Source organism: Salmo salar, chromosome 13 (assembly GCF_965601325.2).
Source record: "Salmo salar chromosome 13, fSalSal1, whole genome shotgun sequence".
In the NCBI taxonomy this organism is placed as follows: domain Eukaryota; kingdom Metazoa; phylum Chordata; class Actinopteri; order Salmoniformes; family Salmonidae; genus Salmo; species Salmo salar.
In genome coordinates this window covers 43,318,054-43,460,722 of record NC_138303.1, presented here as the reverse complement: position 1 = coordinate 43,460,722, position 142,669 = coordinate 43,318,054, and the positions used below count along the sequence as shown (strand labels likewise).

General features: G+C 45.0%; 2 protein-coding genes across 8 annotated transcripts; one reads left to right on the top strand and one right to left on the bottom strand.

Annotated features, from left to right (window-relative positions):
* The first annotated feature begins 22,275 nt into the window (after positions 1–22,275).
* LOC106567065 (retinoic acid receptor gamma-A) lies at positions 22,276–94,371 on the top strand. 7 transcript variants are annotated; one of them, XM_014135913.3, is made up of 9 exons: positions 22,276–22,781; positions 36,098–36,523; positions 85,461–85,609; positions 85,992–86,142; positions 87,195–87,355; positions 90,038–90,214; positions 90,545–90,749; positions 91,079–91,237; positions 91,473–94,371. In XM_014135913.3, the coding sequence occupies exons 2-9, from the start codon at positions 36,346–36,348 to the stop codon at positions 91,844–91,846; spliced, it is 1,554 nt and encodes a 517-aa protein (XP_013991388.1). In that variant the 5' UTR covers positions 22,276–22,781; positions 36,098–36,345; the 3' UTR covers positions 91,847–94,371. The 7 variants fall into 7 exon arrangements, with proteins under 7 accessions (XP_013991388.1, XP_013991392.1, XP_013991391.1 ...); XM_014135917.3 differs by having other exon boundaries at positions 22,277–22,781; positions 85,992–86,133; XM_014135916.3 differs by having other exon boundaries at positions 22,279–22,781; positions 85,992–86,133; positions 87,192–87,355.
* A 13,279-nt stretch (positions 94,372–107,650) lies between these two features.
* Positions 107,651–109,947, bottom strand: caco1 (Calcium-binding and coiled-coil domain-containing protein 1). Its single transcript, NM_001141462.1, is given in 3 exon segments — positions 107,651–108,133; positions 108,280–108,437; positions 109,871–109,947. Coding segments are annotated over 2 exon segments (255 nt in total). The 5' UTR covers positions 108,412–108,437; positions 109,871–109,947; the 3' UTR covers positions 107,651–108,010.
* Between the last annotated feature and the right edge of the window lie 32,722 nt (positions 109,948–142,669).

Here is a 142,669-nt window from a genome sequence, read left to right as displayed (position 1 = left end):
CTCCTGGTTGGAGAGTCCTTTAGCGGCCTTTTGACAAACTCCAAGCGTGCTGTCATGTGCCTTTTACTGAGGAGTGGCCTCCGTCTGGCCACTCTACCATAAAGGCCTGATTTGAGGAGTGCAGCAGAGATGGTTGTCCTTCTGGAAGGTTCTCCCGTCTCTACAGAGGAACTCTGGAGCTCTATCAGTGTCACGACTTCCGCCAAAGTCGGCTCCTCTCCTTGTTCGGGCGACGTTTGTGGGTCGACGTCACTGGCTTCCTAGGTATCGCCGCTCCATTTTTCATTTATCCATTCATTTTGTCTTGTTCCCTGCACACCTGGTTTTCATTCCCCAATCACACTACATGTATTTATTCCTCTGTTCCCCCTCATGTCTTTGTGTGTGATTGTTTCATGTTACGTGTCATTTTTGACGCGCTATTTCCGGTGTACGTTTATTTCCGTGTTTTATATTCACGAGGTATGTTTATTTGTTTGTACTTTATTATTGTGACTGTTTGCGCGTTTTTTCACTTTGGCATATTGGATGGAGGTTTCGACGCAGTAGCGTCCGTCTGTTGGTTTCTCCTGCCTAAATAAAGTGTGCGCATGTTCACAACTCTCTGCTTTCCTGCAACTGACTCGGCTCCCAGTACACACACCATTGACAATCAGAGTGGCTATCGGGTTCTTGGTCACCTCCCTGACCACGGCCCTTCTCCCTGATTGTTCAGTTTGGCCTGGTGGCCAGCTCTAGGGAGAGAAACTTCTTCCATTTAAGAATGATGGAGGCCAATGTGTTCATGGGAACCTTCAATGCTACAGTCATTTTTGGGTACCCTTCCCCAGATCTGTGCCTCAATACAATTCTGTCTCGGAGCGCTACGCACAATTCCTTTGAACTCATAGCTTGGTTTTTGCTCTGACATGCACTGTCAACTGTGGGACCTTATATAGACAGGTGTGTGCCTTTCCAAGTCATGTCCAATTAATTGAATTTACCACAGGTGGACTCAAATAAAGTTGTAGAAACACCTCAAGGATGATCAATGGAAACAGGATGCACCTGAGCTCAATTTCGAGTCTCATAGCAAAAGGTCTGAATACTAATGTAAATAAGGTATTTCAGTTTTTTTTTCTCCGTTTAAATTTTTTTTGTGCGTCTGGCTTCCGGGTTAAGCGGGCATTGTGTCAAGAAGCAGTGCGGCTTGACTGGGCCATGTTTCGGAGGACGCACGGCTCTCAACCTTCACCTCTCCCGAGTCCGTATGGGAGTTGCAGCCGTGGGACAAGACTGTAACTACCAATTGGATTCCACGAAAAAGGATATTACATTTTTTTTTATAAAATTATAATAATAAGGCTGTAACAAAATGTGGAAAAAGTCAAGGGGTCTGAATACTTTGAATGCACTGTACATATGCATTGATAACACCTTTATGGAATCATTCATGACCCCTTCATGAATGTTGCAGTATCATTCATCATAGCTTTCAGTATCAACCATATGTAATCTTCAAAACAAAAGTATTGTTTTCATTACAGTATTCTAAGTTATTTTATAGTAAAAATATCTGGTTGGATTGAACTGGATGGTTGCTGGTGTTACTGACTGGATTAGTTATTTGATCGTCTCTGCTGAGTTTAAGCCAAGTTGTTAGCTTGTGATTTCAGGCAAGTTTACACAATATGTTCATTTGACACCAATTGCCCTGGTGCCATCCAGATCTGCCATTCAAATTTTGTAACGGGCGTCATATAGAGGAGACCAAGGTGCAGCGTGTTGAGTGCTCATCGTTATATTTGAATGAAAACGAACACTAGACAAAATAAACAAAATGACAGCCAACAGTTCCGTCAGGTTATACAAACTAAACAGAAAGCAACTACCCACGAAAACCAAGGGGAAAAAGGCTTCCTAAGTATGGCTTCCAATCAGAGACAACGATAGACAGCTGCCTCTGATTGGAAATCATACCTGGCCAAAACATAGAAATACCAACATAGAATGCCCACCCCCATCACACCCTGACCTACCTAAACAGAAAAAAACAGCTCTCTTAGGTCAGAGCATGACAGATTTGAAATTGTTGAAATACTTTGAGGGTTTGCTTGAGCCTGCCTGGAGTGCCAGATTGATGGGTTTTGCACTTTTGGTACTATTCCATGCCAATCAAAATAAAGGAAATTATTTTGGTATGTTATTACATGATAGGTTAAAGTTATTATGTTATTCATCAAAAAGGTTGCTTCTGACCTGATAACATAATAACCACCGGATAACATAATAATAAGCTTGATTAATAATTTAACATTTACATTTACGTCATTTAGCAGACGCTCTTATCCAGAGCGACTTACAAATTGGTGCATTCACCTTATGATATCCAATAATAATAAAGTAAACATTTTGGGGGATTTATATAACACTTTTCTACCAACTTAGGTACTCAAAGTGCTTTACATAGTAGGGGGGAAACTCACCTCATCCACCACCAATGTGTGGCACCCACCTGGGTGGTGCACGACGACCATTTTTGTGCCAGAACGCTCACCACGCATCAGCTGGAGAGGAGTGATATTGCCAATGAGGGGATGATTAGATGGCCATGAGGTGTCATTGGATTTTTTATAACCACAGTGAGTCAGGACACCCGTTTAACGTCCCTTCTGAAAGACGGCACCCTACGCAGGGCAATGTCCCCTTCACTGCCCTGGGATCTCCTTAGAAGAGAGGGAAGAGTGCCCCCTACTGGACCTCCAACACCACTTCCAGGAGAATCTGGTCTCCCATCCAGGGACCAGCCAGGCCAAGCCTGCTTAGCTTCAGAGGCAATCCAGCAGAGTGTGTGTGTATGAGTATTCCTGTTTGATGTGGATGAGTTTGTTTGTGTTGTGATTAGCAGTAGGGGGTGGGTGGTACACTATGTGGGAAGTAGTACATAAAAACATAGATTTTGGTATGTTATTACATGATTGGTTGAAGTTATTACATTATTCCAAAACAAATCACAGGTTAATGTAATAAGTACCGGTTAATGTAATAACTTATATAACTTACCGGCAAGTTATTACATTTACCGGTTTCATTACATAAAAAAATCTGAAAGTTATTACAAATAAAAAAGTTCTTACATTTTCCGGTGTTATTACATTTACCGTTGTCACAGTGTATTTTTGTAGACTCAGCCTGACACGAGATACAGCTGCAGCTGCTCCATACGCACCAGCTGCCCCTCTAGCAAGGGAGAGGCATAGTAGTCGTGCGGCCCCCCTTTTAACAGTCAGTATATTCATTGTGACTTCCTCGTCTGATGAGTCACTCACCTCAGTGTTCTCCTGCTCAACAGCATGAACATGTCTCTTTTTCTTTTCGTCTGTAGGCTTGTTCGATGTGGCCCTTTTTATTAACAGGCCCAGCAATTCATGCCCTTACACCAGCATATAGACGTCTGATGCTCCGCTTTGCCACAGTGGAAGTATGTGCCTTGTTTTCCCCGTCTCTGATTTGAAGTTGCATTTCTGTGCTCTCGTCCTGATTAAATCAAGTGCTGAGCCTTTTTAGCAGCTAGTTCCAATGACAAACTGATTTCAATGACCATTGCCAAGGTCAGATTACTTTCAGTCAATAGTCTCTTTTATGTATTTTCACTCCGTAGTCCACAGTCTGTCTCTAGTGGTGTCATTTAGAACAGGGTTCCCCAACTGGCGGCCCGTGGGCCGAATTTGGCCCGTGGGTGGTTTTATTTGGCCCCACAAATTTTCTGAGCAAATAGATAAATAATTGTTGGACACAAAAGACTCTAAAAACACCAGGAAATCAGCTCCAATTGATTTTAATTTTGGAAATCTGTTCCCAAGTATTCTCATGCATAATATAGAGACACGTGTGAATGTATACAAATGTAAGCAAGGTTTATTAAGTTTTAGTCAAATATTATATCTGTTTGGGATTCTTGCGGTCAAATTGCAGCCTACAAATGATTTGTAATTATGTTCTGGCCCCTTAGACCATCCGCTCAAGAGAAAATCGGCCTGATTTAGAACATCATTGAGCTCTGATAGTTCCTTTAATGCAGCAGGAAACATTATAACTGATTCTCCCTTTTCCTGATTTCTTCTGTGGAACCTTTCAGCAATAACTAGTGGTTTTGGTGAAAAATGTCCTTTAAGTATTGCCACAATATCCCCATATGTCTTATTACCTGGCCTGTCTGGCTGTAGTAGGCTGCGTGGTAAATTAAATGTCTTTGGTCCAATTACACAAACAAATGTAGGCACAATTTAGTCTTCATTAATGTCATGTCCAAGAACAAAATATTCAAACCGTTCTGTATATGAGCTCTACTGCTCAACACTTCATTAAACTGTTAAATATTTCCAACAATTCCTGCCATTTTTTCGTTTCACAATAGGCTCCCGATTGTCACTCACTTCAATATTGTCCTCAACCATGGCAATGTTCTGTTCTGACGCGGCAATATTTTCCTCAGTCATGAGATCATTCACTTCACTCATTGACATCTCATCCTTAAGTTCGCTCATTTAGCAGTTTTTAATTGCAAAGTTCGGTCTTCACAGTTGAATAAATGTCCTTTACTCACTGTATATCACTCCCTTTTTAATCACATTGTTTTCCCACTCCGATATCCGACTTGAATCCTTTTCTACTGTCCATGACGATGCTAACGCTCTCTCTTAGCTAACTTGACTATGCACTTGGCTCTGCTAACAATACACTGTGCTAACATTAGCCTAGACTGCACCACGGAAAATACGTTTTAAAGTTGTTAAAACCGACTTCTTCCGGAAAGAATATTTCCTGTAGGTTCAGACTTACTAGTCGCCAATCTTTTGTTATGTCTCGTGGGTTTCATAACCACATCTTTATAACAATTCAATAATGATGCGATGGGAGACAGGAATCAGTCCACAAAGATTTATCTTGAACGTGCTTGGTCTTCAACTCATATAACCTCCATGTTGCTCTGCGACACAACACCAATACACCACACCAATGACAGCTATTCCCTGTAAATATTTGTTTAGATTTAGTTGATATTTTAGTTTTTTTAAGGAAGCACTATGCTAAAATCGCTCCGCCAATTCCTGGTTGCTGAAATTCAAATAGTTTGTTTAATGTTAGTTTATGTGAAAAAAAATAAAGTATAGTGTAGAGAATCATTGTACCATCTAAACCGCTGTGAAATAGCTTTTCCATAACCAAAAATATAGTATTTTCATCTGTTTGAAGCTGGTGTATGTCAAAAAAAGTGTATGACATTAAAAGAAGCAAAAACGGAACTTAAGAACGTGAAGCATAGAAATAGCGCACACAGAACAGATCTACCACTTCTTAGACTTGCTTTCAATGAAAATGAAAGATCTATAACAAAGATTTCTATGTGAATTTGGTCTGGTCATCCAAAAAGTTACATATTGCAGCTTTAAGTAAATCACTAAATAAAGCTAATACTTTCTTTTTATTACATTTAAAGTGGGAGAAAAATATATATTTTAATATATCAATAAACCACAACTCATGACCCGAGGGACAAGCCAATTGTATTGTACTGACTGTATTTTACAATATATTTTTAAATGGTTTACAATTTGCAGTGAAGGATCTCTCTGTACTTTGCTCCGTTCATCTTGGAGGTCCTGAGTGGCGCAGCGGTCTAAGGCATTGCATCTCAGTGCAAGAGGTGTCACTGCAGACCCTGGTTCAAATCCAGGCCGTGATTGTAAATAAGAATTTGTTCTTAACTGACTTGCCTAGTTAAATAAAGGTTAAATTTAAAAAAAATATTTCCCTCTATCCTGATTAGTCTCCCAGTCCCTGCTGCTGAAAAACATCCCCACAGAATGATGCTGCCACCACTGCGCTTCACCGTAGGGATGATGCCAGGTTTCCTCCAGACGTGACGCTTGGGCCTTTCCTCTTTTGTTCTCTATTGTGGCTCAAGTAAGGGGGGAGGCCGATGACATCACGGATTTCCACCAGACCAACTCCTTGAATGCCCTACTCCATGAAGTTTGCAGTTGTGTCCAAAAAACAAAATTTTGTTCAAATATTTTTTTTTAACCTTTATTGTGTGTACTGTATTTACACTTGGGATATCACGTTTCAATGGGAAAAGTACAAATAGAGATGGAGGACGTCTTTAAGTGGTTTTCCTGATGACCGGGACAGGAAAAGGAAGAATGACCCAACTGCGTTCGATTTTTTTTTTGTTGTCAAACTACCCAAACCTGCTTCATCTGCACTAATGTCCAAGGCCTACCTTCCATTTTACCATCCAATGTGTAAAATTAGGTGTGTTGGCCTACAGGTGTAGCCTACTGCCAGGAAATATAGCGCTCTCCGGCTTTGCTCTTCTTACATAAATCGTTCCCTGCCTGAATTAATTTGGTGTCTCGGATTCGAAGTGTGTCAAATTATGAAGTGTGTATGTTGGCCCGATTCACGCTCATGTCATGATGAGAACATGTTATGGCAGGGCACGCAGATAATTGCAGGGTGCTCTCGCTGTTTGGGGACTGAACAGAAGAGAACAGAAGTTGCTGCCAACATACACACCTGCAAAACACCTTGTGCCTCAGGGCTAAAGAGAAGTCTCTTTCTCTCTCTCTCTCTCTCTGTAACCCTAACCTTAACCCGAAAACCTTACCTTAACCCTAATGCTAGCTCCTAACCCTAAAACTAATCCTAGCTCCTAACCCTAAACCTAATTCTAACCCTAACACTAATTCTAACCTTAACCCAAAACCCCATACAAAAAGCATTTGACCTTGTGGGTACTAACAACATTTCCCCAGTCAGTTTTTGTTTGTGTCCCCACAAGTATAGTTACACACACACACACACACACACACACACACACACACACACACACACACACACACACACACACACACACTGTTATATTTGGTTGAAAGAGTTCTTTGTTGTGTGAAGTGATGCCAATTTAGCTGTGGGTGATGAGAGCTTTAACAAGTTTATACCAGGCTGAGCCTTTCTTCACAGTGAGTTTGCTTAGATTGCTTATAGAATGGCTGATTATGCTTCAGAAAGCACACTTTATGAATTACAGAATGCAGAAAACTATTCTAAGAAAGTGTGGTATTATTCCTGCTTTCAACATGGGTTTACAATTGCATGGGAGACAGTAGCTCATCTGTATCTTTCTAGAGTTGTATTAATTACACTTTAATCACACTATGGTTCATTGATTCATAGATAAGGCATACAACTAAAGCTTTTTTTGTTGACATACACTGTGTACTTTTGAGTAGCCTGTTTTCTCACAAGGGTAGCTTTATGTGCAGGGAGCGACGGACGGAAGGAGGGATGGTAAGGAGGACCTTTCCTTTAGAGCTCAGAGATATGCTGTAATTACTTGAATCGCTTCCATATGTGACACTGGCTGCTTTCTAGCTGCCTGCCGGACCCCCCCCCCCCCCCCCCCCCCCCCCCTCTCTCAATTCAGTTCAATTCAAAGGGGCTTTATTGGTATGGGAAACACGTGTTTACATTGCCAAAGCAAGTGAAATTAACAAGAGTGAGAAGACACAAAACAACAACAACATGAAACTATTAGAATTGAACTCAACATTTTTTCTAAAAGATAAAGACATTTCAAGTGTTATATTATCAGCTATGTACAGTGTTTTACCAATGTGCAAATAGTTGTTGTACGAGTCGCACACCTCATGTGGCCTTGCCCATAGGCCTATATGTTTTGATAAGGTTTGTATCACAACTAAAGGGGACAAATATCTTCTTAAAATGAAGCACATTCATCCGCTTGATATTGGGTTTAGATCCTAAATGGCGTACATAAGCAGCGCGTGAGTTTCAAGTTTGAGGAAGATCATTTTCACCATAAAAATGCACCTTTATAATAAAACCATTACATGCACAATCGCATTTGCGGTCACTTTTAAGAATGGTGTTTTCCCACTAATTGATTGCATTTTGGAATATTTGAGCTTGCATTGCATTGCTGCGGTTATAATGTGAAGAAATAGCCCAATAGTAGATCTGTTGCGTCAGCCTCATTGCTGAAAAAAGTATTTTTGATGCTAGTGGTTTTAATAGTAACTGTCCCAGACTATGTTTGGAATATTTATTTCTCACACAGAATAGAATTGGTCAACACTATCCCCCATAGTACAAAAGTTGATAGGCTTGTGCGTTTGCTGTTCGTTAGGCCTACTACTGAAAAGTAAATGTGGAAAGTTCTTCCAAGATCTTCAATGTGCACCTCGGAATTGGATAAGGACACTCACAGTTGTGTTCCCGATGTGTCTGTCTTCCCTTGTAGCCTGTGAGAAAGAGCATTGGCTAATAAGAATCGAGCTATCTGAGAGAACCATGTGATTGAGAGGTGCATCGGAGCACACAGCCGGAAGAAGGGAATTCTAATTATTATATTCCGCCGAAGGGCACAACGGCCACAGGCCACAAAAGGCATGGATTTTTTGTGTGCCATTAAGACCACACAAAAGGGATGCTGCCGGGAAATTCGAGGCATTATCAAGTGCTTGTCAAATTGTGAATGAGAGACTGATGAAATGTGTGCAGCCTGCGCAAATAACAAAGCAGAGTCGCATCATGCATCCTTACAATGTATTAAAAATACGAACATTGGGCTATATGTTCTGATCACAACTTAAGTTGCATAATTAACTGTAAATGAAGCCTATAGGAAAACGTGTATCTTTGTTAACTGCTCAACACAAAATAGCCGCATGTCCGCACTCCCTCAGAAATCTTTTGGAGAAAACATCCTTTCTGTTTTGTTCATCTATGTTCAATTGTGTTCTTCATACTATAAAATAATTGAAATCATGCCACGGAATTCTAAGCAAATCTTGTCTGCTTAATGAACTAAGGACAAGGAGTATGTTATTCTGTTCTTCTGAATACACTACATTTTCTTCATATCATGTTCCTTTAGACCTGTCTAAAATTGATCATGGATTTATTGTGATTGTGTAGGCTATGGATTTATTAGACTTTATAAAATGTAGACGTTCCAAAGGTCTGCATCAGTGGCTTGTAGGCTATGTGTGGAAGCCAGTAGGCTATGTGTGGAAGCCAGTAGGCTATGTGTGGAAGCCAGTAGGCTATGTGTGGAAGCCAGTAGGCTATGTGTAGAAGCCAGTAGGTGCTAAACGTGTTTATGTTAATTAACGGTCAATTACTGTGAGACCAGCAGCTATTTGCTTGACAATCACTGGCTGACAAAATGTCATGACCGCCACAGACCTAGCTTGTGTGATCTGTGGGAAATATGTGTCTCTAATTTAGTCATACGTTTGGCAGGAGGTTAGGAAGTTCAGATCAGTTTCCAACTCATTTTGTGTGCAGTGGGCACATAGCCTGTCTTTTTTCGAGAGCTAGGTCTGCCTCTCTCAATAACAAGGCTATGCTCACTGAGTCTGTACATAGTCAAGGATTTTCTTAATTTTGGGTCAGTCACAGTGGTTAGGTATTCTGCTACTGTGTACTCTCTGTTTAGGGCCAGATAGCATTTCGGTTTGCTCTGTTGTTTTTGGTCGATTCTTTCCAATGTGTCAAATAGTTATATTTTAGTTTTCTCATCATTTGGTTGGGTCTAATTGTGTTGCTGTCCTGGGGCTCTGTTGGGTATGTTTGTGTTTGTGAACAGAGCCCCAGAACCAGCTGGCTGAAGGGACTCTTCTCTAGGTTCACGTCTCTGTAGGCGAGGGCTTTGCGGTGGTATGTGTGGGCATCACTTCCTTTTAGGTGATTGTAAAATCTTACAGCTCTTTTCTGGATTTTGTTAACTAGTGGGTTTAGTCCTAATTCGGCTCTGCGTGCATTGTTTGAGGTTTTGCGTTGTGCACAAAATATATTTTTGCAGAATTCTGCATGCAGAGTCTCAATTGGGTGTTTGTCCCATTTTGTGAATTATTGGTTGGTGAGTTGACGCCAGACCTCACAACCATAGAGGGAAATGGGTTCTAGAACTGATTTAAGTATTTTGTTGCCAGCTCCTATTTAGGATGTTGAGTTTAATGTTTGTTTTGATGGCGTAGAAGACCCTTCTTGCCTTGTCTCTCAGATCGTTCATAGCCTTGTGGAAATGACCTGTGGGGCTGATGTTTATGCTGAGGTAGGTATAGTTCTTTGTGTGCTGTATTTGTTTTCTTGGCTACTGGACCTTTTTTGGAACATCATTGTTTTTGTCTTGCTGAGATTCACAGTCAGGGCCCAGGTCTGACAGAATCTGTGCAGTCCATCTAGGTCAGCGTTTCCCAAACTCAGTCCTCAGGACCTCAAGGGGTGCACATTTTGGTTTTTGCCCTAGCACTACACAGCTGATTCTATTGATCAAAGCTTAATGTTGAGTTGATTATTTGAATCAGCTGTGTAGTGCTAGGGCAAAAACCAAAACGTGCACCCCTCGGGGTCCCGGGGACTGTGTTTGGGAAAACATGAACTAGGTGCTACTGTAGGCCCTCCTTGGTTGGGGACAGAAGCACCAGATAATCTGCAAACAGTAGACATTTGATTTCTGAGTCCAGTAGTGTGAGGCCAGGTCCTGCAGACTGTTCTATGGCAATTCATTGATATATACTGTATGTTGAAGAGGGTGGGGCTCAAGCTGCATCCCTGTGTCACCCAATGGCCCTGAGGAAAGAAATCTGTGTGTTTGGTGCCAATTTTGACTGCACACTTGTTGTTTTATAATGTCATATGTTTTTCCCCCCAACACCGCTTTCCATCAATTTGTATAGCAGACCTTCATGGCAAATTGAGTCAAAAGATTTTTTGAAATAAACAAAACATGAGAAGACTTTTGTTTTGTTCGTCAGTAAGAGGATGCAGGTGTCTGCCGTACGGTATTTTGGTAAGAAGCCAGTTTGACATTTGCGCATTACATTGTTTTCGCTGAGGAAATGTTGGAGTCTGCTGTTGATGATACTGCAGAGGATTTTTCAGAGATGGCTGTTGACACAGATTCCACTGTCGAATTTGTCTCCACTTTTGTGGATTGGGGTTATCAGTCCTTCGTTCCAAATATTGGGGAAGATGCCAGAGCTAAGGATGATGTTAAAGAGTATAAGTATAGCCAATTGGAATATGTAGTCTATATGTTTTATCATTTCATTGAGGATACCATCAACACCACAGGCCTTTTTGAGTTGGAGGGTTTGCATTTTGTCCTGTAGTTCATTCAATTGAAGAATCCAGTGGGTCTTTAATAGCTGATTCATTTTTGTTGATTTCTTAGGTTGTCTGCCTGACATGTTTTGATTTGATAGGGAAGCTGAAAGGTCAAATATACAGTTTTCTACTGCCAAGTTTATACCTAGTTTATGCTATTGGAGTGAAACGTTTTGTTCAGGAAGTTGTCTGAAAGGGATTGGTTTTGCTGTTGCCCAATAGTTTTTTGTTAGATTTCTAAACTTCTTTCCCTCCGTCTATAACTTTACTTAATATCATGTAGTTTGTTCGGCTTTGAAGCCTCATGATTAAGTATTGCTCATTTTTAAGTAGGCTGTGATTTTGCTGTGGTCTGATAGGGGTGTCAGTGGGCTGACTGTGAATGCTCTGAGAGACTCTGGGTTGAGGTCAGTGATAAAGTAGTCTACAGTACTACTGCCAAGGAATGACTTGTAGGTGTACCTACCGTAGGAGTCCCCTCGAAGCCTACCCTTGACTATGTACCGACCCAGCGTGCGACAGAGCTGCAGGAGTTGTGACCAAATGTTGTTGGTTGTTTTGTTGTAGTTGTGTCTAGGGGGCATATTTGGGAGGGAATGCTGTCACCTCCAAGAAGGTGTTTGTCCCCCTGTGTGCTGAGAATGTCGGGTTCTTGTCCAGTTATGACGGTTAGGTCACCACAGACTAGTGTTCCTGGGCCTGGAAATGATTGACCTCTCCCTCTAGGATGGAGAATATGTCTTCAATAAAGTATGGGGATTCTAGTGGGGGATATAGGAAGCACACAGGAGGACATTTCTCTCTGTTGAGATCATTTCCTTTAGAATTTCTAGCCAAATGTAAAATGTTCATATTTTGATTAATTTAATGGAGCGGGTTAAGTCTAATCCATACCAAATTAGCATACCCCCTGAGTCTCTTCCTGTGTTTGGTGGATGGGACTACCAGCTGTCTGTAACCTAGAGGGCAACCAGTAGGTACATCTCTATACCATGTTTCTTGCAGGATGACCATTTCTGATTTCTTTGGTGAAGTCTGGGTTTCTCTCTTCTTTTTCAGTTTCTTCCTCCCCCTCCTGTTTTTTCTTCCTTTTTGCCTTCGCAGAGGCCTTCTCTCTCTCTCCCTCCCTCCCCAGCACTCGGAGCAATTTAGCAAAACCACTGCTTAAACAAAGTCTATCTCAATCAGAACATCCTGGCACATTTGGCTCCACAACTTGTGGTGATTGAATTAGAACGAGCCAGCCAGGGAGAGAGGGGGGAGAAACTGAGAAGGAGAGAGAGAGGGAGGGGAGAGAAAAAGAAGAGGGGGGTTTAGGTGCGAGGAAGAGAAAGATGGTGAGAAAGATGGGTGAAAGTGAGTAGTAGAAGAATACGGAAAATAATATAAAATAGGAAATAAAGAAAAAGAATGTGGTTTCGGCTGAAAGAATTCCGGCAGAGCGGGAGGAGAGAGGGAGGTAGAACGGAGAAAGAGAGAGAGAGAAGGAGAGTGAGGGAGAGGTGGAAAGAGAAAGAAGGAAAATTAGGCAGAAAGAGTAATAGCTATAGTAATGTTTTTTGACAGAGCTGGGTTCGCAAAGGGTTCATGGTGACATCATGGGTGATTTTGAGGAAAGTATAGACAGGAGGGCCATTCACCTTTCATTGGACACATGTTAGGGAATAGGGCTATGTACACTGCTTGTGCTGGCACACATGCCTGCCGCTAACTGTGTGGAAAACTCTTCATTGCACCTCTCTCTCTCTCTCTCTCTCTCTCTCTCTCTCTCTCTCTCTCTCTCTCTCTCTCTCTCTCTCTCTCTCTCGTCCAGAATAAACCCCAAATAAACTCTCTATGTGCTTTTAGGCTCCTATATAAACAGACGTATTTGTTGTTGAAACATAGTAATCGTTGTAGTTGCCCAAAGCCTCCTTGCCTAACACACACTATACTATTCTCCTAGCATCTCATTTTCCATTGAGTTGTATTCCTCTGTGTGTGTATGTTTTTCCTTCATTGCATTCGGAGTGTAAAAGTGTGCGTTTTGCCAGCAGGCTGAATGAATGAGCTCTTTCATTTCACAGGATGTGTATTTAACTTGGCAACTAAAAACGGACTATGCGTAAGTGAGTGAGTAGGTAAGTGTATATTTACGTGTGTGTGTGTGCTTGAGTATGTGGGTGAACTGTGTGCGTGTGGGTGAACTGTGTGCGTGTGTGTGTATTTGTGTGTCTGTCTGTGCATGTGTGTGTGTGGGCGTGCCTTGCGCCCCCTACATGTCTCAGTGCGGCACCAAACTTCACGACGTCAATCTGAATGCAGGGAAATAGTAATATCTTTATAGTGATCTCTTTAAAGACATCTTGTAGCTGATTAAAACCTGCCCAGCAGCAGCAGCTCCCTCTATCATCTACCTTTTTTACCTTGTGTGTGTCATTCATTACCGTTAAAGCACTGCCAGAGAGAGAGAGGAGGGAGAGAGAAAAACAGAAAGAATGGGGGAAAAGGGGAAGGAGAGACAGCAAGAGAGCGAGATAGTTATTGAGAGAGGGAAAGAGGGAGAGAGAGAAGAGAACAATCTCTCTCTCTCTCTCCTACTCAACCCCTCCCTCTCTCCTTGATTCCCTTCCCCAACCTCCCTCCCTCTCTCCCTCCCTCCTTCCTCTCCTATTTTCTGATTCTCCTCTGCCAGCCAGCCCCAGGCTTATACACTTCTATGGTTTCTCAGAATGCAAATAAGTAGAAACAGACATACACTGGATTACAATATTTTCAGGAATATTTTAATCTTCAAAAATATATACCCTCTCTACCAACAAGGAGTCATGGAGAGTCCATTCTATAGTACTGTGGCATGAAGCATTGTGTGCTGATTTACACAAGAAGTGCTGCTACTGAACCAAAATGGGTTCAATGGCTTGGCTGCTGGCTTGTTGTCAGAAAATACTACCGTTTCAGAATTGATGATGCCAGCCAGGGGGTTATGATGTCACAGACGTGACCAAATGGGAATTGTAGTTCTCAAACAATGAGGTGGCTGTTTGGATGGCCATTTTCCTAGTGCTGACCATAGAGCGGGAAGGGGTGGTTTGTTAGAGAGTGGAGGGAGATTTAGAGAGGGGCAAGAGAGAGGGGAATGAGAGGGGGTGGGAGAGAGAGCAGGGAGAGGGAAATAGAGGGGGGGAAGCGAGAGGTAGAGAGAGAGAGGGAGGGAAGAGAGAGGTACAGATAGAGAGGGGGAGGGAGAGAGAGAGAAAGAGAGATGGGACTCTGATCTATCTTCATTATCCTCCACTCTGCAGTCTCCCAGACAGTCACATAATAAATCTCCCACTGTAACACACTCCACTGACACTGAAACACAAACACTATTAACCCCTGAACTTCCCTGTAGCTGCAACTACTGACGAACACACACTAGTACACACACCACACCACACCACACCATACACACAGTTCAATACACAGGCACACTTACAATACCGGTGAAAAGTTTTAGAACACCTACTCATTCAAGGGTTTTTCTTTACTTTTACTATTTTCTACATTGTAGAATAATAGTGAAAACATCAAAACTATGAAATAGAACATATGGAATACTGTAGTAACCAAAAAAGTGTTAACCAAGTCAAAATATATTTTATATTTGAGATTCTTCAAATAGCCACCCTTTGCCTTTAGGACAGCTTTGCATACTCTTGGCATTCTCTCAACCAGCTTCATGAATGCATTTCAATTAACAGGTGTTTCTTCTTCAAAGTTATTTGTGGAATTTCTTTCCTTAATGCGTTTGAGCCAATCAATTATGTTGTGACAAGGTAGGGGTGGTATACAGAAGATAGCCCTATTTGGTAAAAGACCAAGTCCATATTATGGCAAGAACAGCTCAAATAAGCAAATAGAAATGACAGTCCATCATTACTTTAAGACATGAAGGTCAGCCAGTATGGAACATTTCAAGGACTTTGAAAGTTTCTTCATGTGCAGTCCCAAAAACCATCAAGCCCAAATAAATGCTAAATGCTTCACAGAGTTCAAGTAACAGACACATCTCAACATTAACTATACAGAGGAGACTGTGTGAATCAGGCCTTCATGGTAGAATTGCTGCAAAGAAACAACTACTAAAGGACACCAATAACAAGAAGAGACTTGCTTTGTCCAGGAAACACGAGCAATGGACATTAAACCGGGGGAAATTTGTCCTTTGGTCTGGATTCCAAATTTGAGATTTTTGGTTCCAACCGCCGTGTCTTTGTGAGATGCGATTTTGGTGAACGGATTATCCTCCACATGTGTATTTCCCACCGTAAAGCATGGAGGAGGAGGTGTGATGGTGTGGGGGTGCTTTGCTGGTGACACTGTCTGTGATTTTTCTTTTTAATTCAAGGCACACTTAACCAGCATGGCTACCACAGCATTCTGCAGCGATACGCCATCCCATCTAGTTTGGGCTTAGTGGGACTATCATTTGTTTTTCAACAGGACAATGACCCAACACACCTCCAGGCTGTGTAAGGCTATTGTACCAAGAAGGAGAGTGATACAACAGTAGCTAAGATGAGGAGAAGTATGTCCATGATAAGGCACTGCTCTACCTTCTTGACAGCACTGTTAACAAGGCAGGCCCTACAGGCCCTAATTTTGTCGCACCTTGACTACTGTTCAGTTTTGTGGACAGGTGCCATAAAAAAGGACTTAGGAAAATTGCAATTAGTTCAGATGGATGTACACAGAGAGCTAATATTAATAGTATGCATGTCAATCTCTCCTGGCTCAAAGTGGAGGCGAGATTGACTTCATCACTGCTTGTATTTATGAGAGGTATTGACATGTTGCACCGAGCTGTCTGTTTGAACTACTGGCACACAGCTTGGACACCCCCACAAGACATGTCACAAGAGGTCTCTTCACAGTCCCCAAGTTCAGAACAGACTATGGAAGGCGCACTGTAGTAAATAGAGCCATGACTACATGGAACTCTATTCCACATCAAGTAACTCATGCAAGCAATAAAATTAGATGTAAAAAAACACCTTATGGAACAGCGGGGACTGTGAAGCAACACAAACATAGGCACAGACACATGCATACACACACACACACACACACACGATAGCATACGCACTATACACACACGTACACATGGATTTTGTACTGTATACAGTTGAAGTCGAAAGTTTACATACACCTTAGCCAAATTCATTTAAACTCAATTCCTGACATTTAATCTTAGTAAAAATCCCCTGTCTTAGGTCAGTTAGGATCACCACTTTATTTTAAGAATGTGAAATGTCAGAATAATAATAGAGAGAAGGATATATTTCAGCTTTTATTTCTTTCATCACATTCCCAGTGGGTCAGAAGTTTACATACACTCAATTAGTATTTGGTAGCATTGCCTTTAAATTGTTTAACTTGGGTCAAACGTTTCGGGTATGTGCAGTTGCAAATCGTAGTCTGGCTTTTTTATGGCGGTTTTGGAGCATTGGCTTCTTCCTTGCTGAGCGGCCTTTCAGGTTATGTCGATATAGGACTAATTTTACTGTGGATATAGATACTTTTGTACCCGATTCCTCCAGCATCTTCACAAGGGCCTTTGCTGTTGTTCTGGGATTGATTTGCACTTTTCGCACCAAAGTACGTTCATCTCTAGGAGACAGAACGCGTCTCCTTCCTGAGCGGTGTGATGGCTGCGCGGTCCCATGGTGTTTATACTTGCGTATTATTGTTTGTACAGATGAACGTGGTACCTTCAGGCATTTGGAAATTGCTCCCAAGGATGAACCAGACTTGTGGAGGTCTACAATCTTTTTTCTGAGGTTTTGGCTGATTTATTTAGATTTTCCCATGATGTCAAGCAAAGAGGCACAGAGTTTGAAGGTAGGCCTTGAAATACATCCACAGGTACACCTCCAATTGACTCAAATTATGTCAATTAGCCTATCAGAAGCTTCTAAAGCCATGACATAATTTTCTGGAATTTTCCAAGCTGTTTAAAGGCACAGTCAACTTAGTGTATGTAAACTTCTGATCCACTGGAATTGTGATACAGTGAATTATAAGTGAAATAATCTGTCTGTAAAAAATTGTTGGAAAAATTACTTGTGTCATGCACAAAGTAGATGTCCTAACCGACTTGCCAAAACTATAGTTTGCTAACAAGAAATTTCTGGAGTGGTTGAAAAACGAGTTTTAATGACTCCAACCTAAGTGTATGTAAACTTCAGACTTCAATTATATATTTGGTAGTGGTGGAGTAGGGGCCTGAGGGCACACAGTCTGTGAATGTATTGTAATGTTTTTAAAATTGTATAAACTGCCTTAATTTTGCTGGACCCCAGAAAGAGTATCTGCTGTAATAAACTCAGCAAAAAAAGAACCGTCCCTTTTTCAGGACCCTGTATTTCAAAGATAATTAGTAAAAATCCAAATAACTTCACAGATCTTCATTGTAAAGGGTTTCAACACTGTTTCGCATGCTTGTTCAATGAACCATAAACAATTAATGAACATGCACCTGTGGATGGTCGTTAAGACGCTAACAGCTTACAGACGGTAGGCAATTAAGGTCACAGTTATGAAAACTTAGGACACTAAAGAGGCCTTTCTACTGACTTTGAAAAACACCAAAAGAAAGATGCTCAGGGTTCCTGCTCATCTGCATGAACATGCCTTAGGCATGCTGCAAGGAGGCATGAGGACTGCAGATGTGGCCAGGGAAATAAATTGCAATGTCCGTTCTGTGAGACGCCTAAGACAGCGCTACAGGGAGACAGGACGGACAGCTGATCGTCCTTGCAGTGGCAGACCACGTGTAACAACACCTGCACAGGAGCAGGCCATCAGAACATCACATCTGCGGGACATGTACAGAAACGCAACAACAACTGCCCGAGTTACACCAGGAACCCACAATCCCTCCATCAGTGCTCAGACTGTCCGCAATAGGCTGAGAGAGGCTGGGCTGAGGGCTTGTAGGCTTGTTGTAAGGCAGGTCCTCACCAGACATCACCGGCAACAATGTCACCTATGGGCACAAACCCACCGTCGCTAGACCAGACAGGACTGGCAAAAAGTGCTCTTCACTGACGAGTCATGGTTTTGTCTCACCAGGGGTGATGGTCGGATTTGCGTTTATCGTAGAAGGAATGAGCGTTACACCGAGGCCTGTACTCTGGAGCAGGATCGATTTGGAGGTGGAGGGTCCGTCATGGTCTTGGGCGGTGTGTCACAGCATCATCGGACTGAGCTTGTTGTCATTGCAGGAAATCTCAACACTGTGCGTTACAGGGAAGATATTCTCCTCTCTGATGTGGTACCCTTCCTGCAGGCTCATCCTGACATGACCCTCCAGCATGACAATGCCACCAGCCATACTGCTCCTTCTGTGCGTGATTTCCTGCAAGGCAGGAAAGCCAGTGTTCTGCCGTGGCCAGCGAAGAGCCCGGATCTCAATCCCATTGAGCACGTCTGGGACTTGTTGGATAGGAGGGTGAGGGCTAGGGCCATTCCCCCCAGAAATGTCCTGGAACTTGCAGGTGCCTTGGTGGAAGAGTGGGATAACATCTCACAGCAAGAACTGGCACATCTGGTGCAGTCCATGAGGAGGAGATGGACTGCATTACTTAATGCAGCTGGTGGACACACCAGATACTGACTGTTACTTTTGATTTTGACCCCACCCTTTGTTCAGGGACACATTATTCCATTTCTGCTAGACACATGTCTGTGGAACTTGTTCAGTTTATGTCTCAGTTGTTGAATCTTGTTATGTTCATACAGATATTTACACATGTTAAGTTTGCTGAAAATAAACGCAGTTGACAATGAGAGGACGTTCCTTTTTTTCTGAGTTTAAATACAAATGCAAATGGAGTGCTGCATCAGATGACCTGGCCTCCACAATCCCCCGACCTCAACCCAATTGAGATGGTTTGGGATGAGTTGGACTGCAGAGTGAAGGAAAAGCAGCCAACAAGTACTCAGCATATGTGGGAACTCCTTCAAGACTGTTGAAAAAGCATTCCAGGTGAAGCTGGTTGAGGGAATGCCAAGAGGGTGCAAAGCTGTCACCAAGGCACAGGGTGGCTATTTGAAGAATTTCAAATATAAAACATATTTTGATTTGTTTAACACTTGTTTGGTTACTACATGATTCCATATGTGTTATTTCATAGTTTTGATGTCTTCACTATTATTCAACAATGTAGAAAATAGTACAAATGCAGAAAAACCCTTGTATTAGTAGGTGTTCTAAAACTTTTTACCGGTACAGGTATAATCCCATAAGAAAGCACCACATGGTCAGTATATTTTGTTAACAGAGGAGGATGGACATAGAGCGCACACCCACAAGCATGGCTTGAACATGCACATGTATACACACATGTGCACACACCCTCACAAATCCATGAAAATTTGACATTTACTACACTTAATAGTATCAATATAGAGCGGATATTATGATGTTGGCATATTTTGTTACAGTATTTCGCATGTTAAGAAATCAGATCATTTGTGAAGAACGCATTCAGGGATTCTGCTGACGTCTAGACTTCTTGAGTCCTTATTAAACAACAAATCACACCACATTTTATTCGTCACATGCTTCGTAAACAAGAGGTGTAGACTAACCGTGAAATGCTTACTTAAGGGCCCTTCCCAACAATGCCCCCAAAAAATTATATAAAAAAAAAGATCTTTATAACACAAAGATATAATAAATACACAATGAGTAATGATAACTTATATACACAGGATACCAGTACCGAGTTGATGTGCAGGGGTACGAGATAATGGAGGTAGATATGTACATATTGGTAGGGGTAAAGTGACTAGGCAACAGGATAGATAATAAACAGTAGCAGCAGTGTATATGATGAGTCAATAGAGTTAGTGAAAAGAAGGTCAATGTAGATATCCCGGGTAGCGATTTGGTTAACTATTTAGTAGTGTTATGGCTTGGGGGTAGAAGCTGTTCAGGGTCCTGTTGGTTCCAATTGCTGTGCGGTAGCAGAGAGATCAGTCTGTGACAATGTTTAGAGCCTTCCTCTGACACCGCCTGGTACAGTGGTCCTAGATGACAGGCAGCTCGGCCCCCCTCACGCACTACCCTCTGTAACGCTTTGCGGCCGGATGCCAAGCAGTTGCCACCTTCTAAAAGTAAACGAAACTATGAACAGGGCAGGTTATGAAGCTCTGGGCTGTGTGGCTTAGGAAACCACTTCCTCTTGGGTTGGGTGCATGTAAGGATCTGATGCCAGCCTTGTAAAGTGTCTCTTGCACCTCACTGTCTGTTACTGTAAACATAAACAACACAGGCTGTGTACAGGTGTACTTTCTGCGTGATGGTATGTTTTACTGCATTGCTTGCTCTTTGGCTTTTAGGCCGGGTATCAGTAAGGCACGTTGTGACGACTGCTGATGTAAAAAAAAAAAATAGGAAAAAAAGAGCGTTGGCTTGATTCATTGATTGATTGTATGCTGTGAAGAGAATCATTTCCACAGAGGACTATGTCCAGTGTAAGCATCTGGGAGATAGCGCTATGAACAGAAAGGGAACACAGGGACACAGAAAGGGCTTTGATTTGGTTCTAATGGCTTGATTTCGTTACGGAGACATATTGAGGTCAGGTTCATTTAAACACCGACATTCAATTACTATCAATGAGCCGGTAGAGGACACTCAGAAGGAAGGAACTAGCTGTATCAGTCTGCGTCTGAATTCCCTATATAGTGCACTACTTTTAACCACCCTGGACCACTCTATTCCCTATATAGTGCACTACTTTTGACCACCCTGGACCACTCTATTCCCTATACATAGTGAAAAGGGTGTCATTTCAGACACAGCCTTGATGTTTAGGAGGAGGACTTGGACAGCAGATGTGATGATGTGGTAATTGGGAGAAACCAGGTGAAGGTATGCTGGATGGGATTGTTACACTGAGCGTCATGGCGGTGACTCACTGTCATGCTGAAGCTGTCGAGACGACACATGGTGAAGTGTGCTGGGTTCGTCTATTCCAGAGAGGATTTGTATATGTTGAGAAATAGAGAGTTGAATTTCTGTTATGAAGAACTACTGAGCTTGTGCTAGATTCTAGAAGCCCTTGAGAGCACTCTTCTGTGTTCTACATGGGGTCAGAGACAACGCTGGTTAAGGTGCCCGTTGAGGTGTGTTTAAGGGTGTTTAAAGCCTGAGGTTTTTGGGGTGCCTGCCTTTCGAAGCAAAACAATGTCAAATCACAACATGACATTTAGAAACCAACGGCACCAGGCTAAGGCACTGCAGGCATACGCCCAGAACCACAAGAGCTGCACAACAAACATAGATCTGAAACATACAATCTGATATGGTGAGAGAGAGAGAGAGAGAGAGAGAGAGACACATTTATGGGCACCCCGCCCAAACTACTACTGCTACTGCCATCTTACTGGGGACTTCCCTATTGGGCTCCCGAGTGGCGCAGCGGTCTAAGGCACTGCATCTCAGTGCAAGAGGTGTCACTACAGTCCCTGGTTCAAATCCAGGCTGTATCACATCCATCTGGGATTGGGAGTCCCAAAGGGCGGCGCACAACTGGCCCAGCGTCGTCTGGGTTTAGCCGGGGTTGGCCGTCATTGTAAATAAGAATTTGTTCTTAACTTTCTTGCCTAGTTAAATAAAGGTTCAATAACAACCCTCAAATGAAGCATGGTTAGCGGACAGGTTGACGTCTGTGTCGATACATAGTCAGCTATATTTCTATAGCCGCTACCGGGTTCATGTTTAAAAATATGTCATTTCTTGTATGTTTGACTCTGTTTAGTTAAGTTAATACATTTCACACATACAAAACACAAAGTAGGGAAAGTGTGAGTTCTAAAAAGAGAGGAGAGAAAATGGAGGGGGAGAAAATGAGAATAAGGGAGAGAGGGAGAGAATTAAAAACTGAAAATTAAGCTTCAGGGGGCTTTTTCTTCCCCTAGGGATTTTATGGTCGGTGAAAAAATGTGCTGTATATTTGCAGTGTTGGATCACGTGACAAAGCCTGGCTTTATGAATCAGAGAGCATGATTATTTCTTAGTGAAAGAGGCGGAGAGAGAGAGTGTTGAATAAGAGAGAGAGAGAGAGAAAGAGAGGACGGAGAGCTTGAGAGAGAGAGAGAAACTCATTGCTATCCTCTTTGCTGTCAAAGAGACTGATGAACGTACACAAATCCCTCCTCTACTCCTTTTCCTCCATCTATCAGTCTGTTTGGACCAGCACTCCATCTATCTGTCTGTTTGGACCAGCACTCCATCGATCTGTCTATTTGGACCAGCACTCCATCTGTTTGTTTGGACCAGCACTCCATCGATCTGTCTGTTTGGACCAGCACTCCATCTATCAGTCTGTTTGGACCAGCACTCCATCTATCAGTCTGTTTGGACCAGCACTCCATCTATCTGTCTGTTTGGACCAGCACTCCATCTATCTGTCTGTTTGGACCAGCACTCCATCTATCTGTCTGTTTGGACCAGCACTCCATCTATCTGTCTGTTTGGACCAGCACTCCATCTATCTGTCTGTTTGGACCAGCACTCCATCTATCTGTCTGTCTGCCAGTCTGCCAGCACGACATTAGAGTGGGTGAGTACTTTCTACTTTCAGGGAACTTTAGAAACAATATGAACTGTTGCTCTCCTCTTTTTCCCTCTACTGTTCTGTTCTTTCTGCTCTTAGAGTTTGAAGTTAAAGTTAGAGAGTTTGGGAGAGGTAGCCTTAACAGAAACAGTTGAAATGAAAGACAGAGCTTGAGCGTATGAGGCAGAGAGTACATAGAGGCAACTGATCAGGGTTTCCATTAACTGGACCAGGCTTCTCTAGTTGTATTTATGGCTGCGGATCGTGTCGGTTCAGTCAGTGTGCATTTGTATGTGTACGTCTCTCTCCTTGTGTGTGTACCGTGTGTGTTTGCGAGGGTGGTTATTTTTTGGAACGTGTATGTCGGTCCTTTACAACGTCTGTGTGTGTGCCTGTTTTACAGTGTGTGTATGTGTGCGTTTTTGTGTGTGTCAGTCATTTGCTGGGTTGCGTGCCAGTGTGTGCTACTTAGTGAATGTTAAGAGTGTTACCCTCAGAGCCCACAGTGTTTTTATTAGCATGTGCGCCTTTGTAAGTGTAAGTGGATACATGCCTGCCTGGGTTCGTTTGATCTACACTGTGCATATGTGGAATTGTGTGTGTGTGTGTGTGTGTGTGTGTGTGTGTGTGTGTGTGTGTGTGTGTGTGTGTGTGTGTGTGTGTGTGTGTGTGTGTGTGTGTGTGTGTGTGTGTGAGACTGACCCATCCTTGACCTAATCGTTCCTACTTATTATTGTGACCACATGACACAACAATGTGAACATTCATTCATCGAGCGTCGATTTCTACTTTCTAAACAGCAGAGCCTTTCGCCTCCGGACTGAGGTGTGTCTCTGCTCTCTAAATCTGGGCTTAGTGTAATTGTCAGTGTATTGTAGGAGTTCCATTCATAGTGTGTAGTTGTTGGGTAAGGTTATAGACTTGGGTAAGGCGCAGACAGACGCGAATGCCTTGTTAACTGGTTCAGCTTGTTACCGCGGCGTCAGGCAGTGCCACGTTAATGAACAGGTAGGGCGTTACGTTTATGGAACATTTAGTGCTGCGTGGTTTGAATATATCAGAGAGGGATCAACGATTCCGGCTAGCATCCATGTTGTCTTTTTAGTCCATCATGTTTTTCTGAAACCATGTGTCTATTCTAAACCGTGTATCTGTGTGTGTCTGTGTGTGTATCTGTGTGTGTCTGTGTGTATCTGTGTGTGTCTGTTTGTATCTGTGTGTGTCTGTTTGTATCTGTGTGTGTCTGTTTGTATCTGTGTGTGTCTGTTTGTATCTGTGTGTGTCTGTGTGTATCTGTGTGTGTTTGTATCTGTGTGCGCGTGTGTCTGTACATGCGTGCGTGTGTTGTGCTTCTGGTCTCTCTCTTTCTGTCTGGCCGGACCAAAGTGATGTAAGTGTGATGTGAGGAATGTTTGTACTGTGGCGGGTTTAGAGTAGCTGTCCAGTGTTTCCAGATTTCTATGAAATATGACCTATAATTAATTACAATATGAGTGAAATCGTTTCCCTTCCAACATTTTTTTATTAAGCATGTTAAAAAACTGCTTTTCTGTGTTGGAATGGTGTGGGTGTACCACAACAACAGAGTGGGCGTATACAGGAAATGAAAAATATTCACACGAGTAGGCCGCTGATTGTCCAGCTCAACAGCCTCAGGAGTATACCATCATTCTCTATGAGGAAATAGCAAGCATTTTTAAACGGTCACTTTGAGATATAAGTTTGAGGCGGGTTTTTACATTTAAAAAAAAAAGTTGTATTAATGCTTTGGCCACAAATATGAGCATAGGATGAGTCAACAGCGTTATTTGGGTGTGAGTTAACGGAATATGAATTTCACCAGACAGCTACTTTAAACCACCCAGCGGACTGACTGTGAATGAGTGATGGATGGGTGTTCCTAGCCCATCATGTCGTCAGTGTTACTCTGCTGCTTGACTCTCACTATCATCTCGACTTGGACTCAGTCAGCCACATCTGGTCATCTGGAACGAAACGGGAAATCATCACTAGGGTTGTGTCCAAAAATGGCACCCTATTTACCTATTCCATATATAGTGCGCCACTTTTTGACCTGGGCTCCCTATAGTGCACTTGACTTGGAGTCAGTCAATCACATATGGTCATCTGGAAAACACTAGAAATCATGTCTAAGTCATCAGTAAGTCATCACTGAGTAATATCGTTCTGCTCTCTCTCAGCACAGCGTTGCTACAACTGTGGGAACGGCTTGGTGTACGTTTCTTTGGAAAGATGGACTGAGACAGAGAAAGTTCCACATAGAGCTCGTTTCCCTGTATACTGTAGTTCCTATTGCATTAACACGTCAACACATAGCACCATGATGCTATCCTTTCACGGTTGGCAAAGGTTACATACAATTATTTTATTTAGCAACTGTAGAAGTACATTACTATGAATACTTTTATACGGGACTCATTTAGGTCTTAAGAGGTAGGCTTTTATGGCTTAGTGTTATTTGTGTGTTATCTGAAGGGCTAGACTTATGGCTTGATGCGGTGAGTTACCAAAGGGCATGGCAACAACAGCAGCCTCCTAACAAACACACTCCATATTTATTTTTAATGTGTGACGGAATGGTAGTTAACACGTCCAGGGACACGACAGGCTTGGCTGTGGAGTCTGGCTGAGATCACACACACACACACACACACACACACACACACACACACACACACACACACACACACACACACACACACACACACACACACACACACACCCCCCCCCCCCCCCCGGACACACATCAACAACACATCAACAACACAAGACTGCTCTGTATACACACAAAACTGAGAGGGAGAAACATGTCACACTTGTCTACTCAAAATAAAATTGGGAAAAGCGTTACAGTAATTGTTAGTTGTGAGTGTTTATTTGTCACTTGAGTCCAGGTGAGAGTACGCCGTTTCAAAAAGAGACTATATTTTAACAACATTGTCGCTGCACCAGAGAGAAAGCTTGATTAAATCAATGCCCACTTTGTTATTTCGTTAGGTGTTTATTGGTCCACTTTTTCTAAAAATGGTGTCTCACATTTGGGGTCAAATGGAAATGTCTGGCTCAAAGTCCCCAGAATATTTCACTATTTCATCACTCTGACAGAGAAATGTTTCAAACGGACCGCTTGGGAGACACGACTTTGAGATATAAGTCTGGGAGCTGTTGATTCCTGTCTCTGCCAAGAATTTCTATAGCAATTAAGTTCCAAGTGGTAGGGAAGGGCTAGCAGGGGTAGGGAGTGATTAGGAGGGGGGTAGACAGGTGGTCTTAGAAGAATGGAACAAGGGGGCTCATTGCTACACTATATAATTAACATGGAAACTATCAGCTCGTGATTTCCTGTGTCTATTTTTGCAGGTGTGATTCCCTATGTGTAGGATGTACTAGCTAGATACTATCATTCCTGACTCTGGTCCCTTCTGATCCTCTGGTACAATATATTTTTACACGTACCTGTACAGCTGTGTGTGTGTGTGTGTGTGTGTGTGTGTGTGTGTGTGTGTGTGTGTGTGTGTGTGTGTGTGTGTGTGTGTGTGTGTGTGTGTGTGTGTGTGTGTGTGTGTGTGTGTGGCACTCTTACAAATGTGTGTGTACTTGTCTTGGAGTGTTGCTTAGATTCCTGGGGCTCAAGCAGAGATACTGACACACACATTATGTCTAGCTATTCTCACAGAAACAGATTGTTAACCCTCTCAACTGGGCAGAAAATGTCGATCTGCAAAATAGAATTGAAGACAACAATAGAAGCATGTAACATTTAAAGTGAGCAATGCCGTAAACTCACAGCGGCTTAATCACCCCAACTGTGTCACTTTATATGCTAATGACATCTTCAGTAATTACTACATTACACCGGTAGTGATAGTCCTACATTTGTAACTGTTGAGCTCTCATAAACTTTTATATGCTTTCACATATTCATCTCTCTCAGCCTTTCTCTCTCGCTCGCTCTCTCTCTTTTTTTCTGTCTCGCTTGGTCTCTTGGTCGCTCTGTCTCTCTCTCTCTCCCTCTTTCGATCTGTTGGTCTCTCGGTCGCTCTGTCTCTCTCTCTCTCTCTCTCTCCTCTCTCTCTCTCTCTCTTTCTTCCTCTCTCTCTCGGTCTGTTGGTCTCTCTCACTCTCTCTCTCTTCCTCTCTCTCTCGGTCTCTTGGTCTCTCTCTCTCCCTCTCTCTCTCTGTCTCTCTCTCTCTCTGTCTCTCTCTCTCTGTCTCTCTCTCTCTTCCTCTCTCTCTCTGTCTCGGTCTATTGGTCTCTCTGTCTCTCTCTCTCCCTCTTCCTCTCTCTCTCGGTCTGTTGGTCTCTCTGTCTCTCTTGGTCTCTCTCGCTCTGACTCTCTTCCTCTCTCTCTCGGTCTGTTGGTCTCTCTGTCTCTCTTGGTCTCTCTCTCTCCGTCTCTCTCTTCCTCTCTCTCTCGGTCTGTTGGTCTCTCTGTCTCTCTTGGTCTCTCTCTCTCTGTCTCTCTCTTCCTCTCTCTCTCGGTCTGTTGGTCTCTCTGTCTCTCTCTTCCTCTCTCTCTTGGTCTGTTGGTCTCTCTGTCTCTCTGTCTCTCTCTGTCCATCTGAAGAAGTATGTTTCATCTCTCCCCTAGTGTTGTGTTCTCCTCAGGGCTTTCTCCAACCGTTAGTGTCTCAATGTCAAGCAGCTCTGACTCCACTGCTGTTGCTCCTCGCCGACTCCGCCTCACCATCATGGAAAGGAGCTGTCAGAATGACTTCATCACGGTCTCACTGAGTGTTTTATGTCTCCGTGTCAATTCTCACTCTTTCCATATTCTTCTTCCTCCACCGTCCGCACCGACAACACAGTAATGTTCTGTTAACCAAAATCGAACGGAAAGGTTTTTGCTTGTTTGATCGATGGTGCTGAAACAAAGGCTTGATTGTCTGTCGACACTCCCAGGTATCTATCTACACATCCAAAGACAATACCTCTTTCTGTGATTGACAAATGATATAGTGAAGTTAGTATAATGATGTGGCTTCGTTGTCAGCAAAATATGCATCTGTGTTGCCAGGCTTGTGGAAGAACCCACGTCAAACTAGTTTGAGATGATGGAATGTATGATAGTTTTGGGGCGGCGTGTGTAACAGTTTGGAGGCGGTGTGTGTGTGGGTGTGTTTGTGTGTGTACGTGTGTGCGTGTGTGTGTGTGCGTGTTTGTGTGTGTGTGTGCATGTGCGTGTACGTGTGTGTGCGTGCGTGCGTGTGTGTGTGTGCGTGTACGTGTGTGTGTGCGTGTACGTGTGCGTGTGCGTGTACGTGGGTGCGTGCGTGTGTGTGTGTGCGTGCGTGTGTGTGTGCGTGCGTGCGTGTACGTGTGTGTGCGTGTGTGTGTGTGTGTGTGCGTGTACGTGTGTGTGCGTGTGTGTGTGCGTGCGTGCGTGTACGTGTGTGTGTGTGCGTGTGTGTGTGTGTGTGTGTGTGTGTGTGTGTGTGTGTGTGGCAGTATGGAGGCGGTGGGTGGATCAGCTGTCAGTCTGTCAGTGGAAATGTCTAGGTGCCCGTAACAAGCTGCTGTAGAAAGGGACTCTGAGCTGTCAAGTTGAATCTCTTATAATAAACTGTGTTTATGATATCTATTTCACACCCAGCCAAAACTTTTACCCATTCTATGACGCCAAATACAATATCGTGTTACAACGTTCATAATTGTGTGTAATAATCCTTTTTTGTTTGGTTTATAGAAGCTCGGTTAGATCTTTATCCATATGTAAAATATACTTAAAGTGGCCACAGAGTGTTTGAGATACTGTATCTGTTTTCCATGCAGATCTATGGAAAACAGAAGTTTCACTAGGTTTGATTACGTCCCAGTGGTTAAAACTGATTGACATGAGGTAATCCCTGTCTGTTTGATCCTAATCATGACCTATGACCTAAAACATTAAGAACACCTTTGCTAATATTGAGTTGCACCCCCCGGTTTTGCCCTCAGAACAGCCTCAGTACCTCAGGGTATGAACTCTAGGTGTCGAAAGCGTTCCACAGGGATGCTGGCCCATGTTGACTCCAATGCTTCCTACAGTTGTGTCAAGTTGGCCGGGTGTCCTGTGGGTGGTGGACCATTTTTGATACACACGGGAAACACGCTGCTGAGCATGAAAAACCCAGCAGCGTTGCAGTTCTTGGCGCAAACCAAAGAGCCTGTCGCCTACTACCGTACCCCGTTCAAAGGCACTCAAATCTTTTGTCTTGCCCATTCACCCTCTGAATGGCACACATAAACAATCCATGTCTCAATTGTCTCAAGGCTTAAAAATCCTTCTTTAACCTGTCTCCTCCCCTTCATCTATACTGATTGAAGTGGATTTAACAAGTGACATCAATAAGGGATCATAGCTTTCACCTGGATTCACCTGGTCAGTCTGTCATGGAAAGGCAGTTGTTCCTAATGTTTTGTATACTCAGTGTATAATACTTGCTATATCTCAGACATGGTTTATGATGTTTTTTTTCTCACAATTTGGATTTATTGTGCGAAGAAGACATAAATAATTTAGAACAATAGACAAGAGTAGGCAAGTCTCTAATGGAAAATAAATCAGAGCAGAGTCGTTGACGGTGCCAAGCTTTCATGTCCTGTGAACGTACTTGGTAGATATTGGCTGTGTTCACCTATCTGGAGGCTGCGAAGTGAAGATATACAAACTCCTTCTCTTTTGACATGTCTCCATTCTGCCCATTGAAGTTAAGATCCAACGAGCCTTTTCTCGAAGAGTTTTCTTTCTCTGTGGTAAAAGAAAAATGGCCCTAGTCAGGGTGAATTCAGGGTGAATTGTAAACATTCAGATATTTTTTTCAACAACTTGTGTCAGAAAATGAAAACCGGCTGAGGGTACACTAGCACTGCAGTATGGGAGAGTTTGGTTTACTTGAATGACAAACAGAACACTATGGTTTAAACACAAAGCAACGTTCTGGTGTCAAACAGTGCTTTGTTACTACACAGATCACGGCATAGTTATCAAATGTATCAGATGTTTCAATTGAACGGAAAAGGAGACTCTCAATAGTGAACAACTTAACACACCAGCAAATACACATAGATTCACCTGCAGTGGTTGTGTTTCTGTCTGCTGAGTAGAAACCTCTGGTTAGGGTTCGTGTGGTGCATTATCACTTCCTGAGATGCTGTGATTTATTTGTTATGTTTCACTGCAGCAGTCAGCGCCAGAGGGGTTCCAACGCATCGGTTAAGACACAATTGTTGTTTTGCTCACAGAGGATTTGATACCCTTTGTTTGACAGACACTCGATCTGTGGGAACAACTCTCTCTCGCTCACTCTGTCCTGCTCTCACGTTCTCTCTTTTTTAGGTTTTTCTACTCTCTCTCCCGCTCTCTCTCTTTTGCTCTCTCTCTCTCTCTTGCTCTCTTTCTCGCTCTCCTTTTTTCTCTCTTTCACACTCCGTCTCTCTGTCTCTCTCTGTCTCTCTCTCTGTCTCTCTGTCTGTCTGTCTGTCTCTCTCTCTCTCTCTCTCTCTCTCTCTCTCTCTCTCTCTCTCTCTCTCTCTCTCTCTCTCTCTCTCTCTCTCAGCCTAAATTGATTTAATTTCAAATGTGGCGTTTCTCTGGATTAGATCAATTGATTATGTCAAATGAAATCAGTCTCATTAAGCGTAATGAAGTGCTGAAAAGTATTTACAGTATTTTTAGAAACAAAGTAAAGCTAACTAAAATGCTACGGTAGTGCACCTCCCAGGCAAAGCTGGAAAGTCCCAGATCTGGTATTAATCACACCCATAGTTGGCTGTCTAACCTTCTGTCTGTCTATCTGCTTGTCTGTCTGACTGCTGTGTGCCCCCCAGCTTCCTCACTCCCTGTCTCCCTCCCTCTCTCCCTGTCCTGCCCTGCCTGTCTGCCTGCCTGTCCCGCTCTCTCCCTCTCTCCATGCCTCCTCTGTGCCCCCCAGGCACAGGGGAAGTGGGAAGGACCTCTGTGCCCATTTGGGCCCGGAGCTGAGGGGGATGGATGAGGTCACCCCGAATTCCCCAGCTCCCCTTATAGCCCCAGACCGCCTCTCCATGCCAAACAGGCCCAGCCTACCACAGGACCCAGGCATAAGGCCCCAACATAAAAACACAAATGGCTGGTCTGTAAAAAGCAGCCCGGCTGATGTGACTCATTAAAAAACGCTGGCGCCAAGTCTTTTATTAATTCATTATTGTGTTTGGGGAAAGAGAGGGAAAGAGAGGGGAAGAGAGGGAAAGAGAGGGAAAGAGAGGGAAAGAGAGGGAAAGAGAGGGAAAGAGAGGGAAAGAGAGGGAAAGAGAGGGGAGAAGGATCCATGTTCAGTGGTTTTGCTCTCTAAATGTACACTCTGGTCTGGTGGGGTTTTTATGTTCCTTTTTCACTTTCTTTCTGGATTTTATTCTTTTCTTCCTTTCTTTTATTCCCTCTTTCTTTCTAATATTCCCTCTTTCTGTCTTTTATTCACCCTCTTTCTCCCCATTCTCCCCAACCCACTAGTATGTCTGCTGCCTTCTGTTGAGTGACAGGCAAGCTTTGAGATATGTGTGAATCGCCGTTTGACTGTGTTTTCCTCCAGATCTGGGGGGATAAGTTAGGTTAGGTTCCTCACATCAGACTCACAAATGGAACTCTATTCCCTATGTAGTGCACCAGGGGGCTCATAGGGCTCTGGTCAAAAGTGCACTATATAGTGAATAGAGTGCCATTTCTGACACATCAGGCCTGTTGGAAGTCTGTTGCCGTGTCTGAAATCTGGCTTGCCTACTACTTACTGAAACTGCACACTGTGGATTAATCGTGCTACAGCCTACTAGGCTCAAGCAACAAATATCAGCCTACTAGGCTCATCCTACTGAGAATTCGTCATATGACGCGGATTTGCGCTGATTCCCGCCGTTCGTTTATTTTGGTACAGCGCGTACCCTCAGATGATTATCAGCTGTTGTCAAACACACAAGTCTCAGAAGACGATTCTCTTCCTCAATAACGGGCAGCGAATTCTACTTGATGAAAAGCTGCAATGAGTATGACATCCTGGCATTTAAATACCCCATTAGCGCTACACTTACATTTTTTGGGGGCATACCCAAAATGTCTACTATCTACAATGCAGGTACGGGTATTCGGGTATTCGGACACGGTCTCTGTCTCATGGATGAATTGATGTGGTGCTGTTTCTGTCCCCTCCAGACATCCCCTGGGAATATGTGCTTGGCCCTGGCGTGTGTGTGTGTGTGTGTGTGTGTGTGTGTGTGTGTGTGTGTGTGTGTGTGTGTGTGTGTGTGTGTGTGTGTGTGTGTGTGTGTGTGTGTGTGTGTGTGTGTGTGTGTGTGTGTGTGTGTGTGCTGTAATAATCCTCCATCTCCTCTTTCTCCTCTCCCATCTCTGATTGGCATTATGGGCCGAGTTCATGAGGCAGATATCGAAACAGGGAGATAAACCCCGACCCCCCCGGCCCCCCACACACACACACACACTCACACATAGTATTATGGGTCTGTGTTTGTATGGAGTTTTTGTTTTTCCAGCCTGAACCTCTTCCCCCATTAGGCATACTGTGAAATATTTAGTTATGTTCTAGTGGGTTGGCCACACTGAACAGTTGCATATGGGTCATGGTAATGGCTGACAAACAGAGGACAGCTGAGAAGGCCAGGTAGTGTTATAGAGGAACGAGGTGACTTGGTGGCGGTTGGGTGTAGGGAAGGGAGACCGGTACTTTTAGGAGGAAGAAGGGTTAGGGGAGTGACAAGGGCATGGTCATTGGGGTTTGAGTTGTTGGTTTGAGAAACAGACTGGGAGAGAGAGATCGAGAGGGAGGCAGAGAGAGAGAGAGAGAGAGAGAGAGAGAGAGAGAGAGAGAGAGATGAAGAAAGGGAGAGAGAGATTGCAGTTGGAGGCTGTGTTGGCAGTATGGGGTTGGTGCCTATAGTCTATGGGGCTGTTTCTGCTGCTCCTTCCTGAAACGTGGCCACACAAACCTGCCTGCCTGCCTCCCTCCCTGCCTGCCTGCCTGCCTGCCTGCCTGCCTGCCTGGCACTGCCTGCCCCCCCTCTCCCTCTCTCCCTGCTCTGCCTACCTGCTCCATCTCTACCTCCCTGCTCTGCCTGCCTGTCTGCTCCCTCCTTCTCTCCCTGCTCTGCCTGCCTGCTCCCTCTCTCCCTCCCTCCCTGCTCTGCCTGACTGATCCCTCCCTCCCTCCCTGCTCTGTCTGCCTGCTCTCTCCCTCCCTCCCTGCTCTGCCTGCCTGCTACCTCTCTCTCTCTCCCTCCCTCCTTGCTCTGCCTGCTCCCTCTCTCCCTCCCTCCCTGCTCTGTCTGCCTGCTCCCTCCCTCCCACCCTCCCTGCTCTGCCTGCCTGCTACCTCTCTCTCTCTCCCTCCCTCCTTGCTCTGCCTGCTCCCTCCCTCCCTGCTCTGTCTGCCTGCTCCCTCCCTCCCTCCCTGCTCTGCCTGCCTGTTACCTCTCTCTCTCTCCCTCCCTCCTTGCTCTGCCTGCTCTCTCTCTCCCTCCCTCCCTGCTCTGTCTGCCTGCTCCCTCCCTCCCTCCCTGCTCTGCCTGCCTGCTCCCTCCTTCCCTCCCTCCCTGCTCTGGGTTCACATGTGGAACAGTTTACTGTAATGGAACTCTAACTTAGTGGTGGTTTGAAGCTGCCTGCAGCAGTAGTGTAATTAACTGGCTCTGGTGAAAGAGAAAGAGCCAGAAAGAAAGAGAGGAAGGGAGAGAGAAGAGAGGGAGAAAGAAGAGAGGGAGATCAGTGGAAAGGGGGATGTGTGTGTTTTTGCACATGTGTGTGGAGTTCAAGAGTGCCTCTGTGTTTTTTTTGTTATATGTGTGTGTAACTTTGATGTGAGTATGGAAAATTGTTATGTTTCCTGGGCAGGCAGCCACCCCTTAGTGCCGCCCAGTGCCCACACTCTGTCACTGTGCCCATACTCTGCCCCCCTCTCTCTCTCTCTCTCTCTCTCTCTCTCTCTCTCTCTCTCTCTCTCTCTCTCTCTCAGCTAGTTCAGCAGTTCAGCATTTCAGCTAGTTCAGCTAGTTCAGCAGCTCAGTTAGTTCAGTAGTTCAGCATTTCAGCTAGTTCAGCTAGTTCAGCAGCTCAGTTAGTTCTGCAGTTCAGCTAGTTCAGCTACTTCAGCAATTCAGTTAGTTCAGCAGTTCAGCTAGTTCAGCTACTTCAGCAGTTCAGTTAGTTCAGCAGTTCAGCTACTTCAGCAGTTCAGTTAGTTCTGCAGTTCAGCTAGTTCAGCTAGTCAGTTAGTTCAGCAGTTCAGCTACTTCAGCTACTTCAGCAGTTCAGTTAGTTCTGCAGTTCAGCTAGTTCAGCTAGTCAGTTAGTTCTGCAGTTCAGCGGTTTAGCCAGTTCAGCAGTTCAGCCTCAGATCTTTCTTTTTTTCCTCTTTGTTTATTCCCCGAATTCCAAGATTCTTCCTCAGTCTCTGTTCCCCCTGATTCACAAACAACGGCCGTTCCAGAAAGCAGCTCTAGCTGATTTCCTTGGCTCTGCTGTTTCTCCAAACCACATTTCAAAAACAAGCAGCTGACACCACCCACTCATAAAATCTCTCTGGGGGAAACAGAGGTTTGAATGGGACGCGCACGGCGCTGGGCTCAGAGTTAGAGCTAGAGACAGCCAACAGTAGTGTAGCGACAAGCTTCGTCTACAGTACTTTACCTTTACCTTTACTTTACCTGGGGCTGAGGACAAGTGTGTATACAGGCTGGACTGGTGTTAGCCTAGATGGGTACATTGGGCTGTCTGAAGGGAAAGAGAGATGGAGGGAGATAGAAATGGAGGTAGAGGATTATCCAGAGAGCTGGAGATGCAGGGAACGTGATGGCACTGCGTTTATGGTCTAGACTTCTGGGCTGCCATTCATGAAAACATCAAATGTATTATTAGTGACAATATTCCATTTTCTCCCAGCTTGTATATTCTGGATAGTGGTGGAAAAGTACTAAATTGTCATGCATGAGTTAAAGTGCAAAGTCAAGTAAATGCTATAAATCAAATTCCTTATGTTAAGCTAACCGTGATAAATGAATGGTTGAATGGTCCTCCCAACTGGGTGCTTTAGCAGCATACAAGAAACGTTCTTTCCGACGTATTCTTTTTTTAAACGGGGTAAGAATCTTGATCATATCAGTGGTTCGTGAGATCTCTGTGAAAATGGTGTTACATTTAAGCCGTAAGCCTAACTCTCAATGTGTTCTATACTTTTGGACAATGTATTGCTCCTATTCTCTCTGCCAGTGTGATGGATTGCATTTGAACGTAGTCCAGTTTTCTGTTGTTTGTTGTCATCTTTTTTTATTATTATTTTTGTTATTGCTTTTTTGTAGGGTCCTACTACTTTGTATTTGCTGTATTCTGTTGTTTCTGTATATATATTTATATATATATATATATAAATACAAAAAAATGACAATAAAATATTGGTCATAAAAAAAGAAAAAGAAATGGAGGTATAGGCATCAGCAGTTAGGCAGGCAACCATTGTTCCTCTCTGTCTTTCTTCCTCTCTCTCTCTCTCTCTCTCTCTCTCTCTCTCTCTCTCTCTCTCTCTCTCTCTCTCTCTCTCTCTCTCTCTCTCTTTCCATTTCTCATGTGTTGGATCCCGTGTCTGGGCCTTTGGTCCTGGGGGATTGAGGCAGAGAGAAAGGCACAGGAGACAGAAAGGCAGGCTGCTGTGCGGGCTAGAGCCAGGGGACCAGGCAGCAGAGAGGCAGAAAGAGAGAGAGGCAGAGAGAGAGAGAGAGAGAGAGAGAGAGGTTGCGAGACAGAGAGGCAGGCTGCTGTGCTGGGTTGGCAGCATGAACAGAGAGCCTCTTTATTGTGGAGTTCTGCTGATTTGAATCATATGGCATAGCCTGGAATCACTGCAAAAGTCTGGAAGCCTTTCAAAACTGCTGAAACAAGAGCTCCTTCACCCTCCCTCCCTCCTTCTCTCCCACTAACTTTTTTCAAACAACTCTTTTATTTTATTTTCCTTTCCTCACCCCCGGTTTTCTTGCTTTTCCTTCTTCTACTCGCTTTTTGACTCTCACAGTCTCCCACATATCCCCCCCACACACACACCTCGACGTTTACTATTGTTTTGAAGATTGCACATCCCTCTGAAATGACTGTTTGGAATAAACTATTCATTGTTCCAGATCAGTCCTCAGAGTTGATGTAAGTTGAACTGTATTTGTAGAAAACAAAGAACATTTGGACAATACTTTTGAGTTTATCATTACGTCATGTGACAATATTGTAAAAAGTAGTTATCAATTTTGTAGAACAAAATAAAAATGCTATGATTTGTTTGTCTTCTTCTGATAGGTGCATTCGCATGATCAATCCTAAGAGCAGAAGACCAGAAATCTCCTCGGCCAACCAGAACCTTAGGTCCTCATCCAGCCCAGCGCCCTGATAGGCTAACGGTGGAAGAAGTGGAATTCCCAGTTTGGCATTCCCAATTTTCCTGTCCTCTACCAGGTGGTGTGTGATATTCCCTAGCCCAACGGCCTGATAGAGGGTCTGTCTGGGATACCACAGGCCTTCTGGGTACTCCTCTCCTCTCCATTACCATGGCTACCAACAGGGAGCGGCAGGTGGGTCAGGTGGGTCACATGACAGGGTTCCCACCTGCTGTCTACCCATTTGCCTTCAACTCCATGCGGAACCACTCCTCCTTTGACCTGCTGTCCAATAGCAGCCTGTTTGGGAGATTCAGCACCGACCTCCCTAAAGAGATGGCTGCACTGTGTAAGTGAAGTTACTCAAACATATTGTGTGTGCATGTATGTGTGTGTGCCTGTGTGTGTACACGTGTATGTGTGTGTGGGGGGAGGGGTGTGTGTGTGTGTGTGTGTCTGTCGTATTTTGAAACAGAACATTTTCCATTGTCATTGAACATGTATGCATCTGTTTATAATAATACGAGAGAAGAAAACAATGAAACAGAGAAAGGAGCAGTTGCATAAAATTGCGTTGATCGTTTGTTGCCGGTTTGGGGTTTTATGATGGCTGTTGTAGATGATTATGGGGTGAGAGAGTCAGAGAGTCCGTAAAGTCAAACAGGCTTCCTTCCCACAAGTCTCAAATAAGAGACAAAACGACATTCTTTTCACATGAGGTGATGAACGGCATGTATGTCATCAAATATTTGAAAATGCTCATAAGAGGCTGTCTTATGCCATTCTAAAACTGCAGGTCTATATGTGGCCACAGGGGGTGCTGTTGTATATCGGCGTAGACTGAAAGGAAAAAAAGGGAGGAGAGAAGAGAAAGAGACATTTGTTTGTGATTTATAGCTTTTCTCTGTAATGGAACACCTTGAACAATTTGAAATGGTGACAGCACAATATAAAGACGTCCATTTAAAATCACTAAAATGTGCCTTTGGTATTTCTACGGGTTATAGCTTTAAACATCAATACAAAACGTATAAAAAATGTACAGTAAACATTGCACTCAAAGGTTTCAAAAGGATAAAGACATTTCAAATGTTATATTAAACAGTGTTTAACAATGTGCACATAGTTGTAGTATGCATACAAGGGGAAACTAAGTAAACAGATAAATATTGGTTGTATTTACAATGTTTGTGTAACGGGTCACAAATATTGCTGCTGTAATTCCACATAGCGGCATTTCGCCTAACAGATATGGGAGTTTATCAAAGTTTTATTTGTTTTGAAATTCTTTGTGGGTCTGTGTGTTCTGTGGGAAATATGGGTCTCTAATATGGTCATACCTTTGGCAGGAGGTCAGGAAGTGCAGCTCAGTTTCCACCTCATTTTGTGGGCAGTGGGCACATAGCCTTTCTTCTATTCTCTCTAGCCAGGTCTGCCTTCGGCGGCCATTCTCAATAGCAAGGCTATGCTCACAGAGTCTGTACATAGTCAAAGATGTCCTTCATTTTGGTTCAGTCACAGTGGTCAGGTATTCTGCTACTGTGTACTCTCTGTTTAGGGCCAGATAGCATTTCAGTTTGCGCTGTTTTTTTTTGGTTGATTCTTTCCAGTGTGTCAAGTAGTTATATTTTTGTTTTCTCATCATTTGGTTGTGTCTAAATGTGTTGCTCTCCTGGGGCTCTGTTGGGTATGTTTGTGTTTGTGAACAGAGCCCCAGAACCAGCTGGCTGAAGGGGACTCTTTTGTAGGTTAATCTCTCTGTAGGTTAGGGCTTTATTTCAAAAACAATTTTAAATGGAAAAGTGGTGCGTGCATATGTATTCACCCCCTTTTGATATGAAGCCCCTAAATAAGACACACCATGCTGGCGTTGAAAACACCATGCTCTACCAACTGAGCCACAATGACCCTAATTAGTTAAATAAAGTCCACCTGTGTGCAAGCTAAGTGTCACATGATCTGACACATGATCTCAGTATATATACACCTGTTCTGAAAGGCCCCAGAGTCTGCAACACCACTAAGCAAGGGGCACCACCAAGCAAGCGACACCATAAAGACCAAGGAGCTCTCCAAACAGGTCAGGGACAAAGATGTGAAGAAGTACAGATCAGGGTTGGGCTATAAAAAAATATCAGAAACTTTGAATATCCCACGGAGCACCATTAAATCCCTTATTAAAAAATGGAAAGAATATGGCACCACAACAAACCTGCCAAGAGAGGGCCGCCCACCAAAACTCATGGACCAGGCAAGGAGGGCATTAATCAGAGAGGCAACAAAGAGACCAAAGATAACCGGAAGGAGCTGCAAAGCTTCACAGTGGAGATTGGAGTATCTGTCCATAGGACCACTTTAAGCCGTACACACCATGGAGCTGGGCTTTACGGAAGAGTGGGCAGAAAAAAAGCCATTGCTTAAAGAAAAAAATCAAACACGTTTGGTGTTCGTCAAAAGGCATGTGGGAGACTACCCAAACATATGGAAGAAGGTACTCTGGTCAGATGAGACTAAAAATTTGCTTTTTGGCCATCAAGGAAAATGCTATGTCTGGCGCAAACCCAACACCTCTCATCACCCCGAGAATATCATCCCCAGAGTGAAGCATGGTGGTGGCAGCATCATGATGTGGTGATGTTTTTCATGGGCAGGGACTGGGACACTGGTCAGAATTGAAGGAACGATGTATGGCGCTAAATACAAAGAAATTCTTGAGGGAAACCTGTTTCAGTCTTCCAGAGATTTGAGACTGGGACGGAGGTTCACCTTCCAGCAGGACAATGACCCTAAGCATACTGCTAAAGCAACACTCGAGTGGTTTAAAGGGAAACATTTAAATGTCTTGGAATGGCCTAATCAAAGCCCAGACCTCAATCCAGTTGAGAATTTGTGGTATGACTTAAAGGTTGCTGTACACCAGCGGAACCCATCCAACTTGAAGGAGCTGAAGCAGTTTTGCCTTGAAGAAGGGGGGAAAATCCCAGTGGCTAGATGTGCCAAGCTTATAGAGACATACCCCAAGAGACTTGCAGCTGTAATTGCTGCAAAAGGTGGCTATACAAAGTATTGACTTTGAGGGGGTGAATAGTCATGCACACTCAAGTTTTCTGTTTTGGTCTTATTTCTTTTTTGTTTCACAATAAAAAATATTTTGCATCTTCAAAGTGGTAGGCATGTTGTGTAAATCAATTGATAAACCCCCCACAAATTCTATTTCATTCCAGGTTGTAAGGCAACAAAATAGGAAAACTGCCAAGGGGGGTGAATACTTTCGCAAGCCACTGTAAAATACAGATTTTCCAGGATGTTGAAAAGGCGTCTTCCGGATGTAGAAAAGGACCAAAAAAAGACGTCGGCTCATTCTTACTGGTGTGTAGCCTACCATGTCGGCCACAATGGAATTTTATGAATTCCCATCCATGTGGTAGGTCTACCATTTGTAAAACAGGCTGTTGCATTGGCTTTATTACTACTTTATTACTGCTTCCTGTGACTAATCAATTTGGCTATATAAGCTCTGAATATCAGCTACCCAACTTTATCAGGAGTTGTCGTGAGCCTATTTGCCTATACACAGCGGGAATTGCCAAAGTATTTTATTTTCACTATGATCAGCTTGTCAAAAATGGATGGATACAAACTTGAAACCATGATCATGACAATGGGGTGAAACTCCTGGACAACGGTTGTGATTGTCTATTCCGTATTGTCCATTTTACTTTGACCTGTTCCATTTTATTTGATTGAGCGCCATTTAGGTTAGGCTATTTGATTGGAGAAACCTGCATGATGTAAAAAGTGTCTTTCTCATTACATTGTAGGCTACAGAAAAGGCCACATACTCTTTCTACCATATCCTGTATCTGCTAGATGATTAATGTTCACTAAATGTTGGGGGGACGGAACGCTGGTGGAGCGCCACAGCGATGCGCCTCTTCAACAGCACCCTGGAGAGGCGTGCTGGGAATGAACAAGCTAAATATTTTGTGCCCCTGCCTTTGACAAAGTGGCCACTATTTATCAAAGGGCGGCATCACCTCTCACCTAATCAGCGCTAACCTAAAAAGCCCATTTGCCACTGGTTGAGAGAAATTGTCATTGATTTTAGGTAGAATTATAGATGGTTTTATGTGTTGTTGTTGGATGTGCGTCTTGGTCTGTTTAGCTCAGAAATTGCCACCCTTGTCAATCTTCCGCCATAGGCGGCCGCCTAATCCTGCCTAATGAGGGGGCCGGCTGTGAGGACATGGAAGAACTGGGACATTTTCAGCTTCCAGGAAGATTCTTGCGACATGTGGGCATGCATTATCATGCTGAAACATGAGGTGATGGCAGCGGATGAATGGCACGACAATGGGCCTCATTATCTCATCACGGTATCTCTGTGGATTCAAATTGCCATCGATAAAATGCAATTGTGATCGTTGTCCGTAGCTTATGCCTGCCCATACCATAACCCACCGCCACCATGGGGCACTCTGTTCAAAGTGTTGACATCAGCAAACCATTCGCCCACACGACGCCACACATGTATGCCATCTGCCCGGTACAATTGAAACCAGTATTCATCCGTAAAGAGCACAATTCTCCAGTGTGCCAGTGGCCATCGAAGATGAGCATTTGCCCGCTGAAGTCGGTTAAGACGCCAAACTGCAGTCAGGTCATGACCCTGGTGAGGACGACGAGCATGCAGATAAGCTTCCCTGAGATGGTTTCTGACAGTTTGTGCTGAAATTCTTCAGTTGTGCAAACCCACAGTTTAATCAGCTATCCAGGTGGCTGGTCTAAGACCATCCCACTGGTGAAGAAGCCGGATGTGGAGGTCCTGGGCTGGCATGGTTACAAGTGTTCTGCGGTTATGAGGCCGGTTGGAAGTACTGCAAAATTCTATAAAACGACGTTGGAGGCGGCTTATGGTAGAGAAATTAACATGAAATTCTCTGGCAACAGCTCTGGTGAACATTCCTGCAGTCAGCATGCCAACTGCACACTCCCTCAAACCGTGAGACATCTGTGGGATTGTGTTGTGTGACAAAACTGCACATTTGGCCTTCTATTGTCCCCAGTACAAGGTTAATCTGTGCAATGATCATGTTGTTTAATCAGTTTCTTAATATGCCACACCTGTCAAGTGGATGGATTATCTTGGCCAAGGAGAAATGCTCACTAACAGGGATCTAAACGAATTTTTGAGAAATAAGGTTTTGTGCGTATAGAACATTTCTGGGATCTTTACATGTTGCATTTATATTTTTGTGCAGTGTATACAGTACCAGTCAAAAGTATGGACACACATACTCATTCTAGTTTCTTTAAAAAATATATATTTTCTACATTGTAGAATAATAGTGAAGACATCAAAACTATGAAATAACATATGGAATCTTTTAGTAACCAAGAAAGTGTTATATTGTAAAAAATATATTTGATATTCTTCAAAGTAGCCGCCCTTTGCCTTGATGACAACTTTGCACACTCTAGGCAATCTCTCAACCAGTTTCATGAGGTAGTCACCTGGAATGCATTTCAATTAACCTGTTGGGGATAGGGGGCAGTATTTACACAGCCGGATAAAAAACGTACCCGATTTAATCTGGTTACTACTCCTGTCCAGTAACTAGAATATGCATATAATTATTGGCTTTGGATAGAAAACACCCTAAAGTTTCTAAAACTGTTTGAATGGTGTCTGTGAGTATAACAGAACTCATATGGCAGGCCAAAACCTGAGAAGATTCCATGCAGGAAGTGGCCTGTCTGACAAATTGTGTTTCATCTTGGCTCTTTTTATTGAAGACTGAGGATCTTTGCAATAACGTGACACTTCCTACGGCTCCCATAGGCTCTCAGAGCCCGGGAAAAAGCTGAACGATATCGAGGCAGGCTCTGGCTGAAACACATTATCGCTTTTGGCAAGTGGCCGATAATAGTACTATGGGCTTAGGCGCGTGCCCGAGTCGACCGAATGCTTTATTTTCTTAAGTCTGTTTACCTAAACGCAGATTCCCGGTCGGAATATTATCGCTTTTTTATGAGAAAAATGGCATAAAAATTGATTTTAAACAGCGGTTGACATGAATTTTTTAGTCACGAATTGCGCCATGCTCGTCACCCTTATTTACCCTTTCGGATAGTGTCTTGAACGCACGAACAAAACGCCGCTGTTTGGATATAACTATGGATTATTTTGAACCAAACCAACATTTGTTATTGAAGTAGAAGTCCTGGGAGTGCATTCTGACGAAGACAGCAAAGGTAATAACATTTTTCTTATAGTAAATCTGACTTTGATGAGTGCTAAACTTGGTGGGTGTCTAAATAGCTAGCCCTGTGATGCCGGGCTATCTACTGAGAATATTGCAAAATGTGCTTTCACCGAAAAGCTATTTTAAAATCGGACATATCGAGTGCATAGAGGAGTTCTGTATCTATAATTCTTAAAATAATTGTTATGCTTTTTGTGAACGTTTATCGTGAGTAATTTAGTAAATTTGTAATTTAGTAAATTTTTGGTTACACTGGCTGTTGATTCCACATGTGTTATTTCATAGTTTTGATGTCTTCACTATTATTCTACAATGTAGAAAATAGTAAAAATAAAGAAAAACCTTTGAATAAGTAGGTGTGTCCAAACTTTTGACTGGTACTGTATATATTTTTGCAGAATTCTGCATGCAGAGTCTCAGTTGGGTGTTTGTCCCTTTTTGTGAATTTTTCGTTGGTGAGTGGACCCCAGACCTCACAACCATAGAGAGCAATGGGTTATATAAAACTTATTGAAGTATTTTAGCCATATCCTAATTGGGATGTCGAGTTTTATGTTCCTTTTGATGGCATAGAAATCCCTTATTGCCTTATCTCTTAAATCGTTCACAGCTTTGTGGAAGCTCTCTCTCTCTCTCTCTCTCTCTCTCTCTCTCTCTCTCTCTCTCTCTCTCTCTCCCCTCAGCACAGCATGCCTGAGCACCTCTCCAGCCTTTCAGATGTCAATCACTACCTCCACCTCCTGCTGCCCACTTAATCCTTAAGGTATTTACAGAGAACCAGAGAGAGAGGAGAGAGAGAGAATCAAAAAAGTATGAGAGTAGAAAGAGAGCACCTGGGGGTAATGTCCTGGTGTGGTGGAATCCAAGAACACACCCTGCTAGGAAAACACACACACACACACACCTCTCTGTCTCTCTTTCATGTAAAACATTTAAACACCCCTCTCATGCACTCACTCACACTGAATAAAATCTCCTTAATTTATGAATGCATTTTTCATGGTATCAAAGGGCAAAATGTTCAGTAGTTGTTCATATATGCATGGACATTAGACGGCTGTCAGAATGTTATTGTAAAAGAGAATCTGTTCTCATTCATTTACATTGTTTAATAAATTCAATAAATGGGGGGGGATATGCAAATGCACAGATTAACACTAGGCATAGTATCATGACCGTGGGGTTGAGGGGTTGTAAGGTACATATCTGTGTTGCGACTTAACTGCGACGGGATCAAAGGTTAAGTCAGGATCACAGAGTCACAATTAGCTCTAACCCGTGTTTAAACATGGAGATTGACATTCCTCATTCTTCTCCCCCTCTTCCACAGCCCAGACAGCCAGACATGTTACAAGTTGTTTCACTGACAGCTTTCTCATACCGTCCTTTTCAAGCGTTAGCTACCGTGGAAAACAAAGGCAGGCTCTCCCTTAAACGTTCCAACATTCCCCGGGCACTGTTTTTCCTTTTCTTCTCTCCGGATCCATGCAACTTTATTATGTGACTTATTCAGCAAATTTTTACTCTTTAACTTATTTAGGCTTGCCATAACAAAGGGGGTTGAATACTTTCTCACATTATTTTCCTGTCTCGCAGTTCCATGGTTAATTGCTGTGTGAAAGGTAGCCAGGGACAGACACAGTCCCATCCCACCTACTTTTGTTTTGGTGTGCGAGAGGATGGGAGAGGGAGGAGGGGGAGGGAGACAGAGAGAGAGAGAGAGGATGGAGGGAGGGAGGAGGGGGAGGGAGACAGAGAGAGAGAGGATTGGAGGGAGGAGGGGGAGGGAGGGAGGGAGGGGGAGAGAGAGAGAGGATGGAGGGAGACAGAGAGAGGCTGGGAGGGAGAAGGGGGGTAGAGAGAGAGAGGATGGGAGGGAGGAGGGGGATGGAGACAGAGAGAGAGGATGGGAGGGAGGAGGGGGAGGGAGACAGAGAGAGAGAGAGGATGGAGGGAGGAGGGGGAGGGAGACAGATAGAGAGAGGATGGGAGGGAGGAGGGGGATTGAGAGAGAGGATGGGAGGGAGGAGGGGGAGGGAGACAGATGGAGGGAGGAGGGGGAGGGAGACAGACAGAGAGAGGATGGAGGGAGGAGGGGGAGGGAGACAGATAGAGAGAGGATGGGAGGGAGGAGGGGGATTGAGAGAGAGGATGGGAGGGAGGAGGGGGAGGGGGAGGGAGACAGATGGAGGGAGGAGGGGGAGGGAGACAGATAGAGGATGGAGGGAGGAGGGGGAGGGAGACAGACAGAGAGAGGATGGAGGGAGGAGGGGGAGGGAGACAGATAGAGAGAGATTAAGTGTGTGGTGAAGTAACAGGTCTTGTGGAGGCTGACGTGTGTGTGTCTGTGTGTGCAGTAGGCCCTTTCCTTACGTACTGTATGTCCGTGTGTATGCAAAACTCCATGAGAGAATTTGAGGGCTGTCTGCACTACCACGCTACAAACACACACACACACACACACACACACACACACACACACACACACACACACACACACACACACACACACACACACACACACACAGAGAGAGAGAGCAGAGTAACAGAGATCCTTGACATTACAGGAGCCCTTCAAACAAACAGTCGGAAGCCGATTACCACAATTTACTGTGTGATAACATCTGAACTGAGCCCTGAAACACTTCTGTAAGCACAGGGATATTTTGAAAAGCTAGTCCACACGAATGGAGGATGGAGAGAACCACCTCCTAAAGGTAGAGCCTTTTCTTTGGCGGCAAATTGTCGAGCTTTCTCGATTTTTTCACCCCTTTTCTCTCCGTTTCTGTCTCTCTCACTCTCTCTCTTCTCTCTCTCTCTCTCTGTCTTTTTTCTCACTCTTTCTCTCTCTCCCTCCCTCTCTCTCTTTCTCTCTCTCTCTGTCTCTCTCTCTGTTTCTCTCTCTCTCGCTCTCTCTCTCTCTCTCTCTCTCTCTCTGTGTCTCTTTCTCTCTCTCTCTCTCTCTCTCTCTCGCTCCTCTCTCTCTCTCTCTCTCTCTCTCTCTCTCTCTCTCGCTCTCTCTCTCTCTCTCTCTCTCTCTGTGTCTCTTTCTCTCTCTCTCTCTCTCTCTCTCTCTCTCTCCCCCCTCTCTCTCTTTCTCTCCCTCTCTCTTTCTCTCTCTCTCTGTCTCTCTCATTCTCTCTCTCTCTCTGTCTCTCTCTCCCTTTCTCTCTGTTTCTCTCTCCCTCTGTGTGTCTCTTTCTCTCTCTCTCTCTCTCTCTCTCTCTCGCTCTCTCTCTCGCTCTCTCTCTCTCTCTCTCTCTCTCTCTGTGTCTCTCTCTCTCTGTGTCTCTCTCTCTCTCTACGGTGGACACATTTGGAGCTGTTGGAAACTGTGGACAGTCCAAGGTGTATGTTCTTTGATGTGGTGTGTGTAATAATGAGCATTGTATTAATAGAAAGGCATGAGCTGCTTGTTCTGACTTGTCGGACTGACAAGACCCTCCCTCTACTCTTTACTGTCTCAGATGGAACTGGGTGGTACAGACAGCCTGTTTATGCTAACAGGGAACAAGCTCCCTCATGACGCCAGGACAGCGGAGTCAATCACCACCCTCCGGAGACACCTGAAACCCCACCTCTTTAAGGAATACCTAGGATAGGATAAAGTAATCCTTCTAACCCCCCCCCCCCCCCCTTAAAAGATTTAGATGCACTATTGTAAAGTGGTTGTTCCACTGGATATCATAAGGTGAATCCACCAATTTGTAAGTCGCTCTGGATAAGAGCGTCTGCTAAATTACTTAAATGTAAATGTAAATGAAACAGTGGGTTGAACACGTACACATGCCCACAATCAGACACACACACACACACACACACACACACACACACACACACACACACACACACACACACACACACACACACACACACAGGGAGGGCATGTTGGCTTAAGGAGCTCAATAAGTTGTGATAAATACCAATTTTGATGGGAAGTTGTACGAGACGGAATGGAAAGCAGAAAAGGATAGAGAGCTGGAAAATGTGAAAATGGTGAGGTTTATTTAGTGTAGGTAGAGGGAACAGAACAGCCAGGTCACCTGTGATACAAGTCAGCATTTGACTTCCATCCACGTCTGAGGACTTTGGGAGATTATGTGTAAAGCGGCCACTAGGGGCAGCAGTTTTGCTAGGGTGTTGTGGAAGGGGATGGTGGATGGGCGTAAGAATCTACCTCTGATTTAAAGGTTGCTATCCGGCGATAGAAAGTCGTTTTTTGATATTTCTCTTAATCCTTACCTTAACCATTCGGAGTTAATGCCATAACTTAACCTTAAAACTTCAACATTTGGAACAACTTTGAAATGTGACGTTTGAGAAACATGGATGAACGTCTAATTCTGGTGTGAGACTGAGATCTGGTTGGAACAGAGAGAGCACAAACAGCACATTGTACCAAATTATTTATCTGATAAATATACAGTTGAAGTGTTGAGTTTCAGCCCAGCCCCCAACTGATGGTGTGTGTGTGTGTGTGTGTGTGTGTGTGTGGTGTGTGTGTGTGTGTGTGTGTGTGTGTGTGTGTGTGTGTGTGTGTGTGTGTGTGTGTGCCTGTGATAGAGAGAGAGAGAGAGAGAGAGGGGGAGGGAGTGAGCTATGTATGGGGAATGGACATGTATGAGCTAAAACGACTCAATACTTCCTTCCAGGCACAAACAACAATCTCCCATTTCCCCTGTTGTTTTCTTTCTGTCCTCTTAAACCAGCGCTGAACTGAGGTCAGCTCTGCCGTCAAAACCAGTTCTGAGGCCATGGTTGGTTGTGAAACAGCCAGACCTGGGTTCAGATACTATTTGAAATTATTTGAAATACCTTATTTTTTATTTATTTTTTATTTTATTTAACCTTTATTTAACTAGGCAAGTCAATTGTGCGCCACCCTATGGGACTCCCAATCACGGCCGGTTATGATACAGCCAGCATCCGAACAGGGTGTCTGGGTTTGATTGAGCTTGTCTGGTTCCGTGCGATGGAACCAATGGAATAGTCGTAAAAGTGCAAAGGTCAGGTCATCCTTCAAGATAGACATACTGGAATGAAATACCTCTATTTGGGAGTTGGTAAAAAGGCTGAAACCAATCCGTCTCTCTCCTCTGTCAATACTACATGTCACTCAGTTAACTCACGGCTAAATGAACAGTGGTTCCTCCTACAAATGTAAGATCTCCATTCGAGACAGTTTGCCAGAGCAGGAAAATAATCCTGCATCAACAGGAAATGTGAATTATTATGTGGATTATAATGAATGGATATTTGTGGAAGGGGTTAATACATTATTTGTAAGTGAAAATCAAGTCTGAAATGTTACCGTGGAAATGTTAAACTTCAGAAGCCTTATTAAACCTCAAATACACTACAAGTTTAAAATGTCCTGGGTTCTCATGCAGCAGGGTGATCCAATTAAGATCCTACATCTGTATGGTGTGAGAGTACAAATGGGCAGATTATGAACAGCACAGGGCTCTATTGAAAGATTATTTACAATGTATGCATTCTATAAAAGACATACAGTAGATATAAGGTTGGTTACGGATGTCAACTCTCACCCTCTAGAGGTGCCTTCGTGCCACTGCCACTGAATTCTGTACATTCTGTGCTGTCCAGTTTGTCTGGTTTCAAGGCCTCATGACTGCCTGTGTGTTGTATGCATCTTATCTGGCCAGTGTCTAGGATTATCACTGTGACCAGGATTATCACTGTGACCAGGATTATCACTGTGACCAGAGCTTGTGAAAAACAGCCTTTCTACCATCCCAACACTCTCCCTCTCCCTCTCCCTCTCCCCCCGGGCAACGTTGGCCTGTGGATGACAGCTCTGAAAGGCTCAGCTAGTTTCTGAAAATTGATTCACCTCATATGGCTGTGTTCTGTTTTTCACAACAACAAGAAAGGAATACCACAGCACAAGGTCCCATGCTCTCTCTTTTCCAGACAATTACGTGCTCAGTGAGACTATTGGTACAATTGGTAGCAAATGGAATATCAGAACAGTTCGTCCTCCAATGCTATCCCTCAACCCCGAAGGCTTACACTCCTCTCTTTTGCGCTCTGTTCTCTCTTTCTCTCTCTCGCTCTCTCTTGCTCCCTCTCCTCTCTCTCTCTCTCTCTCTCTCTCTCTCTCTCATCCACCTTGGATTTCCTCTGTTTAACCCTCTCGACCAGGTCGAGCCAAGTGAGTACAGTTCAGGAAAGTGCTGAGGCAGGAGGGCTATAGTGTAGTGTAGTGTCTGTGTGGGTGGGTGGGTGCTTTGGTGCCTGTGTACGTGCTTGGGTACCTGTGTGTGTATGTGTGTTGCTGAGCAGGTCTTTAGTAGTGTGTGGTGTGTTCATCGAAAGTAGAGAGAGAGAGAGAGAGAGAGAGAGAGACCACCGGGCTCTTCTGGAGCTGCTGCATGATGACAGATGAAGATAAAGAAACCACTATTAAAAAGGGGATGGCTTTGTGTTCTTTATACTGGGCACGTGCAGAACGTCGACTGGGAAATGGCGAAAAGGGAGGGGAGGAGCTTGGGAGAAGACGTGGGAGGGCACACTATGGGTGGGTGGGGCTTTTAGGTTTGGCTGGCCAACAACATTTTTATTTTGTGTGTGTGCAAAACACGGGTAGCAAAAAGTAATGACAGCACAGAGGGAGAGAGACAGAGAGAGACAGAGACAGAGAGAGAAAAATACCTCGCTGAAAGATGGCCAAGCCTGATTATGTTCTGAAAAGTAGCTCTGTTCAGGCTTTTGTGGGACAAGCATGTGAACAGAGAGAAACACGGCCGAAACAAGGGTCTGTGTCCCAAATGGCACCCTATTCCCTATACAGTGCACTACTTTTGACCAGGGGCCATAGGTTTCCGGTCTAAAAGTAGTGCACTAGGGAACATGGTGCCATTTGGGACGCATCCCAGGGTTTTCCAGCATAATTTTTCCCTCATCTCGTCTCCCCAGAGTGAAACCTGAGTTATCCAGGGAAGAGATATAGTGAGAGTGAGCTAGTCAGATCTATGTGTGGATAAGATGACATGTCTCGTCAGAACTGAACATGTGAGGGAGAAGCCGCTCGAGGTGGATGGCGATGATGGATGGACTGACGATGGCACGATAGGATTGTCCAATGATTATAGAACTGAACACTCATACACTTCATGTTCTGTCGATGGGTTCCTATCTGGATTGGTTGATGAGTTTGCATATTTATGGGTGCTCTCAAATGTGCATGTATCTAGGCCAGTGGTTCCCAAACTGTAGGTCGGGATCCACTCGTGGGTCGCGACATTGCACAAAATATTTTTGTTTTTTAAATACAATTTTGGGATGGAAAAAGGCTTTCAGTGTAAACTTAAACGACTAAAACCAAATAGAAAGTATGTAGAAAAGATAATGGACCTATATATATACTGTAAATATATATATATATATATATATATATTTTATAATAGCCTATATTCTTTGAGAACTTACAATCAACAAAATTAAAGCTAGACAATCAGGCCCCCATTCATTTTGTTGTGTTTAAGCATAATAACACAGCATATGTCAAAATGTGTAGAATTGCAGGAAATTATCTTTAAAACGGCAACAAAGTCTCTCTGCTCCATGGCAAAATGTATAGAACTGAAGAAGAATTGGCTCCAAAACGGCAACATTTCATTTCAGCCCTATGGTGTAGAATTACAGGAAATTAGCTTTAAAACTGAGAAATGTTCTCTCCACTGCCAGGATGATATTTTTAACGATATTTTTAACTATGTTTTCTGTCTATGTTTTTCACCACTCAACCCTTATGGTGGGTCGCGAATCAAAGGGCACCTCAATTGGTGGGTCGCGAATCAAAGGACACCTCAATTGGTGGGTCGCGAATCAAAGGACACCTCAACTGGTGGGTCGCGAATCAAAGGACACCTCAATTGGTGGGTCGCTAATCAAAGGACACCTCAATTGGTGGGTCGCGAATCAAAGGACACCTCAATTGGTGGGTCGCTAATCAAAGGACACCTCAATTGGTGGGTCGCGAATCAAAGGGCACCTCAATTGGTGGGTCGCGAATCAAAGGACACCTCAATTGGTGGGTCGCGAATCAAAGGACACCTCAACTGGTGGGTCGCGAATCAAAGGACACCTCAATTGGTGGGTCGCTAATCAAAGGACACCTCAATTGGTGGGTCGCGAATCAAAGGACACCTCAATTGGTGGGTCGCTAATCAAAGGACACCTCAATTGGTGGGTCGCGAATCAAAGGACACCTCAACTGGTGGGTCGCGAATCAAAGGACACCTCAATTGGTGGGTCGCTAATCAAAGGACACCTCAATTGGTGGGTCGCGAATCAAAGGACAACTCAATTGGTGGGTCGTGAATCAAAGGACACCTAAATTGGTGGGTCGCGAATCAAAGGACACCTCAATTGGTGGGTCGTGAATCAAAGGACACCTCAATTGGTGGGTCGCTAATCAAAGGACACCTCAATTGGTGGGTCGCGAATCAAAGGACACCTCAACTGGTGGGTCGCGAATCAAAGGACACCTCAATTGGTGGGTCGCGAATCAAAGGACACCTCAATTGGTGGGTCGCGAATCAAAGGACAACTCAATTGGTGGGTCGTGAATCAAAGGACACCTAAATTGGTGGGTCGCGAATCAAAGGACAACTCAATTGGTGGGTCGTGAATCAAAGGACACATCAATTGGTGGGTCGTGAATCAAAGGACACCTCAATTGGTGGGTCGCGAATCAAAGGACACATCAATTGGTGGGTTGTGAATCAAAGGACACCTCAATTGGTGGGTCACAGAACAAAAAAGGTTTGTGAACCCCTGATCTAGGCACAGTAGTAGTAGTATTAGTTGCTTACGTTTGAGTGTATTATCTTCGAGAACAGATCTGACTCAGAGAACAGATCTGACTTAGAGAACAGATCTGACCTAGAGAACAGGTCTGACCGAGAGAACAGATCTGACTCAGAGAACAGATCTGACTTAGAGAACAGATCTGACCTAGAGAACAGATCTGACTTAGAGAACAGATCTGACCTAGAGAACAGATCTGACCGAGAGAACATATAGCGTGGATCATCTGTGTGTTGGTAACTAACACACACATATGCACCGTGGAGGGAGGGAGGGAGCTGAAGTGGTGCTCTACGTTTCTGTCATCACTGGCAATCTGTTTCAGCACGTCCACACACTGACTGCACACATGCTACAGATATCACCATGCCAAGTCCTGCTTATTATCCCAGAAACCTGCTCCTGGCTTTATAACCTCGCAATAGTATTGATTTCTTGGTTGGCTGTAAGAAATGACTGGAAGGAATGACTCTATGGAATGACTAAGGAATGACTCTATGTATTGCGGACAGAGGAAGTGGCAACAATGTGTTGTATAGTACTGTAGGTCTTTATCTGTAGTTCACATCAGAATGTCAAACAGTATTAAAACCTGATTCACTTCAATTCTGAAGGAGAGCTTACAGCATGTACAGGCTTCCTGGCACTACTACTGCCTTTGGGTTTTAATCAATACTATAGGCACATCAGTGTTTCCCCTATATACTTTTAGTAGCGGCTGCCTGCTGCTAAATCGTTGCCGCCACTCCAAAAAATATGATTGAAAAAAAAAAAGAAAACGGGAAAAAAAACATACAGTGACCTCATAAAGTATTCCCACCCCTTGACTTTTTCCACATTGTGTTATTTTACAGCCTGAATAGAAAATGGATTACATTTAGATTATTTTGACCCCATAATGTCAAAATAGGATCATGTTTTTAGAATTTGTTACAATTGAATTAAAAATGAAAAGCTGAGTGAATAAGTATTCAACCCCTTTGTTATGACAAGCCTAAATAAGTTCAGGAGTAAAATGTGCTTAACAAGTCACATAATAAGTTTGCATGTATTCACTCTGTGCGTAATAATAGTGTTTAACATGATTTTTGAATGACTACCTCATCTCTGTACCCCACACATAGAATTATATATAAAGTCCCTCAGTCGAGCAGTGAATTTCAAACAGATTCAACCACAAAGACCAGGGAGGTTTTCCTATGTCTCACAAAGAAGGGCACCTATTGGCAGATGGGTAAACAACACGAAAAAAGCAGACATTGAATATCCCTTTGAGCATGGTGAAGTTATTAATTACCCTTTGGATGGTGTATCAATACACCCAGTCACTACAAGGATACAGGCGTCCTTACTAACTCAGTTGCCGGAAAGGAAGGAAACCACTCAGGGATTTCATCATGAGCCCAATGGTGACTTTAAAACAGTTACAGAGTTTAATGGCTGTGATAGGAGAAAACTGAGGATGGATCAACAACGTTGTAGTTACTCAACAATACTAACCTAGTTGACAGAGTGAAAAGAAGGAAGCCTGTACAGAATACAGCTGTGATTGGGATCTGTTTCCCTGTTAGGCGGTGTTTGAAGGATCTACATTTGTAATTGCCATTGCATTGAGCACAGCCACTATACTTGTAGTTTCCATCCGGTAGAGGCGCAAATAGACGTTGTGCAGGGATATTTTACCACCCCAAAATACTTCAAATGTTGCTCCGTCACAAAGCATGACAAAAGAGCTGGTGAGCATTCATAGGATAATTAACAGAAAAAGGAAGACAAGAATAGAAAAGAAAAGCAATGAGAAAACATTCAGACAAAACACACCATAGATAAAAGACAGAGAGGAGAGATAGGGGAGTAATAACAAGCATGATAAAATGAGGAGAGAAGGAGCAGAGGAAAAGGAAAAGAGGGAATTCAGGAGAAAGGGCGATGAATTGCGAGACAAACCGAGTGAGAGGGAGGGAGAGAAAGAGAGGAGGGAGAGAAAGGCAGGAGATGTTTAGGGGAAAGTTAGTGGCCCAGTGGGGGGTTGCTGCAGAGTTCAGGCTCTATGGCCAGGGAAGGAAAGGGAGGAGGCAGGGAGGCAGGGACCTGGCCTGGGTCACAAGCAGTATGGAGTATGTGTATTAAATGTCCAAACACACTGCATGGAGAGAGTTTTTTTGTTGTTGCATGGGGCATTATAAAACTTTGCATACTTTTACTAACTTTGTGTAGCACTTATAAATGGAGAAGTCAGGATTATTGGTCTGAATTATGAGCTCAAAACACAGTGAAAGAAATGTCAAAGTGGGAGACAGTTAGTGAGAGAGCCTGCAAATCAAATGTACTCAATAAGAGCAGTTATTAAGTGTGGGATGGTCGATTACAAAATGTTTTCTTTTATTCTTTGAAAGATGACCACATAGGTTTAGTCAGCGTCAACCCTTAGATGTGTGGATGGTTTGGCATGTTTCTGCCTGTTTGACAGGAAAAAAGTTGTGAGAAGCAGGTTTCTGGGAACAACATGTTACTCAGAGCCATTACTGTAAAAGTAGGAGGGAGAAGTAGACATAAAGAAAGAGAAATAAATAAAATGACCTTCACAAGACCATCAATGTCTGTAAAAAGAAACTACTAGAAAACTTAAAGCAGGGATCATCAACTAGATTCAACCACGAGACAATTTTTTTCTTGAGTGGATTGTCAGGGGGCTGGAACATAATTATAAATAATTTGTATCCTGCAAATTGACCACAAGAAGCCCAAACAGATATAATATTTGAAAAAAATAAGATAATTTCAAACCTTGCTTACGTTTGTATACAGTCACATGTGTCTTTTATGAGTGGGAATACTTGGGAACAGATTTCCAAAATTAAAATAACTTGGAGACTATTTCCTGGTGTTTTTACAGAGCTTTATGTCCAACCAGGAAAAAAAAGATTAAATGTTGGGGTTTTTTGCTCAAAAAAATAGAAGGGCCGAATAAAACCATTTGTGGGCAAAATTCAGGCTGCGGGATGCCAGTTGGGGAACCCTGACTTAAAGGTTAGGTATTGCAGTAGCGGTGAGTGAGTAAAATCACTGGGGAAGCCAAGTCAGAAAAAAGCCATATTACAACCTATGTGTTGGGATAATTGCGTTGTTTGTTCTATAACTTCTTTGTTCATATGCCTTGTGACCGTGATGTATAGGCCTAAAGGCAGAGATAATGAGAAGACACAGTGGCAGATTGAATTCAACCACACCTTTGTTTCATCACAAAACCGGAGAGCGACCTCTGTCTGGTGGAGTCCACAAAGCATATTGCATGTAACAAACAGTTACATGACCTACAGCACGGTCAAGCAAGTTAATGTTTCCAACATTTTCGGACTAGTAACCAACTATTGATTTAGAACCACAGAGAGTTACCGCAAGTCGCAAAGAAAACAGGAGCTACCTCCACTATTCCAGGACCATTTCAACATCATCAAATCACCTATGCTTAGTCCAATACAGTGACAACTAAAACATACCAAAAACAATTTAGTCCATTCAACATAGGGTAAATATGATGTGGCTATACATGGTTATGATTTGTGTGTGTGTGTGTGTGTGTGTGTGTGTGTGTGTGTGTGTGTGTGTGTGTGTGTGTGTGTGTGTGTGTGTGTGTGCGTGCGCGTGCGTGCGTGCGTGCGTGCGTGTGTGCAAGTAGAAAAAACAGGTTGATTCACCCTACTTGTAGAGAAAAGCCAATGCCATCCTCCTCTCTTTCATGTTGACAAAACAGTCTCTGACTCTGTCATAAAGAACACACTTAAATGTTTTGTTGTCCTAGACTACCTGGCTAAAATGCTTGCTTGCTAGCCTAAATTCCTTTCATGGGCAACGATGCACCAGGCCAGGTAGTTAACATTAGCCTACTACATCGAGCTACATATTGAACTTCTATCCTCTCAGGCCAGGGGCACAATGTATGAATTAATGGTTGGATCGCAATTACAATCATTGGCCAGTACGGAGAATAAAGTAAAACCACAAGTCCAAATCCCTATCTCCATCCATGGCTAATTTAGGAAAGATACCATTTTAGCTTGCTAGCTAGCCACCAGAGGACAGCAATACAAAGATATGCAACAATTTAAAAAAATTCTGTCAGTGACGTTTTTCTCTCGATGTGATGTGATTAGAGTGAAGCCAAATCCAAACTGGCTTCCTTTGGACACTTTTTTTTTGGTGGGCCAGGACCATTCACAGTTAAGCTCACTCAGTTAAGCTCAACGCTGATTGGCTACTAGTTTATACTTTTTTTATCAAGGGAGGCCAAATGCTCGCTGATACTTGCTGCCCGTTTTTTGGGGAAGCCTGGCTTCCCTTGGCAAACAATGAATACACACCACTGAGGTATTGACTGGTGCCTTAGCATTCTGTCCTGTAGAGATGTAGGTCCTGTAGTGTATATTTGCGGGGAATGCCTCTGCTCTATCACCACCTCAATGTTCTTTAGTTCCTGTCATAAACTCTCCTGCTTTATTACTTGACAATTATTTGAAGAAAGAGTCCGAAACTATTGATGTTTTTTACGGTTTGTTACTGCAATAAAAGGGCTCTTTAAGAGAGTGTATGTGTTTGTGTGTGTGTGTGTGTGTGTGTGTGTGTGGCACGCATCCTGCCAACTGCCAACTTAAGAAAATAAATGATACATCCCAATAGGGAAGAGGCTTTTAAATCAATAAACAATGGAATCAATATCATTCCTTATACCTCCTCTCCTGCCCCTCCCCCCCGTACCTCCAAATGTGAAAACAAGGTTTTGGCTTCATTAAACAGGGAAAGGAGAAGAGGGAGGACTAAGTGTGAGACTTAGAAGGCAGCCAGTCAAATCAAATCAAATCAAATGGGATTTGTCACACGCGCCGAATACAACAGGTGTAGACCTTACAGTGAAATGCTTACTCAACAATGCAGTTTTAAGAAAAATAAGTGATAATTAAAAATAGATAAGTAAAAAATAACAAATAATTGAAGAGCAGCAGTAAAATGACAGTAGAGAGGCTATATACAGGGGGTACCGGTACAGAGTCAATGTGTGGGGGCACCGGTTAGTTGAGGTAATTGAGGTAATATGTCCATGTAGGTAGAGTTAAAGTGACTATGCATAGATAATAAATAGAGAGTAGCAGCAGTGTAAAAGAGGGGGTGGGGGGCAATGCAAATAGTCTGGGTAGCCATTTGATTAGCTGTTCAGGAGTCTTTTGGCTTGGTGGTAGAAGCTGTTCAGAATCCTTTTAGAGGTCCTGGATGGTATAGAGGTCCTGGATGGGAGGAAGCTTGGCCCTAGTGATGTACTGGGCCATACGCACTACCCTCTGTAGTGCCTTGCAGTCGGAGGCCGAGCAGTTGCCATACCAGGCAGTGATGCAACCACTCAGGATGCTCTCGATGGTGCAGCTGTAGAACTTTTTGAGGATCTGAGGACCCATGCCAAATCTTTTCAGTCTCCTGAGGGGGAATAGGCTTTGTTGTGCCCTCTTCATGACTGGCTTGTTGTGTTTGGACCATGATAGTTTGTTGGTGATGTGGACGCCAAGGAACTTGAAGCTCTCAACCTGCTCCAATATAGCCCCTTTGATGAGAATGGCGGCGTGCTCGGTCCTTTGTCTTGATCACGTTGAGGGAGAGGTTGTTATCCTGGCACCACACGGCCAGGTCTCTGACCTCCTCCCTGTAGGCTGTCTCATTGTTGTTGGTGATCAGGCCTACCAGGTGTTCTGTCGTCGGCAAACTTAATGATGATGTTGGAGTCGTGCCTGGCCATGCAGTCATGGGTGAACAGGGGACTGAGGGAACAGAAGGGGACTGAGCACGCACCCCTGAAGGGCCCCCGTGTTGAGGATCAGTGTGGCAGATGTGTTGTTTCCTACCCTTACCACCTAGGGGGTGGCCCGTCAGGAAGTCCAGGATCCAGTTGCAGAGGGAGGTGTTTAGTCCCAGGGTCCTTAGCTTTGTGATGAGCTTGGAGGGCACTATGGTGTTGAACAGTGAGCTGTAGTCAATGAATAGCATTCTCACGTAGGTGTTCCTTTTGTCCAGGTGGGAAAGGGCAGTGTGGAGTGCAACAGAGATTGCATCATCTGTGGATCTGTTGGGGCGGTATGCAAATTGGAGTGGGTCTAGTGTTTCTGGGATAATGGTGTTGATGTGAGCCATTACCAACCTTTCAAAGCACTTCATGGCTACGGACGTGAGTGCTATGGGTCGGTAGTCATTTAGGCAGGTTACCTTAGTGTTCTTGAGCACAGGGACTATGGTGGTCTGCTTGAAATATGTTGGTATTACAGACTCGGTCAGGGAGAGGTTGAAAATGTCGTTGAAGACACTTGCCAGTTGGTCAGTGCATACTCATTTACATTTACATTTACATTTAAGTCATTTAGCAGACGCTCTTATCCAGAGCGACTTACAAAATGGTGCATTCACCTTATGATATCCAGTGGAACAACCACTTTACAATAGTGCATCTAAATATTTTAAGGGGGGGGGGGGTTAGAAGGATTACTTTATCCTATCCTAGGTATTCCTTAAAGAGGTGGGGTTTCAGGTGTCTCCGGAAGGTGGTGATTGACTCCGCTGTCCTGGCATCGTGAGGGAGCTTGTTCCACCATTGGGGTGCCAGAGCAGCGAACAGTTTTGACTGAGCTGAGCGGGAACTGTGCTTCCTCAGAGGTAGGGGGGCCAGCAGGCCAGTGGTGGATGAACGCAGTGCCCTTGTTTGGGTGTAGGGCCTGATCAGAGCCTGAAGGTATGGAGGTGCCGTTCCCTTCACAGCTCCGTAGGCAATCACCATGGTCTTGTAGCGGATGCGAGCTTCAACTGGAAGCCAGTGGAGAGAGCGGAGGAGCGGGGTGACGTGAGAGAACTTGGGAAGGTTGAACACCAGACGGGCTGCGGCGTTCTGGATGAGTTGTAGGGGTTTAATGGCACAGGCAGGGAGCCCAGCCAACAGCGAGTTGCAGTAATCCAGACGGGAGATGACAAGTGCCTGGATTAGGACCTGCGCCGCTTCCTGTGTGAGGCAGGGTCGTACTCTGCGAATGTTGTGGAGCATGAACCTACAGGATCGGGTCACCGCCTTGATGTTAGTGGAGAACGACAGGGTGTTGTCCAGGATCACGCCAAGGTTCTTAGCACTCTGGGAGGAGGACACAAGGGAGTTGTCAACCGTGATGGCGAGATCATGGAACGGGCAGTCCTTCCCCGGGAGGAAGAGCAGCTCCGTCTTGCCGAGGTTCAGCTTGAGCTGGTGATCCGTCATCCACACTGATATGTCTGACAGACATGCAGAGATGCGATTCGCCGCCTGGTTATCAGAAGGGGGAAAGGAGAAGATTAATTGTGTGTCGTCTGCATAGCAATGATAGGAGAGACCATGTGAGGATATGACAGAGCCAAGTGACTTGGTGTATAGCGAGAATAGGAGAGGGCCTAGAACAGAGCCCTGGGGGACACCAGTGGTGAGAGCGCATGGTGCGGAGACAGATTCTCGCCACGCCACCTGGTAGGAGCGACCTGTCAGGTAGGACGCAATCCAAGCGTGGGCCGCGCCAGAGATGCCCAACTCGGAGAGGGTGGAGAGGAGGATCTGATGGTTCACAGTATCAAAAGCAGCAGATAGGTCTAGAAGTATGAGAGCAGAGGAGAGAGAGTTAGCTTTAGCAGTGCGGAGAGCCTCCGTGACACAGAGAAGAGCAGTCTCAGTTGAATGCCCAGTCTTGAAACCTGACTGATTAGGATCAAGAAGGTCATTCTGAGAGAGATAGCAGGAGAGCTGGCCAAGGACGGCACGTTCAAGAGTTTTGGAGAGAAAAGAAAGAAGGGATACTGGTCTGTAGTTGTTGACATCGGAGGGATCGAGTGTAGGTTTTTTCAGAAGGGGTGCAACTCTCGCTCTCTTGAAGACGGAAGGGACGTAGCCAGCGGTCAAGGATGAGTTGATGAGCGAGGTGAGGAAGGGGAGAAGGTCTCCGGAAATGGTCTGGAGAAGAGAGGAGGGGATAGGGTCAAGTGGGCAGGTTGTTGGGCGGCCGGCCGTCACAAGACGCGAGATTTCATCTGGAGAGAGAGGGGAGAAAGAGGTCAAAGCACAGGGTAGGGCAGTGTGAGCAGGACCAGCGGTGTCGTTTGACTTAGCAAACGAGGATCGGATATCGTCAACCTTCTTTTCAAAATGGTTGACGAAGTCATCCGCAGAGAGGGAGGAGGGGGGGGGGAGGGGAAGGAGGATTCAGGAGGGAGGAGAAGGTAGCAAAGAGCTTCCTAGGGTTAGAGGCAGATGCTTGGAATTTAGAGTGGTAGAAAGTGGCTTTAGCAGCAGAGACAGAAGAGGAGAATGTAGAGAGGAGTGAGTGAAAGGATGCCAGGTCCGCAGGGAGGCGAGTTTTCCTCCATTTCCGCTCGGCTGCCCGGAGCCCTGTTCTGTGAGCTCGTAGTGAGTCGTCGAGCCACGGAGCAGGAGGGGAGGACCGAGCCGGCCTGGAGGATAGGGGACAGAGAAAATCAAAGGATGCAGAAAGGGAGGAGAGGAGGGTTGAGGAGGCAGAATCAGGAGATAGGTTGGAGAAGGTTTGAGCAGAGGGAAGAGATGATAGGATGGAAGAGGAGAGAGTAGCGGGAGAGAGAGAGCGAAGGTTGGGACGGCGCAATACCATCCGAGTAGGGGCAGAGTGAGAAGTGTTGGATGAGAGCAAGAGGGAAAAGGATACAAGGTAGTGGTCGGAGATTTGGAGGGGAGTTGCAATGAGATTAGTGGAAGAACAGCATCTAGTAAAGATGAGGTCAAGCGTATTGCCTGCCTTGTGAGTAGGGGGGGAAGGTGAGAGGGTGAGGTCAAAAGAGGAGAGGAGAGGAGTGGAAAGAAGGAGGCAGAGAGGAATGAGTCAAAGGTAGACGTGGGGAGGTTAAAGTCACCCAGAACTGTGAGAGGTGAGCCATCCTCAGGAAAGGAACTTATCAAGGCGTCAAGCTCATTGTTGAACTCTCCAAGGGAACCTGGAGGGCGATAAATGATAAGGATGTTAATCTTGAAAGGGCTGGTAACTGTGACAGCATGGAATTCAAATGAGGAGATAGACAGATGGGTCAGGGGAGAAAGAGAGAATGTCCACTTGGGAGAGATGAGGATTCCAGTGCCACCACCCCGCTGGCTCGATGCTCTAGGGGTATGCGAGAAGTACACGTCTTGGTAATCCGTCTGGCCCTGCGGCTTTGTGAATGTTGACCTGTTTAAAGGTCTTACTCACATCGGCTACAGAGGGCGTGATAACACAGTCGTCTGGAACAGCTGATGCTCTCATGCATGCTTCAGTGTTGCTTGCCTTGTAGCAAGCATAGAAGTAATTTAGCACGTCTGGTTGGCTCATTTCATTGGGCAGCTCGCGGCTATGTTTCCCTTTGTAGTCTGTAATAGTTTGCAACCCCTGGCACATCCGACGAGTGTCGGAGTCGGTATAGTAGAATTCAATCTTAGTCCTGTATTGACACTTTGCCTGTTTGATGGTTCGTGTGTGTGTGTACGTGTGTGTTCGTGGATGCGTCTGTGTCTGTGTGTGTTCGTGCATTCGTGTGTGTGTGTGAATGTATGTGTGTGTGTGACAGCTTAGGCTGTGTGTGTGTGTTTGTGTGTGTTTAAAAAAAAAAAATTATGGAGAGAGCCCAGCCAGCCAGCAGCACAGATTGACAGGAAATTGTGTTGTTGCTGCCTGATGGGTCGTACCACTTCCACCAGTCTGACAGGGGCGATGGATGTTCAGACAGGGAGTGCACAGAGCATGAGCTCATTCTATGGTGAATCCCTCCTCCTCATCCAATTGTATTGTGTTCAGTTGTTTGTTTTATGGGACAACCAGCCAGTGTCTGTCCACTGCTCAACAGTTGAACCAGTGTCAGTCTTATTTATTGATCATAGATTGCCTATTGATTCAATATACATCACTTTGCTTATGTCCCAAATGGCACCCTATTGCCTACGGTAATTAGTGATCTACTTTTGACCCCCCATTTGAGACACAGCCTGAGTGTAAATCATTCTGATTGCAGAGCAGGGTTGCAGGGTTTCTTTGAAAGCTATATGGAAAGCTATAGTGAGCTGAAGGGAAGATGAAACTCTAATAGCTCAGACATACCGGTAGGATTGTCAAATGTTTGCCTGCAGTACTTAGCACCTCTGAACACTGTCGGCAGTCAATCTCTTTTGTGTTCACACAGCAAAGACCTTGAAGTCATCAGCCATTCAGCCTTGTTAAAATACTCCAAACCAGAAGGTGGCAGTAGCGTTGTTTGGTAATGCATGTCTGTATATGTTGCTTAGTCTTAGTTTATTAGCTAGCTGCGCTAATGTTTCTATTTTGTAGAATGCCCTTGTGGATACTAGCCAGATGGCCACAGCTAGATAGCTACCTAGCAAGATGAAGAATGAACAATTTAATTAACTCTCCATAATCCCATACTGTCACTGCCAGCCCATAGACAAATGTTTAGCTAACTAGCTAACGTTAGCATATTCACTAGTTAGCACAGTATACAGTATATATACAAAAGTATGTGGACACCCCTTCAAATTAGTGGATTTGGCTATTTCAGCCACAATGGGTGTATAGAATTGAGCACACAGCCATGCAATGTCCATAGACAAACATTGTCAGTAGAATGACTTTCAGCGTGGCACAGTCATAGGATGCCACCTTTCCAACAAGTTAGTTTGTCAAATTTCTGCCCTGATAAAACTGCCCCGGTCAACTGTAAGTGCTGTGATTGTGAAGTGGAAACATCTAGGAGCAACAACGGCTCAGCCGGGAAGTGGTAGGCCACACAAGCTCACAGAACGGGAGCTTGGTCTGTCCTCGGTTTCAACACTCACTACGAAGTTCCAAACTGCCTTTGGAAGCAACGCCAGCACAATAAATGTTCGTTGGGAGCTTCATGAAATGGGTTTCCATGGCCGACCAGCTGCACACAAGCCTAAGATCACCATGCGCAATGCCAAGCGTCGGCTGGAGAGGTGTAAAGATTGCAGGCATTGGATTCTGGAGCATGATGAATCACGCTTCACCATCTGGAGTCCGACGGACGAATCTGGGTTTGGCGGATGCCATGAGAATGCTACCCGCCCCAATGCATAGTGCCAACTGTAAAGTTAGGTGGAGGAGTAATAATGGACTGGGGTTGTTTTTCATGGTTCGGGCTAGTGAAGGGAAATCTTAACGCTACAGCATACAATGACATTCTAGGCAATTTTGTGGTTCCAACTTTGTGGCAACAGTTTGGGGAAGGCCCTTTCCTGTTTCAGCATGACAATGCTCCCGTGCACAAAGTGAGGTCAATACAGAAATGGTTTGTCGAGAACGGTGTGGAAGAACTTGACTGGCCTGCACAGAGCCATGACCTCAATCCCATCGAACGCCTTTGGGATGAATTGGAACGCATCCTGCGAGCCAGGCCTAATCGCCCAACATCAGTACCCGACCTCACTAATGCTCTTGTGGCTGAATGGAAGCAAGTCCCCTCAGCAAAGTTCCAACATTGAGTGGAAAGCCTTCCCAGAAGAGTGGCGGCTGTTATAGCAGCAAAGGGGGGGACCAACTCCATTTGTCACTCCTGTTGGGGGTTCTTGCTCTCTGATTGTCTCAAAGTCAAGTTGTTGGTCACCGACGAGCATTCCGATTCTACAAGTAGAAACTGCAGGTTTGTCGTTACTGGGTCGGCACGCAGCAGGTACCGCTTTTGTTCTAGCGAGAGAAGAAACGCCCCCCCCCCGCTGTGATAAGTACCTATAGGCAGTCTATCCGCAGTGAGCTTCTAGGTGTGCTTCATGCTTCAGGAATGTTGACTGGCGGTATAGAATGTGAGGCATGACTCGTGTGTCTGTGTCTGGTGGTGCAATTACCTTTCGGGTGTGTCACGTCGACACGACACATCTTCGGTTAGAAACCTTTTATGGAAATACTTTCTTTTGTCTTCCATGTTCATGTTAGTGTTTTTGTCCCAAGTACACGCGTGTACAGCTTTGTAATGTCCTTTATAATGCCTTGTAATACAAATACAAATGTGTTATGACAGACACTAACGAATGTAGCGTTATAATCAAATCAAATGACAATTTATTTGAAGTGTATTTAACAGAAGCCTCAGTACACTTGACCACACATTTTTTTTGAACAGAGTGTTACCATTATTCTCCATGTTTATATCCATTTTCCTCTCTTGTTTCCCCGAGCCTCTCGTTAGCTCCAGTTATATATTTGTTTTGACTTGAAGGAGGTCAGATGGGTTTGAGAGGAGTGTGTTCACTGCCAATCTCACAGTGTGTATGTGTGTGTGTGTGTGTGTGTGTGTGTGTGTGTGTGTGTGTGTGTGTATTGAGGGTATTTATCTGACTTAATGCACTGAGGGGATTGAGCCACGCAGAATCTCATTCATCACTGTTAAAGCACTGCCAGAGAGACAGAGAGGAGGATAGAGGGAGAGAAAAACAGAAAGACTGAGAAAAAGGGGAAGGAGAGACAGAAAGAGAGAGAGAGAGAGAGAGAGAGAGGAAGGGAGAGGAGGAGAGAGAGGGAAAGGGGGAGTGAGCGAGAGAAACAGATAGACAAAAGGGAGGGATTTAGCCTGGCATCTGGGTTCAGCACAGTTCTTTCTCTCTCTCTCTCTCTCTCTCTCTCTCTCCCTCCCTCTTTCTCTCCCTCTCTCTTTCTCTGTGTCTGCCTGTCTTTCTGCCTGTCCAGACTTTAATATGGTTATGATTAGAGACGGGGGGGTCAGGGAGGGAGGGAGGGAGGGGACTCATATTGGCTGCAGGGGAAATGGGGGAGGTGCAGTGCAAAGACGAATGGAGACAACCAACAGGAGGAGAGGGATCTGAATAGGGCAGAGGAGGAGAGGGGTTGTGTTTGTTTGCGTTCAGGCTGAAATATGAAACACAAAAGAAAGCCGTGGACAAAAAAGAGAGGAGTGGAGAGAGAAGAATGGAATAAAGTTTTGTCCTCTAACCAAATCAGTCCCTTCCTAGCAGCAAAGGGCTCTGGCCCCCTCCCCTCCTCTTCCCCATCCCTCCTCCTCTCTCTCTCTCTCTCTCTCTCTCTCTCTCTCTCGCTCTCTCACTCACTTTCTCTCTCTCCACCCACTCCCTCTAGGTCCTCTCTTTCTCGCTCTCTCTCTCTCCACCCCCTCTCGCTCTCAGGCTGAGGCAGTTGGTTCACTCCACTGTGCTGTGTATGTCTGGGACACAGCAGTGAGAGCGAGAGAGAGAGAGAGAGAGAGAGAGAGAGAGAGAGAGAGAGAGAGAGAGGGGCTGTGTGAAAGAGAGGGAGCTGTTATTTAGGTCTTTTACAGCAGACAGGGAGCAGCTTGCCCTAGGGCGAGGGGAGAACGATAGAGCAACACAGAGCTCAGAGGAGCAGCCACAGCCAGGCAGGAACCAGCCCTGCATTCCAGACAAGGAGAAGGGAAAAGGGGGAACAGAAGTTCCAGAAGGGAAGGAGAGAACAGGCGAGAGAGAGAAGGAAGGAAGGAAGGGATAAGGTAGCAGGAGGCAGCAACACATCAGAGTTACAGGAGGGGTTTGAATCAGGGCCTTTGCTGTTGTTGTTGTTTTGTTGTTGTACTACAGTGAGGTGACCTAACTACTCCAGGAGGAAGGAAGAGGGTTAGGTAGAGCAACAGGCTTTATCTGTGTGTTCTCAGGAGGTAGGGACTAGGGAAGGGGTACTGTAACAGTAAAAAGAGGGTTAAATCTCCACCGCCATGTTTGACTGTATGGAAGCTCTGGGGATGGGCCCACGCCAGCTTTATGATGTCACCAGCCGGGGTACGTGCATGCTGCAGAAGGCGAGCCCCTTCTTCGCGGGCCTGGACCCCTTCACCTGGACCGGCAGCGCCAGCGTTCAATGTAAGTCAATGGCATCCTGTTTGCATGTCCTGTGTCACGCTCTCCCGCTGAGCTAGCTGGATGCTGGACTCGGTGTGTACCGCTGGGCTTGTTGTTCACCCCAGGCAGGACTGCTCTAACTAGGGAGCTGACTGTCAAGGCTAGAGGGTCTAGAGCACACCATACCACAGAGGTGTGTGTGTGTGTGTGTGTGTGTGTGTGTGTGTGTGTGTGTGTGTGTGTGTGTGTGTGTGTGTGTGTGTGTGTGTGTGTGTGTGTGGACAGGACGAGACTGGGACTTGGATCTCTGCCCTGCACTCACCCTCTTCACCCCCCCCCCCCCAGAGCCTGTTGGGGCAACTCACCTAACTGGGACAGCTAGCTAATGCTATGCTATGCTAGTCTCTGTGTCTGTCTGTGTGTGTTTGTTTGACTTCTGAGAGGCTGTTGTGCTAAACCACAGGTTCAGGCTCACCGGGATAATGCCAGCCACCTGAGTTCGGACCTTGTGGGGTTGGCTGTGCATGCAAAGTAAGAAAGTACAGATGAAAGAGTGAGAGGAAAAGAGAGAGGGGACACAGCGAGAAACCTGACACTTAGGACATAACGTCAGCCAGGCAGATTACTGTACATGGCTTGTTCTCGTCACAATCGCCACTGTGACGGCGTGAGCCTGACATGCGGGAACTACAGTGGTTGTGAAAGTAGTACGTGTTTTTAGTTGGAAGTATTGCTGCTGTTAATGATATTTCTCTGGAGCTAAATAGCTATAAATGAATAAGTAGATTAATTATTCAGTGGTTAAATTGATGAATAAATTAGTAACTTCAAATGTTGCTCGGCTTCAGAAGAGCCAAAGGGTATTTTCTCGCTGTCTTTTTCTCTGCCAGAGTTAGAATTTGTCCTCCCTCGCTCGCCGCCTTCCCTCCGTCCCAGATTTCAGACACTCCTCTGGCTCTATTAACAACAGGCCTGTCTCGGACAGACAAAACTTAAGTCCATTTCCATAGGCGTCCAGGGGGCCTATGGGGCTGTCAGAAAGAGAATCGGTGTGGAAAAGAAGGAGTGGGGGTGTGATGTTGTCTTGTAGGGAGCAAGCCACAAATGACACGAATAAGAAGAAAAACGCAACACACCGTGAAACCACAAAACAGACTAGCTAGTTCAATTGTTGCTTCTCTGTAACCCTTCCCGTTTAGTTTTTTGAATAACTGCGGTGTTGGATTCTCCCTAAGCATTGCTTTTTCAGATTTGATTTGTTAAACCTTCTGCTTTTTTTCTCCTCCTTTTTACGGGTTCTTGGGGGCAGTCATCTGTCTTCATTACTCGTGAAGACACCAGCGTTTCAGTGGCTGTCATGCACACTGGGCTCTCTTTAATGAAGACAGATGCCCTGTCAGGACAGGGGAGGCCTAGGGGGACTCCATGCAGACCAGCCAGCCAGCCAGCCAGCCAGCGTCTCTTCTCTTCTGCTTTGCTTTCTTCTTTCTTTCCTGTTCTCCTCTCTCCTCCCCTCTCATCTCCTCTCTTCTACAGCCAGCCAGGGAGCTCTCATGATAACAAGAGGAGATGTGTTTATTTAGTCAATCAGAGACCTCACTAGTCTTTCACTCTGACCCCCACACGCACATTTAAAATGTAGCTGGTCAGGTCCCAAATGTATTTGTATTTTGTGGGGGGGTTCCTAGAAAGAGAGTTGAGAGAGAGAGTTGAGAGAGCGAGAGAGAGAGAGACAGAGAGAGAGAGTTGAGAGAGAGAGAGCGAGAGTTGAGAGAGAGAGATAGCGAGAGTTGAGAGAGAGAGAGACCAGGTAGAACTATCAGTCGGTGTTGCTGTGTGTGCGGTGTGCTGTTTCTGTGCCCAATAACCGTAGTAAACAAGGTGGCCCCGTCCTACACGAGCAGCAGCCATGATAGCTCTCCTTACTTTTATTTATTTTATTTAACCTTTATTTAACCTTGCTGAACCAGTTGCCCCTCATTGTCCTCTTCAATGAGGCAGATGAATTGATGTTTAAGTCTGATCTCTCTCTCATTAGGCCTGGCCAGCTGCAGAGCACAGCGTCTGAGTCCCAAATGATACCCTATGCCCTTCATAGTGCACCGCTATGGCGTATGGGTCCTGGTCAAAAGGAGTGCACTATGAAGGGAATAGGGTGCCATTTGGGACACAGACAGGGGGCTAGCGGCGAGCTAACGAGCTAAACTCCCCAAAGTAGAGACACTCAGCTATGAGTGTCTCTACTCAGCTCTACTTTCATAAAATGAACAACATTCATGACTCCTTGACTCTTTTCCCAGTGAGCTGTTAAAGCGTGACACTATTTCCTACATTTGTCCTAGATATTCGGTGTGTCTCTTATTTAGTTAGGGAGAACTCTGAAACCAGAGTTAATGAAGGTTTGAACATCATTTTTTTATCTAAGATTATTTTTCCCACAAGTCATGTTTTTTCTCTATACGCAATCCAAACATTAGCAACACGGTGATTAATTGTTGAGTTACATTATTATCGTCAGTTTATTACAATTCTGACAAACAGACACCATGCTATTAAAGAAAGGTTACTCGAAAGCAATTCTGGAAATCAGTGGGGTCGATTTTGGATTTCCTTGTGGTTGCAGTGTCATTGCTGTTAGTCTGCCTGGTTAGAATCAAGGGGACGTTTAGTGTGTGGTCATGATCAGCTTTCCTATTTTCTATCTGGTGATTGGAGACTCCTTCTTCTCTTCTGGCCAATGTCAGAGGTTACAGAGAGGCTACGGGCTGGCCAATGTCAGACCCACGACATGTTTGGTGTCCTTATCTGCCTTTTTAAGAAGGAGGAGAGAAGAGCCTTTCAAATGGCTGTTATTGTGTAGCCTAGTGCTCTTCAAGTGTCTGATGTAATATAGTTTGTAGTAATACGTCAGGGCTGAATGGGAAGGAAGGTGGTGTCGTGGTTTTCAAATGACCGTATGAAGAAAGGTGCATCTGCTCTTTCTTCACTTTCTATGGGCCTGTGCTGCAAGGATAACGCAATTCTTTTCTCACATTTTATGGACAGGAAAAGGATAATGATGGAGACATACCATAATAACGTATTCCGACGTCAAGACGAGCTAAATTAGTCAACTTCCTATGAGATGACGAAGGATGGCGCAGCAGTGATTCACCCCTTTTGCTTTATCGATATGTTCTTGGACATAGAAGGATCTAGCAATTTAACTGTAATACATGTAATAGACTTCTATTAGAAAGCTTTCCTCTTTTTTATAACCAATAGGGTCAGTCTAACTGGTCACGTGTCGATTGTTTTCGATTGCATCTCTATTCTCTCTCCTCATTGAACGCACACGCACACACACACACACACACACACACACACACACACACACACACACACACACACACACACACACAGCTCTTTGTTTTCCCTTAATGTACTGTTCAATGTGAATTAATGAGCTAAATGAAACAGGTCCTATAACTATCTAGCTGGGTGGAAAAGACAGGATGTGACTCAAATGGCACCTTAGTCCCCTATATAGTGCACTGCTTTTGACCAGGGCCCAGACGGACTATATAGGAAATATTGTGCCATTTGAGACGTAGCCACAGACTGCTAAGTGGCTCCTGTGACCACTGTCACACCGAGCAGCTCAGATCCTTCTCTGTCCTAATGGAACTACGGATCATTCTCTCTTGCTAATGGAACTCTGCAGTTATTTCATTAGAATTACAAAAGATTCAATTAAAAGATTAGAATGCCTGAGGGGGCAGGACTGTGAATAGATAGTTGGTTGGTTGGTTGGTTAGGAGGGATGGTTAGGAGCGATTTTGTGTGTGTGTGTGTGTGTGTGTGTGTGTGTGTGTGTGTGTGTGTGTGTGTGTGTGTGTGTGTGTGTGTGTGTGTGTGTGTGCGCGTGTACGTTCGTATGCCCCTGCCTCTCTCTGTGTGTGTGTGTGTGTGTGTGTGTGTGAGAGAGACTTGGGGTGGGGTGAGGGGTACATTGCATGGAAGGGCAGCAGCAGGAATGTGGACTAGTCAGTGCTGTAAAACAGGCATAAACCCTGCTGATCCCGTCAGCATCACGTCAAATGGAAGTGTACGAAGTTAAAAGGCTTAAATAGTCAGCTGATGCCAGGTCATTGCAGCGTAACTGATACGACCGAGGGAAAAGAAAAACCTTCATTTGTCTTTGAATTTCAAACAGCCGTTGTGTGCCACACAGACATGCACACCCCTAGCCCTGATCCTTCATACGCTGCTCTTAGTCTTCTATTCCATCAGTGCAGGAATAGTGGAGTTTTTAGACAAAGTACAGGCTAAAATAACACACATCCCGAAGCCAATGCTGGCTAGAAGTTCTTGTAAGGCCTGTCTGTCTGGCTGTGTGTGGGTGGGTGGGTGGGTGTTGGACTTGGGTGCGAATGAGAAGGTGTAAATCTACCTGTGTCCGCATGTGTCAGTGTGTGTGCATTGCGTACGTACGTACGCGTGCGCGCGTGTGTAAGCGCTTGCTTGTGTCTGTGTGCTCGTAGCCCAAAACCACTGGCGCTGGGACTGCTGTGTCAGACCCACAGACAGGGTTAGGTTAGCCAGGACGTGCCAAGGCTAGATTCCACAGTGGCTTGCTGGAATCTAGCTCCACGCTGTCCTGACAGGTTATAGCCCTTCCACGCTGTAAATAGGACAGATCTGTCTGTCAGTCTAATCACCATAGCCTGGATGGGCCCCAGTCACCTCACATGCACTGGCTAGCTTTCTCTTTATACGTGATCACTACACTCTACACAATCTGGTACATAAACTTCAAAAGCACTGATTTCAACCCACATGGATGCGAAAGGGACAGCTGCCCTGTTCCCTGTTTGTGTTGTCTTGCTAACTTCTATGGTCATTGTCAAGCCGAACATGGAAGACAGCTGATACCAGCACGAACAGTCATGGGACCAGGCTATCTCTCCCCATCCATGTGGGTTGAAATCATTGATGTTGATGAGCTAGGTTATTCTCCTGTTCCCAATCTGGTCCCAGATCTGTTTGTGCTGTCTCAGCAACTCTTATGGGTCATTGTTGCGGCAAAATGACCATCCGAGAGGGCAATGCAGTAGCACAAACAGATCTGGGACCAGGCTTTCTCTTCCTGTCCGTGTGGGTTGAAATCTGTGCTTTTATACATGTGTTGTTTATGAACCAGATTTCGTAGAAGCAGTGATTATGTCTGTCAGCGACAGGACCACAATGGTAGCTCCCACCTCAAGTTACACAGCTAACCCTAACCCCAACCTCAAGTGATACAGCTAACCCTAACCCCAACCTCAAGTGATACAGCTAACCCCAACCTCAAGTGATACAGCTAACCCCAACCTCAAGTGATACAGCTAACCCCAACCTCAAGTGATACAGCTAACCCCAACCTCAAGTTACACAGCTAACCCCAACCTCAAGTGATACAGCTAACCCCAATCTCAAGTGATACAGCTAACCCCAACCTCAAGTGATACAGCTAACCCCAACCTCAAGTGATACAGCTAACCCCAACCTCAAGTGATACAGCTAACCCCAACCTCAAGTTACACAGCTAACCCCAACCTCAAGTGATACAGCTAACCCCAACCTCAAGTGATACAGCTAACCCCAACCTCAAGTGATACAGCTAACCCTAACCTCAAGTGATACAGCTAACCCCAACCTCAAGTGATACAGCTAACCCCAACCTCAAGTGATACAGCTAACCCCAACCTCAAGTGATACAGCGAACCCCAACCTCAAGTGATACAGCTAACCCCAACCTCAAGTGATACAGCTAACCCCAACCTCAAGTGATACAGCTAACCCCAACCTCAAGTTACACAGCTAACCCCAACCTCAAGTGATACAGCTAACCCCAACCTCAAGTGATACAGCTAACCCCAACCTCAAGTGATACAGCTAACCCCAACCTCAAGTGATACAGCTAACCCCAACCTCAAGTGATACAGCTAACCCCAACCTCAAGTGATACAGCTAACCCCAACCTCAAGTGATACAGCTAACCCTAACCTCAAGTGATACAGCTAACCCCAACCTCAAGTGATACAGCTAACCCCAACCTCAAGTTACACAGCTAACCCTAACCCTAACCTCAAGTGATACAGCTAACCCCAACCTCAAGTGATACAGCTAACCCTAACCTCAAGTGATACAGCTAACCCCAACCTCAAGTGATACAGCTAACCCCAACCTCAAGTGATACAGCTAACCCCAACCTCAAGTGATACAGCTAACCCCAACCTCAAGTGATACAGCTAACCCCAACCTCAAGTGATACAGCTAACCCCAACCTCAAGTGATACAGCTAACCCCAACCTCAAGTGATACAGCTAACCCCAACCTCAACCTCAAGTGATACAGCTAACCCCAACCTCAAGTGATACAGCTAACCCCAACCTCAACATCAAGTTACACAGCTAACCCCAACCTCAAGTGACACAGCTAACCCCAACCTCAAGTGACACAGCTAACCCCAACCTCAAGTTACACAGCTAACCCCAACCTCAAGTTACACAGCTAACCCTAACCTCAACCTCAAGTGAATTCAAACATTTGGGTCCCATAGTCTCCTACCCACATAGTCTGAACCGACAGGGAATATGTTGCCAAATGGCACCACATTCCCTACATTGTGCACTATTTTTGTGATAGTGCTGCATGGGCACTATATAGGGAATAGGTAATAGGCTGCCATTTGGTACGCAGCCCCATGGCTCATACAGTATGAGGATGGAAGGAAGGTGAGGGCTTTCAAAGAGCTTAGATTCAAAGGTTTGCAAACCAATGTGGTGCTAAGGAAAGTCAAGGACTTATTTCCATTGTGGTCCTCAAAATGCTTTCACAAACAGCATGGTTGGTTGGTGGGCACAAAGGAAGTGTCTCTCGCTGCCACCAATCCCTGTTGGCATTGTGCTTGTTTACTGTTAGCAGTGTTTGCCTGCGAGGCACTTTCCCCACTCTGCTGAGGCGTGGGCAATGGGCTTCCGGGCTGCTGTGTGTGTGTGTGTGCTTGCGTGCAACTGTGTGTGTGTGTTTGTCCGTCTGGAACCATGTGTGAGCTCAGTGTGAAGGGAGAGGTTCTGTTACCAGCGTGTTATTGACTGACGGCTTGGCTCCACCGTTGCTAGGGCCCACTGTTATGAGAGGCTCAGGCCAGACACGGAGAGAATGAGAGCGAGAGGAGATGGAGGGAGAGTCCACTCTGTGTGAATGGGTTGTGTTTACGCAGCAGACACACACTGGTTAGAATGTATTTATTCCCATTATCTTAGCAGAGTGTTGGAGAGAGACTGGGGCTTTGGTTGGGCTGGACTGGGGAGGGGCACCCCAGGTACTGTGCCATATAGCCACTCTGCCAGGTACTGTGCCATATAGCCACTCTGCCAGGTACTGTGCCATATAGCCACTCTGCCAGGTACTGAGCCATATAGCCACTCTGCCAGGTACTGAGCCATATAGCCACTCTGCCAGGTACTGAGCCATATAGCCACTCTGCCAGGTACTGAGCCATATAGCTACTCTGCCAGGTACTGTGCCATATAGCCACTCTGCCAGGTACTGAGCCATATAGCCACTCTGCCAGGTACTGAGCCATATAGCCACTCTGCCAGGTACTGAGCCATATAGCCACTCTGCCAGGTACTGTGCCATATAGCCACTCTGCCATCTCTGCGGGTGTGTGTGTGTGTGTTTTGGAAGTATGGTCACTGATGAAGAACGGCCATGTGTTTTCATGCGTATCTGCGTTAAAAAGGTGTGCCTTTCAGTACTTCAGAAGGCATGTGCTCGTGTGCGTACGTGTGCGTTGGTGTGTGTGCGTGTGCATGCGTGCTTGCGTGTGTATCTGTGTGTGTGCCTTGGCCCAGTACCACAGCCCAGTCTCTGCGGGCCCCTAGGAACTCTGTCTGTGTCTGTCAGTTTGAAGCCAACAACAGAACTTCACCCCCCCCCACACACATACTCTTCACGTGACCTGGCTCAATCCTCTCACTCCTCTCCTGGAAACATCCATCTTTTTGAATGGAAGTGTGCTGTAGTGCTGTAGTCAGCTTGTCAACAAGTGGCTATCAGACAGCTAGCTTTCACTTTGGAGTTGTAAACCGGATTTACGCTCTATTTAGGAAAGCTGTGTTGGTTCAAAATAAAAAGATATTGTGGTTCAACTTGTTAATGGGGCAGTTCTTCGTCTCAAGGTGACTCACTGGTGTTACTTAAGGTAGCCTGGTCCCAGATCTGTTTTGTGCTGTTTAGCCAACTCGTGTTCTATGGTCTTATCACTGGCTACACAGCACAAACTGATCTGAGACCTGACTAGATCAAAAGGGGACTTATTTTACTTTTAACCAGTGGACCTGTGCAGACAGAGTGAGGTGTTGTCAGCTCTATCATCATGTAGAGTCATTGTCTGAATCTAGCCACCCGTAGTGAACGTTGGGCAACCCCTTCCCTTAGTCAGTTGGTTGCCAAGTTAAAGTGAAAAGTATGAGCCACACGTACACAAACACGTCATTTCTCTATTTTCTGTTGCTCAAAACAGAAGTTTCTCAGGCTGTGTTTTGCCATCTGAAGTGACTGGTGACTGGTGCCAGGATCAGTCAGGCCAACTGCATGCAGGGGAAAGTCAAAACACTACTTAGGTTGCGTCTTAAATGGCACCCTATTCCCTATATAGTGTAATACTTTTGGCTAGGGCCCATAGGCCTGCCATAGGGGCCCTGGTTAAACGTAGTGCACTATATAGGGAACAGGGTGCCATTTAAGACGCACATTTATTCTCAGTACCAAAACGTACAGATTGCTACCACTCTCTCTCTCTCAAACACAAATCATGTTGACAGCAGTCTCTCTCTGTCTTTGACAGCAGCAGTTTTAGTCAGACAGAGACAAAAAAGATACATACACAACTGGTAAAAAGTATTAGAATACCTAAACATTCAAGGGTTTTCTTTATTTTTACTATTTTCTACATTGTAGAATAATAGTGAAGACATCAAAACTATGAAATAACACATGTAGAATAATGTAGTAACCAAAAAAGTGTTAAACAAATCAAAAATATATTTTATATTTGAGATTCTTCAAAGTTGCCACCCTTTGCCTTGATGACAGCTTTGCACACTCTTGGCATTCTCTCAACCAGATTCATGAGGTAATCACCTGGAATGCATTTCAATTAACAGGTGTGCCTTCTTCAAAGTTAATTTGTGGAATTTCTTTCCTTCTTAATGTGTTTGAGCCAATCAGTTGTGTTGTGACATGGTAGGGGTGGTATACAGAAGATTGCCCTATTTGGTAAAATATCAAGTCCATATTATGGCAAGAACAGCTCAAATAAGCAAAGAGAAACGACAGTCCATAACACTTTTTTGGTTACTACATGATTCCATATGTGTTATTTCATAGTTTTGAGGTCTTCACTATTATTATACAATGTAGAAAATAGTAAAAAAATAAAGAAAATCCCTTGAATGAGTAGGTGTTATAAAGCTTTAGACCGGTACTGTATGTACTGATAATCTGGACTAAGAAGAGTGTAAAGTCACTCTGTATACGAGCGTCTGCTCAATGACCAAAAATGTCATTGTAATGTAAGCAGACCTGTTAGAGTAGCGTGGTTCCAGATCTGTTTGTGCTGTATAGCCCAACTCCTATAGTATGACAGTGTCCTCAGGAGATCCGATCCAACTCCTATAGTATGACAGTGACCTCAGGAGATCCGATCCAACTCCTATAGTATGACAGTGACCTCAGGAGATCGCAAGACCTACCCCAAACAGGACAGGGTTTCTGAAATGTAGTCGGTCGTGGTGGAGTCATGAGTAGTACTGTTGTTGTTTACATTGTCCTCTTTTTCCCTCACGTCCTGCCACGATTGGCTACTTCTACTTTTCAGGTTTCTATTGTTGTGTGGAGGAAGCAATAGCAATCGAATAAGCTGCAGTAGCACTAGCTGCAGTGGCCCAGACAGACAGACAGACAGACAGACAGACAGACAGACAGACAGACAGACAGACAGACAGACAGACAGACAGACAGACAGACAGACAGACAGACAGACAGACAGACAGACAGACAGACAGACAGACAGACAGACAGACAGACAGACAGACAGACAGGTGAGAGGTAGCACTACAGGTGGTGAGAGGAAGGCTAGGAGGACAGACGACAGCCCAGGGATAAAAAATAAAAAACGGTCTGGAGACGAATGGCTCCTGTCCTCACCACATGGTGGGTTCAAATAATATTTGTTTCCTTCCAAACACTGTCAGTCTGTCTGAGTAATAGCTGAGGCCTGTACCACTGCCAGATCTGGGTTACTGTAGGCAGCAGTCAGTGAATAAGACTGCTCTCTTTCATGGTACTAGTGGCCAGATGAACAGTCGGCTGGTGCTCACCACAGGATGCAGGGGGAGATTATCTGCACATTTGGACTTGTCTGTCTGCTTCCTCCTGGATCTGCCTTCAGAATAGCCTGTTACACTGCATGATTACATCTGATTGATTTCTGGGACGTTCATTTTGTAAAATGCCCACTTCTGTTAGTTGCCCCCTCTTCTCTTCGGCCCTCTCCTCCGCAGGTCTTTCTTTAGGCAGCCTCGGGGGCTTGAAGGGGGCCGCTGGTGGTGGTGAGTTGTACTGTTACTGTTTGAAGCTTGGTGTGGTTTGACAGGCTAGTCTTGTGGTGTGATGCAGGAAAGGAAAGGGAGTTACTCTGTGCCAAATGTTAGTTGTTGGCTGTTGGCTTGGCTGGCTCCACCAGGCCCAGAAATCAAAAGTGTCTTTTATGAGGTGTTGTAAAGATGAAAGGCTGGTTTGAAGGAGTGTGCTGCTCTGCCCCTGTCTCAGACTGAAACGCCACGGGGACACAAGCAGTTACCAGTCCCACCTGCTGCCTGCCTGCCTTCCTGCTCTGGTTTGGGCTGCCCACTTTGTCTGGAAGTTTGACGTTTCAACGTTTATTTTACAGGATACAGCAGGTGTAAAACAGTACAGTGAAATCTGTCCCAAACAATGCAGTATTTAATATCAAGGTAAGAGGGAATAATATCAATAAAATAAAATGAGTAATAGGAAGAACCATAGAACGTAAACTACTGTATATGCAGGGTCAGTACCAGGAGCATAGTTACAATCTGCAGGTACCCATACAACATTATAGAACTCACAACTTCAGGTCTACAAGTCAGAAAACCCACTTATGCAATATTTGCATTTGTGGAACGGGGACCGATGATTCTTCATGTACATGGCAATGCCATAGAGTGCTTTTCTCTCTGTCTTTATCTCTCTCTCTCTCTCAGACAGTGTGCGTACACACATATGTCTGCGTATGTGTTTCGTGACTTGGTGCTGGTTATGACAGCGGGGTGAAAATTCCTGTGGGGTGGGTTAAGTTGGTGGGTTCTCTGCTCTGTCTATCTACATTGGTGTGTTTCCTCTCCTCTTCCCCCCTCTCCCTCCCTTCCTCTCCCTCTCCACTCCTCTCCCTCTCCTTCTTCTCCTCTCCCTCTCCTCCTCTCCTCTCCCTCCTCTCCCTTCCTCTCACTCTACTCTCCCTCTTCTCTCCTCTCCTCTCCCTCCTCCCCTCCTCTCCATCTCATTCCTCTTCTCTCCATCTCTTCCTCTCCTCTCCCCTTCTCCGTCTCCTCTCCCCCTCCCCTGTCCTCCCCTCCACCACCTCTCCCTCTCCTTCCTCTTCTCTTCCTCTCCTCCCATCCTCTCCCTCTCCTTCCTCTCCTCCTGTCCTTCCTCTCATCTCCTCTTCATCTCATCCCCTCATCTCCTCTCCTCCTTTCCTCTCCTCTGAGTGCTGAACCAGTCCATCTCCAGTTTTATTTATCACAGGCCTCAAAGGGTCCCTTTAAGACAAGCTGTAAAGGGACACTTTCCCAGTTGAATGGTATACAGTGATTCAAGAGAGCTTACAGCAATAAACCTTGAACAGTAAAGTCATCAGAATTATTGGCAACGTTTCAACCTATCTTGACCACAGGGGTATAGAGCTGATAGTGCCAGTAGAATGAAGAGTTTAGCTTAGGGTTGGTACATGAGCTGTCAACCCATATAAAAAGCCATGACACCACAAAGGGAGATGATAAAGAACTGCATCAGAGCCTCCGGAAGAAGGGAGTGCGACATAAAGAGGAAGGAAACGTGTATGGTGCTGAAGGGCCTTACACAAGAGGGGTGGCAGGAAGAGGTGGAGAGAGAGAGAGAGAGAGAGAGAGAGAGAGAGAGAGAGAGAGAGAGAGAGAGAGAGAGAGAGAGGTGGCACTATACTGGCACTACAAACAATGGAGGAATGCCACACTCTCTGTCCCCTATGTTGTGGCACAGGCTAGTTATGGTGATATAGTGGAGTAGTAGAAACACCCATCAAAAGTTGGAGCATACCTGTCTTTTTGTCTGTAGTGCAGTATTAAAGTTCCTGTAGGGCCACAGCCTGTGCCATTGGGTTAGGTGCCAGGGGCTCTGCCCAGTGGGCCAGCTTACCTTTCAGCCCCACTGTTCCACAACCTCTTCTCAATCTGGTGCCCTTCTGTCAGTCTGTCAGGCCACCCTGTCTAGTCTACACAGACACGAGGCACAACTGTCCGTCGCTCCCTCACACACTGTCTCACACACTGTCTCACACACACACATGCACAGTACACCCTTACGGGAAAAAAAACAGAAACACGTTTTCTTGTAGTCACATGTTCCATTTCATGTGAAGTCATGTGATTTTCCACATGTGAAATCATGTGGTTTTTCTGTAAGGGCACACACACACACACAGCGTTCAGACAGTCTCGGCCAATCTCATCTCACTCTCTAGCCTGTGACAGTAACGTGCAAGGAAAATAAAAGACAGCTGTTTAATGAAGTTGGAGATGTCTACAGTGAACACGACCAATACAAAGAGCGATGTACAGCGTTACAACTACCACATACTAGCACCGCGGCACATCAGAGCAGTACAGTGTGTGGAAGACGAGAGCAGAGGAGTGTAGTCTGCCGAGACTGGGCAGAGCCACTGTCCACAGTTCTATTCGCATACAGGCTAGCACACACACACACACACACACACACACACACACACACACACACACACACACACACACACACACACACATTAGTCACATACGCACACACTCTCACTCACTCACATGCCAAGACTCCCTGGAACAGTGTCCCAGTGAAGATTGAATCATACCCACAGTCACGTAGACCACATCTACAGGCAGCCTATTGTGAAAGAAAAGTTGTTCCTCTGCCAGGGTGTCATATGCTAGCCTAGCCGCTCGGTTAAAAAAGAGGCTTGTGCAACAGCACAAAACGCCTGAGGCACTAGAGCTGGGCGATATGGACAGAAATTCATACCAGGATTATGAGAAATAGAATGATATGTTTATGACGTTCATTTGCACCAGTTAAGCTACTTTGGTATATTACCCTACCCTTACAACTAACACTACTGCTAGGAATGTTGTAACTGTCAAACGTACCGTCAGCAATACAGACTTATTTCATTTCTCACTTATCGTCATTATTGATACCAGTTCACTGCCCTCGATAAATGGTTGGCGCGGTCAGTGTTGATCATTTCCGGTGTTGATCATTTCCAGTCATGCCTTTGCTCTGCTCACAATTCAATTGTTATTACACCCACTCTCCTCTTCACTCCACTCCTCTCCACTCCTCTCCACTCCTCCCCTCTCCACTCCTCTCCACTCCTCTCCACTCCTCTCCACTCCTCTCCTCTCCACTCCTCCCCTCTCCACTCTACTCCTCTCCACTCCTCCCCTCTCCACTCTACTCCTCTCCACTCCTCCCCTCTCCACTCCACTCTACTCCTCTCCACTCCTCCCCTCTCCACTCCACTCCTCTCCACTCCTCCCCTCTCCACTCCACTCCTCTCCACTCCACTCCTCCCCTCTCCACTCCACTCCTCCCCACTCCACTCCTCTCCACTCCACCCCTCTCCACTCCTCTCCACTCCACCCCTCTCCACTCCTCCCCTCTCCACTCCTCCTCTCTCCGCTCCTCTCCACTCCTCCCCTCCCCTCTCCACCCCTCCTCTCCTCTCCTCCCCTCCCCTCTCCACCCCTCCTCTCCACTCCTCCCCTCCCCTCTCCACCTCTCCTCTCCTCCCCTCTCCACCCCTCCTCTCCTCTCCTCTCCTCCCCTCCCCTCTCCACCCCTCCTCTCCTCTCCTCTCCCCTCCCCTCTCCACCCCTCCTCTCCACTCCTCCCCTCCCCTCTCCACCTCTCCTCTCCTCTCCTCTCCTCCCCTCTCCACCCCTCCTCTCCTCTCCTCTCCTCCCCTCCCCTCTCCACCCCTCCTCTCCTCTCCTCTCCACTCCTCCCCTCCCCTCTCCACCTCTCCTCTCCTCTCCACTCCTCCCCTCTCCACCTCTCCCCTCCTCTCCTCTCCTCTCCTCCCCTCCCCTCTCCACCCCTCCTCTCCTCTCCTCTCCTCTCCTCTCCTCTCCTCTCCTCTCCTCTCCTCTCCTCTCCTCTCCTCTCCTCTCTAGAGAAGCCAAAACCCCAGACAGGTTTCGAAAATCTCCAGAAAGCCCCTTCTCTTTTGTTCTCTGTTTGTCCTCCCTTCGTTCTCTCCTTCTTATATTGGATCGGTTCAACGTCAGGGGAAGTCAATTGGCCCAGTTGACGTTGACCTAGAATTGAATGTAAATGACCTTCAGCTAAACGGCTATTTCTGTCTAGTGCACTTACATTTCACGTCTAATGAGGTGCAGTGATAGGATGTTACTGATGTAACTCCGCAGATGGAGGGGTGTGTGTGTACGTGCATGCTTGTGTGTGTGTGTGCACTGTGCACGCGTGTCCGTGTGCCTACGTGTGTGTGTGTGCATGTGTGTGTGTGTGTGAGACTGGGGATTAGTGTAGGCCAGGGCAGTGCAGCTGGGCCACTTGTGTACAGAGGCCATTGAAAGAGAGGGATTAGAGGTAAACTGATACTTAGCAGGAAATGAGCAGTGGCTACTCATAACTCAACTATACCCTCCTCTCTTCTCCTCCCCTCTGTCACCCCTTACACATAGCCCCCACCCACTACCTACCACCCACCTCTCGTCCATCACCAGCCTGCAGCCCTCCAGAGGGGGATTGTCATGCAAATTGAGGTCCAGGCTTCAGAACTGATAAGAGGGCCTCTCATTTCAGAGGCATTTGTTTTCTAAACAGAGATGAGCTGGGTTTGGGGGGACAGGGGTAGACATGAAAAGACAGGGGAAGGGGCTCAGGGGGATTGATCATTATTGTGGGCCTGCTTTCTTGGGGTGGGGTAAATGTGGAGCGGTATTTGGATAGGAGTGTGTGTGGTGTGTGTGTGGTGTGTGTGTGTGTGTGTGTGTGTGGTGTGTGTGTGTGTGTGTGTGTGTGTGTGTGTGTGTGTGTGTGTGTGTGTGTGTGTGTGTGTGTGTGTGTGTGTGTGTGTGTGTGTGTGTGTGTGTGTGTGTGTGTGTGTGTGTGAAAGAACAGGAGTCGTATTCTGTTTTACCACGGCAGCAACCAGTTCCTTCTCTGTCCTAGTTTATCTTTCTCTCTCTTACTTCATCCCCCTTCTCTATCTCTCTCGCTGCCCCCCCTCTCTTTCTCTTGTTCCACCTCTCCGCCACTCAGACAGTGTCAGTCAGTAACAGACCGTATCCATTTCTAGACCCCACAGAGGAGTTGTCCTTTTCAAAGGATGGCCCCAGAGTCTTGTTTACTGCTGTTATTATTACATGAACACACAAGTTCCCGGCACGTTCACCGCGGTTCCACTCGTTCCCTGTGTTTGATACATTCAGGGCCACGAGGATAGCTGCAGCTGCACTGCTGCAGAAACAATGTGCATACCCAATGGCACCCTATTCCCTATTTAGTGCACGGCATTTGACCTCAGCCCATTTCTGGCCTGGATCAAGAGTACTGCACTATATAGGGAATATGGGTCCAGACACAGTCATTTCTTTTCAAGTGGTTAGAGTAGAGGGTGATTTGTTACTTTAGAATTGGGATTATTCCTCTAACAGATTTAACAGATTTACCTCAAGCTGTTTCTGAGAAGGAGTAGTAGTAGTGGCAATAGTAGCAGTAGCAGTAGTAGTAGTAGTAGTAGTAGTAGTAGTAGTGGCAGTAGTAACAGTAGTAACAGTAGCAGAGTTACAGCAGCAGTAGCAGTAGCAGTAGTAACAGTAGCAGAGTTACAGTAGCAGTAGCAGTAGTAACAGTAGCAGAGTTACAGTAGCAGAGTTACAGTGGCAGCAGTAGCAGTAGTAACAGTAGCAGAGTTGCAGTAGTAACAGTAGCAGAGTTACAGTGGCAGCAGCAGTAGCAGTAGTAACAGTAGCAGAGTTACAGTGGCAGCAGCAGTAGCAGTAGTAACAGTAGCAGAGTTACAGTAGCAGCAGCAGCAGCAGTAGCAGATTTACAGTAGCAGTAGTAACAGTAGCAGAGTTACAGTGGCAGCAGCAGTAGTAACAGTAGCAGAGTTACAGTGGCAGCAGCAGTAGTAACAGTAGCAGAGTTACAGTGGCAGTAGCAGTAGTAACAGTAGCAGAGTTACAGTGGCAGCAGCAGTAGCAGTAGTAACAGTAGCAGAGTTACAGTAGCAGTAGTAACAGTAGCAGAGTTACAGTGGCAGCAGCAGTAGTAACAGTAGCAGAGTTACAGTGGCATCAGCAGTAGCAGTAGTAACAGTAGCAGAGTTACAGTGGCAGCAGCAGTAGTAACAGTAGCAGAGTTACAGTGGCAGTTAGTAGTAGTAACAGTAGCAGAGTTACAGTAGCAGAGTTACAGTGGCAGCAGCAGTAGTAACAGTAGCAGAGTTACAGTGGCAGTAGTAGTAGTAACAGTAGCAGAGTTACAGTAGCAGTAGTAACAGTAGCAGAGTTACAGTGGCAGCAGCAGTAGTAACAGTAGCAGAGTTACAGTAGCAGTAGTAACAGTAGGAGAGTTACAGTGGCAGTAGCAGTAGTAACAGTAGCAGAGTTACAGTGGCAGTAGCAGTAGTAACAGTAGCAGAGTTACAGTGGCAGCAGCAGTAGCAGTAGCAGTAGTAACAGTAGCAGAGTTACAGTGGCAGCAGCAGTAGTAACAGTAGCAGTAGTAGCAGTAGCAGTAGCAGTAGTAACAGTAGCAGAGTTACAGTGGCAGTAGCAGTAGTAACAGTAGCAGAGTTACAGTAGCAGTAGTAACAGTAGCAGAGTTACAGTGGCAGTAGCAGTAGCAGTAGTAACAGTAGCAGAGTTACAGTGGCAGCAGCAGTAGCAGTAGTAACAGTAGCAGAGTTACAGTGGCAGCAGCAGTAGCAGTAGTAACAGTAGCAGAGTTACAGTAGCAGCAGCAGTAGTAACAGTAGCATAGTTACAGTAGCAGTAGTAACAGTAGCAGAGTTACAGCAGCAGTAGCAGTAGTAACAGTAGCAGAGTTACAGTGGCAGCAGCAGTAGCAGTAGTAACAGTAGCAGAGTTACAGTGGCAGCAGCAGTAGCAGTAGTAACAGTAGCAGAGTTACAGTGGCAGCAGCAGTAGTAACAGTAGCAGTAGTAGCAGTAGCAGTAGCAGTAGTAACAGTAGCAGAGTTACAGTGGCAGTAGCAGTAGTAACAGTAGCAGAGTTACAGTAGCAGTAGTAACAGTAGCAGAGTTACAGCAGCAGTAGCAGTAGTAACAGTAGCAGAGTTACAGCAGCAGTAGCAGTAGTAACAGTAGCAGAGTTACAGTAGCAGTAGCAGTAGTAACAGTAGCAGAGTTACAGCAGCAGTAGCAGTAGTAACAGTAGCAGAGTTACAGTAGCAGTAGCAGTAGTAACAGTAGCAGAGTTACAGTAGCAGTAGCAGCAGTAGCAGTAGTAACAGTAGCAGAGTTACAGTGGCAGTAGCAGTAGTAACAGTAGCAGAGTTACAGTAGCAGTAGTAACAGTAGCAGAGTTACAGTAGCAGTAGCAGTAGTAACAGTAGCAGAGTTACAGTGGCAGTAGCAGTAGCAGTAGTAACAGTAGAAGAGTTACAGTAGCAGTAGCAGTAGTAACAGTAGCAGAGTTACAGTGGCAGCAGCAGTAGTAACAGTAGCAGAGTTACAGTAGCAGTAGCAGTAGTAACAGTAGCAGAGTTACAGTGGCAGTAGCAGTAGCAGTAGTAACAGTAGCAGAGTAGCAGTAGCAGTAGTAACAGTAACAGTAGCAGAGTTACAGCAGCAGTAGCAGTAGTAACAGTAGCAGAGTTACAGTAGCAGTAGTAACAGTAGCAGAGTTACAGTAGCAGTAGTAACAGTAGCAGAGTTACAGTGGCAGCAGCAGTAGTAACAGTAGCAGAGTTACAGTAGCAGTAGTAACAGTAGCAGAGTTACAGTAGCAGTAGCAGTAGTAACAGTAGCATAGTTACAGTGGCAGCAGCAGCAGCAGTAGTAACAGTAGCAGAGTTACAGTGGCAGCAGCAGCAGCAGTAGTAACAGTAGCAGAGTTACAGTGGCAGCAGCAGTAGTAACAGTAGCAGAGTTACAGTGGCAGCAGCAGTAGTAACAGTAGCAGAGTTACAGTGGCAGCAGCAGTAGTAACAGTAGCAGAGTTACAGTAGCAGTAGTAACAGTAGCAGAGTTACAGTGGCAGCAGCAGCAGTAGTAACAGTAGCAGAGTTACAGTGGCAGCAGCAGTAGTAACAGTAGCAGAGTTACAGTGGCAGCAGCAGTAGCAGTAGCAGTAGTAACAGCCGTAGCAGTAATGGTCATCTTGGTATCGAACAAGGCTAGCCCTGAGCGGCAACAACTGTGTCCTCCTCCCACCCCCTCCCTTTTCTGTCCCCTGGCTTTCTCTGGGGTTTAAAAAAAAAATCGAAGTCCTCCTTTTATACCCCTTTTCTTCTTCTTTTTGAAGTCCCCACTCTCGTAAAAAGGCAAGCTGGTGGTTTGGCCTGAGCCCAGGGTATGAGGGAAAGGAGGAGAGGAGGAAAGGGGGACTGGAGGAGGGGGGATTGTAGGTTAAGTTTAAGCTAGCCCTGTGGTTTCCATTGAAGGTGCTAGGGGAAGGCGGGGGGCAGTAAAAGTTAGAATTCTAGAGCCTCCCTGTTTTTATTTTATGATTGGCGCTGCTTTTTTTCACGGGCCTTGGTCTACAGCTGCTGGTGTGAATAGCTTGCCCAAGGTGACTGGATCCTAATAAAGGCCTGGCCAGCAGGGATGGGGCCTCCAGCCCAGCCATCAGACTATCTTTATAGACCAGCTTATAAGTCTGGGCCTCTATTAAACCCTGACAGGGCCAAGCTGAGGAATTTAGGGCCAGGAAACAAGAGGAATATAGGGTTTGTTTGTCAGGGGGTGGTGGAGTTTGGAGGCTGGAGCTGGAGTGTTGACGTTTGAGGGGTGACCAGGGGTGAATGTTGAAAGAAGTGGTGTTGGGGGGGGGATCAACATGTGTGTGCCTGTTACTGAGAGTGTGCAGTGTCTGTGTGTTTGTCAGTGTGTGTGTGTGTGTGGCAGTGTCGTCATGTGTGTTGGCGTGTCCGTGTGTGTGCGTGCGTGCGTGTGTGTCTCTCTTGGGAAGTATGGAATCCAGACGTGGTGTAGCTCACTGCCCAAAGGAGCTTATTTCGAACATAATTATGTTTAATTTAGCGTAGGAGCATGTGACTCAAGGTACAACTGTGGCGTCAGTGGATATGGCAGTCAGCATGTGGGACTGGGCTTGAGTCTGCAGTCTGCAGCAATGGGAGGGGCAGACCGAAGCAGACACCAGTTGTGCATGGACATTTTGGTCTCTCGTCTTCCTATACCTTAGCTACCTTGTGGGGTGTGTGGCAGATTTCTCCTGAGGCAAGTGGATGCCAGTCTCAGTGAGTCAGTCACTGTGGAATGAGGGATCCACAGCCCCGCCCATTCAGCCGCCAGGCCCTATCAGAGATCTGTCAATCCAATCAATCACACCTCCACTTATCCTCACTTATCTGCCTGTTGTAAAATTGTTTGTTTTCTTTACCTCTGTCAATTACAACCCCTTCCAACTCTAGACACTTAACTCTGATCTGTGACCTGAGGGCTCAGTGCTGCCCCCTTAGGGTGAAGGATGGTAGGTTGCACTGGGGACATGGGACTAAAAGTCATGTCTTCCATTCCGTTCTGACTGTGTCTATCTTCTCACTACCAATAGGCAGCCAAAATCTCCCTGTCTTTATTTGGTGTAGTCTAACCTAAGCATGACTGAGTGAAACTGTACAATAATGGCTCGCTAACAGCAGTATTCGACTGCAAGCAAAAATGTAACAAAATTAAACAACTCCTCCACCTCTCTTATATTCTGCAGCGGTGGAGACCCAGAGCACCAGCTCAGAGGAGATGGTTCCCAGCTCTCCCTCTCCACCTCCCCCGCCACGCATCTACAAGCCCTGCTTCGTGTGCCAGGACAAGTCCTCCGGCTATCACTACGGGGTCAGCTCCTGTGAGGGCTGCAAGGTGAGGAGGCCCCTGCTTTAGCTTCATGATCATCAGCATCATCACACACACTGACAGCACTCAAACTTAACACTGGCAGGCAGCATGCAAATGGTCTAGTTTCTAATGTCCAAAGGTATGACGTAGCTAACGCTGTAGGATAGAGCAGGTGAAAGTATTGAACACAAGATGTCGAGACACCGCCATGAGAATGTAATAGATCAAAGCCTGGATGAGGAAATCATAACAGTACAAAACGTACTAAAATGTTTCAGTTGGGAATCCCGGGATGTGATAAATGAACAGACATGAAAGATTGAAAGATAACGTGGCCGTTACAGTGTCACTCCCTCCATCGGAGTGCGTTTCATCTTCTCCTTTCCCTCTCTTCTCTCATCTCCAGGGTTTCTTCCGGCGCAGTATCCAGAAGAACATGGTGTACACCTGTCACCGAGACAAGAACTGCCAGATCAACAAGGTCACCAGGAACCGCTGCCAGTACTGCCGACTGCAGAAGTGCTTCGAGGTCGGCATGTCCAAGGAAGGTGAGAGACGTAAGAGAGGCTGGGGGATGGGGGCTACTGACCTAGGACATCCAGGCCCTGTGATACGGAAGCAGGAACGCAGGCACACACACTCATGCACAAACACACACATGGAAGTGCACACACACACTCAGAGTATATAAACAAAGCACTCAATATGCTTTTAGATAGTCGCATGGTATAGTTTGATCTAAAATGATTCACCCAGGAGGAAGTAGGAAGTGAAACGAAGAAGCAGCAGGGTAGTGATTTGGAAAGACTGGGCACAGTACCACCCTTATGACTAATCATGTTACTAAATGACTCTTCCTGCGAACCGCGTCCCAAATGACACCCTATTCCCGATATAGTGCACTGCTTTTGTCCGGTGCAAAGTAGTGCACTTTCTAGGTTACAGGGTGCCCTTAGAGACACAGACTAGGTGTTTCACCAGTCATCTCACTCTCAACACACCCTTGCCCTACCAAAACCCCTCACCTTCCGTTCACACTTTCACTTCAGTATAGTCGCTCTCTGTAAAAATAGCCTTTTTGACTTGGCTCCAACTGATCATTCTGTTATGACAAATACAAAAAACGAGAGTGATAGCAAATTCTTGGTCACAAAGAGCGCAATTTACTCAATGTGACTGTGTGTGTCTGTGAGAGAGTGTGTGCGAGGTGAGGTGAGTGGTAGGAAGGTTTGCCCATGGGACACTTATGTGGGTGTATTGTATGTGTGGGATGTGTGTTAGGACGTGGATCACATTGTCCCCCGGCTATTTCTGGATATCCTGAGAGGAAGGAAAGAATGGGAGGAGGGAGAGAGAGGGAGGAAGAGGGAGGGAGATAACAGTGAATGGAGAGATAGTGTCATCACTTTGTTTAAGTGCTGTTATGAGCTGGATTGTATAATATGGCTTACAAACTGGTTCATAACATCACCGAATTGCGGCAAGTCAGTGGGAAGCCAACAGAAATTCTCACTCGCGTGTTGTTATGTTCCTCCTTCTGCTCTTCCTCTCCTCCTCCTCCACCTCATCCTCCTCTTAATCCTCCTCCTCCTCTTCTCCTCCCTAGCAGTGCGTAACGACAGGAACAAGAAGAAGAAGGACGTGAAGGAGGAGTTGGTGCCGCCGGAGAGTTATGAGCTGAGTGGAGAACTGGAGGAGCTGGTTAACAAAGTCAGCAAGGCCCACCAAGACACCTTCCCCTCACTGCTGCAGCTGGGCAAATACCATACCGTAAGAGGCTCACACATTTGGATATTTGTCCTTTTTTCCCCTGTTAGAACATACTGGTTCACATCCCGTGTAAAGACACTAATCCACTATGAACATGCACACTTTCCCAACTCAAAAGGTCAGTTTAGGGTAAATCACATTTCTCCAAATCAAATCAAATGTCAATGGTCACATACACATATTTAGCAGATGTTATTGTGGGTGTAGCGAAATGCTTGTGTTCCTAGCTCCAACAGTGCAGTAATATCTAACAATTCACAACAATACACACAAATCTAAAAGTAAAAGAATGGAATTAAGAAATATAAATATTAGGGCAAGCAATGTCGGGAGTGGCATTGACTAAAATACAGTAGAATATAGTATATACATATGAGATGAGTAAAGCAGTATGTAAACATTATTAAAGTGACTAGTGTTCCATTATTAAAGTGACCAGTGATTCCTTGTCTATGTATATAGAGTAGCAGCCTCTAAGGTGCAGGGATGAGTAACCGGGTGGTAGCCGGCTAGTGATGGCTGTTTAACAGTCTGATGGCCTTGAGATAGAAGCTGTTTTTCAGTCTCTCGGTCCCAGCTTTGATGCACCTGTACTGACCTCACCTTCTGGATGATAACGTGGGTGAACAGGTCATGGCTCGGGTGGTTTATGTCCTTGATGATCTTTTTGGCCTTCCTGTGACATCGGGTGCTGTAAGAGTCCTGGAGGGCAGGCAGTGTGCCCCCAGTGATACGTTGGGGATACGCTCTCTGGAGAGCTGTGCGGTTGCGGGCGGTGCAGTTGCCATACCAGGCGGTGATACAGCCTGACAGGATGCTCTCAATGGTGCATCTGTAAAAGTTGGTGAGTGTTTTCGGTGACAAGCCAAATTTCTTCAGCCTCCTGAGGTTCACCACGCTGTCTGTGTGGGTGGACCATTTCAGATTGTCAGTGATGTGTACGCCGAGGAACTTGAATCTTTCCACCTTCTCCACTGTGATCCCGTCAATGTGGATAGGGGCGTGCTCCATCTGCTGTTTCCTGAAGTCCACGATCAGCACCTTAGTTTTGTTGACGTTGAGGGAGAGGTTATTTTCCTGGCACCACTCCACCAGGGCCCTCACCTCATCCCTGTAGGCTGTCTTGTCATTGTTGGTAATCAGGCCTACTACTGTTGTGTCGTCTGCAAACTTGATGATTGAGTTGGAGTTGTGCATGACCTCGCAGTCATGGGTGAACAGGGAGTACAGGAGAGGGCTGAGAACGCACCCTTGAGGGGCCCTTGTGTTGAGGATCAACGAAGTGGAGGTGTTGTTTCCTACCTTCACCACCTGGGGGCGGCCCGTCAATGAACAGCATTCTTATATAGGTATTCCTCTTGTCCAGATGGGTTAGGGCAGTGTGCAGTGTGATGGCGATTGCATGGTCTGTGGACCTATTGGGGCAGTAAGCAAATTGAAGTGGGTCTTGGGTGACAGGTAAGGTGGAGGTGATTTGGTCCTTAAATATCCTCTCAAAGCACTTCATGATGACAGAAGTGAATGTTATGAGTCGATAGTCATTTAGTTCAGTTACCTTTGCTTTCTTGGGTACAGTAACAATGGTGGACATCTTGAAGCAAGTGGGGACAACAGACTGGGAAAGGGAGAGATTTATATGTCCATAACCACTCCAGCCAGCTGGTCTGCGCATGCTCTGAGGACGCGGCTAGGGATGCCGTCTGGGCCGGCAGCCTTGCAAGGGTTAACACGCTTAAATGTCTTACTCACATCGGCCACGAAGAACGAGAGCCCACAGTCCTTGGGAGCGGGCCGCGTCGGTGGCACTGTGTTATCCTCAAAGCGGGCGAAGGTGTTAAGCTTGTCCGGAAGCAAGACGCCGGTGTCCGCGACGTGGCTGGTTTTTCCCTTTGTAGTCCGTGATTGTCTGTAGACCCTGCCACATACGTCTCGTGTCTGAGCCGTTGAACTCCAACTCCACTTTGTCTCTGTACTGATGTTTGAGAGCTTGGTACGTGATTGGTTGGTGCACTGTAAGACTGTGAGAACATTCTACCTAGTTGGTTGATGTCCAGTCAGTGGTGTTGTTATTCTACCTGAATAATATTTAAGCAATAAGGCCCGAGGGGGTGTGGTATATGGCCAATATACCACGGCTAAGGGCTGTTCTTATGGATACAGCCCTTAGCCGTGGTATAGTGGCAATATACCACAAACCCTCAAGGTGCCTTATTGCTATTATAAACATGAGCGGTAAAAATACATGTTTTGTCATAACCATGGTATACGGCTTTCGGCCAATCAGCATTCAGGGCTCGAACTACCTAGTTTATAAGGGCTCCTGAGTGGCACAGCGGTCTAAAGCACTGCATCTCAGTGCTAGAGGCATCACTACAGACCCTGGTTTGATCCCGGGCTGTATCACAACCAGCCGTGATCGGGAGTCCCATAGGGCGGCACACATTTGGCCCAGCATCGTTCGGGTTAGGGGAGGGTTTGGCCGTGGTAGGCTGTCATTGGAAAATAAGAATTTGTTCTTAACTGACTTGCCTAGTTAAATAAAGGTAAAAATATATAAATAATAACCAATAATTCTTCTACCTGATCAATGTCTAATAAGAACCCTGTCTTTTAACCCTGTCTGTGTCCCTGCTATCCCCACGCTCACTATCTCTCTCTCTTTCTGTCTCTCCCGTCCTCCAGAACTCCAGTGCAGAGCAGCGCGTGCAGCTGGACCTGGGGCTGTGGGATAAGTTCAGTGAGCTCTCCACCAAGTGCATCATCAAGATCGTGGAGTTTGCCAAGCGCCTCCCCGGCTTCACCACCCTCACCATCGCTGACCAGATCACCCTCCTCAAGTCAGCCTGCCTGGACATCCTGGTACTTACCTGGTTCTTTCTATCCCATTATCCGCTCTGTCAACGGACCCTGTTGTATTCTCTGGGACTCAGAGACGTGGCAATGTAATGATGAGGGGATACTGCCTCTCAGTGGATAGTGGCGGTGTTGCAGTGTCGTGTAGGGTCGTGCTGTATAGAGAGGGAAAGGTGAACAGATGACAACAGATTAGATTGTTGTTTAATGGACAATCGATAAAGAACATAGCCTACTATATGGTTTAGCCTTCCTGTTGTATTTTTATGTATTTATATCCTTCCCCCTCTCTTTCTCGGCCTTTCCATCTTTCCCCCCTCCCTCTTTCACCCCTAGATGTTGAGGATCTGCACGCGCTACACCCCAGAGCAGGACACCATGACTTTCTCCGACGGGCTGACCCTGAACCGGACCCAGATGCACAACGCAGGCTTCGGCCCGCTCACAGACCTGGTGTTTGCCTTCGCTGGCCAGCTGCTGCCTCTGGAGATGGACGACACAGAGACTGGCCTCCTCAGCGCCATCTCCCTCATCTCTGGAGGTACTGCACCCTGAGGGGATTAATACTATTTTACTGCTAGCCAAATACAACGTTAAGAACTAATACAGGCCAAAATGTCTTTGAGGTGTTAGGCCGCGATAACATCCTCACTCAGTTACAATACCAGTAGAAATGTGGGGATGAACTAGTTTGGTTGCGCTACACTTGACACTTTATTTACTTGTAGTTGTTACCAATGACATGATACAATTGTAATGACCTATAAATCATCAATTACATCGTTCCTATCCTAGTCTGATGGCTGTTATGTGTCCAGTTTGTCATGTGTTGTGTATCTAACTCGGTCCGCTCCCCCGTCCGTCCCTCAGACCGTATGGACCTGGAGGAGCCCCAGAAGGTGGACAAGCTGCAGGAGCCCCTGCTGGAGGCCCTGAAGATCTACGCCCGTCGCAGACGCCCCAACAAACCCCACATGTTCCCCCGCATGCTGATGAAGATCACTGACCTCAGAGGCATCAGCACCAAGGGTCAGTACTGTTATAGTACAGAACAGTACACTACAATACACTAGACCAGCAGCTAACACGCACAGTCCGAATAATACATATCGATTATGGTGGATGCAGAACATTTGAGATAGCACTTGGACGTCAGGATTACTTCCATAACGTCTGGAACATCTAGCACTATCAGCAAACGCTAAGACATCACTTTCCAGACTTGTTAACGGGAATGTTTTTTTTTCCTGTGGTGTGTGAACAGGTGCCGAGAGGGCCATCACTCTGAAGATGGAGATCCCAGGCCCCATGCCTCCTCTGATCAGAGAGATGTTAGAGAACCCAGAGGCCTTCGAGGACCAGACAGAGAGCAGTGGAGAGAGCTCCCCACCGCCTGCCCCTCCTGCCGCTCCACCAGCCTCCACCAAGCCCCCCACCACCATGAAGACTGAGGCCGAGGACGAGGAGGACAGCTGGGGGACAGAGAACGGCAGTGAGCCCTCCCCAGAGGAGGAAGATGAGGATGATTATGATGATGGGGAGGAAGAGGACAGGGGCTCGGACAGTGAGGGGGAATCCTGGGCTCTGGAGAGTAGCAGCGATGGGGATAGGAAGAGCCATGCCGGGAGGGCGCAGTGAGGAGGAGAGGCGATCACACACAAATACAGTCTGTACACTCAAATACACACACTAACTGACGTAATCATACACACGCGTATACACACACACACACACACAGACACACATACACCCACCCTACCCCTTCCTATGCTGGCCCTCCCTCGCTTTCCTCTGTATCCTCTCTATCTCCCTACTGCACATCAGTCTCTCCAAGCAGGACATGACAGGACAGCAGAGACTTACACCTAACTGTACAGACACTACAACTCAGGTTCTCTGACTCACAGGTTCCTGATAAGTAACATGCAGACACACAGAGAGACTTGCAGAGATACTATTATAAAAGAGGGATGGAGAGACGACATGATGCAACCGACTGGACTCATGACTCCTGATATAGAGAAGAGGGAAGATGGCGTGATGACAACAACAAAAAAACGGACTCTCTGACAAAAAAAAATGTCTCATTTTTTACTAGCTTTTTGTTTGTATCTACATAGAGGAATGGCCAAAACAGAAAACATGAACTGAACAATAGATTATTTCCAACGGATGCAAAGCAAAACACGTCTCTCATAAAGACAAATACAGGATGAAACCAAACTGAATATGCTAATCGATTTTTTTGCTGTTATTTGCTTTTGAATATTGTTCAATTTGTTCGTTTTTTTCTTGACTTTTCTTTCTCTTTCAATGTATTAATTAGTCCATACATATCTATATACCATTATATTTGGTTTGTTTGTAATCCTGGTTTTGTAAATGATTTCTTTAGATGAGGTTTTGTTTTTTGAGGAGTTTCCATTGGATATCCAGAGAGAGACGAATCAGAATCTGAACTGGCAGACCTCGAACTGAATCTTCTTTCCAACTTCGCCGCTGGTGTTTTTTGGGCAGTTTTGCTCGCCGTAGATGTCAATGATAATCAACTCAGTAATGTTGTGTTACAGTGACTAAAGTTGTGATTTGTGTTGTTTATCAGGGGACTAGCATTAATATATGTGCTTCCTTTCAACGCAACAAACTATGCTGTCGAATGGATAGTGTCTCAGTACCAAAGTTAGCAACTCAACACACACTGACATATAAAATTATACACACACACACACACACACACACACACTAAACTTCAACCCTATAACAGATGTGCCATTTTGGCTTTGTTTGGTAGACAGAGATTGACCGTTGGCCGTAGCACTTGGCTATGGCACTTTGATATCCTGTTTTATACAATACATCTTTATTGCCCAATATTGACAGTACAGTCAATGGCAATCTCATCTTATTCAGCAGTCATGCAATTGACGAACACGACGGAAATGTAGAGAACTATCCATCAAATGCCTGTGAAACCGAAGCACTATTTAACAACGTACACAAGCAAACACTCACTGACACATGATCAACACACACACACAGACACACGCAAGTTCAAATCAGGAACTGTTATGGACAACGACATGAAAACAGACTTCTCAGGGCTTCTTTGTTACTAAGGACCAAACCCTAGCGGCCGCCACGCTGTAGGGTGCGCTAGAAACAGGCAATATTTATGTGTGTGTATTTTTGACTCAGTCAGTCAGATCTGACCAGTTAACTCCTAGCTCTGTGTACATAGAAGATAGATGACTGTTCTACAAACGGCGTGGATGCCAGCCAGTCTGTTACCCCTTTCACACTATCATGCCAACCCAAACCAAACCAGTGCTGGCATAGATATTCTATTTTCACATTGTCCTTTCCAGCACAGTTCCAGGAACTATGGTGGGTGCATAGCCAAGCCAGCTCCGTACAGCTCAGTTTGGCTCGGCTCACTAGTGTGAAAAGCACTCATTTGTCTCAGACCAGACCTGGCCAGCAGCATTGTCAATGACCTGCCTGACCTGTGCTCTGTGCCGCTGGCATCCAAGAAACCAACTGCCTTCTCATCCAAAGCCATTACACCATCATGTCTTTGTAATGTTGTAGGATATACCCTCTCTCTAATGAAGTGGCAGGCCCATGTGTCCTCCTGTCATTTCTTCTTCTCAATCTTCTATGTTGCCAACATGTCTCAGTCAATATGTAACCAACTGTTCATAATGCAGCTGGCTACGTGTACATCCAGAGTTTTGTAAACAGTCTCGCTACGAAGATACAGTATATGAACAGGAACGCAACAGACTCCTCCCAGCGGTAGAGAAAGAGGCCTACCGTACAGTTCTCTCTGAATGTGTCCCTCCTGGTTGGTTTTGAGTGTGTGTACAGGCTTTAACATGTCTCCTCTGTCACAGTGAATGTTCTCTGTACGGTGCTGTGACGTCACACAGGATCGCGGAGAAGCAGAGCGGCGAGGTTTGATGGCCTCATTTCCTCTCGGCCTGCCCTGCCAGGCCTTCATGATGCAAACGTTGCGATTATGTTGTTTTGATGCCGGTGTTCTTCTCTGTAAAACATGGCTGTGGTATTGTCCAATCTTCTGTTCATACCAACTCTGTCATACAAAGAAAAAGCCATATGAACTGTAAGGCACAATAAATTACTTTTGTGAGATTAATAACATATTTCCTTTGAGAAATGTCTCATTCTCTTAAAAAATTTTAAGCAATTTTTTCTTATCAGTTATGACACTGATATGAATGTTTCGTAAACAACCCTTCAAATGTTTTTATTTATTTATTTCACCTTTATTTAACCAGGTAGGCAAGTTGAGAGCAAGTTCTCATTTACAATTGCGACCTGGCCAAGATAAAGCAAAGCAGTTTGACACATACAACAACACATGGAGTAAAACAAACATACAGTCAATAATATAGTCGAAAAATAAGTATATATACAAAGTGAGCAAATGAGGTGAGATAAGGGAGGTAAAGGCAAAAAAGGCCATGGTGGCGAAGTAAATACAATATAGCAAGTAAAACACTGGAATGGTAGATTTGCAGTGGAAGAAAGTGCAAAGTAGAAAGGGAAATAATGGGGTGCAAAGGAGCTAAATAAATAAATAAATACAGTACGGGAAGCGGTAGTTGTTTGGGCTAAATTATAGATGGGCAATGTACAGGTGCTTAAAGCTAGTGAGGGAGATAAGTGTTTCCAGTTTTAGAGATTTTTGTAGTTCGTTCCAGTCATTGGCAGTAGAGAACTGGAAGGAGAGGCGGCCGAAGGAGAAATTGGCTTTGGGGGTGACCAGAGAGATATACCTGCTGGAGCGCGTGCTACAGGTGGGTGCTGCTATGGTGACCAGCGAGCTGAGATAAGGGGGAACTTTACCTAGCAGGGTCTTGTAGATGACCTGGAGCCAGTGGGATTGGCGACGAGTATGAAGCGAGGGCCAGCCAACGAGAGGGTACAGGTCGCAGTGGTGGGTAGTATATGGGGCTTTGGTGACAAAACGGATGGCACTGTGATAGACTGCATCCACTTTGATGAGTAGAGTGTTGGAGGCTATTTTGTTAATGACATCGCCGAAGTCGAGGATTGGTAGGATGGTCAGTTTTACGAGGGTATGTTTGGCAGCATGAGTGAAGGATGCTTTGTTGCGAAGTAGGAAGCCAATTCTAGATTTAACTTTGGATTGGAGATGTTTGATGTGAGTCTGGAAGGAGAGTTTACAGTCTAACCAGACACCTAGGTATTTGTAGTTGTCCACATATTCTAAGTCAGAACCAAATTACCAAATGTTTTTTTGATAGCCCCCGTTCATTCACCAGCCGTGAGCCTTGCTACTGAGTCCATTTCATTAGAACTGAGCACTGCAATGACGTCGTCAACACAATGACTACCAATAGTGGGCGCTCTTGCACTTTGGGTACAGAGACCAGCCAGCCAGCAGCAGTGTCTGTACACCAGCCCTGCATATAGGATAGAACTGAGCAGGCACTAGTATTACCAGTGTGTTACAATTCATTAATGTTGCCTCCTACTGTAGGCAGATGCATACTTCCACTCCGTGTCCTTGGGACAGTGCTACAGTATACGCTGAGTGTACAAAACATTAGGAACACCTGCTCTTTCCATGACATAGACTGACCAGGTGAATCCAGGTGAAAGCTATGATCCCTTATTGATGTCACTTGTTAAATCCACTTCAATCAGTATAGATGAAGGGGAGGAAACAGGTTAAAGAAGGATTGTTAAGCCTTGAGGCAATTGAGACAATGATTGTGTATGTGTCATTCAGAGGGTGAATGGGCAAGATTTAAGTGGCTTTGAATGGGTTATGGCAGTAGATTCCAGGAGCACCGGTTTGTGTCAAGAACTGCAATGCTGCTGGGTTTTTCCCGTTTTTCACGCTCAACAGTATCCTGTGCGTTTCAAGAATGGTCCACCACCCAAAGGACATCCAGCCAACTTGACACAACTGTGGGAAGCATTGGAGTCAACATGGGCCAGCATCCATGTGTGGCAACTCAATATTAGGAAGGTCTTCTTAATGTTTTGTACACTCAGTGTATTATAGCCTCTATGGTTGTTTTTATTAATAGACGTAGACACTAGAGTGAAGAGTGATAAACAGAGATGGGGTTCTATCAACTATATGATTGCCATAATTAACTATCGTTAAAAATACAGATCAATAAAGAGGGACTGGGATTAGAATAAGGTCCATATATTATTAGCTGCTTTACAAGGACTGAAGCTAAATGGCCTCATATATTCAACCCCAATAACACGTTGCTATGGGAACCCTGGGGCAATAGGTAGGAGTGTTGGGGTAGTAGGGGATTTAAAGAGGCAGGGTGGTATTTTGGGGTTTCATCACCACCTTTCCAATTATACTAGCGATGATTAGTCAAGTGATGGTTGTGGAGCAGATATCCTCTCCAGGTTATTAATGGTGCAAAGCAACTACAAGGTTCCAAGGAAGTATACAAGTGAAAAGTAAGAAGAAAGGGTGAATAGAAGCTACAAGAATCGCCAGAAGGGAGAAAGCCGCATAGTTGTAGTCCACCCCAGGACGGAGGTTAGCAGCTTCATTCTATTACTCAGAGAGCATACCGATTACTCAGAAATCCTATTAGAGAATCAATAATGAATCATCCTTCATGAACCATACAGGAACTGGTCTGAATTAGAGTAAACCAAAAACTGGGCTTGCTTGTTCTGAACATGGGCAATTTGCATTGATTTCTAGACGTGCTTGCTTGGTTAGATGCCGTGGCTAGTGGCTACCAGCTTTCTCCCGAGAGTAGGCTGGTCCCGTTCTGTAGACAACTCTTCTATCGTCGTCATGCCTTACATACAGTGTATGGGAGCTGGCCTGGGAGGACAGAACACTGGTAGCGCTGTCTGCAACACCGGCCTGGGAGGACAGAACACTGGTAGCGCTGTCTGCAACACCGGCCTGGGAGGACAGAACACTGGTAGCGCTGTCTGCAACACCGGCCTGGGAGGACAGAACACTGGTAGCGCTGTCTGCAACACCGGCCTGGGAGGACAGAACACTGGTAGCGCTGTCTGCAACACCGGCCTGGGAGGACAGAACACTGGTAGCGCTGTCTGCAACACCGGCCTGGGAGGACAGAACACTGGTAGCGCTGTCTGCAACACCGGCCTGGGAGGACAGAACACTGGTAGCGCTGTCTGCAACACCGGCCTGGGAGGACAGAACACTGGTAGCGCTGTCTGCAACACCGGCCTGGGAGGACAGAACACTGGTAGCGCTGTCGGCAACACCGGCCTGGGAGGACAGAACACTGGTAGCGCTGTCTGCAACACCGGCCTGGGAGGACAGAACACTGGTAGCATTGTCTACATCACCAGACAAGACTAGCTAGAAGGAATGAGAGTCAGATCAGAGTGTGTGATAAAACATTCAGGGTCTATGAGGACGTCCTGGAGCCATAGTAAAAGGGTGGTAAGGGACATGTCATATGCTAGGAGGCGATGGGGTGATTATGGGAAAGAATGTAGCCTATCACGGCTAGCCCGGAGGAAGGAGACGGGGACATGATCGGCATCCTTTCGTTACATTACATACGCAGCGGATGCAGAGTGGGTAGGGAGCAATCAAAAGGAGGAAAAAGTGAGGAGGGAAGGTTAGGGGAAGGTGAGAAACATTTGAAGATGTAGAGATCATAAATTTAACAGACAGACAGACCGGGAGAAAGCTCGAGAGAGAGGAGGAGGGACGGGGAAGAGGAGGGGAGGGGGCCAGAGCCCTTTGCTGCTAGGAGGGGTGATTTGGTTAGAGGACAACACTAAGAGTTGGCAAGCAGCTCTTAAAGAAACAAAGGTACCACATACCAGAGTGAGGAGGGTCTGCTAGAAGGAATGGGGGGGATACAATGGGGGAAAATAAATAAACAAGAAAGGGGAGAGCGGAGGGAAAGAAAAAAGGGGCCGACAGGCTAGGTTGGCAGAGGTCATATAGGAGATGTGGGGGTACGTCCCAAATTGCACTCCATTCCCTACAGAGGCCTGGTCAAAAGTAGTGCACTACATAGGGAATAGGGTACCATTTGGCCCGATCTTATAGGAGATGTGTTCTAGCCTCTGGCTCTTCATATCTTTTACATTTCTAATTAAAAGCGATAAAGAGTGAGGGAGGCATTAATCCACCAGTGATTTCCCAGTTAAGTTTTTAGAGCAGGCTGTAAACCAGCCAGCCTGGCATCATTGATTTTATAATTAGCTACCGTCACCCTAGACTTGAAATGGGGGGAGCAAGGGAGGGATGGAAGGAGAGAGAACTGCAGGTAAAGAGGAGCAGGAGGGTAAGAACAGAATGCAGAGGGAAAGACGAGACACGTGTAACTAGCAAATTAGCATCAGGAATGTCACGCCTCGAAGGAAGCAGCAGAATTTTTGTAAAAAACATTTATCTTCCATCAAAAGACAAACACATCACAGGTGCAGATATACATACATGTTGATTTTATTACAGAAACCCACCCACAAGAACAGACAGTATATAGTATTACCAATAACTAGCATTTTTTTTCAGAAGTAAGATGACCTCAACAAACCAACATACATACTGGAGCCTTATTGCAATGAGAGTAGGTAGCTGTCCTGAATAGAAGTTACACTATACACCCACATAGCTCACAGTAGACATAGACATAGACATAGAACTTCCCACAGAAATCTAGAATGACCACAACAAAACCATAGATCTCAGCGCTACGGAACTTTTGGTGCACATACCAGGATGTCAAAATCACCCACCCAGGGTAGCAAACAGATGTGTAGTACTAAACTAGGTATAGATAGCTGAACAGGTGTAGAGACAAAGGTACCCCAAAAACCCATTGAAGCACAGCCTTCAATTGAGCAAGGATGTCCATCAACGCTGACAAAGTTTTTAATTATGATGGACTGAGTTATACGTTACAGATGTCACACTTTCACTATGGCTGCAACCCATGTGTGAACAAACTGTGGTCCTATATAGTGGCACCAATACCTCTACCCTTTGGACTAACTCGTCAAACCTTACCAGACAGTCGTGATAGATAATACAGTTAAATTGACCTTCAGACAGAAAATCAGGGGAAGAAAAAGAAATGAGTATAAAATGAAGAGGAATTACAACACACGATGATAATGATTCTGATAATGATGATAGACGACATAACATAGACGGGATTAATGACGAGCATAATTGTGCTGAACGAAAGTCAACGTTTCGTTCCCAAAAACATCTCCTATAGCAAAATAACAGGTGCAAGTGCAGCCAATTACATATTGACCAAGCAAAGTTGTCCCTAGCGCATTATTCTCCATTAGCAAGCTTTTAAACCCAAGCTTTAGTATTTTCTTCTTATTACACATATCAACTCTGTAGCTTAAACTAAAACTGGATATAATTTCATTACGATATAACACAAGCTGAGTATTGGTAGAAAATCATGAAAAATGTATTTATTGACCCAGTAGTAATCTATTCCAGGCCAGTCTTCCATAAGCTATAGGAACAACACCCCCAACAAGTATTGCAACGTAAGTATCCATAAATTAGATTATGTTATGATGAGATTCCTTCGTTTACCAATTTGTTCTTTTAGGTACAAATCTAGAATGGCTTCTTCCCTCTGAAGCAGATCTTTTCTGTATACCACGTAGTGAATCTAGTGCATTACGAATGGTCTTCTGGGAATTCTAAACACACACTATTCTTGCTTTAAAACAACACACTGCTTTGAGATTGAAATCTGGTATCATTTATGGAAGTATTGCAGTGGCTCTACAGCTACCAGCATGCAGGAGCAATAGCTTTATGTTGCGGAGGATAGAATATTGGAAGTCAAATATATTGTGCAACAACAACAACAAAAAACATGAGAACATCAAAATGTCATTCCTCTCGCCCTAATTAGTAGCAACCACCTTTCTAGAGTGTCTCTTCCAGTCTACATTCAACCTGATTGCCCTCCCCAACCTGATCGCCTTCAAACTTCCACCCTTTTCAGAAGCGTTTTCAACAGTTCTTCCCCATTTTGGCCGCTTCTCTATCTGAGCGTCTCCTTTCAACTAGTACTTCAACACCCCTAATAAAGCAAGAACTGAAATGTCTAATAATGAATGACAGAAAATGCTTATACTATAACATCTCATGTTTGAATATAAGGAGGAAAAACATTATACATATCTGTGCTTTACAATGATTCTTCAAAACAAAGTCTAAGTACGTTTTAATGACTATTATTACAGTAGTCTGAAGTGTTTAAAGTTGTCGCGCCGACGGAAGTGTTCAAATCAACTTTTAGACTTTAAAAGGAGACAGATACATTGACTCAAAATATCTTAATTACAGTGGCTGTCATGATGCCTCATAATAACGGCATCATAAAAATGACATAACACCGGTCATAAAGCTCCCAACATCCCTCCTCCTGCAACTGAAACAACCCTGTTATGGAACATGAACTATTAAACATCTAACTAAGACTTAAATGTTAAACGTTTCACGCTTTAGAACGGTCGCGAGAGGTCGTAACTATGATTTGAGCTGTCGCGACCTGTTACGACAGGTATTATGTCATTCTTAGGACCCATGTTATGCACAGGTACAGCATAAGCAGCCTAGAAGTCACACATCAAAGGAGAAGTTCATAGAAAACGTAGAAGCAAATTGCATATTAACATCGTTTGTCAGAGGAGAGGTGAGTTGTAGTGTGTGTGTGTGTGTGTGTGCTTGTGCGCTGAATACTGAATTCAAAGTGAAGAACACACTGACAGTGATGTTGTTGACTTGGTCCTGTGTCGCCGCTCTCTACCACTGAGAGGTATTAGCCAGGTCACTGGAAGAGAGGGAACAACGAAGAAAGGAAAGGGTGTGAACGATCAATCAAAATCAATAATCAATCAAGACCTTTATCGTCCCAATTACATTTGTAGTGGAGTCACGGTACAGCAGAACTGTAGAAAAGGAACACATACGAGAAAAAAAAAGAGGTGAGAGAAGGAGGGAGAAATAGAGAGTGAAAGAGTGGGAGAGAGGGTGCTTTAATGATGCTGAAAATTGGCCTGTGACTCCAGTACTAGCCTGTAGCTAAATCATTGCTATAGCCAGCTGTCAACTTACCTGTCCCCTTGTCCTCCCATCTCTCCCCTCCTTCTCCCTCACTGCCCTCTTCCCTCCCTCACGCTGCCTCCGTCTTACACGCTCCTTTTCTCCTCCCCTCCACACTCAACTTCTTTTACGACCCGATATTCAAAACGTCCATCTCTGAGAGCCATACTCAGCCTGTCATCATAAAAAAGCCCTCTTGTGTGTGGGTGTGTGTGAAGCTGCAGTGCGTGTGCTGCGTGAGAGTGTGTGTGTGTGTGCTTGCATGCTACCTGAGGACTGAGTCTGTGGTCTCAGGCAGCAGCAGGGCTGTCTCCTCTCCAGAGCTGTGTCCTCCGCACTGGTCAGTGTTACCCTCCTCCTCCTGCACACAGAGAGAGACAGAGAGAGAGACAGAGAGAGAGAGAGAGAGAGAGAGAGAAAGAGAGAGAGAAAGAGAGAGAGAGAGAGAGAGAGAGAGAGAGGAGCGAAAGAGAGAGAGAGAGAGAGAAAGAGAGAGAGAGAGAGAGAGGGAAGACAGAAAGAGAGAAAGTTCAAGTGAGTGGTGAGGCATACACATGTAATAACCTAGCAATAAGGCCATAATAGGGAAATAAGCCACTGCATAGGCAGCTCTCTAAATGCCTTTCTGAGATATACAGTTTATCGGTGACAGTTAAATGAGCCACAGACAGAAGCACTGGAGATAGCTGCATGTTATCAGCCTAAGGAAACAGCCTGGCTAATTGTACAAGAATTAGTGTGTGTGTGTGTGTGTGCACGTGCATGTGTAAGAGCATCTGATACCGTCTCTTACCGACTCAGAGCTGTGTGTTAGGGTGTCTCCGCCCGATTGCCTGGGCAACAACAGGGGAGCGGGCTGGCTGATGACGACGCCCACTCGGGACAGGGACCGGGACATGTCTCTGGGGGAGGAAGGGGGGGTGGAGGGGAGCAGGGAGTCAGGCTGGGCCTGGGGGTCACACAGGCTGTAGTGGGCCAGGGGGCGGGAGGAGGGGGGGGGCTGCCTGGAGGGCTGCAGGGCCTCAGGGTTCTCATCCTCAGAGTCAGACAGAGGACTGTCATGGAGGCCTGTCAGACACACACAGAGTAGAAAACAACAGTGGTAAGTGATCGTCAGAGCAGGGCCAGGAGTTCTCCCTGACTGGGAAAAGCTCCTGGCTCTCGTCTCCACTTATCTCGTGATTGGTTCAAGTCATCTCAGATCCAAGTCAGTGTAGAAGTAGAATATCTTGTTGTGGACAGCCCACAGATCAAATGAGTATTGTTGTACATGTCTCTCAGTGCTAGGGTGGGTCCACGGTGTTAGGTGGGATTCCTCCACTCACTGGTGGAGGCGAACACCGCAGCGCTCCACTTGGCATCTGCCAAAGCCTCCCTCCTTTGTTCCACCTGACCCATGTACTCCATCAGGTCCTGTGCAGAGCAGAGCAGGGCCGTCAGAGACTCGTTTACACATAGACAAGTGTTATCCCAAGACAACTAAGGCTCATCACCAAACGGACCCCGGGGCCTCTACACCTCTTGACATGTATAGAAATCGATCTTACGTCTCCTAAGTGGACAGGGGTTAGCAGTTGATTTAGAAATGTGTCTGTATGTGGAGAGTGGGAGAGGGGGAATGGTGGGTGAAGAGATGGAGGTCTTGCCTGTTGCTCCAGCAGCAGCTGTTCCTTCTCCTTCTGGGCCACCCTCAGACTGGCCTTCAGCTCCTGGAGCTCCCTGCATGTCTCACCCAGCTGCACCTGCAGGGGGCAGTCATCAAAAGAAGGAGTCACATGCTTATATATGCACAGCCTAACCAGCAGCACGGCACAGGCAATTAAAGAGACGAGCGTGCGTGACCCAGCATGTGGACAAAAACATGTCTCATTAAACAGACGCTTTTATCCAAAGCAGCTTACAGTCATGCATTCATACATTTTACGTAAGGGTGGCCTCGGCAATTGAACCCCAAAAACCATGGGATTGCAAGTGCCATGCTATACCAACTGAGCCATACAGGATCAACAAGGCTGAGCGGTTTTCAATACTGTATAGCACGACGCATGGCATGTCAGCATCCTGATCCGAGCCATGAGCTCGTGTAGAGAGTTGATTTAGTAGTTTTGTATCTATTAATAGCTTGAAATGTTGCTTTGCATGTAGCCTATGGTCTGTGGTACAGTAGGTGTTCGTTTTTACCCGGTTACAGTCCTTCTCTCTTCCCAGCTCCACTTCCACCTTCTCTCTCTCCATCCTCTCCTCCTGAAGCTTCTTCTCTATCCGCTGCGTCTCTCCATTTAGCTTCTCCAGACGCTCTCTGGCCTTCTGCCACGGGGGAGACACGCACACCGTTTAACACAAGTCATGCTGCTGGGACATTCTGAAACGTGAATTCAAAGTTCAACAGGAGATACTGAGAAATTCTGTATCGAGAAGACGTGAGGCTTTCCTAGTGGTTGCAGCTATCGCATATAGTGGAACAGAAAGAGGAGACCTTGCACAAGCATAATTTCCAGCATAGTAATGCAATCTCTAGTTCAAATCTGAGTTGAGTATATTAGTGTGGTATAGTTATTAGTGAGGGTTCTGTAGAGGTTGGCCTACCTCAATGGAGAGTCACTATCATTGTGAAACACTTTGACTACTTGAGTAATCCAATTAATGTGATTAAGTCCATCCATACAATGATCCTTGTCATTACCTCAGTGCTGCACTGCAGGCTCTGTCTCTCCTGGGCCCAGTGTGCTCTGCCCTCCCTCAGGGCCAGGCTGGCGTCGGCTAGCTGCAGGGTGAGCTGTGCCGCCTGGAGCCTGGCCTGGTGCAGTTCTGTCTGGCCCTGGTCCCTCTGAGCCACCAGGGCACACAGCTCTCCCTTCAGGCCCTCGGCACAACGCTCGCTGGCCCCCAGACGCTCCCGCAGGCCCCGCATCTCAGCCAGGGCGGCCTCGCTCTCCGCCTGATAGGAAAGACAAGAGGAGATGATAGTTCAGCAACAATAACATGGTTTTTGTCAGACGACCGGTGAGGGCACGGCACGTTGGGAACTTTTCTGTCATATTGTCTTTGACCAACCCTGCCACTCCCTCTCTAACCGCCCATCCCTATTTCTCCAGCCAGCAAAGTTTGCCATGGTCGCTAAAATAACCTCAATAGCATGGTTAGACGATGATGGGTGAGAACAAGGGACCGCAGTGGGTACTGCCATTTTCCTGTTGCATTGCGTTTTGTTCAATCCCCTACATCCTTTTATTAACTACCCACGGGCCCTCTGTGGGTGGTGCCAGCCTCACCTCTTTCCGCTGTGCCGTACTCAGTCTGTATGTGAGGGTGGTGATGGTGTCCCGTAGCTGTAGGGCGTGTGTGTCTCTCTGGGCCAGGGAGCTCCTCAGACCCTGGAACTCAGCAGACAGACTGCGCAGCTCCCCCTCGGTCTGCTCCAGCTTGAGCTGAGGAAGACACATGGATGTAGGAAGAGGAAGAAGAGGAGGATGAGGGGTTTGGGATCAGACATGATGGGTGGTTAGTGTTCGGGCCCAAAATGGCTGCTGTGCTTCACCCAGGTAGGATGCTACATGTTGGTAGTGGAAAACAGCTGGAAAAAGCACTAAATAAATCCAAGCCATTATAGTACCTGCAGAACTTTCCTCTCTTTCTCCTCCTCCCTCCTTTGAACTGCTTGCTTCTTGGCCCTCTCCTTCATCCTACACACAGAGACGGGGTTAGCATTAACCAGAGAACAGCACAAGAAAAACAGGCACGCCGATGGACAAAGAGAGAGATTTGAGGGAGATAAAGGATAGAAAGAGAGAGATCAAAGAGAGAGGTTGAGTTCCAGGGAGATAGAGAACGTCTCTGACCGCTCCAGCTCAGTCTCTCGTTCCAAAGCCTTCAGTGCTAGGGCTTTAATGTCATCCTCCAGCTCTCTGATTCGCTGTTCGCTGGCTGCTTTCATAGTTAGTATGGAACTCTTCTCTTGAGCCAAGGCCTCCCCTGATGCCTCCACCTCCTGTGATAGGGAGGGAGAGAGAGAATCTACATTCTATACAGAGTATCATGAGAGTATCATGAGACTCCTTTATAGATGACGAAGCACATTTGACCTATAAATGAACTGCTCCTGTTTTGACATGTAACATAACAGGAGAATGTACATCTGGGGTTGTGATCTCGTCGTTCTACATCAAATCACATTTTTACAAAGATAAGTGCTCATGACCAGACACTGGGGCTACTTGGACATGGTCAAATCCCCTCGCCACAGACATTAATCCTGTCTTGTAATGTTACTGTACCTCCTGCCTCCTCTCCATCTCTTCCATCCTGTCTCTGCTTTCTCGCAGCTCTTCCTTCAGGTCCGCGATGTTCCTCTCCAGCTCCTCACACCCTCTGTCCCACGCCTCTCTTGCCCTCCTGTACTTCTCCCTCTCTCTCTCCTTCATCCTCTCGGCTGCCTCCCGTGCATGGAGCAGCTCGGCTCGCTCCCGAAGACACTCTTGCAGGCGACTCTGGAGGTAGAGAGAAAACATTAAGTGCCTAAAAGATGATCCATTTCCATCCTCTATCTCTTTGTAATTGACTATTGATTCTCACCTCTGCCTATTCATTTCATCAACGTTCATTCACCCTCTCTATAACTGAAAGCGGATATGGACTTCCCTCTACAGTACTCTCTCTCTCTCTCTCTCTCTCTCTCTCTCTCTCTCTCGCACCTGCACTCCCTTATGCCCACCTGCAGTAGCTCGGCCCTGGGTACGACCAGAAGCATGTCAGTCCCCCCCTCTTCTCCGTGGGCTCCTTCCTCCAGGGTGACCAGGTCCTCCAAAGGCTTAGGGGCGCTGAAGGTAAACTGGGAGCTGGCAGAGCACACCTCTCCCTTCCCATCGACGTACACAAACTGGTACTGCTGGGAACTGGACTTGGGCAGATAGGAGGCTGCAAGGGGGGGGGGGGGGGGGGGGGGGGGGGGGGGGGGGTGAGAGAGTGAAATGGTCAATGGATTATTGATCTAGATGTATATATGCTTATACTGCTAAAGATGTATTTATGGCCATGATTTCAGTTATGATGACATGTACACAGTGGTGTAAAGTACTTAAGTAAAAATACTTTAAAGTACCATTTAAGTCGTTTTTTGGGTATCTGTACTTTACTATCTACATATTTTTTACAACTTTTACTTTAATACATTACTAAAGAAAATAATGTACATTTTTCCTGACACCCAAAAGTACTCATTACATTTTGAATGCTTAGCAGGACAGAAAAATAGTCAAATTCACACACTTAACAAGAGAACATCCCTACTGCCTCTGATCTAGCGGACTCACTAAACACATATGTTTGTACATTATGTCTGAGTGTTGGAGTGTGCCCCATCAGTAAATGAAAAAAACAAGAAAATTGTGCTGTCTGGTTTGCTTAATATAAGGAATTTGACATTATTGATACTTTTACTTTTACTTTTGATACTTTAGTATATATTTTTACCAAATACTTTTACATTACATTTTTACATCACTTTTACTCAAGTAGTATCTTACTGGGTGACTTTCCCTTTTACTTGAGTCATTTTCTATTAAGGTATCTTTACTTTTACTCAAGTATGACTGTTGGGTACTTTTTCCACCACTGCATGCGCTATAGATAACCAACCTCCTCTGTGACAAGTGGGCATAATCGTGAATGTGCTTTGACTACATCAGGCGCCTGGCTTCTGCATTTACTCTGTCTCCTCAGTCCTCACCGCAGATGATAAATGGCAGTGTCATTGATAGCTGTTCATCTCCCTGACACAACTCAATGACACAGCTGCTCTGCCTGGCTTTCGAGGGCTATCTGTAGTCACCTCAGCTTGCACTGTCACTGAGACGACAGAGGACACTTTATACACAGTATAAAGTCTGCAAGCTACTGTGCTGTAATGTTAAAAGGACACTTTTCACTCTGTGCTCTCTATTCACTCCTGACTGCCTTAGTGTAATGTACGGTTGGTTATTCAGTCTGGTCTGGTCTTTGTACCATTGTCTCTCTCATCCTCATTACTCAACCTTCTACTTCTTAAAGGAATTCAATCAGAGCCAAACAAAGACTGATTTAAATTCAAACCGAGAGAGCAGGGGGAGAGAGAGAGCGAGAGAGAGAAACAATCTGATCGTCTCCTCTCTGTAACACTATGTAACTTATTGAGTCCTGTCTCTGCTTTAAATATCAGTCACGAGCCTATAGTACCCTTCAACAGGGTAATTCAATTTACTGTAAAACTAATCCAAAGTTGGAGCGTTTCCTTACAGACCTTGGCAGAGTATGAATGTTGTGAAATAAAGACAGATACCAGCAGACTGTTGAATGGTCTCACACTTTTAGTGAGTGTGGATAGCTATCTTTATTTGATGACCCTGCAAGTTAATGAACTTGGGGCGGCAGGTAGCCTAGTGGTTAGAGTGTTGGGTGGGCCAGTAACCAAAAAGGTTGCTGGATCAAATCCTTGAGCTGACAAGGTAAAAATATGTCATTCTGCCCCTGAACAAGTCAGTTAATCCACTGTTCCCTGGTGGGTTGTCATTGTAAATAAGAATTTGTTCTTAACTGGCTTGCCCAGTTAAATAAAGGTTAAATTAAAAAGAACAATAATGAATACGTGTACACTACTTTCTGAACAGTGTGAATGTTGACCAGGCACACTTTGTATGAAATAGAGGGAGGGTTCAAGGAGAGGGACTAGTACCCTGGAAGTTAACACAGCAGTTGACATCTGTGCCCTCCTGGTAGCCTTCTGGGGCCAGGGCCCAAACAAAGGTGTGGTAGTCCTTCACTGATGACCATCCCACCTGAGGGAGTCAGACGAGACAGGGAGACATAAAAAAACACACAAAAATATTAATATATACAGTAACATTGAAAAAACAGTTGTGCATTTCACTTGATTTCCACTCCTCGGGGTGGGTTTTACTAATTTATCAGGTTGACCGTATACCTTGAAGAGTCCGACCCAGTCATGACTGGCCCAGGTATGTTGTGAGCTGATACTGTAGTGGCACTCCACGCGGCTCTGAGGGAAGTAGCTACTACCCACGTTCCTAAACTCCACCCTCCAAGCCTTCTCCATGGCAACACAATAACACTGGTGAGTACCTGTGGGGATACAGGTGTGACAGAGAGAAGAAATAATATGTTACAATGACATTTCATTTGACAACAGCTATAATAATCACAGCTAGACACCAAACCTGAGACCTGTGTTTCAAACACTTTCAAATACATTTGATTGTGTGGTTTGGTACAACAGAACCAATAGAGTAGTCACCAAATTGTACACTTGAAGTTAAATCAAGCACACCTCAAATAACTTCAACTATTTGAAAGTATTTGACTAATGTACCCAAGGACCTGTTCAGATGAGCATATGGAGAAGTAGGTGAGAGGTGACTGCTGTGAAACAAACTGCTGAGAGAAAGAGAAAGAGTGGAAGAGAAAGAGTGGAAGAGAAAGAGTGGAAGAGAAAGAGTGGAAGAGAAAGAAGAGAAAGAGAAAGAAGAGAAAGAGTGGAAGAGAAAGAGTGGAAGAGAAAGAGTGGAAGAGAAAGAGTGGAAGAGAAAGAGTCTACTCGGGGAGTGTTTGTTCAGTGAAAGATGATCTCCTCTCAGTGACCATATGGAGGGCATGGAAAAGCATGGGGGAAGGGCACCCCCACCCCCCCTGGGCAAGTAAAATCTAGATGACAGTTAAGCCCATAACTACCATAATACACGACAACAACACTGACACGTGGACTATTTATTACAGCCATTGCCCAACACCTTGCTGTTATTGTACAGCACTCTATTTTTACTTAACTTTTAATTAATTAGGCAAGTCAGTTAAGAACACATTCTTATTTACAACGATGGCCTAGGAACAGCTGGAAAACGGCCTTGCTCAGGGGAAGAACGACACATTTTGACCTTGTCATTTCAGGGATTTGATCTTGCAACCTTTCGGTTACTAGTCCACACGCTCTAACCACTAGGCTACCTGCCGCTCACTCAAGTCACCTGTCGACATACATATAGACCTACCGTTCATTTCTTGTTTAAAACTCAACAGCCACGTGGGACTAGTATCCAGGCAGAGTAGCCAACAAAACATACATTTGATATCTTTCACTATTGTACTGGCAGGGATAAATGATGACAGGTGTCAGTCTAAATCCCAGTAATACAATGCAATCTCTAACTAAATTAATAAGAACATTGTATTAAACAACTACATGGCGCATTAGGACTATATCTAACATATTTGGCTAACATATGCTCCATATTACTGAGATTACAAAAGTGTAAATAGTGAGAACTCTTGAGAAAGTGTAGGAGGTAATAAACCATGTATAACGCATTATTTAGCACAACACACACAACTTGCAGCCGTTAGTCCACTTGACACGAGCATTAATTCATGTTTATGTTCTGTTTATTTTGTTAGATATGAGCAAAAGCCCACAAACAATACAATCTGTGGTAATAAATGACTTATTCTATTATATAACTAAAATATCTCTAAACGTCAAAAAAAAAGAATGTTCAAATTACACCGCACGAGATTCGTGTCAAGACAAGGCCCACTAGCCTAGCAGCTGCAGTCTCCAGTGTGCGCAATAATAGACTCCAGTGGAAAAAGAAACCCACGTTGTGTGCGATCCAGTGCGCGACTCCCTTGTTGCGCAAAAGCCAATAATCAGGACCATCGGGACCGTTAACCGATCTCACCGTAGTGTAATGTATTAAAGAAAAGGTATGGGCCATCAACAAATACCTGTACCAAATAGGACAATTTGCTCGTTTTCCTTTGTGTTAGTTTCTGCATAGGGAGAACTCTACGCAGATACAGATCGTCAGAGTTTATTTGACTGAGACTCACCTTATTCTGGTCTGTTTGCTCTGTAGATTGTCCAATTGAGCCGTCCCTATTTAGATTAAAGGCAGAAAAAGTCCATCCGTGTCAGAAAACGATTCAACGTGTTTTAAAGATGCACAACGATGTCTCTTCGCTCTCAGCTGTTCCAGTAACCTACAACAATAACAAAAACACACGCATCACAGTGGTGGTGTGTTTTGCTGTATTATGGGAACTGATGTTCTTTATACTGGATGAAGCAGAGATCGGAAGCTAGAAATTATAAGATGAAAACTACAACCCCCAAACAACAGAGGAGACGCTCGAAGGTCGGATACGGGAAATCGCGTTCTGTAATTTGATGATTTTCCGCGTCTAAGGCTGGTTCATATTCTTTTCTCGCCGATTGCATTACGCACGCACTCTCATTGGTCATGTCATGGCCTTAATATTAACGGTCCTATTATAAAGCGCAACGTCATCGATGCGCAGCGAAAAACAACTCATCAGGTTTAATATGAATTGCTTTCGATGAAAGCAACCGTGATGCGTTGCATTTGCGACAACAACGAAATGTCAAATTGCTGTAATACTGTCTGTCATAGCTGCCTGCTCCCAATATGGTCTTGTTTGGTCCTGTAAAATGAGTAGCCTATGATTTACTTGCCCATCTCCAGGAAAAACAGAAGTCTTAATTCACTCCTGAGTGACACTTGAGCATGGCTTGCATGCCAACATTGGCAGATGAACAGACATGACTAACATAGGAGAGGTAGTATTACATGACAACACTCCATTTGGGATGGAGTGCTAGCATACTATAATAAGCATTTCTCTCTCGCTCTCTCTCTCCCTGGTGTGAACATGTGTTGACAGTATATTCTGCTTATACACTGTCATAGCCTACTTATTAATGTTTATAATGCTTACGTAAATGTTTATAAATATTAGATATACATGTTTGTAAAATAGTGGACCCAGAGTAGCCAAGGCAGATGTATACTCCCCACCTACAACCAGCAACTCAAGAGGGAGCCACCAACACAGAGAATAGTGAGGTGCTGGACAGAGGAGGCAGACTCAATGCTGCAGCACTGTTTTGACAATACTGACTGGAATATGTTCAAAGGATCATCCACCTAGGACTCATCCATAAACATTGAGGAAAATACATCGTCAGTCACAGGCTTCATTAGGAAATGTGTTTTTGATGTTGTACCCACAATAACAATCCGGACATACCCCAACCAAAAACCCTGGATGAACGGAGAAATCTGTACCATGCTGAGAGCCCGTACTGCAGCATTCAATGTCAGCAGAACAAACCCACATTACTAAATGTCAAGTAACACGTACAATGATAAGCAGATATGAGCTCCGTCAATCCATTAGGTACGTAAAAATACAATACAGACTCAAACTTGAATTGATGTTCGACTCGCGATGCATGTGGAAAGGACTACAGACTATCACAGACTACAATGGCAAATCCAGCTGTGTGGTGCCCACCGAAGCCTCCCCCAGACGAGCTTAACACATTGTATGCTCGCGTCGAGGCAGCCAATACCGAGCCATCCAGGACGACCCTCGCTGCTCCGGACGACCAGGTGCTTTCCCTCTCCAAGGCTGACATGAGAAAAACTCTAAAAAGCATGAACACTCACAAAGCCGCCGGCCCAGATGGTATCCTTGGCCGCGTCCTCAGAGTGTGTGCTGACCAACTGGTGGGTGTCTTCACGGATATCTTCATCCTGTCCCTGCTGTAGTCCCCACCTGCTTCAAGGAGACCACCATCGTCCCAGTGCCCAAGAAAAACAAGGTGACATGCTCAAATGACTATCGCCCCGTCGCACTCACTCCGGTCATCATGAAGTGCTTCGAGAGGCTGACATCCCACTCCACTGGACCCTCTCCAATTTGCCTACCGCTCCATCAGATCCACGGAGGATGCCATTTCCATCGCTATTCACATGTGTGAGAACGCTGTTCATTGACTACAGTCCAGCATTCAACACACAGGAGGTTGGTGGCACCAACGGAATAAATGAAATGGATCAAATACATCCGACACATGGTTTCCTTGTGTTTGATGTCATTCCATTCGCTCCGTTCCAGTCATTATTATCAGCCGTCCTCCCCTCACTAGCCTCCACTGATTCAACACTATGGTTCACTCTAAGCTCGACACCAAGCTTAGAGCCCTGGGTTTGTACACCACCCTTTGCAACTGGATACTGTTCTTCCTGAGGGGCAGACCACAGGCTGTGAGGATTGGCGACAACACCTCCTCAACACTGACTCTTAACACAGGGGCCCCCCATAGGTGTGTCCTCAGCCTTCTGCTGTACTCCGTGTTCACCCACGACTGCGTGGCTTTGCACGACCCCAAGTCCATCATGAAGTCTGCGGACGACACCATGGTTGTAGGCCTGATAGCCAACAACAACGAGTCAGCCTATAGGGAGGAGATAAGTGAACTTGTGGTGCCAGGACAACAACCTCTCCCTCAACGTCAGCAAAGCAGAGTTGATTGTTGACTTCAGGAAGCAGATCCACATCAATGCTCAATCCACATGAACAGGACTGCAGTAGAGAGAGTCAGCAGTTTTAATTTCCTCTGAGGACTTGACATGAACTAACAACACCACCACTCTTGTCAAGAGGGCACAACAGCATCTCTACTTCCTAAGGCAGCTGAAGAAATGTGGAATGCCAACCAGGTGCTCTTCAAATACTACCGCTGCACCATCGAGAGCATCCTGAAAGGTTGCATCATGGCCTGGTACAAGAATTGCTCCATCCACAGCCACAAGGCCCTCCAGCGGGGGGGTGCAGACAACCCAATACATCCAGGAGATCTACTCACCTTAGCACACATGCACTCACTCACCCACACACCCATACAGATATACACACACCCACACAGACATACAGTGCATTCGTAAAGTATTCAGACCCCTTCTCTTTTTCCACATTTTGTTAGATTGCAGCCTTATTCTAAAATGAATTAAATAATTGTTTTTCCTCATCAATCTAAACACAATACCCCATAATGACGAAGTGAAAACAGGTGTTTAGACATTTTTGCAAATTATTTACAAATAAATACAGAAATACCTTATTTACATAAGTATTCAGACCCTTTGCTATGAAACTCGACATTGAGCTCAGGTGTATCTTGTTTTCAGTGATCATCCTTGAGATGTTTCTACAACTTGATTGGAGTCCACCTGTGGTAAATTCAATTGATTGGACATGATTTGGAAAGGCACACACCTGTCTATATAAGATCCCACAGTTGACAGTGCATGTCAGAGCAAAAACCAAGCCATGAGGTCGAAGAAATTTCCTGTAGAACTTCGAGACAGGAATGTGTCGAGGCATAGATCGGTATCAACAAATTCTGCAGCATTGAAGGTCCACAAGAACACAGTGGAAGAAGTTTGGAACCACCAAGACTCTTCCTAGAGCTGGCTGCCTGGCCAAACTGAGCAATTGGGGGAGGTCCTTGGTCAGGGAGGTGACCAAGAACCCGATGGTCTCTCTGACACAGCTCCAGAGTTCCTCTGTGGAGATGGGAGAACCTTCCAGAAGGACAACCATCTCTGCAGCACAGCAGCAATCAGGCCTTTATGGTAGAGTGCCCAGAAGGAAGCAACTCTTCAGTAAAAGGCACATGACAGCCCACTTGGAGTTTGCCAAAAGGCACCTAATGGAGATTCTCTGGTATGATGAACCAAGATTGAACTCTTTGGCCTGAATGCCAAGCGTCACGTCTGGATGAAACCAGGCACTGCTCATCACCTGGCCAATACCATCCCTACGGTGAAGCATGGTGGTGGTAGAATCATGCTGTGGGGATGTTTTTCAGCGGCAGGGACTGGAAGACTAGTCAGGATTGAGGGAAAGATGAACAGATCAAAGTATGGAGAGATCCTTAATGAAAACCTGCTCCCGAGTGCTCAGGACTTCAGACTGGGGCGAAGGTTCACCTTCTAACGACCCTAAGCACACAGTCAATGCTGTTATTTGTAATACATTTGCAAACATTTCTAAAAACTTGTTTTTGCTTTGTCATTATGGTGTATTGTGGGTAGATTGATGTGGGTAAAAAATGATTTAATACATTTTAGAATAAGGCTGTAACGCAACAAAATGTGGAAAAAGTGAAGGGGCCTGAATAGTTTCTGAATGCACCAATTATAATTGGTAAATACTGCACAATTTAAACACTTGCTCCCCAGTCCCCCATTCCCCAAAACACATGTATTTATGCTGCAATAGTTTATCTGTCGGGGGTCTAGGGTCAGTCTGTTATATCTGGAGTATTTCTCCTGTCTTATCCGGTGTCTTGTGTGAATTTAAGTACACTCCCTCTAATTCTCTCTCTCCCTCCCCTCCCGGAGGATGTGAGCCCTGGGACCATGCCTCAGGACTACCTGGCCTGATGACTCCTTGCTGTCCCCAGTCCACCTGGGCGTGCTGCTGCTCCAGTTTCAACTGTTCTGCCTGCGGCTATGGAACCCTGACCTGTTCACCGGACGTGCTACCTTGTCCCGTACCTGCTGTTTTCGACTCTCTCTTTAAACCTCACCTGCTGTCTCTAACTGTCACGCCCTGACCGTAGAGATCCTTATTATTCTCTATGTTTGGTTAGGTCAGGGTGTGACTCGGGTGGGGAAATCTATGTTTTCTGTTTCTTTGTTTTTGGGCCGAGTGTGGTTCCCAATCAGAGGCAGCTGTCTATCGTTGTCTCTGATTGGGAATCATACTTAGGCAGCCTGTTTTCCACCTGTGTTTGTGGGAGATTGTTTTCTGTCTAGCACCTGTGCCTGACAGAACTGTGCGCGTTCGTTTTTTCACTGTTTGTTATTTTGTTTGAGTGTGTTGTGAAATAAATGTATCATGAACACTTACCACACTGCGCCTTGGTCCACTTCTCTCCCTAACAGCGAGCGTTACACTAACTCTGAATGCTCTGCTATGAAAAGCCAACTGACATTTACTCTTGAGGTGCTGACCTTTTGCACCCTCTATAACCACTGTGATTATTATTATTTGACCCTGCTGGTCATCTATGAACGTTTGAACATCTTGGCCATGTTCTGTTATAATCTCCACCCGGCACAGCCAGAAGAGGACTGGCCACCCCTCCTAGCCTGGTTCCTCTCTAGGTTTCTTCCAAGGTTCCTGGGTTTCTGCTTAGCACTTTGTGACATCGGCTGATGTAAAAAGGGCTTTATAAATAAATGTGATTGATTGATTGATTGATTGAATATTGGACTATAAATTGTGTCTTCCTGTATTATAGTTATGCTCAAGTGTTTATTCTATTCTACTGAGTCATTCACTTTATGTTCGTCGACAAGGAACCTGCAAGTAAGCATTTCATTGGACGGTATATACCATGTGTATCCCGTACATACGACTAATCAAATGTGAAACTTTAAACTAAAGTAGGCTTGCAAATGGTCTTCAAGTGCAAAAGGGTTTATTTGCAACGCGGTAATGCATGATGTCCATATGTAAGCTACAGTAAATGATGATAAGACTAAACTCTGTTATTTACAAGAATCCAAAAAGGTCATACTTGAATAAACTTTTCAAGATCATTTAAAAAGGTACATCCAAATGCCGTATGACATGGCAGAGCTCACATGCTACAGGGTGTTTCACAGTTGGTAAATCCATGATGGGAAGTGTGCAAGTGCACACTTTGCGAGAAGGGTGGAGAATTGTGATTGGCGCCACGTGGTCCCAGTACAATCTGCTTCAGTAGACACCAGATGGCAGTGTACTTTAACCAAACCTTTTGCGTGAGCCTTCCAGAGCCTCCACTCTTAGCTGATGGAGACACTAGCCAGATGCCTTCACCATGCCTGATTCAGTCTGTTCTTGCAAGTCAGAACTGGAAATTGTCAGCTCACGGCTGGAATGATGGGAAATGTTGATATGCTGATATGTTATATAAAGAAAATGAGCAAATGCGCCCTTCCTCTTTTGCTCGGCCATTTATTGCGCGCTATTTCACTTTAACACAACACAGTAGGCACATTCAAATGATGTCAGTACACGGTGCCCCTGACTTCATTGTCTTCTGACAGGTGACGTCACTCCTACAAGAACCTGCAATCGTTTTTGTACCTCCTATTGCTTCTAATTTCACATGAACAACACCAGCCCACTCGTCAGAGGGTTGGTCCCTTTATATGTACACATTATAGCGATCCAAATGAGGTGACTATTAGAAGCTCATTGTTCGCAGACATACAGTGTACTGTATGAGAGTAGCCTATAAAGAGTGTTAAGATGGGTTTTAACAGAGTGGAGTTGGGTGTCACACACGTACACACACACACACACACACACACACACACACACACACACAAGAGGAGCTACAGTAAGTGATTGATGGTTGTCGGACAGTGTGTTACAGACCTTGTTGGATCACGCCCAGTCTTCTGACTGCGGGTCCAGCTGCTGGCTGTCTCCTGTCAAAACTCTCTCTCTTCGCCACACCCTCCTTTCCTCTCCTCCGCCTTCACCCCCTCTCCAATTCTTTTTTATTGATTTCTTTTATAGAATCAATATTGAGAAGTTGTGCGGATGCCCGGGTAGAGAATAGTGGCCTGGTGTTGATTTGGCTATTTTTCAATATAGAGACTAACCTGGTCAAGGGTATCCTGGTTATTTTATTGCAGCAACCCAACATATCACAACATGACCACTGTGATGTTATTTTGGCCTCTGTGTCTAGTAGTACACTGTCTAGTGTCTACTGCTGGCCGGACTGGTAAGAGATGGCCTTTGGATGTACAGTATATCAAGACATTAGAAACTACTTGCAGGTTGTAGGTCACGTCTCAGTCTGGGTGACTTGACTGTCTCGCTCAAAGGGAACGGCAGATGTCAAGTCAAATCAAGGGTAGTGGTCGCTTACACATCTCTTGATGATTTGAGATATGCAGTAGCTGCAAAGGTCTTGCAACCTTTTCTAGCCTACTTCTGCATTTCAAATATTTTGAGCAGCAGTGGATGACTGACTAGATGCCAGAATATTTAGAACATATTCCAAGCTCACCACAATGGAGCGCTTTAGACACACAAGGGCAGTAGTTAAATAATAAAAATCAGGGTGGGGGGTCAGGGCGTAAACAATAAGGGTTATATAATAATTTAGTTGAGCAAAGGCACTGGAAGGGTAGAGGACAAAGAAAGGAGGATAGGAGAGGGTAAGTGACTGAAAGGAGGGCAGAACAGGGGAAGGGAGGGAGGATGGCGGTGGAGGAAAGGAGGAGCAAAGGACAGGAGAAGTGATAGACAGAGCCACTGAGATGAGAGCAGAACAGGGGGAGGGAGTGGGAGGTGGAGGAGAGGAGAGGAGTGGGGGACGGACGGACGGTGGGTGGGTGGGTGGGTATTTAGTATGCACGGCCGAGCTGCCCCATCTGCCTAGCGCAGCAGCCCCACATCGTATAACTGTCTCGCGGCCTCCCAGACACATAAAGAATGCCTCACATTTGATGTAATTCCGCAAAATTAATGACAGCTTTACTTCACTATGGGCCGTGAGGGAATGATTAGTGTTTGATCGGCCATCTGATCAGACACTGGCCATGCCTGAGCGGAGCTGGAAGTGAGGAAGATGGAAGAGGGGAAACACACGCGAGATGCCGCTGGCAATGACACACAGACACACACACAAGCCAACACCTCCCCTGTACCCCTGAGTTCCTTGGTCTGGCTCCCCCTCCAACACTGACTGGCACAGAACCACCACCTCATTACACTACACACCCACATACAGGACAGGACAATCCCCAATTCCCCTCTCTCTCTCTCACGCTCTGCTCCGCTGTGGTCCCTCTGATCCAAATAAACACCCACTGAATGGCAGGAGGAGGCAGCTAGGATGAAGCTCCCACAGGCATAGTGATTGGGGGCCCTCTCTGCAGTTTTTATATCACTCTAGACGGGCTGTGCTTTGGCTGCCCTGCGCTGCAGTATTTCAAGGCAAAGTGGGCCAACAGGCAGCAGGCATTCAATATAGACAAGCCTAAGGTCGGACTCTGGCACCTTTAACAAGATATGCTTTATTGCAGTTGTGATTGGAATTGGGAATTCGTTTTTAAAAGTGATGGGGAACGGATTGGGAATTTGAGAGGAGAAAATTGATAACCCTCCGAAATGAAATTCCTTCTCTTCCCTTCCTTTATTCCTCCCCTCCCCCATCCTCCCTCCTTCCCTTCTCCTGGGCTGCCTGCTTTTACAAGCGAACGGGGCATTCCGTTTTACAAGTGAGCCTGGTGCATCTCGGTGTGCTAGGGGCATTAAAACCAAAGCCGTCTTATCTGTGCAGAGCGTCGGAGGTTCGACATTAGAATGCTGTTGTGTCCAGCCACTAGGCTGGTGTGGGCTTTCATGTAATGTGGTGCAGTCAGAAATCCAGTGGATAATTCCACTGAGCTCATAGATAAACTAGTGATTGAGGGTGTGGGGTGGTTGGTTGGTTGGAGGAACGAAGTAGGTAGGGTTAGAACTGGAGCGTGGTTGGTGGCGGTGACAACATAGCAAGGCCAACATTTAGTGACATGATGTACTCTACAGTATTTCAATTAAATAAACAAACTTGCCTTTCTATGAATTTGTTGTCTTTTTTTCTATCCCACTGATTGTGAAGTAGACATTTGGTTTGTGAAAGTCATTGTTAATCGTGTCTATTCTGAATTCCAAATGGCTAAGTTAATTTCCCATCTGACTATAGGGCTCAGTCCAGATTCCGACCAGGCATTGAAGGGCCTGCGCTATGCCAGCACAGATTGGTGGACAGATCGGCGTTCCAACTCTGTGATTGGGTATAGCTTTGGAATATTCCAAATGGTTGTCCATTATAATAAATGACTGTGGAAAAAGACCACTGGTGTAAATAAAAAGATGGCAATCCCTCCTCGCATCTGTTTTGATGCTGCCTGGGCCGACAACATTTCCGCTCTACTTCAATTCTCTTCTTGTTCATTATCCTCTTTTTTAAATGTTACATTGCTGACATCCTTCTTTTCCATTTTTGCGTGCCCCGCTATCCCTCTCTCTTTCCATAATAGTCGTATGTCTTTCATTTAAACCTCTCCCTCTTCCCCTCTCCCCTCTCTCTCGCTCCACTTTTCCCTCCTCCTCCACCGCTCTCTTTTCTTTTCTTTCCTTCTCATTTTATATTTTTGGCTGAGCTGAAGACCTTTTCTCAGCGCAGTGACCTTTCTGGTTTTAAATGAAGCCCCACTGCGGCATGTCTCTCTTCATAGACCGCCAGTTACGAGCCTTCAGAGGACCGCAAAAAAATAAATATATAACGATTCTGATGAAATGTCCCCTTTAAAAAGCTCTTCCAAATTCCTTTTACATTTTTCTTCCCATCTTCCCCTCCTTCCTCCCTCCCCTCCCTCTCATTAATATTCACACTAATGAGGAGTGTCCTAAAGAGCAGGCTTCGGAACATGTGAGATGCACACACACACACACACACACACACACGTTGACACATACACCGCTGCGTATTACTGATGGATTTGAAGAGATTTATTAAAAGTGGGCAACCAAAGACAGTTACGTGATTGGTTGTTTTTCTAGTAAGAGGCTTTTTTAATAGCTAGTAGCAGCCTTTTAGATTAGACCACGGTTAAAATCAATACAGCCCCCTTGTCTACCTTTGTTGTGTACTATCCACTGGATACATCGTGTGTAGGATGATGTGGGATGTCAATGAGGTGATGCGTTAATTCCCATTTCTTTGCCATACAGATCCACTCTAAATCCCAGCTGCTGCTGACAGAGAGGTGCGTTATATGGACCTTGTATGGGCCTGTAGTCCCATTGTTCTTTTGTATGCAACAACATGTTCCTGACTTTGTTTTGGAAAATGGGAACTATCTGGATGTGTCTCAGTTAGCCAAATTGTGCTACAGAGAAATAGCTCTCAATTTCATCGAAACTACATGGAGCTATGCTGTGCTGTGTCCGTTTATCCAGAGCTGCTATCAAGGAATAGCTGTTCATTACACCTCTATAAAGCCCTGTTGGTCTGAGAATGCAACGGCAATTACAGGGAACGATTAGAGCAATTAAGTTCTAGAAGGAGGGCTGAGGGCAGGATGGAGCCTTTACCCGCTACCTTGGGCCTCATGGGGAGAGTAGCCTGTGTGTGTGTGTGTGTGTGTGTGTGTGTGTGTGTGTGTGTGTGTGCGTGCGTGCGTGCGTGTGCGCGTGTGTGAGAGAGATATCCTGTGATATCCTGTTGACACAAACCACAAAGATTGTGGTAAATGTGAGTGTCCTGTGGGAGGGGGTGTTAAAGAATGTTGAAATAGTCCCATGACTTAGAAAAAATGTATACTTTCTCTCTTCTGTGTGCATGTGCGCGTGTGTGTGTGTGTGTGTGTGTGTGTGTGTGTGTGTGTGTGTGTGTGTGTGTGTGTGTGTGTGTGTGTGTGTGTGTGTGTGTGTGTGTGTGTGTTCAGGCACCCCTGGGGCCAAGTCCTCAGCAGGAGCTCAATTACAGCTGCAATATACAGTACCAGTCAAAAGTTTGGACACACCTACTCATTCCAGGGCTTTTCTTTTTTTTTTTTACTATAGTCTACATTGTAGAATAAAACTATGAAGTAACACATACGGAATCATGTAGTAACCAAATAAGTGTTAAACAAATCAAAATATATTTTATATTTCAGATTCTTCAAAGTAGCCACCCTTTGCCTTGATGACAGCTTGGCACACTCTTAGCATTCTCTCAACCAGCGTCATGAGGTAGTCACCTGGAATGCATTTCAATTAGCAGGTGTGCCTTGTTAAAAGTTAATTTGTGGAATTTCTTTCCTTCTTAATGCGTTTGAGCCAATCAGTTGTGTTGTGACAAGGCAAGGGTGAATTACAGAAGATAGCCCTATTTGGTAAAAGACAAAGTCCATATTATGGCAAGAACAGCTCAAATAAGCAAACACAAACAACAGTGCATCATTACTTTAAGACAGTCAATCCGGAAAATGTTCAGAACTTTGAAAGTTTCTTCATGTGCAGTCGCAAAAACCATCAAGCGCTATGATGAAACTGGCTCGCATGAGGACCACCATAGGAAAGGAAGACCCAGAGTTACCTCTGCTACAGAGGATAAGTTCATTAGAGTTAACTGCACCTCAGATTACAGCCCAAATAAATGCTTCACAGAGTTCAAGTAACAGACACATCTCAACATCAACTGTTCAGAGGAGACTACGTGAATCAGGCCTTCATGGTCAAATTGCTGCAAAGAAACCACTACTAAAGGACACCAATAATAAGAAGAGACTTGCTTGGGCCAAGAAACACGAGCAATGGACATTAGACCGGTGGAAATCTGTCCTTTGGTCTGATGAGTCAAAATTTGAGATTTTTGGTTCCAACCGCCATGTCTTTGTGAGATGCAGAGTAGGTGAACGGATGATCTCCGCATGTGTGGTTCCCACCGTGAAGCTGGAGGAGGAGGTGTGATGGTGTGGCGGTGCTTTGCTGGTGACACTGCCTGTGATTTATTTAGAATTCAAGGTACACTTAACCAGCATGGCTACCACAGCATTCTGCAGCAATACGCCATCCCATCTGGTTTGCGCTTAGTGGGACCTTCATTTGTTTTTCAACAGGACAATTACCCAACACACCTCCAGGCTGTGTAAGGGCAATTTGACCAAGAAAGAGAGTGATGGAGTGATGCATCAGATGACCTGGCCTCCATAATCACCCAACCTCAACCCAATTGAGATGGTTTGGGATGAGTTGGACCGCAGAATGAAGGAAAAGCAGCCAGAAAGTGCTCAGCATATGTGGAAACTCCTTCAAGACTGTTGGAAAAGCATTCCAGGTGAAGCTGATTGAGAGAATGCCAAGAGTGTGCAAAGCTGTCATCAAGGCAAAGGGTGGCTACCTTGAAGGATTTGTTTAACAATTTTTTGGTTACTACATGATTCCATATGTGTTATTTCCTAGTTTTGATGTCTTCACTATTACTCAACAATGCAGAAAATAGTAAAAATCAAGAAAAACCCTTGAATGAGTAGGTGTGTCCATGCTTTTGACTGGTACTGTAGGCCTAGTACAAAAACAGAGCAGGAACAGGGACATGCCTGTGTGTGCACGTGCAGGGAAACATAAGCATGCACGCACACAGACGAACACACACATACACACAAGCTGTTCCAGACAAAGAGCAAAGACACACAGAGTCATGCTGATCCACACTCACACCTGTAAAAACAAACACTGACTGTCGAGGATGTATTTTCGAGGTTGTATTTAATAGTTATGTAATAGAAGCACTCCTTGTCTCTGGAAGAGGTTAGCACTATTGGCTTTACGGCAGTAGGAAGATAGCTGAATTTAAACGTGTAAGTTCAGACACACATTTTCCATTCCTAGATTCTACCTCGTAAAATTCCCACCATCACCCCAAAACCCCAGACACACAGAGCACGGAAAACAGAGACAGAGCGGAACCCCGGAACCCCAGACACACAGAGCACGGAAAACAGAGACAGAGCGGAACCCCGGAACCCCAGACACACAGAGCACGGAAAACAGAGACAGAGCGGAACCCCGGAACCCCAGACACACAGAGCACGGAAAACAGAGACAGAGCGGAACCCCGGAACCCCAGACACACAGAGCACGGAAAACAGAGACAGAGCGGAACCCCGGAACCCCAGACACACAGAGCACGGAAAACAGAGACAGAGCGGAACCCCGGAACCCCAGACACACAGAGCACGGAAAACAGAGACAGAGCGGAACCCCGGAACCCCAGACACACAGAGCACGGAAAACAGAGACAGAGCGGAACCCCGGAACCCCAGACACACAGAGCACGGAAAACAGAGACAGAGCGGAACATTTACAACAACATGTGACTGCGGAAATATACAGAAAAAAACTCCTCCTTTCTTTTCAGTTCTCTTATGATTTGATCGTTTAGTGAAGATAAGTATTTAAGTATTTAAAACAATTTCAACAATCCACATGCTGTGAAGGAATGTGGATTTAGTGTGAAGGAAAAAAGTTAGAAAATCGAATATTTCCATCTATTTCAAACAGCAAACAAGGTTCCTTATAGAATATTTAAATCAATGGAAAACATTTTCAAATGACAGGCAAGGTTTCTAGATGCCCCCCCCCCCCCCCCCCCCCACACACACACACATCACCTTGGAAACCCTAATGAATTATGGGCAGGCCCAGTTAAAGCATGTACGGTATTACCTTACCTTGTCCTGACTATCTATTAATCATGAATCTCATCAGGCTGGTTCCCTCACCCTTCCCCCCTCCCCTCTCTCCCCCTAGCACCCTTCTCCTCCACCCTCCCCCAGGGACTCTGTCACACTCTAGTCCCCATCAGGGTTGGGCTCAATTTAGAATTTTACAATCGACTCCTATTCAACTCATGTGATGAAATTCGAATTGAATTGAATTCAGTGCAATTGAAAATAAATTCCACTCAGTCACAGAACATGTTCAATGAATCTCACAGGTTACACTTCCAGATACAAAATATACTTTTCTCTGGGAAAAATTTTCATATACTCTTTTAACTTTAGTGCTTAGAATAGTTAAATTATATTTCCAGGAAACATTTCGTTTGTGTGGCTTCTTCTTGAAGGCCTCAGGGTCATGAGGGCTACACTAATTAGTTCTACGAGATATACTATTTTCCCCATATTGAACGAAATATAAATTAGAATATTCCATACAGGTTTTGTTTTCCTTGATCGTTCATTTTAAGTTTGTCCTGAATATCAATTGTTTCAACAATACTTTATATGCATGTATATGACGATATGTTTGATGTTTTATGTACAAGATGTATGTTTGTATAGACTACACCTAATAAAGAATAGAATAGGCATTTTCATTTCATTGAATTTAACTGAATTCATATTCGAATTGCAAATCTGTATCCTGTTTACTACCTCAATTCAAATTCAATTCAAATTCAAGAATTGAATTGGAATTGATGAGACATTCTCAATTCAATTCTTAATCGAGCCCAACCCTGGTACCCATGGGTGAATGTCTGGGCTTTGGATGCTGTATGTCTGGCCTCTGCCATGCTCATCTAGGGTGTGATGGAGAGAGGAGAGGAACGGAGAGGAGAAACCAGGTTATACATTTGATTTCAGTGAGCAGAGCTGAGTCGAGCTGGGTTGAGCGTATAGTCTGCTCCTCAGGACCACTTCATCAGTACGACGCAGGCTAAGGGACCTCACATACACTGCGAATACACTGGTTCGAATCCAGGCTCTATCACAACCGGAAGGGATTGGGAGTTCCATAGGGCTGCGCACAATTGGCCTATTGTTTGGGTGGTGTAGGCCGTCATTGTAAATATGAGTTTGTTCTTAACTGACTTGCCTAGTCAAATAAATTAGCTCTGTATAGCCACTTTCCATGTTGTCTAGTTTTGTTTGGTTGCTTTTTGTGTTATTGCTCTGCGTGCTAATGGTTTATTGTCATGTGTTGCACAGTATTTGGTCATTGTCCGTTTGTTTTTACATTTTGCCTGTTTTTAATAACATGCCCAGGGACTGTCGAAAATTAGCCGGCTGGCTAAAACCGGCACTTTAACTGAAATGTTGATTATGTCCCTGCAAAAAAATAAACGTAACAATATTAATAAAGTAAGACTGCTTTCCACGTAGACAACCATTTTACACATGTAAGCATAAGCTGACGTGCTGACAGTAAATTGTGTGATTTACGGTGAAACGCTGAGAGATGGCTGTTTAGTGGCTGTATAGCGGTAGCTGTAATGAGTGATTACGAACGTGAGATTGACGAATAACGGTTGTAGAGTAAATGCACTGCTGAAAGCTGCAGCTCCTGATAACACGGTTGATGGTAACGTGACGATGACTTGATTAATTGGGTTGGTAGGAAATAAAGGGCAAAGCATGGTGAGTTAGAGTTATGGGCTAGAATACGAATGAGGGGTAGGACATGGGAAAGCAGTGCAATTGTGTGTGTGTGTTGGATGGGACATGTTTGTCTGTTTCACAAACTGTTAAATGTTAATGTTGCCCGTGGAATCGGGAATAGTGAGGAAAAACTGGGTAGTAATCACGCTGATTGACTATGATGTCAGATTTGATTAGGAGGAGATCAGTATGCTGTGTCGTGCTGATAAAGTATAAAGTGGCAGCCTCTCACGACTCCCGTGTGAATACTGGTCCTCTGTAGCTCAGTTGGTAGAGCAATGCCAGAATGGCGAGTTCGATTCTCACGACCACCCATACGTGAAATGTAGGCAAGCTCGACTGTAAGTGTCTTCGGATAAAAGCTTATGCTAAATGGCATGTATTATTATATGACGTTATTACTCCTACAGAACCCCGGAAGTCCCGATCCCAGTTTAGACTGCAAAGCAGTGATGTGATGGACTTGTCTTACTTCCTTACAAGCCATACATGTATCTGTCTGTGTAATACCGCTCCATACGCACTGAAGAAACTGCACGCGTCCTTTCCTTATCTGAGAAATACGCGTTTTTACAGAGTTTGAGCAATAAAAATCCAGGAGCAGATACCCTATAAATCTGGCCATAAAAATGTTGAGTTGTCAGTGGTGCCATCAGCTATCAATCGTGCATCGTGGCAGGCTGATGAAGGGGAAATAGGTGATAAAAAAAAGCATTTTAGGGAGATTATGTCCAGTCTTCCATTTGCAAAGTGCTGCAGCCGCATCAGGGCAGAATCTTAATCATTGGTTGGCTGGTGAGGGTGGTGTTGATGGTGATGGGTGGATGGGCAGGGGAAGGGGCTCTGTCTTGGTGTTAGAGAGAAGGAGGAAGAGTGGAAAAGAGGAGGAGGGGTAGGAGACTGGCTGATGAGGCTGAGGAAGGAGGAGAGAAAGAAGAGAGAAAGAGGGAGGAGGATGAGAGGGAGACAGAGGGCAGGAGAGAGGGAGTGGGCAGAAAGAGAGAGAGAGAGAGAGGGAGACAGAAAGAGAAGAGAGTGGGGGGAGAGGGGAACAGCGTTGTAGAAAATTATACAGCTAGCATAAATCACTTCTACACTCCCGTTTTTCTCTCCTTAAATCTTTTATCTCTCTCTCTCTCTCTTTATCGCACTCTCCCCATCTCTTCCCTCTATCTCTCTCTCCTCATTTGCGCTCCTCCTCCGCCTCTCCCTGAATATTCCTCATCCTTCCTCCTTTTATTTTTCTCTCCTCCTCCACCTCCTCCTCCTCACCATGTGCTTTATGTGATGTACCCCTACTCGCCCTCACAATCCCCCCCTCTCTCCATCCATCTCTCTCATCCCCCTCTTTCTCTCTCTCCATCCCTCTCTCTCTTCCCCTCTCCCTCCATCTCTCTCTCCCCCTCTTTCCATCCATCCCTCCCTCCCTCCCTCTTTCCATATCTCCATCCCTCTCTCCATCCTTGTCTCTCCGCGCGTCTCTCTTGACCTCCCTCTCCATCCGTCCTTCCCTCTCTTCTCTCCGTCCATCAGTTCCATCTCCTCTGTGGTTTGTTTCCATGCTTGCTTTATTGATTGTGTTTTTGTTGCTATCCAGGGATTGATTTATCCTATAGCTGCCTAAGGAAACTGTATTTGGCAGAGCCAGAAGAGATTGACTTGTCTCTCAGAGATTGGTCAGATATATACTGGCTGGCTGGGCTGCTGTTTGAAATAAAAGACCAGACCATATAGTTGTGATAGTTTAATTCACACTTTGTCAGATTGCCGTGTGACAGCATTCTGGATTGGCTGCTTCTTATTTACCTGTGCTTGATAGGATTTTTTTTCCAAAACGAAAAGAAAAGTACTGAGATATGACGCAGAGGCATTTAAGTAAAAAGTCAAATTTCAAGTTAAAAGTTGCTGGCAATGGGCAATGCCGAGAATTCTTATTGAAATTGTAAAGAAAGACCATTTTACAGTGAATTGTGAGTCTCAAAATTATATTTCTCATTGACATGTACAGTACAGTATGTATTTGTTTTGTCCTTAAATAGAATAGCTGTCTGTCTGTCTGTCTGTCTGTCTGTCTGTCTGTCTGTCTGTCTGTCTGTCTGTCTGTCTGTCTGTCTGTCTGTCTGTCTGTCTGTCTGTCTGTCTGTCTGTCTGTCTGTCTGTCTGTCTGTCTGTCTGTCTGTCTGTCTGTCTGTCTGTGACAGGCATAGAGGAACAACAGACTAGAGGGAGACAACAGTTATGAGAGTGCCCATTGAATTGATAAATGCCCTCACTGTCTGATCTGTGACGCCTCTTTTAATTTAAGGCCGTTTGTTAATTCATTTAAATAGCCTTGCAGCCTTTGGTTCCGCTCCAAAGACTTCAAGCCGGTGCAAACCGGGTTCAGTGACACATGGTCCACTGCTCTCAGTCCGTATTCAAAAAACATCTCAGAGTGGGACTGCTGATTTCGGAAAAGGTCCCCTTTGACTTTTAGATCATATATTCATCATGATATAAAAGAACAAACTGATCTGATATCAGCACTTCTACTCTGAGACTCTATGTGGATATGGCCCTGGTCTACTCTAGGCTTCTATCATGTGCCCACTAAGCACCCTTGTAAGAGACAAAGGGACAATGTTGCATTCCGCATACAAAATAATGTCAGGGATTATAAAGACATTTAAATCTAGAGGATGATAATGAGTTGAGTGTTCTGCATTATATGGCTCAGTATCTATAGTTACCTGTGGAGGTCAAAGTATAAAGGTGTACAGATGTAGGCTCTTAATTTGAGCCAGTTTTCTACAGCAGGAAAATAATCCTGCAGCAACAGGAAATGTGAATTATTACATGGATCATAATGAATGGACATTTTTGTAGGGGTTCATACATTCTTCGTTAGGGCAAATCAAGTCTAACATTTCTAAGTGGAAGTTACAATCTTTAGAAGCCTTTTTCAAACTCGAATACACAACACGTTTGCTTTGCAGGACAATTCTCAGCATCAAAGGGTTGGGGTCAATTCTATTTCAATTCTAGAGAATTCAGAAAGTAAACCAAATTCCACTTTCAAACTCCCTAATTGAAAAGCATTGGAATTGAAATATTCAGTTTACCGTCTGAGTTAAATGGAATTGAAATAGAATTGACCCCAAACCTGATATGAGTTATGAAGAGCTCCGTTGTTTTCCCAGGTTAGAGAGACTGAGTCACTACTCACTACTAAGCTAGGGGATTCTCTGTGGTCCCGTATTAGTACCTGGATATATCTGCTAAGGCATCAGAGTGCCCTGCCAACCACCAGACAGACTTACTGAAGCCAGGCGGTGTACTAGTCTCAGGGGCTGTGCTGCCACCTATAGGCAGACTGCAGACTGCAGCATAGCACGCAGCTCCGGGAGCGTGGTGGCGTCAAGTCTAAACCTAACCCTTCACCTACAGTAACTCATGTTGTGAGGGTGAGTCACGATGAGAGGAGAGGATGCCCACCTTGAAGGAAGGTGGTTGTAAAGATGCAATCTGTGGTTTAATTTCTAGTAGAACATTTTGAAAAAAGGATTGTTCTGGCAGGATTGAGGGGGAGGATCTCTACAAGGAGACTGCGCACTGAACTGCTGAAATGGAACTACATTGGTGTGTGTGTGTGTGCGTGCGTGCGCGTGTATACTTAATGCAACGTAATCAGAAACTAGAAGAAACAGAAAGAGTAGTGGAATGTGTCTCAAGAATAGTCTGAATTTGATCCGATTTCTTTTGTGAGATGAAGAAACATATGATGCACATTCTTCCGTTGGTTTTATTTCATCTACTGCCTGTCTAAGACAGAGGATACATTATGTAGAACAAGTACAGCATGTCTTAGTGTGGTGATGAACAGTGCGTGTGGAATCTTTCCCTAATGGTTATCATCACTGACGCAGGCAGCTCTCTGAATAGGAAGTGTGTGGAACTACAGTTTTACTACTACTGGCACTAGAGAGTCATGGTGCAATGCATTCTGTTGCGCCTTGTGACGTAAGCGCTGGTTGACTGTGGTGCGCGTCGTTGAGTTCCAGCGGCAGCAGATTACACCGACTTCACAACTTCACCGACAACATCACAATCGGTGGTTACGTCTGACAAGCATGTATGCTAAGACAGTGAGGTGCTCTCTAAGACAGGGAGTGATGCAACCATAGATGGGATATTGCCTGTGGGTGTAACCATAATAATATAGTGTCCTGTCTTCTATTTCTACGGGTGGAAGAGCAGAGAGATCACTGTAGGCTGTAGTACCGCTAGAGTCTGCCAGGGGGCAGCAGAGCACACACAAAGCGCATGTTGTCGTGTTGATATTGAGTATTGCATCATGAGAACTCGGGAACAGTCCACGGTGTACCCAGGTTCTACAGACCTCCTCCCTCGTTCTATCTGCCTCCTCTGTCTCCTTTGACAGTGTATCTATGGCCCCCTCTTCATCCAATGGAGGAATTGTGTCAAGGAGTATTCCAAGGAAGTTGGTCCCCATATTGAAGTTGATAAACGGCATCCTAAAAACGAAACGGTTATTTTATATGCAATGTATGTAGAATGAGATAAATCTGCAACATATAAAGGTAGATAAACATACAACATGCCTAGATATAATTACATGGTATATAGATGACACGCACACACAGAGATAGATGAAAATACCACGCAACAGACTACGAGGTAAACAAAGACGAGCGTCGAGGTTCATTGCCCTGCTATAGTCCTGTTATAGCTATCACTGCTATCCGGTTTATATCCTGTATTAATGTTCTGTCCGTTACTGTTAAATCATGTCACTGTCCTTTTCTATTCAGAGGCCACGCAGGGCACAGTGAACGACAGAGTGAGTATGATCAAATCTATATGGATATTTTAGTTAATCCATGCTGAAGATCAGCTCGTACAGACTGTAGGCATGGATCTGTTATACGTGTTATGTGGATATTATTTTTTTTTTTTAAGTATTTAAAAGTACTTATAAAAATGAATTGTCAATGACTTTCCAAAATAACCCAGCAAGTAAGTTCAATGAATTTGAAATGTGGGGCTGTAATCTTTCTTCTCGTAAAAACTATAAAATCATTTGATTCCCTTGTAGTACGCTGAGAGTTTATTAGCTATAAGAATCACAAACATTAATGTTATTGTACACTAAAAACAAAGCTTTATTCAAACACACAGTGAGCTATTTCTCAGCTATGTGATATCTTGTCTATTCAGTGATCTTTCATTCATGGCTCTCAAGAAAACCGAAGTAAATTAGAAAAACTTAAGACATTATTTCATGCATGAAAGGTTCTGCCATACAAAGAATTTAAAGATGTATTCGTTTGAATACATTTTCAGAAATGTGGTAGTGGTGCGACAGAATTAAGCAAAATCAACTCTTGTCATCTGTTTTCAATTGTATGCAGTCGTTTTCATCTTTTCAACCATTTTGAATGGCAATGTGTCTAAGGCTTACTGAACAGTTTCTTGTTGACTGCTGTCTGTAAATTACAACGTTGTTCTTTAACCTATGCATTTGTTGTTGTTCTCTTAAACTGATTACATCCTTGGCGGTTCCAACTTGTTTTTTAGCCCAGAATGTCACTTCTGTTTCCTCAGCCGTCCATAGAAGAAAAGCAATAAAACCTTTTTTTCAAGCAACTGTGTTAAAAAGAACACCTGTAACTCATCACACAGACAGACCTCTCTGCTCAAATGCCAGTGGGAAGTTTATGACACTTGGGAATGGGGACAGACATACACACAACAACAACCCTATCATCCGCTATGCTCCAGCCTTCTTCTCCCTTCTCTTCATAGTTCCAAGCACCCAACAAAAAGCATTTAGAGAACATCTGAATTTGAGGTTCGGAATGGGGGCCATTTTGGTTGGTTGTTGGTTGCTGGGTCCGTGTGTGTTTGCACAGCCCTTGGTTTGGTTAGTGCAGGCGGGCGGGCAGGCAGGCTGAGGCGGTGGCTTGTGGGGTGGGGGATGGTGAGAACGGCAAACAGACCAGTCTACAGCTAGAGACTGCTGCAGCTTCTACCCTGAAGACAGACTGCTGTTAATGTTTTAGTCATTGTGGAGTGGAGCCCCCGGGCTCTGGGCTGGCAGACAGATTCAGTCAGAAAGCATTTGAATACCCTCAGGCCCTTCTGGTGATTTACTGCTTCTCTGGACATCTGCAAAGAGCTTTTGCACCTCGAACATTCTCTAGAGCAGTTTCTCTCACTTTTTCTCTCTCGCACGCGCTCCTCTCTCGTTCTTTCTCTTTCTCTCGTTCTTCTCTCAGCCTCTTTCTCTCCTTAAGGGGTTCCTTTTACTTTATCTCTCTCTCCCTCTCTCTTTCTTCCCCACACCCTCTCTCTCCGTCTCTCTTTCTCTTACTCCCCCCCCCCCCGCTTCCTCTCTTTCTCCTCTCTCTCTCTCTCTCTCTCTCTCTCTCTCTCTCTCTCTCTCTCTCTCTCTCTCTCTCTCTCTCTCTCTCTCTCTCTCTCTCTCTCTCTCTCCTCTCTCTCTCTCTCTCTCTCTCTCTCTAAGTTAGCACACCTCTCACCAGCTGGACCCATCAATCTCTGTGACAGGTGATTGTCTGTCAGTCTGCTTCTTATTGGGTGGCATCCAGAAAAGGAAACAACAAATTCTCAGTCAGTCAGTGAGCCCACCTCCACAGTCTGTCACTGTATTTCTATTGAGTGTCCCATACAATCCATCCATGTTCACAAGGTAACTTACAAGGTACTGATAAGGAGTGAAGAATACTTGTAATAGTTTCTCTTTTAGCAGCTAGGCTAAAGAGTTCAGTCTGCTGTCTGCTTGATGTCATGCTGCCCTGTGGCGGTTGGTCCACTTTGACCCCAGCTTTAGGAGCTAGACGTCAGTGGTCGTCAATAACAGCCCTGACTGGGTGGGTGGATGGGAGGCAGGCATGTGTTTCTGAAGAGAAGGCCTGAGGCTTTCCACTGTCTCTGTAGCTCTGAAAATATGGTGTTATTAGTGTCTGCGTCTCTATAACTGTGTGTGTGTGTGTGTGTGTGTGTGTGTGCACGCGTGCATGTGTGCGTCTGTGTGTGCACGCGTGCATGTGTGCGTCTGTGTGTGTGTGTGTGTGTGTATGTGTATGTGCGCGTCTGTGTGCGTGTGTGTGCGTGTGTGTGTGTGTGTGTGTGTGTGTGTGTGTGTGTGTGTGTGTGTGTGTGTGTGTGTGTGTGTGTGTGTGTGTGTGTGTGTGTGTGTGTGTGTGTGTGTGTGTTCGTGTGTGCGTGTGTGTGTAGAGGCCCAAACATATCTGGACTGGTATGTAGCAGCATTGGTTCAGGGAGGCGTGCGACTTCAGGCCAGACAGGATAAATGGTGGGCAGAATGTGACCACAGCTCCAGACTTTCAAGTGCTGCCTGTTGCTTGTTGGCTCTGAGCGGTTTACACCTCAAGTGGTTGAGTAGCCGGGGGAAACAACACAACAAGCTAAGTTCTCTATTGATTTATTACTCAACCTAAAGTCTTTATTACTCAACCTAAACACCAAAGACAACTAGGAAAAGTCAATTCAACTGTACTGAAGAAAAATATAAACGCAACATATAAAGTGTTGGTCCCATGTTTCATGAGCTGAAACAAAATATCCCAGAAATGTTCCATACTCACAAATTTTGTGCAAACATTTTGTTTACATCCCTGTTAGTGAACATTTCTCCTTTGCCAAGATAATCCATCCACCTGACAGGTGTGGCATATCAAGAACCTGATTAAACAGCATGATCATTACATAGGTGCACCTTGTGCTGGGGACAATAAAAGGCCACTCTAAAATGTGCAATTTTGTCACACAACATTATGCCACAGATGTCTCAAGTTTTTAGGGAGCACGCAATTGGCATGCTGACTGCAGGAATGTCCACCGGAGCTGTTGCCAGAGAATTTAATGTTTGTTTCTCTATCCAACGTCGTTTTAGAGAATTTGGCAGTACGTCCAACCTGCCTCACAACCGCAGACCACGTGTAACCACTCCAGCCCAGGACCTCCACATCTGACTTCTTCACCTACGTGAGCATCTGAGATCAGCCACCCGGACATCTGATGAAACTGACAATTATTTCTGTCTGTAATAAAGCCCTTTTGTGAGGAAAGCACTCATTCTGATTGTCAGGTCCTAACTCCCCAGTGGGTGGGCCTATGCCCTCTCGGGCCTATGCCCCCCCATGCCCACCCATGGCGGTGCCCCTGCCCAGTCATGTGAAATCCATAGATTATGGCCTAATGGATTTCCTTATATGAACTGTAACTCAGTAAAACTGTTGAAATTGTTGCATGTTGCGTTTATATTTTTGTTCATTAGAGTTAAGAAAGTTGAACCGAGACATGCTAGACATTCAATCATTATTGCCGTTGTATACCTTACAGATGAACATATATACAGATTATATGGCTTGTTGAAGACATCACATGCATGAGAAATGCATGGTGAACTGCTTAAAAATGTTTGGTCATGGCTGGGGAAACTTTTGAATAGGCACACAGTGCAATGTTGCTCTTGCCAATAGTCAGCCACAAGTACAAAAGTGTCCTCTGAGTGGAGGCTATGAGTGAAGAATCCTGTGGTAGGAAATACATTCTTCGTCATCTATTAGTTAGGTTTGCAAAGACAAGGTCTGTCTGTCTGTCTGTCTGTCTGTCTGTCTGTCTGTGTCTGTCTGTCTCTGGCTTGTATTTAGTCCAACACTGCGATGTAATGTATTTACAATTTGGACACATCTAATCTGAGATATCCTCCGGTCGTGTCTGTCTATCTTGGAGAGGAGAGGGAAGCGTAGTGCTGTGATGTTGCTGTAAATAAAATAAACATTTATGAGGCTCAGTGCCAAGGAGAAAATGCTAAGCTACAAGGCCAAGATAATATCTCTCTCTGTCTCTCTCTCTCTCTCTCTCTCTCTCTCTCTCTCTCTCTCACTCTCTCTGTTTCTCGCTCTCTCTATTCCTCTCTCCCCTGCCTCTCTCTCTTTCTCTGCTCTTCCTCTCTCTCTCTGTCGCTCTATGTCTATCGCATCTATCTTACTCTCTCTCTCTGTTTCTCGCTATCTCTATTCCTCTCTCTCCCCTGCCTCTCTCTTTTTCTGCTCTTCATCTCTCTCTTTCGCTCTATATCTATCGCCTCTCTCTCTCTCTCTCTCTCTCTCTCTAGTCTAAGCCCACTAAAAAGGAAAATAAAAGGCTTCATAATGAGTTTCATGTGGAGCTCCAGTGGCATACACATTTAGTTCTGTGTTGGCTTGGACATATTTACAGTCAAATGTTATGTCTACCCATAAAATTGTTTATTGATAGAAAAGCTCTGGTGACTGCGGCACAGTGATTGACATCACACTTAAGAAAAGAAGGAAAGAAAGATCAATTCATTTGAAATCGTTAGATCTGTCTGTGCTGTACAGCCAAGTCCTACGGTTGCTGTCAGGCCATTATAGGAGTTGGCTTTACAGCACAAACAGATCCGTGTCCAGGCTACAATGTATGTGTTTGTGAGGACTTCATCCTTTACAGCTCAGGATCTAATGAACAGAAAGTTCACCTACACATTCCTGTGATAATATAGACTATTTATGTCCTACTGTCTTTATAGTGGATATATATGGTACCTTTCAATATCAACAGTATTTCAAAGATTTATGCAGTCTGTTTATGACTATGTTTTCAGTGTGAAAAATATAGTTCTTCTTTTTGTGATTGACTCATATAATTGGTCATTTGATTGGTTCGTTTTAGACTGTGTGATTGATTCATTCTATTAACCAAGCACAATCATTTTGCTTGTTGTTCTCTTTTCATTGCTCCACAAAATGGCTCTGGTTGGCTGGGGACAGTTAGGCTTATCCAAGGGGTGGTGTAAACGGAGAAGGGTATTTGCCATCCACCCTAACAAACTACCCTGCGAGCCCTCTCAGGTATGGCTTGAAAGTAAACGTCAGCCCGACAGCCAGCCAGCAACCGCTGGCCAGCTCTATAAAATGCCCCAGATGTTAATACCTGAGCAGCAACCACAAGCCAGCTCTCCAAGAAAACGTGTTTATCTTCTATCAGTACATTGGAGTTTAGTCATGTTTAATCTCTTCTGGAGGATACAATTGGAATTGTCAACTCTGTATGGCTTCATTTAAGAAGGAGGATACTTTCAACAGGGTTCCATTGTCAATCCACTGGAAATTGATAGTTTGCTTCTGTATAACAGTACAGAGACCCATTTTAAACATCGGATGTGGCTCTCTTAGTAGCCTACTGGAAAACCAGTTTGGATTTAGATACAGTTTCAGCATAATAGAATCTTTAAGAGAGAGCTTTAATGGCTTGATATTTCATGTTTTAGCCCTTCAAACTCACATTTGTTATATAAATATACCCGTTTAACTTCATCTGGTTTTCCATTCCAAATAAAATGAAATATTTTTTGCTCACATGACTTGAAATAAAATATTCTCTCCTGGACTCAGTAGAGCAAGGTTTCCCAAACTTAGTCCTCAGGACCCCGAGGGGTACACATTTTGTTTTCCGCTCTATCACTACACAGCTGATTCAAATAATCAACTAATCATCAGGCTCTGATCATTTCAATAAGCTGTAGTGTTATGGAAAAAAAACGAAAAGTGCATGCCTTGGGGCCCCTAGGACCGAGTTTGGGAAATACTGCAGTAGAGCCGTGAATAGATATGTAAACTGCGATTTCACTAGGGAATTAATCCAGGTAATTTCCATTTATCATAGTTGGGTTTTAACCCAGATAACCTGGAAAAATTATTCAGGTCCTCAATAAGACCGTTCAGGGTTGAAAATTGTGGACTCGAGAGAAAGCTTGAATCATGGGCATTCATTGATACCTTTGTTTTCTAACCCATTCATTTCTAACCCATTGATTTTATCATTGAATCAGATTTTTATAGCTAACAATTCAATGACGATAACTAACAAGTATGGTGATAGAGGGCTACCTTGTTTCACACCTCTTGAACATTTTACATTCTCAGAGAAATAACCATTATTTCTAATTTTACATAAAGGAGTTTTATACATAACTTTTATCCATCTTATGAGAGATTCTCCAAAATTGAAATAATCCAGACACATATTAAGAAATTCCAGCCGTACTTTATTGAAGGCTTTCTCAAAATATGCTAGAAAGATTATGCCTGGTTTCCCTTCATTCTCATGGTTTTCAATTATTTCTAATAATTGTCTAATATCTCCAATATGTCTTACATTTAAGAATCCTGTCCAATCGTGATGAATAATATCCAGTAAGACCTTTTTAATTCTATGAGCAATTCTTTGCCAATATTTTTACATCGCAAAATTGAAGGGTGAGTGGACTCCTGTTTGTCAGACAATTTACCATTTATATATGAATAATTAAAACATGCTAATGCCCCAGATGTTAGTACCTTAGCAGCAACCACTGGCCAGCTCTATAAATGCCCCAGATGTTAGTGCCTCAACAGCAACCATTGGCCAGCTCTATAAATGACCCAGATGTTAGTACCTGAGCAGCAACCACTGGCCAGCTCTATAAATGCCCCAGATGTTAGTAAATCAACAGCAACCATTGGCCAGCTCTATAAATGACCCAGATGTTAGTACCTGAGCAGCAACCACTGGCCAGCTCTATAAATGCCCCAGATGTGAGTAAATCAACAGCAACCATTGGCCAGCTCTATAAATGACCCAGATGTTAGTGCCTCAACAGCAACCATTGGCCAGCTCTATAAATGCCCCAGATGTTAGTACCTGAGCAGCAACCACTGGCCAGCTCTATAAATGCCCCAGATGTTAGTACCTGAGCAGCAACCATTGGCCAGCTCTATAAATGCCCCAGATGTTAGTACCTGAGCAGCAACCATTGGCCAGCTCTATAAATGCCCCAGATGTTAGTACCTGAGCAGCAACCTGACATGAGGAAAAGTGATCAAGACGAGAGTGACATACGGACAGACACACACTCACACACATGGACAGACAGATGGACGGAGGGATGAATACTATATAGGACACAACAATTATAGGACAAGAGACCCTTTATTAGCCCAATGGCTGAAAGAGAGAGAGAGATCTACCCGAGGCCATACTGGCAATTAAAACCAGTCACGACTCTCCAAACAGCCACTTCAAACTGTAGATGGAATAATGCTTAGATTCAAGGGATATCCTATCTTCACCTCCGTGCTCTGCTGTGTTTGCCAAACATACATATGCATCATTCGAGTACATTTTGGGTTTGGAAAATACACAAAATGGGACATTGTTAAAGGATTCCAAAACCCCCAAATGTAACAGTCTGTGTGCGTCACAAATGGCACCCTATTCCCTTCATAGTGCATTACCTTTGACCAGAGCCCTAAGTAGTGCACTATAAACGGGAATGGGGTGCCAATTGGACGGCCAAAAAGTGAATGTGCCAGTCAAAGCTTGGCCAGAAGATACAAATAGTGACTAAGGCTTTCTGGCTATATAATTACAGGCTTCTAAATGGCTTCCATGTTGCACTGGAATATCACTGGTTATGGGGGAGGATGGAGAGAGAGGGATGGAGAGAGAGGGATGGAGAGAGAGAGAGAGAGAGAGAGAGAGAGAGGAGGACTGGAGAGCGGGAGGAAAGGATGAAGAGAGAGGGGGAGGGAGAAATGGAGAGAGGGAGAGGACGGGAGGAGGGGCGGCGGGAGGTCGAGGGAGAGAGTATAGAGATAGAGGGAAGGATGGAGAGAGAGAGGGAGGGGGAGAGAGTGTGAGTGACATCAGCATGCTTAACTGTGTCCAGATTGTGGATAATTAAGTAGGGAGAATGCTGTAATGGAAACTAAGCTCAAACTCCTTCACAGGTGTCAAAGGAGACAGAGAAACAATACCCCCTAATTATGTGGAAAGAGTTTGGAGAGGCACGGGGAGTGGGGGGTGGGGGTCATAGGGAGTGTGTCTGTGTGCGCGAGTGTGTGCGTGTGTGTGTGTGTGTAGACATTTTTCCTCCATTTGGTCAGGAATTGGACCTGAAAAGATTCGTCCAAGTGCGTCACATTTGTGGCTTGGGTTCATGGCTTTTTGGAGAACTCAACTCCACCCACCCCTTTTCCCTGTGCCTGTCCGACCTTGCCTTGACTAAGTGCAGTATGCCAAGCTACACACGCTATTCTCTCTGCTGCAGTTAGAACAAAGTGTTTTGTTGGTAGCTTAGAAAATAATACAGTTTCCTTTAGAGGGAGTTATTGTGGTTTATATAATGGTAGCTATACACATACTTTATCTTTCTTTGCAATTATATTCCCAGGGACATATAAAATAACAGGCCAGACATGGGAGTGTTCTGACAGAGACATGTAAAGCCCACATAAGTCAAGAGAGAACTGGGGGGATGCTATCCTAATGGCACCCTTTTCCCTAAATAGTGCACTACTTTTGTCCAGAGCCCTTCAGGCTCTATGGGTTCCTAAGTAGCTATTTGAGACACAACCAGGGACATATGAACCTCTGAATAAAGCCTATGAATCTCAGTTAAAAGGTTATTGTCTTCATTACTGTTGGTGGTTCGTTATCTTCATTAAGTTCGTTTTGGTGGTTATCAGGTAAAGTAAGTTGAACAGTGATGAATAGGAATACGTCTTTAAAGGTGATGGCAGTAAGGTAAGTAATGGCCTTTTGTAATCCTATAAGGTTTCACTTTAAGACAGGCAACTTCTAATCCCTGCATGCAATGCCAACCCAGCAGGCAAAATTGGTTGCATTGATGTCAGGTTGCATGCTGACTGCATTAAACGTCGAATTGTATTGTTTGATCCGTCTTTCTAGCAACCAGAAAAATATGTATTTAATGTAGCTGGTTGTCATATGGTTATCTGTTGTCACTTGAACCAGAAAAACAGATTTAAACTAAAAGATGACGTCATTCTGACGTCCATTTCCAATGTTTGCTCGCTTGACATTGTTGTAATCAGTAATTATATGTTTAGATAGAATTAACGTTAGCTATACCTGCTGTACATCAGTGTACTGCAATGTTCTACCTGATGTAATGACTTTGCCTTAGCATTAGGGAAAGGGAAAGGGGGGATACCTAGTCAGTTGTACAACTGAATGCATTCAACTGAAATGTGTTGAATGCATTTAACCCAACCCCTCTGTATCATTACACTCTGACGTTTTGCTAAAAGTCAATTTCTTTTATTTGTACTGCTCATTCTTGGGGACACCTAACCAAAATATAGGCCTTGAATGTAGCAGTGGAGGCTGCTGAGGGGAGGAATGGAGTAAATGTAATGGTATAAAACACGTGGTTTCCATGTGGTTGATATCATTCCATTGACTCCATTCCAGTCATTATTATGAGCCGTCCTCCCCTCAGCAGCCTCCACTGGAATGTAAGGCCTATCATGTAATAAATATTACTGCTTTATACATTTTCCTAATCACAGTATTAACAGTTGTGTCTTGCTGAGGATTAATGTAATTGTATTATTTGTTACGCTGAAATGTTTCTAAATATAAACTTTTTTTTTCTGTTGAAAAGCAACTTGAAGAATGATCAATACAAGAACGTGTAAACTAGGGTGCCTGATAATAATCTGTAAGAATAATTAATAATACATTTCCTTTGAAATATTGTACCTTCAGCAATATACTGTAGTTTGAATATTGTGAAACGAACACTAGGAGTTTCTCAGTGTAAGAAACCAACCATTCTGCTTACAGACATTTCCTGTCTTGACTATATCCTTAAAGCAGGAATCTGCAGGTCATGGCATGCCACCCCACTTCTTGTGTTGTTTTTTCCACTTTGAATGAAATCAACGGGGTTGAGCCCTGATCCGCCTTGGACTGGACTTCTCGGCCAGGTGTATCTTTGCACGAAATCCCGCCTACTCAAACGACCCTTGACAATGCCCATGGAGCTGGAGAGGAAGTCATTTGCAAGAAACAAACAGAGCAGATGACGCCAACAAAGCTAGCTTACTTGTTTCCAGATAAACTGTTTTGTTAGCAGCGACAACGTTTTCAGAAAATGGCGACAGAAACAAGCATAATTCTCGGTTCTTGGATCTGAATCATCTCGACCCCAAAATAAGAAAAAATAAGTGAAAAAAGACTGCTCATGGCCAATCTATAACCAGATAATCATTGTAATAAATGTTTAAACTGAAGAGTGATGCCGAAATGGCCACCGTTCACATGGACTGGTAGTTAAGTGTTGGGTTTCCTTTTTAGCCTGCTAGCTACGTGAGCAGCTAACCTTAGTGTGTTCAATGATCATGCTAGCTAACACGGCTACTTAGCTAGCTAGCTAATATGTTCTGTATTCTGACTGTTTTGTAAAGTTACTTAAAGGAATCTAACGATAGTTACATCATGTAGCTACACTGCAGAAACATGATAGTGTGTTTGGTTTGTAGATGAGCTGGTAGCATAGCTGGCATAGAGAAATCAGTGGTGGTAGTCAGTCTTTTTTTAACTGTAAAACAGTTGATTGGTAATTATGACATGAACATGTGTTGGGGTTGACATCCATACAGCATTATACTCCAATTTTAACCTCAACATAGTGTGGAATATACATACAGTTGAAGTCGGAACTTTACATACACCTTAGCCAAATACAATTAAACTCAGTTTTTCACAATTCCTGACATTTAATCCTAGGTAAAATTTCCCTGTCTTAGGTCAGTTAGGATCACCACTTTATTTTAAGAATGTGAAATGTCAGAATAATAGTAGAGAGAATGATTTATTTCAGCTTTTATTTCTTTCATCACATTCCCAGTGGGTCAAAAGTTTACATATACTCAATTAGTATTTGGTAGCATTGCCTTTAAATTGTTTAACTTGGGTCAAACGTTTTGGGTAGCCTTCCACGAGCTTCCCACAATAAGTTGTGTGAATTTTGGCCCATTCCTCCTGACAGAGCTGGTGTAAGTGAATCAGGTTTGTAGGCCTCCTTGCTCGCACACGCTTTTTCAGTTCTGGCCACACATTTTCTATAGGTTTGAGGTCAGGGCTTTGTGATGGCCACTCCAATACCTTGACCTTGTTGTCCTTAAGCCATTTTGCCACAACTTTGGAAGTATGCTTGGGGTCATTGTCCATTTGGAAGACCCATTTGCGACCAAGCTTTAACTTCCTGACTGATGTCTTGAGGTGTTGCTTCAATATATCCACATAATTTTCCTCCCTCATGATGCCATCAATTATGTGAAGTGCACCAGTCCCTCCTGCAGCAAAGCACCCCTACAACAGCGTTTTTGGAGCAGTGGCTTCTTCCTTGCTGAGCAGCCTTTCAGGTTATGTTGATATAGGACTCGTTTTACTGTGGATATAGATACTTTTATACCTGTTTCCTCCAGCATCTTCACTTTGTCCTTTGCTGTTGTTCTGGGATTGATTTGCACTTTTCACACCAAAGTACGTTTATCTCTAGGAGACAGAATGCGTCTCCTTCCTGAGCGGTATAACGGCTGCGTGGTCCCATGGTATTTATACTTGCGTACTATTGTTTGTACAGATGAACGTGGTACCTTCAGGCATTCGGAAATTGCTCCCAAGGATGAACCAGACTTGTGGAGGTCTACAATTTTTTTTCTGAGGTCTTGGCTTTCTTTTGATTTTCCCATGTCAAGCAAAGAGGCACTGAGTTTGAAGGTAGGCCTTGAAATACATCCACAGGTACACCTCCAATTGATTCAAATTATGTCAATTAGCCTATCAGAAGCTTCTAAAGCCATGACATACATTTCTGGAATTTTCCAAGCTGTTTATAGGCACAGTCAACTTAATGTATGTAAACTTCTGACACTGTGGAATTGTGATACAGTGAATTATAAGTGAAATAATCTGTCTGTAAACAATTGTTGGAAAAATTACTTGTGTCATGTACAAAGTAGATGTCCTAACCGACTTGCGAAAACTATAGTTTGTTAACAAGAAATTTGTGGAGTGGTTGAAAAAATGAGTTTTAATGACTCCAACCTAAGTGTATGTATTCTTCCGACTTCAACTGTATAAACAACAGCCTAAATGTAGGTTAATTTTTCTGGGGGGCAATGAGGGATTCTGGTGATGATGACATGGACATGTATTGGGGTTGACATCCAAACAGCATTGTACTCCAATTTTTACCTCATAGTGTGAAATATACATATAAACAATAGCCTAAATGTAGGCTAATTTGACGTGTGGGGGCAATGATCTTTCCCCCACACGCTTTCATGGCATTTTTCATTGTTTTGGTCAAGTTCCATTGGCCTCTTTACGGCATCTATGCTAGCTAGCTAAGTGGTCGACAACATGGACCACCCTAATAAATGCATCTATCAAATTCTGGACAGTAACATCACACAAACACGTATAATATTTCTCAGGGAGATACTCGTGGAGCCCTGACGTTGTAGAAGTTGTGGTTGTGTAAAAATCAACACCAAGAGGTAAGAAACGCTATGGATTTTTTTGTTTTGCTTTGTGTTTCAATAATAATTATTTGGTTGGTAATCAACCAAAATA

Excerpts from the sequence above, each read along its gene's own strand:
- LOC106567065 (XM_014135913.3), top strand. The coding sequence starts at position 36,346 with ATGGCTACCAACAGGGAGCGGCAGGTGGGTCAGGTGGGTCACATGACA. Across the intron at positions 85,610-85,991 it reads GCTCCTGTGAGGGCTGCAAG|GGTTTCTTCCGGCGCAGTAT; the intron begins GTGAGGAGGCCC and ends TCTCATCTCCAG. Across the intron at positions 90,750-91,078 it reads CATCTCCCTCATCTCTGGAG|ACCGTATGGACCTGGAGGAG; the intron begins GTACTGCACCCT and ends TCCGTCCCTCAG.